This window comes from Mytilus trossulus, chromosome 10, assembly GCF_036588685.1.
Source record: "Mytilus trossulus isolate FHL-02 chromosome 10, PNRI_Mtr1.1.1.hap1, whole genome shotgun sequence".
Taxonomy (NCBI): Eukaryota; Metazoa; Mollusca; class Bivalvia; order Mytilida; family Mytilidae; genus Mytilus; species Mytilus trossulus.
In genome coordinates, this window is record NC_086382.1 from 1,914,080 (window position 1) to 2,058,258 (window position 144,179).

Here is a 144,179-nt window from a genome sequence, read left to right on the forward strand (position 1 = left end):
ATCTTTCTGATCTATGAGTTTGAATCTCCCTCTGGTATCTTTCCGATCTATGAATGTGAATCTCCCTCTTGTATCTTTTCGAATTCTGAGTTTGATTCTCCCTCTGGTATCTTTCCGATGTATGAGTTTGAATCTCCCTCTGGTATCTTTCCGATCTATGAGTTTGAATGTCCCTCTGGTATCTTTTCGAATTATGAGTTTGAGTCTCCTTCTGGTATCTTTCCGATCTATGAGTTTGAATCTCCCTCTGATATCTTTTCGAATTATGAGTTTGAGTCTCCCACTGATATCTTTCCGATCTATGAGTTTGATACTCCCTCTGGTATCTTTCCGATCTATGAGTTTGAATCTCCCTCTGGTATCTTTCCGATCTATGAGTTTCAATCTCCCTCTGGTATCTTTCCGATCTATGAGTTTGAATCTCCCTCTTGTATCTTTTCGAATTATGAGTTTGATTCTCCCTCTGGTATCTTTCCGATCTATGAGTTTGATTCTCCCTCTGGTATCTTTCCGATCTATGAGTTTGATACTCCCTCTGGTATCTTTTTGAATTATGAGTTTGATTCTCCCTCTGGTATCTTTCCGATCTATGAGTTTGAATCTCCCTCTTTTATCTTTTCGAATTATGAGTTTGATTCTCCCTCTGGTATCTTTCCGATCGATGAGTTTGAATCTCCCTCTGGTATCTTTCCGATCTATGAGTTTGAATCTCCCTCTGGTATCTTTTCGATCTATGAGTTTGAATCTCCTTCTGGTATCTTTCCGATCTATGAGTTTGAATATCCCTCTGGTATCTTTCTGATTTATGAGTTTGAATCTCCCTCTGGTATCTTTCCGATCTATGAGTTTAAATCTCCCTCTGGTATCTTTTCGAATTATGAGTTTGAGTCTCCCACTGGTATCTTTCCGATCTATGAGTTTGATACTCCCTCTGGTATCTTTACGATCTATGAGTTTGAATCTCCCTCTGGTATCTTTTCGATCTATAAGTTTGAATCTCCCTCTGGTATCTTTCCGATCTATGCGTTTGAATTTCCCTCTGGTATCTTTCCGATCTATGAGTTTGAATCTCCCTCTTGTATCTTTCCGATCTATGAGTTTGAATCTCCCTCTTGTATCTTTTCGAATTATGAGTTTGATTCTCCCTCTGGTATCTTTCCGATCTATGAGTTTGATTCTCCCTCTGGTATCTTTCCGATCTACGAGTTTGATACTCCCTCTGGTATCTTTCTGATCTTTGAGTTTGAATCTCCCTCTGGTATCTTTCCGATCTATGAGTTTGAATCACCCTCTGGTATCTTTCCGATCTATGAGTTTGAATCTCCCTCTGGTATTTTTCCGATCTATTAGTTTGACTCTCCTTCTGGTATCTTTCGCCTCTGTTGAACATTATCTGATGTAAAATGAGATGCAGAATTATGAATAGTATGACGAGTTGAAAATAAAAGATATTGAAATGACTGCGGATATTCAGAAAGTATGTTTTAATTAGAACAATATTGATATACAATTAAAGACCCAGTTGTTTCATATTTTTGTAAAATTTAAAAACTGAAATACGAACCTCCGAGGAAAATTCTAAACGGAAAGTCCCTTATAGATTCTTTACTGTCAACATTCGACATGTTCATCGTGTTATATTAAAAAAAAACAGTCTAAAATGTAATGAAATCTCTAGTGAATTAATTGTTTAACGATATTTTTTTATTTATGCAGGCAAAGAAAGACAAGCCGTTGCTGCTTTACCCTGAATGAAGAAAAGGAAGTGCAAGAAAGTCATCACATAGTGCTCTTTGTTATCAATCTTATGATAACCTTGAAGCTGTGTTTGACAATGTCATATAAATATTAGTAAAATAAATAAATGCAAGTCTCATAGTTTTTGTATTTGCTCGAAGCTTATTTGAATGACGACTTTTGATATATCTAAGATGGCATTTTGTCATGAAGCTGTTCAGATTGTAATGTATGTTTAAGAAAGATAAGTAAAAAGCAGTCGATTGTTTTTCCATGAATAGATTTTTATCTTACCTCCTATACATTTCTAAGAATGTGATTGATTAAAAGTGCCCTCGGGGAGACCGTGTATATTTCATATTAGGTTAGTAGGGAGGCGGGCCTTATCTCATACACGGTTAGTAGTGGTGTTACGCCCCTTTATATTCCATATAAGGAAGTAGGGAGGCGGGGCTTATTTCATACACGGTAAGTACTGGTGTTACGTCCCTTTATAAAAACAAAACAGTACTGAGAAAACATTCGTAAAGTTTTCAACAGACGAAGACATTGATGATTAAGACTAATTCATAAAACAGATTTAAACCTAACAAGTTGTTATTGTTGGTATTTATTTTTGTAGGACCAATGGAAGTAGTTTCTTAGTGTTAACAGTATTGAAGACTTGCTCATTTTGATAGGTCACTAATCTAAATTTCACACGTTAAGATAGTCGGTACGATAAATTCGTTACATAATGTGCTAGTGACCTAATAAGGTTTGTATGGGGTCTTTAAATTTCATATGAGGATTTGCTCGAATGGAATAGACCACTTTCGAGTTCATCCGTCACCGGAAAAAACTCGTCAATTATGCACGCCTTTATGACGTCATTTACCAGATAGAGGGGCTCGCCTGTATCCCTGCACTAGTTACGTTCATCAAGCGTCTTGGTGATCGTCTTTGTGCAGGATAAACTAGAAATAATGGTTGCTCTGTAGGTACTTACTGACAATTCCCTAATGACAGCAGTGTTGATTGTGAATTTTGAGAATTTAATTTGCCGAATAATTCGTACAATATAGAATTATAGTTTTCCAACCACTCGCTCAACATTGGAAGGAAGTGACGACGCCCCTAAACGCACAAATGACGGTGATAAAGGCGCGTATAATTGACGAGTTTTTTCCGGTGACGGATGAACTCGAAATGTGGTCTATTTACTGACCCGATATATACCGTATTAGGTCACTAGCACACGTTGTAACTAATAGTATTTGTTCATACTGCCATTGATGTGCATGCAAAACCCTCATTTTTTTTTACATTTTCAGATATTTTCATTTGTGTTTTTGTTTTTATTATACCCTCCAAAAAAAAATATGTTGGGTTTGAAAACACTACACAATTTGCAAAATTTAATATTGACAGAATTGTGCTAATTATTAGTATTTAATTCCGATTCCGATAGCGATGTTAGTCATTTGATACTTGACAGATGCCAAGAACAGCTTAGCCTTCGTGGGGGACCTCATATTTCCAGTGATATGTGTTATGCTTGTATTGCGCAGTCTTAAGTTTATTTTTATTTTGGTCGTTTCGTTTTTTGACATGGGATTGTCAGATTGTCATCGATTTGTGAGTGTTAAGATCCGGTCGTATCTTCCACCTCTCTTGTGTAATTATGTTCCAGACCATATGAGTATTTGGACCGTACGCGTACGGTCGGACCGTATGAGTATACGCGTATGGTCCAGTACGAGCTAACCATGTATGTTATTGGATCATATGGGGTAAATTTAAACAAACATTTATCACAATCTTTATTTTTAGTTTTATAAATTGTTATCATTACAATTAGATGGATAAAATGAACAATTGAACAATTGAAATTAGATATTTGTTTAATTGTATATCTGAATCCTATTTTGGTACTCTCGCCCAAGGTGACACTTGCTACCACAAGTAATATAATATTTTTTACATTTACATGTTTGCAGTTCATTCATGTTCCATTGCATTTGCATTTTTTGGTAAAGTTTCTAATATTCTAAAATTGTCGTCCCACATCATGTTTACTTCCGATATCGTAAATTTCTATGATCATAATTCAATTAATGTATATCTGATCGACATGCTTAATACAATATATTAACAGATTTAATTAGCGTGAATTTTTTTATTAGTTAAAAAATAAAGTTTTTATTCCAATTACAATTGAACTTTTCCATATTAATTTGAGAGTTAAGTTATGTTGATCTGTACAGTACATGAACTTTACATGCATTTGTAACTTATAAACTTAAGCAACTTCTTAATGATATTAATCAGACCGTATGAGTATTTCGAAAAAAGTACGCATACGGTCCAGACCGTACGCGTAGGGTCCAAAAACTCATACGGTCCGGAACAATTATACTAGTCTTGTGCTAATAGTTAGTCCAGTTCCAAAATAAACATGTAAAACGTTCAATCCTGCTGCAATGGTTTGCACCTGTTCTAAGTCAGGAATCTGGTGTTCAGTGATTGTCGTCTGTTTATGAAGTTCATAAGTTTTACTCGTTTATCGTTTTTTATATATATTAGACCGTTGGTTTTCCCGTTTGAATAACTTTACACTAGACATTTTTGGGGTTCTTTATAGCTTACTGTTCGGTGTGAGCCTATGCTCTGTGTTGAAGACCTACCTTGACTTATTATAGTTTCTTTTATGAATTGTGACTTGGATGGAGAGTTGTCTCGTTGGCACTCATACCGCATCGTCCTATCTCTATGTATGTATCTGTTTAAATACTAAAAATAAGTGTGCATACATCATTCAATTAAGACAGTTTAAATGAAACATTTGCATTTGTGCTACAATGTTCTCTAATACATAGTGTATATTATTGCCTAATTTTTTGCAACTATACGACTGGTGAGCATTGTCATTCAAGGGCATTAACTCCTGCAAAATATAATAAAATGGTTAAGGCATAATCCTTTCGACGGACTATCATAGTTTCTCAAGACCATACTCGCAAATGATGTCAAGGAAGAACTGAAAATTCAGTCCCTGAAATTTCTCTACGGATAGGGGATCGAACCATGACCTTTTTGTTAGTAGTTCGATACGCTAGTCACTATACCACGGCACTCACACTTTTATAAGCCTATAGTAATTGTAAAATTAATTCCGTAAATTTTTTTGTTTAAATTGTTTTGTTTAAATTGAGGACAATATTGCTCTTTCAAAATTTCAATTTGGGAGCCTCCATGGGGGAAATCCCCCGCAAAAAGTGACAGTTGGCAGGTATGCACTCAAATGAGACAATATTCCACCAAAGTTCAAATTGAGTGAATGTAAGCAGTTATAATAGGAAAACGACCTTCAACAATGTGTAGTCGGCTATACAAGTCCTCAACAAGAAAATATGAAACCGTTCAATTGAGAAAAGTAAAGGCTTAATTAAAACAAAACAATTTACGAGAAACGGCAGACTCAAATCAGTAGCAACCACAAAACTATAACCTCCTGACTTGAGACAGGCACATAAAGAATATGGCGGAACTGATTATGTATGAAAGCGCCAACAAGACGGACCCTAGCAGTATCACACAAATTCTTCAACCAAAAATAATTTAAAAACAGTGATTTCTGGTACTATTTTATCTGGTGTAGAGAAATAAACCTCAATAGCAACAGACAAGACTCTTCATCTTAATTATATTAAATATATGTACAAAGAGTGAATTTCTAACAATCACCATCATTTACTGTGAAAAATCAACAGGAAGTGATAATTTTTTTTGAATCACATGAATCTTACCGCAGTTGCTGTGATACATGTATCTGGTCCTTATAATTCTAAATCAACCATCGGCATGCCTTCCTGTTATAATCTCATGTCTGGTTCAGAATAAACATTATGATTTAACAAGCGTGACCATTGATATATTTACAGGGTTAAATCATCAAATTAACGATTAATTCAACCAACTACCGTATCCCGTCACCGGAAAAAACTCGTCAATTATACGCGCCTTTATCACCGTCATCTGTGAGTTTAGGGGCGTTGTCACTTCCCTGCAATGTTGAGCGAGTGGTTGGAAAATTATTATTCTATATTGTACGAATTATTCGGCAAATTGAATTCTGAAAATAGACAATCAACACTGCTGTCATTAGGGAATTGTCAGTAAGTACCTACAGAGCAACCATTATTTCTAGTTTATCATGCACAAAAACGATCACTAAGACGCTTGATGAACGTAAATAGTGCAGGGATACAGGCGAGCCCCTCTATCTGGTAAATGACGTCATAAAGGCGTGCATAATTGACGAGTTTTTGCCGGTGACGGATGAACTCGAAAGTGGTCTATTATTCTATTAGTAACAACCACTGTGACTGTCACATTATTATTTGTTCCAGCAATCCAGCAACAACAGCAAAACATTTTGATATCCTCTAAAAGGCAACATACATCACATCTTCCTTTATCAATAGAACCTCTCACTCTGCTAGTCTATAACAGTTGAACAGGAACAATATTGTGACAATGAAAGAGGTACTATTGACCTCAATAACAGAAATAATGGGGTCGATACAAATTGAAAGTTGTCTCATTGGCAATCAAATTACATTTAATTTGTTTAATTTAAATGGTAAACATAATTATAATTGTCAAATAATAAAGCATCCGTTTATTCATATCGACGCATCATCTACATACATGTATAACGATTTAGTTTGTTTCATTTAGCTAATTCATATAGATCATGTACCATTCCAAATTCCAAATTCTGCCCATGGTCTCTTTACACTAGAAACGAAGTATAGAATAAACATAATTGATCCATTGGTGGCCTTCGGCTGTTGTCTGCTCTATGGTCGGGTTGTTGTCTCTTTGACACATTCCCCATTTCCATTCTCCATTTTATAGGAAAAGGTCTGGAGCATATATGACAAGATGGAGTTAAACCTTTTAGTTAAAAATAAAGATGTGGTTTAAACATATATGATAATGAGACACCAACCCAATCTAGAGGTGAACATAGTAAGGCTTAAATAGACAAGGCTGTAGGTTAAACCTTTTTGAGTGTATAAAAATGATAGAATATATGAAGAATGTGGCCATGGAACACACATAATACCGCCTTTCGGATATAATGTTATAACGGAATATAATTCAACAACGGTACAAGTGATATACATGTAACCAAAGTTTATACTTGATCTGAGTTTTGTGGTAACAATCATTGAGTACAAGTGTCCTTACATTTGGTAAGGCAAACTAAAGTTAGAGAACGGAAACTAATTTCAAAGCGTATGGGCGTACAGATGGACATGGGTAACAATTAATGTCCCTCTACTACGGCGGGGGCATAAACATCACTTCACAAATATCTTAGAGACTTTTTTAATAGATGAAATTATTAGAAACAGCAACACATGTCTAGTATATCTATCGAATTTCCATGTAGTTGTTTTCATAAAATGGCACAAGTGTTGTGTCTGGTATTTTACAGACTTTTATCTCACAGTTTGCATAAATAGGCATTTGACCAGGCAATGTTTTGCCAAGTACCTGCCAAGTACCAGACAAAGGTGAAAACTTGCGTATGACGTCATTGAGTTTAGCGTTTGTGTTTACACCTCCGACAAGATATACAGCATTCCCACACGTGAACATACCAAATTCTTTACTAACCAGATTTTGTCTCTGTAGTTCCTGAATTAAATTGTGCTGTGTATTGAATTTTAAGAAATCACCATTACTAGAAGCAATGTAAATGTCTTTTCCAAGTACACACGTTCTGATTTGTTGGGTTTTCACTGGTAATGTAGCAATTATATTGATGCTTGGTAAATCTGGATTGAAAAGACAAACCGCAAGTTCATGTTCTTGAAAAAGATCGTGTTGATCGAATGCGGCAAAAATGTAAACTGCATTTCCAACGGAAACACATGACAAATTTGTCGTGTGAACGTTCAAAGGAAAGGACGCAACTATTCTCCATGTATTCTTGTTGACATTGTACTCCTCAATATCCGTGATCCTTTGACCCCGGTAAATCCCACCAATCACAAAACAATTCCCAGCATGTCCCACAAGAGTAAAACTGCATCGATGGCATGTCAAAGGTTTGCACGCTTTGTTTTTATTCATAATTGTATCATATTTGAAAAATGTTTTCCCACAAGTCCAGTATAAGAACGAGGTATCTTCCTTTGAATCGTGCAGGCAACAAGCTTTGAATTCGGCACTTATTTCCTTACCTTGTTCCAGATACCTGTGACATTTTACGTTCTGTTCTGAATCCAAAACAACAACTTGTACTGCCCGTTTCGATATATTCACTGTAAATACTGCATTATATCGATTGTAACTAAAATCGTTTGCAAGGATACAGTTATTTTCTGAAATGTAACTTTCGTTACCGACGACACATTTATGAGATTCTTCACTCACTGTTTTGCAAACAAGGCTTTCGATTATTTTAATGGCGGCATCTTGGAGTGATTGTAATGCATATCGTTCCGCTATTAAAAGCAAGCTACGGCAGTTTGCTGGACACAAAGCGATAATCAGCTTTTCTTCGATGGCATATTTCAACTGACTTGAATGCTTGGAATTCGTTAAAATCTGCACTATATTTTCAACCCCTGACTCATCACTCTCTCCTCTAGCTTCACCAAAGATGATTTCTTTGTTATATAAGTTATCTTTTCGATTTATATTATATGATTTTCCTGAGGAAATCTCGTTTTTGTTTAAGTTCCTTGTTCTATCCGTGCAGCTATTACTGTTATAAGTATTATTGTTTATTCCGACAGTAGATCCGATTTTGTTGTAAATTCTATCCATTTCAATTCCAATTTAATCTCAGTATCTCACCACGTTTATTCCAATGCTGTTCCAATTCCAAACATAACATAATAATTCCACGTTTGTATAAAAACTGAAAATAAATAGATTTGGTGTACAGTTCAACAATGTTTCAGGGAACAAAGCAAAGACGTCTTTCACAGTATAAAGACAACATGGAGTTGTTTACAAGCTGTTCAGATTTAAAAGATAGCGTTTGTTTTTTATTCAGTTATTGACCTACAAACCATGGAAATCCATTGGTGATATCATATCTTAATTTTGAAAATCGACCAGTTATAAATGTTACATGTTTATTTTACCTGTACTTCAGTTAAAACGTAAAATGAAATTACATTTTGCACCACAAATAGGACTATATATTTTGTACTTTAACACAAACATTGTATTTATTCGATTTTATCACTTGTGTAATTTTTCCTTATTTTTTTTTTCTTAAAGATAGATATTCTGTGTAAGAAAATAATATATTTGTAGGAAACTATTGCATGCGGCTTAATTAATTTTTCTCTAAATTTTTAGGTTATTTCTATCTTTGCAGAAATATGAAATTTTACAGTTTTTAAAAGTGAACAATAGAAAATAGCGTTTAACAAAATAACAAACCATTTGTTCTTTGAAACTACAGTTCTGAAGCATGCACGTTTTCTCTCGGAATACATTTTCCAGCCAGTACTATCTTTAATTTTGTAGACCCCAATCTTGACCCTCACCCTTGTTACTATTTAAATGCATTCACAAAAGCAGTAAAATAATCTGTAATGGGTTATAAAGACTCCGTTATAAACCCTATTCCTATATAACCAAATCAACACCAAGTGGAGCAACACTTTTTTCAGAGCTACATTTTAAAATTCTATTTCGACTTTTTGCTATGCAAACTTATTGATTTCGAGGGAGGTTTTATTCCTTAATCATGACAATTGCGATTTCTACGTTAATATCATCCTCTTTGTACGCCGAGGGGTACGATTCAAGAGGGGGCTGGAGCGTTACCCTTTGCTTGCAAAGATGAATATAATTTTATATATATAGTATATCATCATGAATCAAAAGTGGGTTATCAAGAACTTACAGGTAACTTTTATTTCTCCTATTGTAAATGATTTGTTTGGTTGTTGTTAAGTAAACTTGCATGGATATATTTATAAAACAACATCTCATTTGTGTTCGAGTCATGTGGATAATACATTGATAACCTTTCAAATCTAACAAATCTATATTTAGAAAACTATTTTTATATTTTTGCAACTAAAATTTCCGTTTTACCCGTATAACACTGAATACGTTCCACGGAATAATTAGTGTAGATCATAAACATTAATATATCAATATTTAATATAAAAGGACAATAGTGACTGGGTGCGTAGTGTACTGTGTTTCTGTAATATTTTGGGAATTTAAGGATATTTGCTACTCTGTTTCAAAATAATAAGCTGTTTTAAAGACTGTTCTTAAACGATAGTATATATAAATAAAGGAACTAAAAAAATCAGAAAAAAATAAAGGTTCATTGTTCTTGATGCTCAAAGCCAAATTGTTGGAATAAAAAAATACTTAAAGTAAAATTAAAAGCAACAGTAGAAGGGCTTTTCTCATTGTTGAAGGCCGTACGGTGACCTATAATTGCTAATGTTTGTGTCATTTTGGTCTTTTGTGGATATTTGTCTCATTGGCAATCATACCACATCTTCATTTTTATACTAGTAACGAAGGGTTCAAATGTATAATGTAAGTATTTGAAAAAGCATGTTACTAAAAATATACAGCAATAGACTGTTTTTATTGACATTTATATTAAGAAATGAATTCAATTTAGTCACTAAAAAGACCGGTGACAGCTTATTTTATTTTGAATAGTATTACTTAATTTTACGATAAAATGTCAAAAGGGGTTGTCATCTATTTTACAAATTTTAAGGTAAGGTAAAACATTTTCTAAATTTAGTATGTTCTTAACAGTTTGATGTATTGAATACCTTTGTCTAAAATTAAGACATCTGTTTAGTTTGATAAAGAACGCGTGGACAGGATGTTGCACCACTAGAGGAAACATGTTTGTTTATTGTCTCGAGTGAGATTACACAACAATCACCACTTAAAGCCTTAAATAACTGCAGATAATATTTTCGTCTGTCAACGAACGCAAACCACACTCCTTAATTTAAAGGTCGACAACTTGCATATTTGTAACACTCCCAAACGTGTCCTTCCCCCCAAACGTGTCCGATTCCCTTAAACGTGTCTTTTCTCCCTAAACGTGTCCGAAATGTACAATATTCCCCAAACGTGTCCGAATTCATAACCCCCAAACGTGTCCGATAAATGTTATTCGCCAAAACGTGTCCAATATTTAACGCCAGAACGTCTCGTGTCTTTCAGCGTTAATACATGTATCTCCAAAATAAAATCGCTGATAACGTTTACGGCAATTTTATGATGGGGACACGGGTGCCAAAGTTTTCATTTATTAGCTTTTATTAGTTAATTAAATAAAGGTTTTTAATGAATATCATAATTCAAAATTTAGTCTGTAATTGTTAATTAATTTTCGACTGAAATTACTTATTGTTCAGTTGCAAGTATTTCAAACTCATTGAGAGCGAACCTGCACATAATTATAGAGCTGAATTAATCGGTGACTTTGTAAATTATTTTGAACTTATAAACTTCGATGATACTTTTTAAATTTATCCGAATATTGCCTGGCGGGCGTTAAGCAGCGTTTTTTTTTTACTTTTGTTAATATACTAGTCAACAAAAGAAACGAAACGATACACGACTTTGAAATAAAATTTATCAAAAAGTATTAAATATAAAATAAAATGAGATACACTAATTTAAAAAGCTTTCATTTGCAATGAAAATCAAAACCTGTATACATTTTAACGATTTCTCGTGGGGCCGAACTTTGCTTAACAAATAAACAAAGACACTGTATGATTTTTAAAAACAAATAGATGGCAAACACTTTCTGTACCTTTAAATGAGAGGTTGGCATCATTAGTTGGAATTCTGTTTTTAAAATTGTCGTTTTATGTAAATTTTGTAAAAAAAAATAAAAATCGCAAAACAACGTCACGAAAGCAAAAAATATTTCCATAATAATTGAGTATAACTTCCTTCAATATTGGTCCAATGAACGGAAAACTTTATCTTTAATTTGGAAAAAAAAGTCTTGTATCGTTTCTTTTGTTAACTAGTATGTATAGTTCTCCATCTGAATTTGTGTATATTTCAAAAACTCATCAAATCATAAACTGGTTATCCTTTTTTTTTTATATAAATTTTAGGTTTTCAGCATCACTAAAGATACACGATCAAGAGACATAACGTCCAGTGCCAAATATTTCATTCATTGGTTTTATAGATTCTTTTTATAAATATGAATGTTATGTGATCAACGCCGGTTATTAGTGGTTACCGTAATTGCAAATTTAATTTGTACTGTATAAATTCATTTTCTAGACTGTTGATAGCGTATTGTCCAGTTCTAAGTACTCTGTGCATATTTAGAGCGAAATAGTTTTACATTTGCTGTATAAATTAACTTTAGACTGTTGATAGCGTATTTCCAGTTGCAAGTGTTTCATGCATATCTAGAGAACATTATGGTTTAATGATTTTACTGTTCTATACTGTTTAAATTATCTTTAAACTGATGATTGTGTGTTGTCCAGTTGCAAGTATTTCATGCATATTTAGAGAGAACATAGGTTACAAGTTTTTATTTTTTTACATTTGTACTGTATAAATTTATTTTAGACTGTTGATCGTCCAGTTGCCGGTGTTTCACATTATTTAAAGAGAATAAACAAATTTTGATGTGCAGAGAAAGGGGCACTTTCATCCGTTAACTGTACAGTTTAACTAAACATGTTTGCTTACAATTTACATACAACATAGCCGAAATGACGCCCCCACTTTTACCCAGTTTTTTCGGCCGGTTTAAAAAAGTACCTTATCTATATTTTTAATAAATGGTAAAAATAGTATACGTTAAAGGAATAGCAATAACCAAATAAAGCTTGATATGGACACATTTTTGGGATTGGACACGTTTGGGGGTAGGTTGGGAAATGGACACGTTTGGGCGTTTATACAAATCACACGCTTTGGCGATGTTTTTAACTAGACATGTTTTGCAGTTCAGTGACGTCAATGTGGACACGTTTGGGGGATTCGGACACGTTTCTGAGTGTTACATATATTGTGGGAGATGATAAAAATAGTAGTATTTACTATAACTATTATGGAAATTTATTTGAGGTCATGAACAAAATGAGACATGGGATAGGCTAAAAAGACCGCAAAAGATGTCCTACAATTGATATGTCAAACTTTTATTTTTATATATTATAATTGGGTATGTTTTTAACATATATTGAAGGTTACAATTTCCCTGAAGATTTGGCAAAGTTATTGATGACCAATAAAACTTAGATCTCAGAAAAAATCTGAAAGATAACTGTAAAAAAAAGTCCACTTAAGAATTGAATGCTTCTTTTTGTAAATTCATTGGTGGGTAAAAGCGTTGACCGAAGCACATTTTGTATGAAGCGCAGAAGCGCTTCATTCTAAAAATGTGCGCACGGTCAACGCTTTTACAACCCTATGAAGTTACATTTTTAGCTATGATTAAGAAAACACGAATTTTATATTTTTATCTACCTGTGCACTTTATTGTGGGACCATGTGTTATCGTGAATGAAAAGTTGTATTGGGTGATGCAATTGCTTATGGAATAACACGTAATGTGCAGTTAGCCAATCGGAATAAAGTATTATAATGAAACATACATCTAATGTAATTATTCATAAGTAAAATGCGGAAAAAAAATAATATTTTCAAAACTTTGCTCGTGATACTATATTTTGGTTATAAACAAGCTTAATTCTCTCCAAACAACATAAAATTCAATGGAAGTTTGACAAAGTTATTGGTGATTAAAATATACCACATACTGAGCCTAAATGTTGACACCGCTGACACTGGGGTCGACAACAGAAACTAGAATAGTTTTGTCTCCCTTCTGCGACGCTAATCTCTTAGAGGGAGGGGGCGAGATTGACTTTAAACACTTTTTACACCTTTCCCTTCTGTTTCTCGTGAAATCATCGTGTCTTGAACTCTCCATTACACTGTTTACTTTTTTAAATATTGTATATTGGCAGCAAATTGTCATTAATTTATTGGTTTTTATTGTTGTGTTGTTGCCTCGCTAACGTCTGTCGTAGTGTTTTTTCAAAAATGATAACTACATGTATTTGCAGATATAGTTGTAATTCAAACATTATTGCCCGCTAAGTGGGTACTTACCTTTTAAGTTGATTTCTGTTAGAAATAAGTAACAATCCCTGCCCTTCAAATTTAAAATATCACTATATTCGGAAAAAAGAGATCAACATGTTTCAGGATTACTATCATAATGTATGATGAAGCAGAATATTCAAACGAATTAGTCACATCACTTTAGGCATTTTGGTGGCAGCGAATGCAATTTTCATTTAAAATACAAATGCTATCTTTTACAAGCTGTTGAGTTCGGCTGTATACATCATAGATATAGGAAGATGTGGTGTGAGTGCCAATGAGACAACTCTCCATCCAAATAACAATTTAAAAATTAAACCATTATAGGTTAAAGTACGGCCTTCAACACGGAGCCTTGGCTCACACCGAACAACAAGCTATAAAGGGCCCCAAAATTACTATATATTTAATCAATACGGCTTATTTGTCTCTTTTTTACATTTGCGTTAACGAATGACTAAATAATGTTTTATTTTTTCAACTTTATTTTAAATGACAAAAAACATATAAATGGTTAAAGCTGCTGTACAGCAACAAAAAACTCGGAATAATTATTTCTGTATATAAAGAAAGATTTTTTATATAGATATAGGAAGATGTGGTGTGAGTGCCAATGAGACAACTCTCCATCCAAATAACAATTTAAAAAGTAAACCATTATAGGTTAAAGTACGGCCTTCAACACGGAGCCTTGGCTCACACCGAACAACAAGCTATAAAGGGCCCCAAAATTACTAGTGTTAAACCATTCAAACGGGAAAACCAAATGTCTTAAATCTATATAAACAAAACGAGAAACGAGAAACACGTATATATATTACATAAACAAACGACAACTACTGTACATCAGATTCCTGACTTAGGACAGGTGCAAACATTTTAAAGAATTTTTTGTAGTACTTAACTTGATTTTATATCTGAACTTACATGAAATTGACCACTACCGTAGTTCTGTCAGGATCTATTTTCAAGTACCAATCAATATTGGGTGAAGGTAGATTTCGTTTTGACAACAGATACATGCATCAATTTTCTATTATTATTAGTTGCTTCAAAATATTTATTTAAACAAATTTCGCAATACACATCTCTTTTCAAATATAATATAACATTTTAACGTTTATAGCTATAGTGTCGTGTGTCATTTCAATAGCCAGTGACGTCAATACCAATATGACGAGTGTACACAGCCTTGACCAACTTTTATTTGTTATTTATATCATTTAAAATACGCCAGATAAACATGACCTTCAGCCTAAATGTAAAGTTTCTGTAGTGTCAAGTATATTTTTAGATATAAACATACTATTTTTAGAATTAAGTCTTTAGTTTTAGTTATTTTGGTAACTGGATCTTCAATAACCATATTTTGAAATACACAATATCTGATTTCATTTTGCTTCAACGCCCGAATTCTGAAAATAGATCATACACACAGCGTTTCTTTACACTATAAAAGTTATATTTCCACTAAACAAATAAAAAAAGTTGACCATCATGACGGCACCAGGTTAACCAGAAAAGATGCATAGGTATTACAAATTGTTCCAATATACGAAAACCTGAAGTTGATACTCACGACTGCATCAAGTTAACCAGAGAAATTGCATAGGTGCCTAAACTCCCCCTTTCTATTTCGAGGTAAGGGAGCTACCATTTGATTTTTATGGGGGGGGGGGGGGGGGGGGGGCTAGGATGAAATTTAAAAAAAATAGGCAGGACAGGAGTTTGGAGTAAAAAAAAAAGGCAGGATGAGACACTTGCAAAAAAAAAAAGTCAGGGCGACAATTTAGGTAAAAAAAGTCAGGATAAAAAAAAAAAAAAAGGCACGACCGAACAGAGTGAAAAATAAAAAGGCAGGACAGAGATTACAGCTAAAAAAAAAAGGCAGGACAAAAATTTTCATCCTAGCCCCCCCATAAAAATCAAATGGTAGCTCCCTAACTATGATTGAACACATTGCAGAACGTTTAGGTTAAAATAATTCTGTCATTCAATACCAGATGCGGATCCAAATCTTAAAAGAAGGAGCCCAGGACCCCCAAAGTAGGCATCATGTAGATTAGATAATTAAAAAGGTCTATGTGGTAACCATTTATATGCAGGTTAATGAGGAGGACACGGGCATTCTGTCCCATAATGATAAATCAACCTGAGTCCTCCAACCCATTCCTTGAAAGCTGGATGGCTGATTTTGATTTAATATAATTCAAGAGTTATTAATATGCTTGGCCTGTTTTAAAAACACTTGTTTTAATTTCAACATGATACTCTCAAGACCTTATGTTGTCTTTCTGTTTGGTGAATATCTTTTGCTAGCAATTATCTCCAACTTCGTTCCTTATTTGGTTGGAGAGTCAATAATATGCTGGGTCGTTATAAACAAAACAGTCGTCGTGTTAATGCATGTAACTATGATGAGTTTATAATTTACGGTATTTTTCGTGTTTTCCTCGAATGTGAACTACCAATTTAGACTTGTACCTATATTACATGAACAACAAAAGAGTTGCCACATGTGGAGCGGTATACGTAGCTGCACACTATTCTGGAGCACATGAGATCAGCCATGGCCTTGAAGGCATAAAACTTTGCTCAGTGCTCGGAGCACAAAAATCATGCTAAAAACATGAAATCAAGCATTTTGATTGGTTGATTTCGAGTACAGTACAAAAAACTGACTCGGAAGTTTTATGACTGCTAGGCCTGGTTTTTTCAAGGAACGTGTTGCTCTGTCTTTAGTATAGTACATGACGCGTTTTATGTACTATTGCTTTTTGTTGTTGTTGTTTTGTTTTTTTTTCTTGTTTTTTTTTTGCCTTAGCAAATGTCAGTTTAGAGTAAACATAATTTTATTATGAATTATACAAACTACATTTTGTATGTACACATTCTCAATCCTTTTCAATGAGCTTTCTTATGTATATACATTGTAAGATGCATGGTATTCTACATGTAAATGATATTGGTAGAAGAACTGCTGTGGTGACACAGTTGTCGTATTGTCGAGTTAACCAGAGATACGACATGATGACTACAGTTCTAAAATTATGAAAGTTTTTTTTATTCTATTTTTAGATATACATTGACAAAAAAACACCATAAGGTAAACATTACACAATAACAAATCGTAATATAAAAAGTCGGTTATTTAAACATGGAAGCTAAAAATTTATATATTATAAATAGCTCAAGTTATTGCGAAATTTTATATATAAATCTGTGTTGCAAAATTTTAAAAATACATCTTTTCCGATCTCGTACACAAAACCCAATGTTGTGGATGATGTTTAAAAAATCATGTCCAGTGGCAAATAGTTATACATGTTCGGGACGATAGGGACAAGAAGAAGTTGACATAAAAAGACATGATTTCGCTTAAAAGGGGGGACTTTTATAACATAATATGTCTTCCATGAACAAGTGTTTGCAACTGCCATGCAGTACAAGCGAATGATTTTTATGTCCCATTTATGGGCATTATGTTTTCTGGTCTGTGAGTCCGTTCGTCCGTCTGTGCGTTTGTTCGTGCGTATGTCCATATTCAGGTTAAAGTTTTTGATTAAGTTGAAGTTCAATCAACTTAAACCTTAGTACGCATGTTCCCTATGATATGATCTTTTTTTAATTGTTGTGCTAAATTAAAGTTTTGATCCCAATTTCACTGTCCAATAAACATAGAAAATGATAGTGTGATGGGGCATCAGTGTACTATGGACAAATTCTTGTTTTATATGCTTCACAAACAAGAATATATGGTCATATTGTATTATTTTGGCAAGGAACTTTCTTTAATACAGTCTTGGAAAATCAACAGGATTAAGATACGCGGAAATAATCAACATAAAAAAGAGGGTGTTTTATTGCTGTTCTAGGGTAGTCCGTTTTAAAAATCCTTGGCGTAGAGCCAGCCTACATGAATATATGAATTCTGATGCAGACTGGCATGCGCAAAGCGAGTTTCAATAAGAGACGAAACGCATTGCAACACCAAACGGTGCTGGTGTTTTATAACTCTAGTGCATTAAGATGTCTTAAGATACCCGATATAAATACCAATAATCCATCATATTCTTTTTGATAGTACATATACTTTGTTTATTTTGATGTTAATGTGCATGTCACTGAGTTTAAGGTCACATCATGGATGCGGTTAAGTGTTCTACAAATCACATGCTATTTTAGTACAGTGTTTACATCATTACTCAGGTATATATTTTTGTTTATGAATGAATGAAATATATGTACCTATATTTGTGACCGCTGACATCATTTTGAATATTCTCGTATCTTACGTATATTTTAATCCCTAAATATTTCACATTATTTGAAAGGTAAAGTTTGTTAAAGTTAAATGATTCTTAAATCAGTATTTTGTTAAGCTCTAAAAACCGCGACATACATCACGATCTTTATCTTTAAAATTAAAAATAAGCCAGCGTTCCTTGTGTGGCTCTCCAATACTGTTCCAATCCACTCATTGCTACTGCTGTATCAATATTCAATCTAAAACCAAACAGCTAAAATGTATCTGTGAGGCTTTAACTTGCTGCATTTTTGTTTTAATACTCATTTGTGTTTTTATACTCAACGGCTAGTTTGCTTAGGCACTCACCACTTATTGCTTTTGAAAAGGGTAATGTTTTTTTTCTTTTTACAGGGACACACAGTTTTATTCAACTGTATCAAATTCAAGCAATACATTAGAAAATCTCTGATAATAAATATGCAAATAAAATTTAACTACAAAAAGTACATAAAACAAATAAGTAATGATTAGACTCGTTCACCAAGCTTATTTAAAATGTAAAATCTTTTCTGAAAATATACGCATTTTCTACAAATTTTAAAATGACAGTTGATATTTACACATTTCATTATAAAAATAAAATAAATTCTTTCAAAAGGGATGACATACGTCTCGTATTTTAAATGTTATGTGCTTTGCCTGAGTAGATAATCATATTAACTTCTTTTCAAATTATACCAAAAGCGTCTTGTATAAGTATATTAATAAAAAGCTTACATTGAAAGAAAATGACTGTAAATAATAACCAAAATATTATTAAAGTCCCCTAGTGGTAAATCCACATAAATTAAAAAAGTAAATACTAAGTCCTGCACTTAGAGTATTGACCTATTAAAAGCAGTAATAATGGTTTGATAAAAAGTCTATAGGTAGCAACAACATTATGTTTACATCTGATGTGTGAAAGAAAATAAATTTCTATGCATATTGTCTGTTATCAATTTTCACATTCACAAGGTACCAAAGAGAAGATAGAAGATATTTTATTTCCAGTTATGGGCCCCAATGGGCATCAACATTAAAACATTAATAATTTACATAATACACTAAAACAATGAGATAAAAAAAATCAAACTATTTAAGTTCTTAATAAATATGTAGATAAAGAATCTAATATAGTATTTTTTTTTTTTAAATATAATGCATTTTAATGCAAGCGTGGTTTATATATAGATAAACAAACAAGCAGCCCAAAATGAAAGTAAAAATAGACATCCATTATATGTACAATGTATAGTACACAATAAGTTGGATCAATTAAACAATCATATAATAACTAGCCAAAAATAAAGCAGAAGTTTTAAAGCATGTCTATGACTATCGTCTGCGTTTTGTAACCGGAGAGCACGATACTGATTTAAATAACACATTGTCATCTCCGGGAATCAAAACCGGGATCTTTGTGTATTTCGTTGATTGATTGATTGTTGGTTGCTTAACGTCCAGTGGCAAATAGTGGCTGCATGTCCAGGACGATTGTGTGTTTCAAGCCAGCGCCCTTACAGATCGTGAATGAGCTAATTTAAAAAGATTAATTCAGTAGTGTAATATATTAAGTGACTCGGTTATTGATCGCAAAAAGGAAAACATAGACAACAGAAACATCATCCCAGTGGCAAAACATTCATAACATATGTATCGGTACGACGCACTTAAATACCAGTTGTCAGTTTTAAAATTTATGGTGCAGAAAATACATATAATTGTTGACTTTATTGTAGTTTATAATGATGCAAAGATAGACAATGGGTATGATAATATTGTGAAAAACCAGTTGTAATGGAAGGTGTTCTTATTTGATTTAATTTGATTATCACCTAGTAGTCACACTTGCATTGTCTACCCTTGGCTGACTTTTACCATCCTTGAGCTCGGGATGTATGTAGTTACGAATAAATGAGGTTGCGGTTGTGCGTAGTACTAGTGACACACACAAGTCATGATCCTGTTTCAATTTATTATATTTATCCGTGTCACAGAAGATATGTTTTGATTTATAAATTAAATGGAAAAACACAAATGATTAAGATTCATGATTAAACATTCCAACTTGTACCTATATATTAATAATAATAATCTTTATTGTCATGTAAACAAATTAAACAAATGTACTTCTACAACGAAATATATATACTTAATGTGGATCTCAATGAATTTTTCAAGTCAATGATAATAAGTCAAACCCGAAGTCCCGTGTTCTAGCAATGAGAAACACCTCGCCTCTTTCTTGTATTCACTCTATTTGTAGTCGTAGGTGGCTCATTTCAAGGCATACAATGTGCCATGCTTGATGTAAATGTACCATGCTTGATGTAAATGTACCATGCTTGATGTAAAATGTATCATGCTTGATGTACAATGTGCCATGTATGAAGTAAAATGTATCATGCTTGATGTACAATGTATCATGCTTGATGTAAAATATACCATGCTTGATGTACAATGTATCGTGCTTGATGTAAAATATACCATGCTTGCTGTACAATATATCATGCTTGATATACATGTACATATAAATATCAGTCAAATCACGTTTAATTTTGCAATTAAATTAATGTTCTATTTGTTCTTGTCCAGATTATCCATGAACAATTTGACACTGGAATTTAAACAATCAACAATATTCTGTCAATCAGATTTGTTTGCACGAGAGTTTGTCTATTTTTTCCGACTAAAATTTATAGAGAGACAGACATATGTTTTTTCTAATGTTCAATCCATGCTCTTACTGGTCCGAAGAAATCTGGATTTGTCGGTATGTTACGACAAATACCATTAGTGGAACATGATCTGTTTATCCTTTCGAAGCACCTGAGACCAAGACCGTTCTTTGGCTGGGTTGGAGTTGTTCAGCCTTTAGTTTTCTTTATGTATTAATTTCTTTGATTGTCTTTTCTTTTTTTTTACGTTGCCATGGCATTGTCAATAAGTTTTCACTTATCAGTTTGGCGCAAAAAAATCTCCAAAAACTGGAAACAAACTTTTTTTCCAAAAATAACCATAGCCCCCCCCCCCCCCCCCCCCCCCAGAAAATCAAATGGTTGCTGTCTAAGCAATTATAGGCAACCGTACGACCTTCAACAATGAGAAAAAACCCAAACATTATTGAAAGCTTTTTAAGGCACCGATATGAAAAATATGAAAAAAATCAGTTGATAATACTAACGGCTTTATATATGACAAAACAATTTACGAAAAACAAACGTGAAAAAAAAATCACAAAAAAAACTTAACTCCTAGAAAATTCAAAGAATAAACGTAAGTCCCTTATATATAATCAAATGGCAAATTCAAAAGCTCAAACACATTAAACGAATGGATTATAACTGTCATATGCCTAACTTGGTACAGGCATTTTCAAATGTAGTAAATGGTGGATTAAACCTGGTTTTAAAGCTAGCTAATTCAAACCTTTCACTTGTGTGACAGACAAGAACAACGACAACACTGAACTACAGGCTCCTGTTAAGAATGTGGCGGGGTCAAACATGTTTGTTAGAGCTCAACACTCCCTTAACCTGGGACAGTGCTTTCATTGTTCGTTTCTAATAAATTTGATATGACACAATTACTAAAAAAAATAAGTGGTACGTTTGCCAATTAGACAATTGCCAGAGAGAGACAAAATGACACGAAAGTTTGCATTTCAAATATAATCGGCTTGGTGATTGTTCGTTAAACGTGGTGTCTAGTAATGTAATTTGAACCCCTTTCTTTTCTGTATCAGTGTGTTATATTATCTCCTCTATAAATGGCATGTCTTTACCGTGAATACAGATTTAATGACAAATACTGGTTATAATCGGTTGGTTCGGTCAATGTTCGTTAACCTTTTTTCCCCTTGTGTTTATTAAATGGATTTTTTTTTAATATAATAGTGAGATTGGAACATCGGTAAACTACAGTCGCCTCTAATTTAAGATGATCATAATAAGATTTTACAGCGAGGTTTAAGTCTGTATTGAGTACCTATTATAGCATAGTTATAGAGATAATTCTAATATGACGTCCTTATTACACTTTGTAAACAAAGCCGTTTTCTAATGAGCACAAAATATGTTTGACACATGCGCACGAACTTACTGTTTATATTAACGTTATTTCCATCGTTATCCATCGCTAACGCTCAGTGTAAAATATCGACAAATATAATGCCTACCCATGTTAAAATGAGCATAGAGCATGACATGAAGGAATTATTTCTTAAACAAGAAATTCAATTCTAATATACAAAATCTAGTTTCAATGACCTAAAGGTTCAATCAATATCATATCTAAAATACTCAAGTAAAATGTATGTTTGGAATTTAAAACTGAAAGTTTAAACGCATTATCTTGAAGAAAAAAGAACTGATTTACACAAATGATTTACAAACTTTTATTATTCGGTTAAAACTAGTACTGCTTATACTTGTACTAATTGTCAAGTAGAAAACGATCGTCCATACTCTTACTATTGTTGGAAACATGAGGAGTATCTCTTAAGTCAAGTATTTGATATCTATTTCTATCCATTTGTATTTCAATTCAAAAGACGCAAATGAAAGTGTAAAAACCCAAATTATTTTAATATTCACTTATTTCCAAGTGTTCAAGGTCCTGTCAAGGTCATGTTTAACTGATAGTGGTATGTATACAATAAAAGAGGGACGGCAGATACCAAAGGGATAGTCAAACTCATAAATCTAAAACAAACTGACAACGCCATGGCTAAAAAGGAAAAAGACAAACAGAAAAACAATAGTACACATGACACAACATAGAAAACTAAAGAATAAACAACACGAACCCCTCCAAAAACTAGGGGTGATCTCAGGTGCTCCGGAAGGGTAAGCAGATCCTGCTCCACATGTGGCACCCGTCGTGTTGCTTATGTGATTACAAATCCGGTAAATAGTCTAATTCGGTAGGTCACATCCATGAAAGGGAAGGGGATTGTAGTTACGACGTAAGGAACATATCCGATATCATTTGTGAAATGGTTATTCCATAACGGTCAACCAACTCGTCGAATAAACTTTAAGGGCTTTTCGTCTGCATTTAGTAAAACTTTGATTGTCAGTTTCTTGAACACCATTTATATATATAACGCCACAGTTAGTGTAAACTATTGGAAGTTTATCATTAGGTAAACGATAGCAGAAAACAGCAAGGTAAAAGGTGCATGATTACAGCGAGTTCCAAGTCATCGGTTATTTTTCTGTATAGGGTCAAATGGCATAGTTGTTTTTCGGTACAAACAATTATAGCTCAATTTTAATTTACAAACTTCTGTATCAATGACATCAATGTTCAATGAAAATTGTTATTTATGTTCTAAATTCACTGTGCAAAATATTCGTGAAGTATCGACCAAAAAATCATGGAATATCGAATGAACAACTTTGTATATCGTCAATCGTGGAAAATCGACTGAATATATATCGACAATCATGGTTTATTGAAATTACAATCGTGGGATAGCAACCAAGCAATATTGAACTATCAACCAATCAGTGACCGCAAATAATCGAGAAATATCTTTGGATAAGGTAGACATAATCGTGAGATAGGTATGGAACAATCGTGATATAGGGGTGAAACATACGTGGGATACGGGTGAAATAATTGTGATATATATATACATGGGTGTAATGTTGAACACGATATAACACAAGGAGAAACTCGTGTCCAAACGATCCTTGAATAGTAAGCGCTTTCAACCTTGTCCCTTATTTTGAAACTTTCAATTGTGAATTTAGACTAGTTGTAGCAAGGATTTATGATTGAATTTACTTCGTATATATATATGATGACGATGCACAACCATGCATGCATCTTACCTGCCGTCATTTAATTTCATGCATTTCATTATAGATAAGCTGTGTAAAGAATAAAGGAACCCAACAGTTAATGTGTAATGCCAACAAAAAAAGACAGTTAATAAATCTAAAATCTAAAAATCTAATAATGTATTATTAAACCACATAAAGCTTATGTCCTGTTGAATTTGGTATTACAAGCAATAAGGATAGAAAAGCTCCTTAAGTGGGTCGATCTATATTATTTATCATTGGAGCCAGATTTGTGAAAATTTTAAACTGCGGTATTAAACTATGTAAGTTCTGTCATTTTCCTTTTGTTATTATTTTGAATAATTTTGGCATTTTAATACGTTAACTGTGTCTTATGAAAAAAGACGATCGTTCTAACCCAGTAAACATATACAGTCATGTATATAAACTTTTCTTAATTTAAATACCTAAAAAAAATCATTTAATAATTAAAGTCAATAAAACTCAATATTTGCGATGTTATATTAAACATAATAATCCTTGTTGAAATGCCTTCCCCGTTGTTCTTGCGTCAAAAATGATATGTTGTAAAAATAAATAAAATAGAACCGTGATTATTAAATAACCCGATTACAGAGCCATACATAATAGTTTCATAAATGTTTGAAGAAATAATTTAATTAAATATCTGATCAACCCTGGAATGCTCACACGATGACTTGAACACATTTTAATAAAAAAAAAGTATCTTGTTATAAAATTTACTTATTTTTTAACTGAATATTATCTTTTTAAACGGAAAATTTTGTAAATGAACTACATCCGTATTATACTTAAACGTATACATCTTCTCATATAATGAGGTAAGCAAGTCATGTGCGGTTACACATAAGGTCTAATTGTGGTTAAAATGTCATATCTTTTTAAAATACTTGTGACTGTGATAAATGTTTGTTTGCTGTAGGTATTGCTGTAGGTAATGGAAAATTACCCTATGAGTAGGTCTAAATGTTGCCGAAAGAGATACATTCGAGTTCCTCTCCCTTTTTATTGAGTCACTGGGTCAAAATCGGAAAGTTGTTTTACCTACTGGATTTGAATTTATAAAGTCTAAATATTTATATATTTTCAAATACTAAGGCTTTTCTATTTATGAATAGATTACCTTATATATATTAGCCGTATTTGGCAAATCATTTCGGAATTGTTGGTCCTCAATGCTCTGGATACCGGCGTCACACATCAGCGTATAGCTCCGACGTAAATGTATGCCCGGCGTGTTAAAAAATCAGGTACGCTGCCAATAAGCTAGTAATGTTGGATGCATTCGACCTGTCAAACATATCTGTAACGTGTGCACAACGAGCTTTAAGCGTTTATCGGGCGTTCAAGAAACGTATGTTGGCGTATGCCTGACGTTTGTCTAACGTAGATGGAATGCACGCTACGAAGGAAAAACGTTTCTTGAACGTATTTGAGACGCGTCCCGGTCGTATCTGGGACGTTCTATTATGGGGTGTTTGTGGCAAACACACCCGCATACCTTTTAGTTAAAGTCGAACGATCTTGAAGCGTATACAATGTGCCCTTCCTCTGGCGTACAACTAACGTATAACGACTTTGTCAATTTTCTCTGTACGTTTGGTGCACGTAGGTCTATACGCCAATGTGTGACGCCGGCATTACTTTATTTGGCCTTTTTGACTTTTTTTGGATTCGAGCGTCAGTGATGAGTCTTTTGTAGACGAAAATTTTATTTTGGTATCTATGATGAGTTTATTTAAGTATATATATCCATTCATTACAAAAATTAGCGTTATATTTTTCTGCTGAGGAGAATTTTGATGCAACCGGCGTTTAAAATTATTATTTTGTATTTTTTTTTTTCGTTTAAGGACACGCCCTTCCCCCTATGTACCATATAATCAAAAACCTACTTCGAGAATTTTGAGGAATTAGGGACCTATAGTCTGAGCAAAAAACATAGGCACCACCACTGTTTTTTTCTTACAATAAATGGCTATAAAAAAATTAAGGAGATGTGGGACAATTGCAAATGAAACAAATGTCCTCCAAAGTTCAAATGAAGTGGGTGTAAGCCCAATATCGTATGGTCGGTTAAAAAATGCCTCGTCATGAATAGACATTAGACATTAGACATTATTTTATTTTCCAATCATGGGCCCTTTTCAGGCAAGATACAAAAACATCATAATACAATGATTATATAAACATAAAATAAACAATTCAATTGAGAAAAAGACCCTAACTACATGTATACATGTACATGTTATTCATATTAAAATGATTTACGAAAAGTAGATATGAGTTAACATGAATTAACGACAACCACTGAACTTAAGGCTCCTGACCTGTGAAAGACAAATACGAAATACAATTCTCACCTAAACTGACAAAATAAGAACAAGCTATTATTACAATTTTTTTTAAATATGATTGTTATACATGTAAGATATAGGTCAGAAATAAAGGTGTAATGTTAATGACGTCTAGAAAATCAAATGTTGTAATTAAAAAACGAAAGTTGTCTTTGTTTCTGTCGACTGATTTGTAGTTTTACTAGTTGAGGGTTCATGCATATATAAAATATCCAAAGTTAAGCTATCATACTACATTAAGTGATATTTTGAAATGGAAGTAAACATGGTTGAAATTAAAAATGCTCCGTTGTGTTTTATTTGCTTTACTTATACACAACTTAGCAGACTCTATAAAATATCTCTGTCAGATTAATTTCGACAAATAATACATATAATTTGCTTAGTCAGCTTTTATGTTATGCTGTTACATCACTGTGTTAGGTTAGGAGAGGGTTGGGGTCTACAAACATGTTAAACAACTTTTATGTTATGCTGTTACATCACTGTTTTAGGTTAGGAGAGGGTTGGGGTCTACAATCATGTTAAACAACTTTTATGTTATGCTGTTACATCACTGTTTTAGGTTAGGAGAGGGTTGGGGTCTACAATCATGTTAAACAACTTTTATGTTTTGCTGTTACATCACTGTTTTAGGTTAGGAGAGGGTTGGGGTCCACAAACATGTTAAACAACTTTTATGTTATGCTGTTACATCACTGTGTTAGGTTAGGAGAGGGTTGGGGTCCACAAACATGTTAAACAACTTTTATGTTATGCTGTTACATCACTGTTCTATGTTAGGAGAGGGTTGGGGTCCGCAAACATGTTAAACAACTTTTATGTTATGCTGTTACATCACTGTATTAGGTTAGGAGAGGGTTGGGGTCCGCAAACATGTTAAACAACTTTTATGTTATGCTGTTACATCACTGTTTTAGGTTAGGAGAGGGTTTGGGTCCACAAACATGTTAAACAACTTTTATGTTATGCTGTTACATCACTGTTCTATGTTAGGAGAGGGTTGGGGTCCGCAAACTTGTTAAACAACTTTTATGTTATACTGTTACATCACTGTATTAGGTTAGGAAAGGGTTGGGGTCCGCAAACATGTTAAACAACTGTTATGTTATGCTGTTACATCACTGTATTAGGTTAGGAGAGGGTTGGGGTCCGCAAACATGTTAAACAACTTTTATGTTATGCTGTTACATCACAGTTTTAGGTTAGGAGAGGGTTTGGGTCCACAAACATGTTAAACAACTTTTATGTTATGCTGTTACATCACTGTGTTAGGTTAGGAGAGGGTTGGGGTCCACAAACATGTTAAACAACTTTTATGTTATGCTGTTACATCACTGTATTAGGTTAGGAGAGGGTTGGGGTCCACAAACATGTTAAACAACTTTTACGTTATGCTGTTACATCACTGTTTTAGGTTAGGAGAGGGTTGGGGTCCACAAACATTAAACAACGCCTCTTTCTGCATGTGGATGTCCTTAGCAACCTGTAATTTAGCGGTTGTTGTTTGTTGCTGTATACCATATTTATTTTTCGTTTAGTGCTTTTTATCCAGTTAATCAGCGTTACTTTCTCATTTCATTTTTTTTGTGGATTTGTCAATTAGTTCCTTGTTATGGTTTGCTATGCAGTATGGCATTGCTCATTAATGAAGGCCGTAAGGTGACCCACAGTTGCTTACTTCTATGCGTTTGATCGCTTCTTATCTTTATATTCTTTTATTAAAAACTAAAAATATAAATGTTCCAATTTGACGATGAAGTCAACAAAATCGTCATTATATTTATAGAATTGAAACCCCTCAAAAATAACAATACGCTTTTGTCTAACTTTTATATTTGAAAATATTTTCTCTCAGAAACATGCATCAAATATTCTGTCCATTCAGAAATATTTAAAATAACAGAAAATGTCCTATGTGGTCTCGTAAACTGACCATTACTGTTCTGTGGCTTGATACCTACGCTTTATCGACCGGCAGATTTAAGTCTTTGTGGTCTCTGATTGCCACCCATACACGATATCTAATTTGTTTATTCATACTTTCGAACTTATCTTACTTGATGTACAATTGACATAGCTCAGACAAGCTTTTTAATTTTTATTATCTTTATTTGAATCTTTTTGATGAAAAATTTTGTAAATACAAATACATTTATATTGCATTAATAACGTATCCGTACTATGTATCTTCATTCGACACAAAAAGATATATAATAAGTAAGTCATGTGCGGTTACGTGTGAGGTAAATTATGGTTAAAATGTAGTATATTTTTAAGGACACTAAAGATTGTAAAATATTTCTAGTGTATACGCTTTAGAAAATTTGATCATCTTGTTGAATGGAAAATTTCTCAAAATGAATAAATGGAATTTTTTTAAAAAGAGGGAGGGTAATTCTTCTGCCATTTTTTCAATCGCTCGTTTTGAAAATCGGAAAGGTGTTGAAATCTGTAGTTTGAATTCTGAAAAGTCTATAAACCAAACTAGTTTAACAATTTATAACACGTCCAAAGGCATTCAATGCGAAAATTCGTACTACACCGTGATTGCTATACTGTATATATGATAATACACTATACACATGGAAAATGTATATTTTTGTAAAATTTTGCATCGGTTCGAAAACAGTGACAAAATAACATACAAACATTTGACGATTTAATGCGTAACAATTGGGTTGTGTTTTTTTTTTCTCGAGCAAAGGGGTACATACCACCTCTACGCTCCTACACCGGAAGTCACCACTAAATTAATTCATCTTATTTTTGTTGGCTTCAAAGTGTTGTAGCCAAAAGATTAATACATACTGAGTGAGAAAATTAAGAATCATATAATAATATTTCAAGTAAAAAACTTTAAATCATAAATGTCAAAAGCTTAAAGCTACATGTATATGATAACACATTTTTTGTCGAGTTAAAATTGGTATACAATTATTTTTTTTCCTTTATACTAAAATAGATGTGTATATCTTTATTATAAACAAATACATCATAGATACATGTACCAGGATTACATTTTGTATTTACGCCAGCCGCGCGTTTCGTCTATAAAATACTCAGCAGTGACGCTCGAATTCAAAAATGTAAAAAAGGCCAAATAAAGTGCGAAGTTAAAGAGCATTGAGGACCAAAATTCCAAAAAGTGTTGTCAAATGCAGTTAAGGTAATATATTCCTGAGGTAGTAAAGCCTTAGTATTTCGAAAATTCGAAAGTTTTGTAAATTATAAACAGTTAATTTATAAATACGACCATTTCAATGATAATTCATTTCAGCACAGAAGTTCTGACTACTGGGCTGCTGATACCCTCGGGGAATTAAAACTCAACCATCAGTGGCATCGACCCAGTGGTTGTAAATAACGTTTTATAAAAGTTTTTTTTTTTAATGCAAGATGTTCAAAATTAAAGTACAAAACATAAATCATGTTGCTACACTTTTGGCACTCAGTATATATCATTGTATTATAGTCAATACGTATAAGTAAACATGTCACCATCATGACTTATTGCTTTGTTTGTCAAACGACATATCATTTGAATTCTAAACTACTACATGTACATATAAAATGTATTTACAAGTTCTATTCTGTTTTTTAACATTAAAAAGATAGATCATTAGAAACGGGATTTTTTTTTTTTTTTTAAATTTAAAAACTTTGATATTATTACATTTTTTGGAATTGCCTTTGGGGACATACAATTTGCAATGATTAATATTACAACGGAGAAAATCCTCATATAATTATGTGAAATCATAAAATTTAGGAAATGATTGATTGTTGGTTGCTTAATGACCAGTGGCAGATATGTTCAGGACGAGAACAAGTGAACAATAAATACAATAGGTAGGTCTTGTAATAGGCCATCCGAGATGATGTTTGAGGAAATGTGGACTGCCACTGGAAAATTAAGGTATATTGGATAGGAACAGAAACCTTTCGCGAAGCATCGGATTTCACATACCCATTCCGACCGGACATCACTGCAAACTGTATACATCCCGCACAACCAGGGGTCGAAATTAAGCTTTTTAGTGTACTGGCCAGCCGGACCAGTGGACTTAAAATCTACTGGTCCGGCTCAAAATTTACTGGTCCTGCAAAAATGACATTCATTTGATAACCACTAAAATTATGACAGATGTTTAGTTTATTTTTCTCAGCTGCTTTCCTCTTCTTTATTCCAGTTGATGTTTGTGCTGTTCATGAGCAAGTACAAAATCTTACTTAAAATTTGAAGATCCCGTTACAAAAATACATTTTTCATCTAGGTCTGTCACTGCAAATTGTTCACATGCTTTACAATGCATTACGTTACATTACGATCGACTTTACAATTTAACCATTCGAGATTTTTTCCCAGGATATTTTATATTTACGTTTCCTTTTGTCAGTTTGAAAAATCTTCCTTTTGAATGTCGCTTAATTAATTAATTTGTTTTGCCCGGCATTTTAACTCCATTCAAAAATTTCCACATTTTGTGTAGTGCGCTCACCTGGGATATTAATTAAATACTTTTAAAATAGTACCCCCAGTACCCTAAAAATATTTCGCAGGTTTACTTTTTTGTAAACAAACCGAGATAGAGATGCAATCAGTGATTTAAACGAAAAAATTCTACTGGTCCGCCGGACCACCAGCTGATAAAATCTACTGTCCGACACAAATTCTACTGGTCTCAGACCACCGGACCAGCGCCAATTTCGACCCCTGCGCACAACCAAACGGACGTCCCACTTTAGCAAGCGTTTTACTGATGGTCGGGAGAAGACCAAGTGACCATATTTCTATTCTCTAGTTACCCTTTGGGGTATTTAGTAAATGAAAAATTCTTGAACAAAATCATTTTATGAAAACGGCATTATTGTGTGTATTTTTTTCAAATGAATACACTGTCCACAGCATAATCTTGCACGAAGGTTGTATGACCGCAATATCTGAGCAAGCTTCTTGCTGAATTGATATCTGCTACCCTTTTCTCCACCCCAACCCCTCCCCACCCTCTGTGTTTTCCCTAATTATGTGTTATCTGTTATTTATTGTTTAAGTAATTGAGTAGTTAATATCCTATTTAGAAGCTCAGATAAGCTGCATCTTATTGTGGATTTTCTTTTCATGGACACATAGTCTAGATGACAAGACAGGGGAGGGTATGCGCATATAAAACTGGTTTAACTGAACTACATGTTGTACTTTCACATACTAGAAGTCAGTCCATACTGATAAAGAATTGTTCCTTTTTTTGTCTTTACTCGGACGTCTGCAGTGTTCTTGATAAGTTGGATATAATTGTTTTTGAGTCTTATACGTTTTATACTTTTTACGGTGGGGTTGCTGGTCGAGTGTTTCAGATAGTTGAACAACGTGTCAAAACTACGGTTGCGAGTTCAAATTCCGCACGTTACATGTGTGTTCGACTTCAATCTGAACCCCCACGTTACAGGTGTGTTCGACTTCAATCTGAACCCCCAGGTTACAGGTGTGTTCGACTTCAATCTGAACCCCCCACGTTACAGGTGTGTTCGAATTCAATCTGAACCCCCCACGTTACAGGTTTGTTCGACTTCAATTTGAACCCCCACGTTACAGGCGTGTTCGACTTCAATCTGAACTAATTAGGTTTGTCAGTTGTTCTACTGAAGGTTGCTGGTTGTCCACGGACAATCCGGATTCCTTCCTAAACTTACACCCACACAAAAACACAAAAGTTCTGAAAACACCAATCCATCAATAAACATAAGGGAAAACAATTTAAGTGTTATTTCTCCTCCTCGTTTGTTTGACTTGACCTCAGTAATACCGAATAAGTTTGCAATAACAAAAAAACAACCACAAAATAACATCATAATGTTGTTGGTGACTATCCATTAAAAACCAGTTTATTCTGCGCATATCTGCATCTTGATGTACACAATGTAATAAAGTTAGTGAAATGAAACATCCGTTATGCATGTCTTGTTAATAACCTTCTATTTCGTTATAGTCATTTACGACATGATTTGAACTTGTAACCACAAGGTAATCAACTATAGTAGTTCTTACTCTTCCGTGTCTACCAAGGTAATCAACTATAGTAGTTCTTACTCTTCCGTGTCTACCAAAACTTTCCAGCCTGCATTTACCAGTTTCAGTCTGATCCAGTTAATACTTGACATGCATTCTTCAATGAGTTGTTATAATGTGACTCCCTTGTCAACCCCATAAGGGATTGTGCATCAAATGAAAAATAAAAGAGAAAATTAACAATTTTGTTTAATAAAACATTTTAGATCAAATGAATTAAATGTCAATGAATATCCTATAGTACTCGTGGTATTAAGAAATACAAAATTCAACTTTTTTACGTAAAACTTAAGATTACTTGATCGTGCTTTCGGGCTTAGCTTTCATCAGATACGAAAGCAAAGGTTAAAACTTGCCCTGTGTTGCTTTCTATTGTGTTCTCCTATTTATTTGTATTGTAGTCCTGTAATGTGGTGTTGTCATTTTAATGTTATATTAACATGGCCATAAAAGAGGGAGGTTTGGCATGCCACAAAACCAGGATCAACCTACCATTTTTTTCTTTAAAAAATGTCCTGTACCAAGTCAGGAATATGGTTTTTCTTATATTATAGTTCGTTTTTGTGTGTGTTACATTTTAACGTTGTGTTTCTTTTGTGTCGTTTGTTTCCTCTTATATTTGAGTATGAGTTCACATTATTATTAGACGTGTCACGGTACTTTTCTACCCCAAATTCATATATTTAGTTTTGATGTTATATTTGTTATTCTCATCGGATTTTGTATAATGCTTAGATCGTTTCTGTGTGTGTTACATTTTAATGTTGTGTCGTCATTCTCTTATATTTAATGCGTTTCCCTCGGTTTTGGTTTGTGACCCGGATTTGTTTTTTTCTATCGATTTATGAGTTTTGAACATCGGTATACTACTGTTGCCTTTCTTTATCTACGGATACGAAAAAAAAAGTTCTTAAAACAAGTTGGCAATGTATTGGATGATTTATTTACCTTAACTGCAAAAACCATCAAGGGACGGTGCTGCATGGCAAGGTGGGAGATAGACTCCGATGGTATACATAAATGTAAAATATTGTTATGATATTATGAGCAGATGCACAAACCTGGTTTGTCATCCTCAGAAGGGTTGACACATGTTGTTAGATGACTCGACTCCAAGAGGCACAAAGGGACGATGATGAATTACAAATAGAAAGAAGGTTCATTATTGCTATTATCATAGGTGAGACTAGGCAACAATCATGCCATCCTCGTGCCTGGTGCAGATACTCTAGATCTATATAATACCTTTATCATTCAGATCACATCAACATATAATATTATATCAACATTTTCTACATTAAGTAACCAGATTAGTTAGGACTCAGCGAGTTAATCATGGAGTACATGTTGTTTCTTGAAGTTAAAGATGATGTGCATGAAAATAAAGTGTTTTTCGTCATAAAGTGTGAAACCGTTACACTCATCTGACTCACTAAATTACAAAATGATTGTTTCAGATTATATCATGTCAGTACAGATATTTGAAACGAGTTTCTTGTAATTTTTAAATTATCCTAATTTATTCCTGGGATCTTTCTTGCGCTAGATCCTATAATACGTAGACAAACAGGTCTATTTTCTGCTAGTGAGTAATGTTTAAACTCAGAATCAGATATTACATCGAACAGCCTTCAACAATGAGCAAAGCCAATACTGGAAACAAGGTATTAAAGGCTCCAAGTGTTATATACAAAAAATGTAAAACAATTCAAACGAAAGAATCATCGTTCTGACTTACATGTATGCAGAAAACTTTAAACGAAAAATCAATCAGCAACAAACGACAAGTTCTGAAGTGAAGGCTCCGCAGGTGACTCCCCGTGGGCCGGCACATACAGAATGTTATTGAAATAAACATGTTTACGGTCAATAAACGACAAACATTAAAAATATACACAGAAAGCCAAAGACTGAGCAACGAGAACCCTAACCATATCTTAGGTGCTCCAGATGGGCTAGCAGAATTAAAAGTGTTTTTGGCTGTTTTGGTTTATTGCTGGCCACAAAATAAAATATACGAAATGAAATGCACCAAATTTAATTCGGTATGTTGATTTTATTGAGAAACCAGTCGTGGATAAAAAAAAATGGGGGGAGGCTTCCGGGGGTTGGAACCCCCCTGTTTTGACGATCAGTGCTTTAGGACTGGAACATATGGTTGGAAACCTTTTTTAAAAACGGCTGGATACGCCCCTGACAACTCTGCATGGGGAAGACTGCATTTTGTGATGTTTGATTGTGTTTTTTCAATACCAGGCTAACATTTGGAAGCTCTGTTGACTGGACATGTAAATGTGACCGTAAAAATGCTATCAATTTGCGTTATCAGAGATGTAAGATGTGGTATGAATGCCAATGAAACAACTCTCCATCCAAGTTACAATTTGTAAACACCCACTTTCATATTCATAAATTAAAATTTTGTTTATTCTACTTTGTCCTGACAATAACCATAACACAAGACCTGACGCCAATACAATGGTATATTTGGGTGAACTAAACTACGCTGTTGGAGTGTCAACAAATTTGTGGGAGATCCATATACAATTTTATTTTTAGACTGATGACTATCATTAGACCACGACAACGAGTTTATACCTGTTCCGAACATTTGATTTATTTTTAGCAACGGAAAATTACCTGTATAAAAAAGCAACTCCCACATTAAACAGGAACATATAAAACATACAATCGAAGCAACGGTGTTGTGATATTTTAAACAGCAAAGGTTAAGAATATATTTACAAACTTTGTTTTCAACAACGAATTGTTTTCACAAAGGTAAGCCAAGTCAAATATAATGTGTATTGATCGTTTCGTTTGCTTTTCAATGCTTTTTAAATACTCTTGTTTTGATTAAATTTTATTTTTTGTTACAAACACATAATATGTTTGAACTCGGATCGTATATACATGTACAAAAATTTATTATTCCCTGGTTTTTGTTATAATAAAGAATTTAATTTCATATTTTAAAGAGCTACTTCAAATTCAATGTATTGTAAACAAACGAAAAAGGCCACCTAACTGTGGATCCCTTTTTTATTTGAAATTGTATGCTAAACACATAATACATGTAGTGTGTTTCACATGTATAGTGTGTGTTTCCTGTTCAACCCATTAAAAGGTTTAATATGGTCTGAAGGATTGATGAATAAATATTTCTAGATTTTTGAAGGACCAGTTTTCGCACTAAGGATTAAAAATAAAAATCAAGCTAACTGCAATTTTTCTTAAATAATTAAATTTTATTATAACATATATATATATATAATAGACGACACGCTTACAATTTAAGTATTTTGTTTATACGACGAAGCCTTATGTTTCACGGCTGGTCATAACGGAAGAAAACACTAGTGTCTTATTTACATATTGAGTTATATCTATAACTGGTTGGGATATCAAACACTTAACATTGAAACTCGTATGTGACAATTTCCTGCAGATTTATAAGTACTTTGTTGTAAATGATATTTTAAAATCTTCCTTGTCCCTTAGTTGCAGAAAGAAGAAATATGTCAGAAATTATGCATGGTGAAATGAGCTGCGACAGGTGTGAAATGGTGCACTGCTTCCCGGAGCCTATCAGAAAGCAGGTTGTGGAAATTTTGAAAACTGGACAAGTCTGTAAGAAATTACTCCGCAATGAAGACATTTTGTTGTATTTAGAAGTGAGTTGCATGTCTCGTGCTCTGAAGACAGCATGTGAGGAAAAGCTGCTAGAAAGTATAGAAGTAATGAGTTCATTAGATGCTTTACAAATCGCTGAAAAGTACGAACTTTCACTTCTAAAGAGAGAAGCTATCGAGTTGATAACCGAACATTTTCAAAATCTTTGGGATAATGATGCTTTCTTATACCTCCAAGAACAGAGCCTCGAAAGCCTTTGTCAAGTTGAAAACTTAGTTCAACATGAGAATATTTTTCGAGCGTTAGAAAAATGGCTAGATTGGAATCCTGAAGGTCGTATGTCGATATACTGTAAACTTTTGAACGCTGTACAGAAACAGCGATCTCCTCGAAAAGATTCCGTCACTGAAAAGACATACCAACTATATCACGCGATGATTATGTCGTCTGCTAAACCAAAATCGTCCATTGTAGCTGCGGTCTTCAACTGCGATGGCGATCTGGTATGTCACAGAAATTTGTTTAAAAGTAATGACATAAAAGACAAGTTTTCTGTTGCTTGTGCACAAAAAGATGAAACCGAGGCACCTTATGTTTACATTTCATCTGGCAAACACGTGGTTAAGTACGACCCCGTTCTGTTGAAGTACGAAAACTGTCATGATCTTAATGATCAACGGTCAGATTGTTCATTGGTGGTTCTTGGAGATTTCATTTACGCTCTCGGTGGCCATCATAATGGAAACAATGTATTAGGAATAGAAGAACTGGACACAAAACACAATCGAAATAAACTCTCTATCAAAAAGTCCTGGAAAACCATTGCACAGCTTCCGGACAATGTAAAGCTTTCGTTCGCTCCGTGCGTGGCATATAATGATAAAATATATATTGTCGCCGAATTACAAAATGATGAAAATCAAGAGTCTACGTGTGTTTTAACTTTTGACCCAAATGACAAATCCGTGGAATTTGTGACTGATTTCCCAAAGAAATGCTCAGACTGCCGAGCCGTTCTAAATGAATCTAAATTATTCATTGGATCAAGCGAGGGATATTTTCTACAATTTGACATCGAGACCAATATGTTTGCCTTCTGTTCAGATCTACCAACAAAAGGAAATTACTTTGGAATGTATACTGCAAGGAACAAAATTTATGTCGTTGGCGCGTCAGCTTCCGATAATGACATTGAGAGATTTGAAAAGGCCGAATATGATATTCAAACAAACAGTTGGAAACGAGGGCAGGAACTTCCATGTAATCTTCCAATATACGGAAGCTGCGACATAAAAGTCCCTTCCTACACTCGTTTGATCCCGTTCAATGATTCAAGATGACTAGACCGGCATTATTTAAATGTTATGACACGTATTGTTGATTTATTGCGTTTTATATATTTGTTGATTTATTTTATTAAATCTCTAAAATGTAAATGTTGTATTCGATTGTTCCTATAATTTAAACATTGATTTTACCTGAAGGATTGCATCTAATTTATCTAAATATCAAATTAATAAAAATGCATATACCCTCAAGTCAACAAAGTAATGCGTCTGTTATTAGTTTAGTTCGTCGTTATGTGTAGTACGGTCTTCAACACAGAGCTTTGGCTCATACCAAACATCAAGCTATAAAAGTCTCCCAGAAATGAGTAGTGTAAAACCATTCAAACAGGCAAGGAATGTATAGGGTTAGGGAACACCTTATAGTTTTTCACATTTAATTAACAGGAAAATAACAGAAAAAGAACGAATCAATGATATTCCAAAATACCAGAAAAGAACATTTTCAATGATATTCCAAAATACCAGAAAAGAACATTTTCAATGATATTCCAAAATAACAGAAAAGAACATTTTTAATGATATTCCAAAATAACAAAACAAAACACGTATCAATGATATTCCAAAATAACAGAAAAAAAGAACGTATCAATGATATTCCATGCTATCACAGTTAGATGATATCTTCAGGGTTAAAGAGTCCACAAACAAAAGCATTGAAGGACGAAAATGGTTGTTTTTTTGTTTATTATTTTGTTTTTATTGTGATAAAACCTCTTGATTCCAGACGATCGGAACGAAATACCCTATACAATGAACTTATGAAATGAGTGTTGATTGTTTTGGTTTCAAATGGTTCACTTGGTGTAATGGTATACACAAACAAAATACAGAGTTGGCCATTGTAAAAGGTCATTTAAAACATATAAAAAGAAGCCTTGAAATATAACACGATAAAAAAGTTAACATGTTTATTTACCAATCTAATTTCCATTTTCACATGAGTGCATTTTTAAGCTGGTATGGAAATTACAAATTATTTTACTACAAAAAATGTATTTCTTTGTTAATTGTGTACTGTACAATTGTGATCACAAAATGTCTGCATTAATAATTCTGACAACTTTACGTATATTGCGAATGACTATTTCAAATAACGAAAACATAAGGTGACTTTTGTGTTTGCTTTTACATCTTTAATAAAAGTTGAATGTATATTTTTTAATTATCACGATGTGCAAAGCCTTGACACAGACAGCAACCTTTCACACAACAGCATCTATAAGTTAACATACAGTCCGTAACAATACAGACGTCTATACAATCTTATAAACTTTTAATCGTTTTAAAGCTGTAGAGGAGAAAGACAGAGAGACCTACCTAATAAAATATTTCCAATCATCACTAAGGCAGATGTGGAGACAGAAACAAATAACCAAAAAGACATACAACCACTGGTAAGGTTCATGGTTTGAGAAATACACATGCATGCACATGTGGCTGGGTTTGTCAAACTTTATATCTCAGCCCTCCCCTTCTCTAATTTCGACCAGTGTACCACGAGCACATGTTACTTTAAAGATAATCCAATAAAAGTCAAAATTTAATCAGAGCAATAAATTTAAAAAAAAAACCAAACACACAAAAAAATGCAACAGTTATCAAAACACTAACACATTAATTGTAGGGGGTAGGAGGTTTAGGAGGGTCTTAGCTTTTCTTTTAAACCACGATTTGTTGATGGAATAAGCATACTAGACATATATCTGTATGAAGCGGGTTGGAAAGGGATGTTGTCCGCTGTTGTATGTAGATGGGAAAACAGCTTAAAAATTAGTAAAAACATATAAAATTCGTATAAAAGATGACAAAATACTCAAGTGCCAGTATGGTTTTTTATTTGCTAATATAAAGATTAAAGTGATATAATATACATTTTATTGCGTAATGATGATCTATTTAAGTGGTGTATCTTCTTCCTTCTTCCTTGTTACAACTGCGTATTTTTTTTAGGCAAGATTTCCTTTTGACCCCCCCCCCCCCCTTTTTGTTTATCCCTTTTTCGGTACGTATGTCTAATTTGTTTTAAATCTGTTGTGGTCGATGTGTGGTTCTTTTTGTATTTTTTAATCAGATAGATAATAATTCAAAAATACAAAATATTAGTCATTCACATACAATTGTGTACACACATTTCGTTCTAAAGATTCGATCTCCCACCATCGACCCTCTTTATTTACAGCAACATCTATATAGCCGACTTATCAAGGGAAACAAGGATTAAATGAGATATTTTTTTTGTTATAAACAGGAAAACTCTTCAAAGATCACGACCAGTCCGTGAGAGTTAAAGGTCAATCATGAATTATGGTTCAATTTATCTTTTATACTTAAAATGTGTTGAAACGGACAACAAAAGACATCCTGTGACACGAGGGTCTGTACTGGGTTTACAAACGAGAGAAAGGTACAGAATAAAGGGAGAAAAATAAAGAAACTATAGAAAAATCCCCCAGCCAAAAAGAAATACAGTGAATAATTATAACGAGTAAGAATATAAAGAAAAGAGAAGAATGGGACAATCAGAAAAAGAATACATAAATAAAGGACCCCTATCCTTACCCTCTTATATTTCTACATTTTTGTACGATGTAAAATCATACCAGATACCGGGTAAGATATTTCCGATTGAAAGTATCAAGACTTTACCAATATTTAAAGTTTTTGTTTTAAACTGAAATAATATTATTATAGTTTCCAGCACTGTAAAATAAAACACTGTTGAATAGCTCTTCCTGAGCCACAAGGGTTATTGCATGGGAAATAGAAATATGTTCATTCTTGGTATTCTTCTGACCCTCAATAACACACCTGCTAAAGGGGGTTGTTCGTTTGGCTGTGTACCATGCACAAATCCTATAAGAATAGGTGCAAACCAACGCTCCGTGTTGAAGGCCGTACCTTGACCTATAATGGTTTACTTTTATAAATTGTTACTTGAATGGAGAGTTGTCTCATTGGCACTCATACCACATCTTCATACATCTATATATGATACGTGTAGGTAGGAAATGGGGAGGGGGTTAAGCACACACAAAAAAACACACACACACAATTTTCTTTTCTTTTAAAAAGCTATTTCGTGTCTCTCTTTCTTATTCATATTTTCATTGTTGGTCTTCTGTTTGGTCACACAACGGTAGAGGGATGGGGTGGGGGACTAAATCATACTTCCGCGATTTCTATGCCATTGTCATTATGGTGGATGTAGTTACATTTACATTTGCCGCGAACAAACAGTCATTCAAAATAGATAAACATTATGTGACATGATTTTTTGTTGGGTGGTAGACTGAAAAATATTACTAAAACCGAGACCGGGATACGTTGAATTTGCCATTGGGAAGATATAATTGAATTTATGCAAATATGACATGTATCACATGATGCAATTGTAACAGATGGAGATATAGCTAATGTACATGTATGAGGGTGTAAATGGGGATAACAGAAAAGAGCAGAAAGAGCAGAAAAATTAGAAAAATAGAGAAAAAATAGACTTACAAAACAAAAATAGAGAATGAGGTTGCTGACTTACATTATCTCCATCATCTTCGCTAGCCAAGGGTTACGAAGAGAGCGGGAGTGAATCGTAACCCTTGGCTAGCGAAGATGTATTTCCATATCCAACCCTTTATTCTCCTCAGTTTGGCATCCCCTCGATGAAATGGAACCACAACAGACAGACTCATGGACAACTACTGCTTTGTCACAGATTTCGTCTGGGTTTGTCCTTCCTACTTTTCTTTTCGATTATCAAAATAAAAAAGGGAGCAGATATCAATCTACGAAAATCTAGAAATTAAGTGTTGTCTTTGGTTGGTGTCTAACTTCGTTTTTTTTGTTTTATAAAAAAATCAGACCATTGGATTTTGTGTCTTTTATAATAGCTTAACCTACGGCATGGGATTTTGCTCATTGTTGAAGGCCGTATAATGACCTACATATAGATAGCTGTCTCACTGTCAATTATGTTTCATCTTAAATGGATAATAAAAAAGACAGGTTCAAGAAAACAATATCTACAAATATCATAAAGCAAGAAATCGATTTTTTTTGTCATAGGGATTGTCTCCCTTTGAAAGACACGAATGAGGATAGATATATTTGCATTTCGAATAAATGTAGGACAATGTACATGTACAGACGACAACACGAATGACAAAAAAACAAAACTAACATGCATCTACAGAAGTCAACAGATAGTCATACAATTTAACGGATGTCTATTTAATACGTTGCATATAAAATCGCTCAGTTGCTAGATAGACTACATGTGTACTACCATCAACTGAAACTATCGATGCTCTGTAATCAACACATATTTCACCAATTTACAAAAATGGTCAAACGGATTAATAAACCAATGAATTGTTCAAGTACATAATTATAGTACAATATTAGGTCAATGTCAGAAAAATATCAACTTTTTGTATGAGTCTGAGAAACCATGGAAGTGCGAGGTTTTACCGAGCTCTTCCCTAGTTTTGCGCCGAATACAAAAAAAGTTAACTAATTTCAAACTTATTTTCACCTGTTAATGAACACCCCCGGATTGTGGGTAAATAATCTCATCATAGATCCCAGTATAAAAAAATATGTTTACGCCAGACGCGCGTTTCGTCTACAACAGACTCATCAGACACTCGAATAAAAAAATGTTTAAAAGGCCAAATAAAGTACGAAGTTAAAGAGCATTAAGGACCGAAAATTCCTAAAAGTTTTGTCAAATACAGCTGAGGTAATCCATTCCTGAGTCAGAAAAGCGATAGTTTTTCCAAAATTCAAAGTTTTGTAAACAGTCCAATTTATAATTATGAACAAACCAATGATAACTTAAGTCAACACAGGAGTGCTGCATACTGGGCTGGTGATACCCTCGGGTAAAAGCGATCCATGATGAAATTGACATTGCACAAAATATAGCTGTGTTTCTATTTTTAGGAAATAAACACAACTAGTTGCAATATAAATATTTATATCCAATCTATCACATAGTTACATACTATTTACAAGGATTAAACCTGGATAAAGAATGAGAGGTACCTGAAGAAAATCATTTTCGAATTACAAAATGTAAATCGGTTGCTTACAAAAATGTAATGTATGATAAGTCTAGTGAACTACAATCTGTAGTCGGTTCTTAAAATTATCACAATTTCTATACACAAGTACATGTATGAGGCCTCGTTGTGAATCACAGAGTTCCGAAAAATGTGCAAATACAATGTACATAAAGCGTTGAGACTGATCATGACGATAGCTAAAATATTAATGTAAGAAATAATTGGCCAAAAAAAAAGGAATGGAAACAAATGACATTGGAACTAAGGAATCCAGAAATAAAGACTCCATTCGGCAGTCCTGGGTAGATTCCTCTACTCTTCCTCGAGGGTACGAAATCGGTCGACTTGAGACGAATGTAAAGACTCCAAAATACAGACCCCGGCATGTGTGTTTATTAAATAGCTGTTTAATTAAAGAATGTAACTTAAGATTTGAGACCCAAATAATACCAATGCAAATATATTAAGGTAAAAGTCCGAGTCAGTCTTTTCCGCCATATTTCATAAATTAAATATCCCGAAAAGGAGCCCCATGACCTAACACTCTTCCAGCTTAATTAAAGTATCAATTTTTAATTCTTGATTTATTTAAATTTTACCTGAGATCACCTAAATACAAAGTCATCCTTAAACTGTTATTTCTATAACTATTTCAGATATACCTGCATACATGTATGTATACAATGTAGGTATATATTTTTAAAGTCTTAATTACTTCGAGTACTCTACTTGTATATTTAATGTTGGAATGTGTAAGTACCCTGCCACGTTAATTACTCTGTGGTTTTGTTAGAGATGTATTTCTGGGTTGGTGTTCTCGAATGTATCCTAAGATTCGTCCTAAGTCATAGATAAGACCGATTTTAGGATGGACTTAGGATCGACTTAGGACACTCTTAAGTTGTGTCTCGAAGCTCTCTCAGACGAATCTTATGTTAGGACGTCCTAAACATTTCCAAAGTCGAAATTTTAAATCTTTAAAGTAATTGTTTGATAAAACATTTATTAATGACGAAATTATTTAACAAAATTGTTTACGAATTTTATAATAACATGTACAGAATTAAATGCATAATTACCGATGTAATTATATCAAAAAGGATTGTTATTTAAACTTGAAAACAATTTGTTTTGAAATGAGAATTAAATTTGTAGTGTAATCGTATCGTGAAACACGAAGTTCAAAGTTTAAAATCATGCACAATTCCTTTATAAACGAGTTAATGACCGATGGTGCGTTTCATTTCATGTTCAAAATAATGATCAAAAAGCGAAATCCAAACATTATTACACTAGGATGAAGATAGGATGCTCTTAAGAAACCTTGTTGGATGTCCTAAAGTTAGAACGAAAAATGAGATATATCAAAAGTTAAGAGAGCTTCGAGAACACGAGTTAGGACAAAGACTTGTCATAAGATAGACTTAGGACACGTCCTAATCCTAAAATAGCTTCGAGAACACCACCCCTGCTTTCTATCGATAAAATGGGTAAACTTAAAGACCTTTTCAACTGATTACCACGTAACCGAAAGATAGTATAATTAGAAAATGTATTTAAAGCCCGGAAAATATAGATTACGAAAAAAATATTGTGATGTAGGATTTCCGAGGCTTGAAATATATATAAATTATAAGACCAAATGATTATTATTTTTATTATTATCATTTTAACGTACATGTATATGGGAAGACATGTCAGGATAAGAAAGAGTAAACAGTGACGACGTATTAATACCTGTTGATGTCTTTGGGTTGCTGTCTCATCTCGTTTCCTGATTTCTTGCACTTAAATTGATTACGTTAGATGAATTAAATCTATATAAACACAAATCGAAATAGACGGAGATGTTGGAGGTACGTTAAAACGAGATTTAGCAACCCAACGACACATTTACATATTTCAGATAGCTTAAGGATGATTAGCTTTGATGAAATAACCTATAGTTGGGTTCACTTGTCCGAATGTAAAGTACGTAGGTACCGATGTGCATTGTACCTACATGTGTTTTAGGTTTTTTTTCTTTTTTTCTACAAATATAGAGATGTACATTACGTTTTTAAAAAATCAAACGAAAGCCATTCTATATCAAGTAAACCCTTGTAACAATTGAAGTGCAGTGTCGCATTTCTTGTTCGTTAAAAAAATCTTGCAACTCTCTATGAGAGGTAAAAAAGCCCACTATTTCGGGTTGAACAATAAAAAATAATTCTTCCACTATAATGTCCCTGTGACATTCTAATTGATTTAAAGGCAATGTAAATTGTATATCGATTTGATTGTTGATTGACAATAGCGTGACGTCCAGTGGCAACTATTTCTTGCGTTATATCACGAGAACAAAGTAATAACGTCCAGAGAGAGTAGCACTTCAATTATACGTGGTGTCAGAGTGCATATTCAATTTTTATACATACATGTAAATTAAGCCATTATTTTTCTTCTTTGAATTGTTATACATTTGTCATTTTATAGCTGACTACACGTATGAGATATGAACTTTGTTCGTCGTTGAAGGCCGTACGGTGACCTATAGTGATAAATATCTGTGTCATTTGGTCTCTTGTAGAGTGTTGTCTCATTGACAATTATACCACATCTTCTTTTTAATATCTCTTTTCGAACGTTGTTAAATATGTATGCATCACCCTCAGCCGACCACGGAAATCCTATTCTTACAAAGGTTTTATTACCTAATGAACGGAGTCCGGGGATCACATTTCCCTATACATGTACCTCAGTTAACTATTAAGGGGCCGAAATGATAATTTGTGAATATCAAATGAGATTTACCCGATATGTTGATGACATAAATTGGAGAAAAATTAGGAAATTTACAGTTTTAACTAAAATAAAGCGATATGACCTTTGTGTATGATATTTACCTACAGATTAATGTCTAATTCATTCATAACTTTATCATAATCTTTTTCCGACAGTACATTTAGCCTCGGAAATCCCGCATCACGAGTTTGTTTACAGGGATATTTTTTCGTAATCTATATTTTCCGCACTTTAAAAACATTTCGAATTATGCTACCCGGAAGTGATCTCGATGAATGTTTATTCATTATGAATATCTATTATTATGAAAAATATTCGAGTTTAACATAAATTGCATTGCACACACTAATAAATTTTCGATAACAAAATTTGCATAATTAAAAGTTCGTTAATTGAAGCAATTAATTTCTAGGCGAAAACTGATTTGAGGGAAGTGAACATCGTTTAATTTGAATCGCAGAGCGAAGAGGGACTACATTTTTGTTTGGGGAGGGGGTAGGGGGCAGAGGTGTCCTACATTTCTGCATGCTTTTTTTTGTAAGGCCATTATTCTCTTTTCTGCATAATTTTGTCCATTCTTCTCTATTAGCATTCTTTAATAAATTATTAAACTTTTGTCGCATTTTTCTCTTTTCAGCAAACCCATATCACACCCTCAGAAAAGCAGATTGTTCACTAACTAGTACCGTGCATGCGCATTGTGTCAACACTGAAAATAGAAATTGTGTACTTAAATATCTATGGGATTTTTAGAAGAAAGAGCATTTTAATTTCTCGGATGTATAAATAGTTTTAATAAATCAAAACGTCTTTGGACGTCAGATGAATAATCCCGATTTAAAGTAAAATATCTATTAATATGTGTTTCTATTTTTAGGAAATAAACAAAACTAGTTGCAATATAAATATTTATATCCAATCTATCACATAGTTACATACTATTTACAAGGATTAAACCTGGATAAAGAATGAGAGGTACCTGAAGAAAATCATTTTCGAATTACAAAATGTAAATCGGTTGCTTACACAAAATGTAATGTATGATAAGTCTAGTGAACTACAATCTGTAGTCGGTTCCTAAAATTATCACAATTTCTATAAACAAGTACATGTATGAAGCCTCGTTGTGAATCACAGAGTTCCGAAAAATGTGCAAATACAATGTACATAAAGCGTTGAGACTGATCATGACGATAGCTAAAATATTAATATAAGAAATAATTGGCCAAAAAAAAGGAATGGAAACAAATGACATTGGAACTAAGGAATCCAGAAATAAAGACTCCATTCGGCAATCCTCGGTAGATTCCTCTACTCTCCTCGAGGGTACGGAATCGACCTAGTTGAGACGAATGTAAAGACTCCAAAATACAGACCCCGGCATGTGTGTTTATTAAATAGCTGTTTAATAAAAGAATGTAATATGTTGTTGAGTATGTGTCAACTAAAACATGTTTAATTTCATTGACTCCTGTTAAAGGATGTACTTAGGTGAGGTTTTGTAATAAGTGTCAAATGTTCGGACTCCTTGGTGTTTTTCCAACGACACAAGGTAAAATAGTTCGCCCCTTAACACATATTAATCTTTTAACATAAGACTAACTAGCTCATTAAAAACCATTTGACAAAATTTAAGCAGATTGCTGATTTTCTTTTTTTAGATTTGAGACCCAAATAATACCAATGCAAATATATTAAGGTAAAAGTCCGAGTCAGTCTTTTCCCGCCATATTTCATAAATCAAATATCTCGAAAAGGAGCCCCATGACCTAACACTCTTCCAGCTTAAAGTATCAATTTTTAATTCTTGATTTATTTAAATTTTACCTGAGATCACCTAAATACAAAGTCATCCTTAAACTGTTATTTCTATAACTATTTCATATATACCTGCATATGTATACAATGTAGGGTATATATTTTTAAAGTCTTAGTTACTTCGAGTACTCTACTTGTATATTTAATGTTGGAATGTGTAAGTACCCTGCCACGTTAATTACTCTGTGGTTTTGTTAGAGATGTATTTCTGCTTTCTATCGATAAAATGGGTAAACTTAAAGACCTTTTCAACTGATTACCACGTAACCGAAAGATAGTATAATTAGAAAATGTATTTAAAGCCCGGAAAATATAGATTACGAAAAAAATATTGTGATGTGGGATTTCCGAGGCTTGAAATATATATAAATTATAAGACCAAATGATTATTATTTTTATTATTATCATTTTTACGTACATCATGTATATGGGAAGACATGTCAGGATAAGAAAGAGTAAACAGTGACGACCTATTAATACCTGTTGATGTCTTTGGGTTGCTGTCTCATCTCGTTTCCTGATTTCTTGCACTTAAATTGATTACGTTAGATAAATTGTATCTATATAAACACCAAACGAAATAGACGGAGATGTTGGAGGTACGTTAAAACGAGATTTAGCAACCCAACGACACATTTACATATTTCAGATAGCTTTAGGATGATTAGCTTTTCAGAAATAACCTAAAGTTGGGTTCGCTCGCTCGAATATTAAGTGCGTATGTACCGATGTGCATTGTACCTACATGTGTTTTAGGTTTTTTTTCTTTTTTTCTACAAATATAGAGATGTACATTACGTTTTTAAAAAATCAAACGAAAGCCATTCTATATCAAGTAAACCCTTTTAACAATTGAAGTGCAGTGTCGCATTTCCTATTCGTTAAACAAATCTTGCAACTTTCTATGAGAGGTGAAAAAAACCCCACTATTTCGGGTTGTACAATAATAAATAATTCTTCCTCTATAATGTCCCTGTGACAATCTAATTGATGTAAAGGCAATGCAGTATAATTTGTATATCGATTTGATTGTTAATTGACTATACTGTAACGTCCAGTGGCAACTATTTCTTGCACTATATCACGAGAACAAAGTAATAACGTTCAGAGAGCGTAGCACTTCAATTATACGTGGTGTCAGAGTGCATATTCAATTTCGGTGACCTATAGTGGTTAATGTCTGTGTCCTTTGGTCTCTTGTGGAGTGTTCTCTCATTGGCAATTATACCACATCTTCTTTTTTTTTTATCTCTATTCGAATGTGGTTAAGTATTTATGCATCACGCTTAGCCGACCACGGAAACCCTATTCTTACAAAGGTTTTATTACCTAATGAACGGAGTCCGGGGATCATATTTCCCTATACATGTACCTCAGTTAACTATAAAAGGCCCCGAAATGATAATTTGTGAATATCAATGAGATTTACCCGATATGTTAATGACATGAATTGGAGAAAAATTAGGAAATTTACAGTTTTAACTAAAATAAAGCGATATGACCTTTGTGTATGATATTTACCTACAGATTAATGTCTAATTTATTCATAACTTTATCATAATCTTTTTCCGACAATACATTTAGCCTCGGAAATCCCGCATCACGAGTTTGTTTACAGGGATATTTTTTCGTAATCTATATTTTCCGCACTTTAAAAACATTTCGAATTATGCTACCCGGAAGTGATCTCGATGAATGTTCATTCATTATGAATATCTATTATTATGAAAAATATTCGAGTTTAACATAAATTGCATTGCAAACAATAATAAATTTTCGATAACAAAATTTGCATAATTAAAAGTTCGTTAATTGAAGCAATTAATTTCTAGGCGAAAACTGATTTGAGGGAAGTGAACATCGTTTAATTTGAATCGCAGAGCGAAGAGGGACTACATTTTTCTTTGGGGAGGGGGTAGGGGGCAGAGGTGTCCTACATTTCTGCATGCTTTTTTTGTAAGGCCATTATTCTCTTTTCTGCATATTTTTGTCCATTCTTCTCTATTAGCATTCTCTAATAAATTATTAAACTTTTGGCGCATTATTCTCTTTTCAGCATACCCATATCACACCCTCAGCAAAGCAGTTTGTTCACTAACCAGTACCGTGCATGCGCATTGTGTCAACACTGAAAATAGAAATTGTGTATTTAAATATCTATGGGATTTTTAGGTGAAAGAGCATTTTAATTTCTCGGATGTATAAATAGTTTTAATAAATCAAAACGTCTTTGGCAGATGAATAATACCGATTTAAAGTAAAATATCTATTAATATGATAATAGACACTTGTTGTCGAACCTGAGAAATTGATTTGAGAAAGCGAAATCTATCGATCCTTTAGATAACATGGTCGGGGTCGGCGTCGTCTGTATTTTGGTTGTCTTCAGGTTAAAGTTTTTATTAGAAGTCAATAATTTTGTAAAGCCTTTATACGATTTTGGTAAACTATAACAGACGATTGCTTATGACTAAAATTCCTTTTTTTTCTGGCGAAAAATGAAAATTAAAAAAAAATACTATTTTGACTTAAACAAATTGGTGTTCCTTCATATAGGTGATACACACATATATACAGTAGTAGCAAAAATATACATGAATAATCGGTGCTTGCAAATAAGGAGATGTCGCGTCTTCGTGATGTGAGATGGAGGGGTAAAAGTGGTGATGTATGATTAAAGGGGGTATAGGACCTCAGGGAAAAGGGGAAAAGTAGGAAGTTGGACACAATGACATTAATAAAGAAGGAAGTCGTCGTTTAAATTATCCTAAATAAAAATGAGTTATACATTTATATATTTTGGGGTTTAAAAGACGTTCATTTTCACTGAACTAATATGCATTCTATTTAGGGGACAGCTAAGGCCTACCTTTGATTTAGTCAGGTCTATAAATAATTGAAACCAAACAAAGTACTTCAGATAATGTATTGATAAAAAATTGATAGCAAAATAAATAATCTTTAACTATGGCTAATTTAGAAGACCAATAAAGAAAATTAAATAGGATTCAGATAATAAAAAACAACTAAGGATAGGACAGTTTCCGTAATTTTCAAGGGGCACTGCGCATGTATTATTCTACCAAGGTTAAGTTTGATTAGATATCATGGCTATATTACTACCGACTGAAGCTGGATTCTAATTCAAATAATGTAATGGTTCTATGCCTCCCTGCAACTGAAAGTTGATGGGGAAAGGGGTTGTAATATACCCGTGTCTGTCCTCGTCCATCGTTCCGTCCCATAATGGGTATATAGTTATTCCATGTCTGTCCATCCGTCCGTCCAATTATGGGTATATAGTCATACTATTGTTATGCGTTTACTTTTCTACATTGGTTAGAGGTATAGGGGAGGGTTGAGATCTCACAAACATGTTTAACCCCGCCGAATTTTTGCGCCTGTCCCAAGTCAGGAGTCTCTGGCCTTTGTTAGTCTTGTATTATTTTAATTTTAGTTTCTTGTGTACAATTTGGAAATTAGTATGGCGTTCATTATCACTGAACTAGTATATATTTGTTTAGGGGCCAGCTGAAGGACGCCTCCGGGTGCGGGAATTTCTCGCTACATTGAAGACCTGTTGGTGACCTTCTGCTGTTTTTTTTTTTATTTGGTCGGGTTGTTGTCTCTTTGACACATTCCCCATTTCCATTCTCAATTTTATTACATTGTAATGACAGCAATACACACGCTGTTCTTTTGCTTTTCGTGTGTTATTTTTTCTTCCATTTCCGCAGATTGCGTGTGTCATTTGCGTCAATTGTTTGCATAAATTATGCCGAAAATTTCAAGCGAATACTATTTTTGATTATTCACCGCGCATATGGCAAAAATATAAGATTAAAACTTTTTAAAATCGGCGCAAATTTCATACGCACATTGGGAAATGCATTACAAAATATTCCTTTAAACAAATCCTTTCTTGATTCTTGGTGTACAGAAGAGTGCATAGAGATTTTGCTTTGTTTGAATCTTTTCGTCCTATAAAAACTATCATTAAATACTAAGTATTCATTTTATACCCTAATCAAGAATTAGAAAAACACCCAGAAATAACCTGTTACAAAATATGGAAAGTTGGTTTAAAATCATATAATTTTTATATGTTTTCAACTTTTTCCCCTGGTATTCAATCTGATTTTGTAATTTATTATGTATCATACAAAAAGATATGCTAAAATATTTTGGTTTAATTGTATGCACAGCGGCTTTATTAATTCTAAATTAGAAATGATGTAACCGATTAAAATAGGCTTCTGGAATTTTTCTTTTTCTTCACATATTTACCATTAAAATTGATTAAGTCATGCAGATAAAAAATTTCCAATTGCCCCATCGTTGCGTCATTTCTTTTTCAAATTGTTGTGAAATTAAAGTTAACACGTGGAAGATGCGATGTTTTAACCATCAACGTTGTTTAAGATAATTAGTGACCAGTGACTCCTCGCTCGTTTCGATATATCATAATTGATTTAGTGTAAATGACGTCGTAAGTAAGTAAGTAAGTTAGTAATTTTTTTATTATATATATAGTGACATGTGTAATCAAATTTCAGTAAAGAACAATATATTATATACACAATAAAATTGGGTCTATAAGTGTTATTTTTTTATAACATTTATTTTGTTTTTGGCGCAAATGAAATATGGTTTGTGGCGCAAATGAAAGATTTTTTTGGCGCAAATGAAATGCCAATTGGCGCAAATGAAAAGGACCGCTTTAAGTCACTTTCAAAAATTAAACGTAATTCTTTTATCACGGATTTCAAACAAAATAATGAAAATTGAAATTAAGCTAAATTCAAAATCATTAATTAATAATGAAAAATAGTGAGAAAAAAAAATCAAACTTATATAAAAGAAAAGAAAAATAAGTTGTCAGAAGATCGATTAAGTAAATTTCCAGTTGAATGCATAATAAAATATTATTTATAATAAAGAAACTGAAAATATTCAAATTGATCATGAAGTTACCTTAAGTTATTATAATCATCAATAAATTAAAGTTTTAGATAAATATAAGTGTTTGTGCATTGTGACCATAGTACAGTAGCTATTAAACAAAACTTAAATTCGCATTGTACTTCTGGAAATCAAAATTTAGAAAGTTACTTTTAACAAAATGACTTTTCCAAGCAGAGTTCATTATGTATTATTGTTGAATATTTTTTTTGTCGATTCGTTTATATTTAAATGATGTTTTTTTTCCATCATTTGTGGCATACGATAGAAAGATTTCATATCGAATGTACTAAATTTGGGGTCCGTAATTCGTGAACTTCTATTTGGGTACCACGTAAAAGGAAGTTAATATATGAATCTGTTATTTTTCTCTATTGTTGAAGCTATCATATTTTAAAAACATGTCATTTTTCATATCGCATGAATTATCAGCCCTCGGTCAATATCCGCCCTCGAGCCATGCGGCTCCTGGGCTGATATTGGACATAGGGCTGATATTATATGCGATATGAAAAATGCCATGTAATAATCTTATAGAATCATACAAAAAGGTATTCTTTAAAACTAGTTTTGTTTAATTGTATACGGCCTTGCTAAATTAGAATTGATGTAACCGATGAAAATCGGTTTCTGGAATTTTCTTTTTCTTCCCATATTTACCAGTGAAATTGATGAAGTCAAGCAGTTCAATTCAATTCAATTCAATTCAATTCAATTCAATTCATTCAATTCAAAGCTTTATTTATAGTCGGCATGTCATATAACAAATAAACATAAGCTCTCTGAGCTTTTATAACCGACAAACGCATACATTTACATAACAATCATACACAATACAAATATTAAAACATAAAAGACATAGAACATACATTTCATGCACATTTAGGCTGCACTATTAAATAATATATTATACACATGCATTAGCACTAAAAGCAAACATAAAAACTAAAGCAGATAAAAAATTTCCAATTGGTTGCGTCATTTCTTTTTCAAATTGTTGTGAAATTAAAGTTTACACGTGGAAGATATGATAATTTCAGGATTAATTACTGATCACTACCCCATGTTCATATCTCAATATATAATTAGTTAATTTGACTTGAAGTATATTATATGTTGTTTAACATGTTTAATTGACGTCTTTTAAGTTTTGTTTGTGGCCATAGTAGCTTTTAAACAAACATCAAATTCGCATTGTGCTTCTGGAAACCAAGAGTTTTTAATAATCCTCAATGATCTTTTAATACAGGTAAACCAGGTAGGGGAATCCCTATTTACCTGTGTTTACATCTATTTTTAAATATGACAAGAAAAATCATATACCAATATCTATTTTTAAATTTAAAATATTTCCACAATTGAATTTTAAAAAAACCGATATAAAAGCGTCTCTACACAGGTGTTGAATCATACCAAAACAAAGAATCAAACTGAACAAAGTATTGAAAGCGTCACAGATTTATTACAGATTTCATTTTACTTGTAGGACAAACAACATTTTATCTAAAGGTAAGTCATCCATATATTTCAATAATTTATATCATTTGTAGATATGTTTTTATTTTTATCTAAATGATTTTTTTAAAAGAGAAAAAAAAAAACTGGACGTGTTCAAATATTTTTTTTAACAAGTTCGATCTGTTATTCAGATTTGTTGTTCTCTTTGTCTTATCTTTTATGTATATACACAATTATAAAATTTATAATATAAATATGAAAATCAGTAGTGAAGTGCTTAACACATCCGATAGCTTTTGATACCTTTGAATAATATCTCACGCTCAGCTAATCTGTATGATCGGAAATAAACACTTAACACGGCCTTTGTCGTTTCTCCTTCAAACATATTGTACTTACACATTTTCTTTGTTTTATAGGATAACTTTAATGTGAACACTGAAGATGCATGAGGCCACGATCTATGTAGACAAATGCGAAATGGTAGTCAACAGTTACCCAGAACATGTCCGTAAGCACGTTGTGGAGATTCTAAAGACCGGAGTCGTACCAGAAGGTATTCTTGCCACTGACAATATCGTGTATTACTTGGAAGTTGGTTTTATGTCTCCGCCATTGAAAACTGCATGTGAAGACGTCTTACTGAAGCATATCAATGCCATTAATTGTGTAGACGCGCTAGAAATTGCAAGCCGATTTGGATTACTTAGTCTGGTGAAAACTGCAACAGAAATGGTATATGAAAACTTTGACAATCTCTGGAATACTGAATCATTCACACGTCTCAGTGAAGATGATCTAGATACCCTTTGTAATATTGATAATATAACTAGACATAAGGACATTTTTCGTGCGTTACAGAAATGGCATGGCTGCAATCACGAACCCCGAATGTCAACGTACTGCAGACTTCTTGAAGTTGTTCAAAGAAGAAGGACTGAAAATCCCAAACAAGAAATCAAAAGAAAGTGCGCCACATATCACGCGATGCTTATGTCGTCTGCTTCAAAATCAAAAACTGGCGTAGTTACTGCTGTGTTCAACTGCGATGGAGAAGTCGTCTGTCATCGCAGTCTTTTCAAAAGTAATAACATAAAAGGAGATTATTCTGTTACATGTGTTCAGAAGGACGAAACAGACGCGCCATATGTTTATATCGCGTCTGGTAAACATGTCTTCAGGTACGACCCAATTGTCAACAAGCATGAAAGCTGTGAAAATCTAGTTCATAATCGATCTCAAGGTACATTAGTTTCAATGGGAGACTGTGTTTATGCAATAGGCGGACATCACAATTACAAAAATGTGCACGAAATTGAAGAACTCGATACAAAATCGCACAAAGGAAAACTATTCAAGAAAAATGGATGGAAAGTTATAGTAAAAATACCAGACCATATAACACTCCGTTCTGCTCCGTGTTTAGCTTACAAAGATGAAATTTACATAATAGGAGAGTCGATGTCATCACCGGAAAATAAACCGTGCTTAGCCGTTCTTGTTTTCAGTCCAAATGACAGATCCATCCGGGTTATTGCCGAGTTTCCAAAGAAATGCTCAGATTGCAAGGCAATCCTACATGACAAAAACATTTATATTGCTTCTAGTGAAGGATATTTTCTTAAGTTGGATATAGTTTCAAACATTTTCTCTTCGTGTTCCGACTTGATCGCGAAGGAAACGAACATTACAATGTATTCTGATGGAAATATGGTTTATACCGTTGGCAGCTCCTCGTCCGGTCAATTTGAAAGAAATTGCTATGACACTGAAACTAATAGCTGGAAACGAATTCTAAATTACAATTTCAATTTACCAGTACAAGGCCTTTGTGACATTAAAGTGCCCTCTTATACAAATGTAGTCCCATTTTATGATACAGAATTTAAAGAAATTAAGCGCTAATGTCAATGTTGATCTTCAATATATATTTCTATAATTGTTATGCATTTATACATTGTTATTTATATTATGAATTAAAAAATATGAAAAATTAATTCTGTTATGCGTTTCTTAAAAACATAGTCTAAGTAAAAAGTTTTTAAACCAAACAATCAGAAATACGCCGTTAGGGATTTAAAATTTGACCTTTATATTGTAACCTGAGTTACCTCATACACTTATGAAATTCAATATGCTTGTGTTGTTTGAAATTAAATTGATATTAATATCTTATGTATACAATATCATACACAATTTATTATTAAAAATCAGACAGTAACAAGAATTAAATGATTTTTAAGGGAACACTTTAAATTTTTTCTTGATCATTTCGAAACTGAAGGGACCTTGTGCTGTTTTATGCTCTATGGACGGGTTGTTGTCTCGTTAACACATTTCCTATTTCCATTTTCCATTTATTAATATGTAGCTATATATGATAAACTTTCAAATATCCATATCACAATGGAAGAAAACATATATATATACGTACACAGGGAAAATTGCAACGCATGTTCCTTTTTGAAAACGTATGGTAAACATGTGTTTCACCATGTGTTTTGAGTAACAGGTGGTAAACATGTGTTTGAAACCATGCGTTTCCCATACGTTTACATGTGTTGCAATTTTGCCTGTGTACGATGATCATTAATAAAGAGAGATTTGAGGGAGGTGTATGTCAATGAGACAAAAACCTAACAACACAAAAAAAACCAAATAATGTTAAAGGTACACATAAGGTATTCAATAAAAAGCATGTGTCTTTACATTTCAATGTATGATAGTTTCTTTAAATCGAAAACAAATCTACCAAATAACATAAAAAACAACAACATTTAAGTTTGGACAAAAGAATCTTCTAACCGAGGTTCCTGGTTTGGAACAGGCACAAAAACACAGAGCGGCGTTAAACGTGGCATTTTTGTATTATTTCAACTATTCTTATGCTAGTATCAATCTCAATGAGCTGCCTAACAAAAACACTTCACGACTATTAAGGGTGGTTTGACGATATTGACTACCTGCTATTAGGGTCTCACACAATCGGCGACACATAAACGAACAAAAAATAAAGTGATGTCATTGTGTGTTGTACAGAAATAATACTAAACTTTAAAATAATGGTAGAATACCGTACTTACAAAAATCCACGAATACATACTTGTTAAAATTACGAATACAGATTGTTGACTGAAGATCGGAGATTCTGGGCATTCTCTGTTAATAGATAAAGGGAGATGTAGCGTGAGTGCCAATGAGACAACTCTCCATCCAAATAACAATTTAAGAATAAGTAAACCATTATAGGTCAATGTACGGCCTTCAACATGGAGCCTTGGCTCACACCGAACAACAAGCTATAAAGGGCCCCAAAATAGTTCACTCACAACTCGTCCACATTCGGTGAGATTCAGAACTTTAAATGTTTAGACTAGTGCATGTGACAGGGAGGCGAACGATACCAAATAAATATTCAAACTCATAAGTTTATAATGAACCGACAACAAAAAATAGAAACAAAAGACCAACAGACAAAAACAATACACACATCACAACATCCAAAGCTAAAGACTGAACAAAACGGACCACAGCAAAACCAGGGGTTATCTCAGGTGCTCAGGAACGTTAGTATATCATCAAATTGAGAATGGACCTGGGAATGTTTCAAAGAGACAACAACCCAACCATAGAGCAGACCACAACAGAAGGACACCGATGGGTCATCAATCAAGCGATAGACTCTTGAAACCTGATTCGTCCTTCAGCTGGCCCCTAAACAAAATATGTGTAAAAGTTCAGTTATAATGGGCTTCATACTAAACTCCGAATTATACACAAGAAACTACAATTCAAAATCATACAAGACTAACAAAGTACAGAGGATCCTGACTTGAGACAGGCGCAAAAATGCGTCCGGGTTAAACATGTTTTTTGAGAACTCAACCCTCCCCATATATCTCTATAGCAGTGAAGAAAAACAAACGTACAACAATGGGCACAGTAACACTCAGTTTAAGAGAATACTACAAGTTTAATGTCATAATATGAAACAAAAAAAGCAACAAAAAATGACAATAATACACAAATAACAACAGACTACTAGAAGTTACTGACATGCCAGCTCCAAACCTCAATTAAACTGATAGAAAGAGCGTGTCTTCATGTTGCACCCAGTGTGTTTCTCATGAGAGTACACCACTAGTGATAAGTCTAATTTGATATGTTTCATTTGGGGAAAGAGAACGGGATTGTACTTACGATAATTGGAACATTTACCTTGTCATCTGTTAAACAGAATGATGGCGTCCGTAAACTTTTAAAGGTATGATATCAACTTAACCACTTGGAACTTTTATTGTAATATCTTTCTAGTAAGCAGCTACCAATATTAAGAAAATCAGGATAAGAAATACAAGCCCTGTAATATCGTATCAATTGTGAGATATGTACATGTACTTCATTTAAGGTGATATGGGAGTCTAACATGAAAATAATAGAATTTGTTCATACTTTGCCAAAACTTTATATCTATTGATATATGTTGAAAAATATAATGAAAATGATAGGTCACCGTGCATTTTCTCCAGCTACAGGACGTGACAAAATGACAAATTGTGTATTGATTATACATGAAAAAAAACACCATTTTGTGATTAGAAAATAAACAAAATGACAGAATTGTTAAATACTTAAGGAAAAGATAGCTTTCAGACAATGCTTTGAGAATATCAGAAGAAAAGATAGGGTCACCGTACGTCAGGGCATCTCAGCTGTTTTGAAAATTTGTATACATTTTAGGCGCTTTCTCGTATATATAAATTAAGCAAAATATCACATACGCTTTCCTTCGGTGTTTCTTAAATGCCAGTTTCTATAAGTTTCAAAAACATGCGCTTGCTTTTGAGATACTAGAAATATATATATGTATAAATATTCAGAAGACATAAAAAAAAAATTGCATATTAGAAATACATATTAATTGAATATAAATGCTAGGATATACAATGTAAATTAATTATCAACCTCGAATTACGAGGATGAAAATAAAATAATTTGATAAACAAAACGTACAGAGATAAACATACGCAACTGTGTTTATCTAATGGATATTGAAATAGATTGCAGAGGTAAAGTTTGATAATATGTAAGGTCAATATAACATTTACTACGTAAATAATCAAAATCAAGTTGAGATGATAAAGAAAAGAGGAAGAAATAGTTTAAAATAAACACATACTTATCTTTATCTCCTTTTGACTACATCATTTGTTACACATGATCACTGAAAACTATCAGCATAATTGCAGGAGCAGATCATGTCATTTTTAAAAGGGGATACGTACAAGTATGATAAAGAGGTGGTTCAATCATATGCCTGCATTAAAAAACACCTCTTTAAAAAAAGAGGGTGATGGGCTTTCCCAACGCTAGCAGGGAACAAATTTTCGAATTTTACTCTCAGAGCAGTACTTAGTGTCTTTTCGTTGTTGGGATATTCAAGTATCCTGCCACGTCAACTGGTTTTTGTTAGATGTATTTCTATTTGTATCCATCTGATGATTTAAGTACTTTTCAACTGCTTTTTATAGTTCGCTTATAATATGTTGTACTGCTACACAACTGTTCCAAGTTAGGGAATGGTTGGGATCCCGCTAACATGTTTAACTCCGCCATATTCTGTATGTATGTGCCTGTCCCAAGTCTGCAGTAGCCTGTAATTCAGTGGTTGTCGTTTATTGAAGTGTTTTTCGTTAATTCTTTGTACATAAATTAGGCCGTTATTTTTGCTCGTTTAAATTGTTTTACATTTGTCATTTCGGGGCTTTTTAGGGCTAACTATGCGGTATGGGCTTTGCCCATTGTTGAAGGCCGTACGGTGACCTATAGTTGTTAATTTCTGTGTCATTTGGTCTTGTTTGAAGAGTTTTCTCATCAAAAAATCATATCAAATCTTCTTTTATATTCAGACTAACAAACACAGACACATATAAACAAGTGCGCAGATCAACAAACACATACATATATAATCAGGTGTATTGACTAACAAACACAGACACATAGAGACAGGTGTACGGACCATTGAGTCGGACGTAAAAGTTGTACGTACATACAAAAAAAGACACACAGAAGCAAAACAAGACCAACAGACACAGAAGTATACAGACAGGGGAAAAGACCACAGAATACAGACGTATAGAGAAAGGGGTAAAACACAGCGATCACAGACGTATAGAGAAAGGGGTAAAGACCAGCGATCACAGACGTATAGAGACAGTGGGAAAGGCCAGCGATCACAGGCGTATAGAGAAAGAGGTAAAAATCAGCGATCATAAACGTATAAAGAAAGGGGTAAAGACTAGCGGTCACAGACGTATAGAGACAGTGGGAAAGACCAGCGAGGACAGAAGTATACAGACAGGGGTATAGACCAACGAGCACAGACGTATAGATAAAGGGGTAAAACCCAGCGATCACAGACGTATAGAGAAAGGGGTAAAGACTTGCGGTCACAGACGTATAGAGACAGTGGGAAAGACCAGCGAGGACAGAAGTATACAGACAGGGGTATAGACCAACGAGCACAGACGTATAGATAAAGGGGTAAAACCCAGCGATCACAGACGTATAGAGAAAGGGGTAAATACCAGCGATCACAGGCGTATAGAGAGGGGTAAAAACCAGGGATCATAAACGTATAAAGAAAGGGGTAAAGAACAGCGATCACTGACGTGTAGAGACAGTGGAAAAGACCAACTAACACAGACATATAGTGACAGGGGAAATGACCGACCTACACAGACGTATGAAGACATCTAAACATACCAACTTACACAGACGTATAGAGACATCTGAACACACCAACTAAGACAAACGTATATATACAGAGGAAAAGACCCATGAACACAGAAGTATAGAGACATTTAAACATACAAACTTACACAAGCGTTTAGAGACAGGGGGAAGACCAATGCACACAGACGTATGGAGTCATCTGAAAATACCAACTAACACAAACGTATATAGACAGGTGAAAAGACCAGCGATCACAGACGTATGGAGACAGGGGAGAAGACCAACCGACACAGACGTATAGAGACGGGGGGAAAGACCAACATACACAGACGTATAAAGACAGGAGAACATACCAACTTACACAGATGTATAGAGACCAGGGAAAAACCAATGAACACAGACGTATAGAGACATTTGAACATAACAACAAATGTGTACGTAGAAAGAGGGACAAGCAAACATGCATGGATATATAGAAACAGACGAAAGAACCAACACGCACAAGCAAATAGCGACAGGTTCAATTTACAGTCCAAAAAACGCAAATGTGCATAGACACATGTAATGTATATAAATAAACAAATTAAATATAGAGACGAGTGAACGGTTAACTTACCTTGCTTAACTATAAAGCTATCTTATCGGGCTTTATTTACTATTGAGTACCAAACAGTGACCTAACATTGCCGATATTTAGTCTCCACTGGATAATGCTTGATTCATTACTGATTTTTTTTATGCAATGAGCAAACGATGACTGTTTGTGTAGCCTGAATTGCTTATTCACTTAAGTTAGCTATTATTTTGAATAAGATTCATATTGCTAAAAAAAAAATCTTCTGTAAAGTGTATGAAACATGTTTTATGTTATTTTATAAAGGCCATGTTGTTCTTGTCTAATTAATATTCAGTTTATTTCTAATCTGCCATTAAATTTAGTAATATTGTTATAAAATGTGCTATAGATATTTGCATCCATTGAAAAAACTCATTAAGGATGTTGGTTGATGTGATTGTTTCATAAAAACTATACAGATTAGTTAATGTTGCAGTGCTGTAGATATTTGTATGACGTAGATAAAGTTCAAATATTGCCGAACATATCATAAATATGTATCTCTCGTTACTTTGTTCAGACATTACAGATCTTTAATATACTCCATATGTTAAACTTGGCATATCTGGTTTTTTTTTATGCACTTTAATTTGATATTTATTTACTTGATGTCATCACTTACCTCCAGTGCGAATCAGAGAAAGTATGTTTTTCTTTCTTTCCAAATAACAAATTTGATAATATTTTCAAGAAATACCACATACAGACAATGCACCTGAGCTCATATGACATATTGACCTCACAATTGAATAACAAAGAATACTAATAAATAGAGTTGACATTGGAAGCAGTGTAGCAGATGGGAGGCTTTCCACCAATTGCTACTTTAACGACATCAACTTTAAAGCTTTCAACATTGCATGTACAAGTACATTCAAATACATCTGTCAGTAAATTTTCATGAAGAATGTAAAATATGTTTTTTTTAATCATTATACCAGTTTCCATGGAAACCCTGCCATTTATATATTTACTAGGTGTAAGAAATTCCAAAAAAACCTGCAACATCAGGACATACCAGCTAACATTTCTGTGGATTTTTTATAAATTTTATAATTAAATAAAAGTCTCTTATTTGAGAGAAAACAAATATGTGTTACAAACTTAAACCGAGATAAACACATCTACTATAACATGTATAAGAGGAAAACAGCGAAGCAAAAAAAAAACCACTAACGTGTAACAAAAAAAACCCCAATAATTCAACACACACAATAACGAACTATAACATATCATCCTTCATTTTCCTGACTTGGTACAGGCTATTATAAGAAAAAAATGGTGGGTTGACCTGGTTTTGTTGCTACCAAACCTTATGCTCTTATGGCAATTTTGAATATTCCATAAAGGTGGTACCTAACACAACAGGGAGAAAACTCTGTAAAGTCAGCTAAACGTTTTAATTACATTGTGTTGATAAAGAAATATTAAGCTTCTCAATGATCAAAATTGGTGTTTGTTTGTCGAACTGCTCTATAACCAGTGTAATTTTTCTGACAAAACGGTTGGTTCAAAATTTTCAAAATTCTTATATTTTTGTTAAAGGGTCAAAGTTTTAACTTTGACAAAATTTTAGTAAAATTAAACGAGCCAAATTAATTTTAGTGAAAGTGTTGGGTACCACCTTAAAATGACAACATTACATAACAGGAATACAGCAGAAGTAAATGCAAAAATTTCCAGGACATAGAAATACAGGCTAATGCAGACGTTAATATAAGACTTACATAGTAAAGCAAAATATATATCAAACAGATGTACAGACGAGCACACACATACAGGTGTAAGAAAATCAGTCATTAAGGGCATACGATACAGTTACAGGGGAGATAATCACGTTGCTAACGTAATTTGTTATTTTCGCGACGTCAAACTGTGATATATCGGGAAAAGATGCATTTTTCGACTGATTTTTATCATTCAAACTGATTTAATTTGAAAATGAGTTCATGGACCCCTATTTTTCAAAACGGCATTTTGTTTCATTTTGCAGGGAAAATATGTGACCCGAATTTTATAAAACTGTAAATAGAGGATTTTTTTTAATTTTGATAAACATGCAGTAAAAAATGACGTTTTTTCCTCAATTCATGAACATTTGATAAATTTCTGAATAAAAAATTGCAAATTTTTTATAATATTTATAAAATACAGAAATTACCGATTATTTAACAAAAAACAATTTGTGTTTATCTTTTATAACAAAAAAGTTATGTCTTTCTTTCGAAAAAGAAATTACGGCCACAAATCTGAATTTTGAGCAAACATACAAAATTTCGACCTCATTTTACTCAAAAAGTAGCACATGGAGGTATATTTTTTATTACATATTTGATTTCATCAGGTAAAAATTAGCCTATATGCAAATTTTCACGAACTTGTAAATACAGGTTCAAAACTGTATCGTATGCCCTTAAGAGAGAGGTGTACGGACCAAGAAACACAAATGTGGAGATCTATGTTTTTAAACTATTAAAAAAAAAAGATGTACGAACGCTCGGTATTAAGATATTGACAAAAAAGTCGCCTACTCATGTTTAAATAGAATTATAGTATGGCACGAAAGAATTATGTCTTAAAATTAAAAATAAAATCACCAATATTTTGTGATCTATGAAGAGTTAAAAACAATTATCAGATTCGCCACAATACATCAATGATATGGTATATAGGCCACGTACAATTGTATGACAGAAACACAATGATGCCTCTCTTCTAGTTGTTTACACTTTTTACACAAATTTTGTTTTTTCATTAAGATCTGATTGATTTTTTATTTAGTTTTGTCAACTTTAAGTCTACCTTTTCTGGGCTTCATCTACTATTGAATACCGAACGGTAACCTTACCTTGCTTAACTTTAAGGCTACCTTTTCGGGCTTTATTTACTTTTAAATACCGAACAGTGACCTTACCGATATTTAGTCTCCAATGGATAATGCTCGACTCATTACTGAATTTTGAATTGGAATGAGCAAACGATGACTGTTTCTGGACCCTGAATTGATCATCGATATAGGGCACTTTAGTTAGCTATTGTTTTAAATAAGATACATGTTGCTGAATTTTTGTCTTTTTTTGTATAGTGGTATGAAACATGAATATGTTATTGTTGTTTGCCTTATTCGATATATTCTTGTCTAATTAATAATGAGTTTATTTCTAATCGGCCAATATATTTTAGTAATAATTTAAAACGTGCTATAGATATTTGTCTCCTTTAAAAAAAACTCATTAAGGACGCCAGGTTTATGTGATTGTTTCATAAAAACTATAAAGATTAGTTAATGTTGCAGTGCTGTAGATATTTGTATGATGTAGATAAAGTTCATATACTGCCAAACCGATCATAAATACGTATCTCTCGTTAATTTGTTCAGACATTTCAGATCTTTAATATACTCCATATGTTAAACTTGGCATATCTGTTTTGTTTCTTGTCAACATGAATTTGAACTTAATTTGCTTGATTTCATCTCTTACCTCCAGAGTGAATAATTGAAAGTATGTTTTTTTCTCCTTTCAAATTACAAATTTAATAACCTTTTCAAGAATAACACAAACAGACAATGCACCTGCGCTCATTTAACACAATGACCACACAATTGAATAACAAAGAATAATAGTAAATAAATTTGACATTGCGAGCAGTGTAGCAGATGGCAGGCTTGCCACCAATTGCTACATTACTATAAATACACCAACTTTAAAGTTTTCAACATTGCATGCACATGTACATTCAGATTCCTCTGTCTGCAAATGTTCATGAAGAATGGAACATTTGTTTTGTTATCATTATAACAGTTTCTATGGAAGCCCTGTCATTTACCAGGTGTAAGAAACTCCAACAGAAATGCAACATCAGGACATACCCGTTAAAATTTTGTAGATTTTTTTTTAACTTTTAGAATTAAGTAAAAATAGCTTCTTTCCTGTTTCGAGGGTTGCAATGCTCATTCTAAAATGCCAAAAGACAACAGTAGTATACCGTTGTTCAAAAGTCATAAATCATTGAGAGAAAAAAATCTGTTTTACAAACTTAAACCGAAGAAAACACATCTACTATAAGAGGAAAACAAAGAAACAAAAGAAACACTAACGTGTAACAGAAACAAACAACAATTCAACACACACAGGAACGAACTATTATATAACATCTTCCATTTTCCTGTCTTGGTACAGGACATTTGGATTGACCTGGTTTTGTGGCTAGTTAAACCTTGTGCTTTTATGGCAATGTTGAATATACTATTAAAAGGACAACATTTCATGACAGGAATACAGTACAAAAAAAAATGCAAAACTATTCAGAACATAGAAATATACAAATAAACAATACAATAATTTACAGTTACATTGACTCATTTTATAAAATTACTTATATACTATCCATTTCACTTGTTTAATTTCATGTTAGTTTTATTTGGTTTTAATGAATCTTTTATGCGTTTTTCCACAAGATTAATATTAAACTTTCCCTATGTTCACAACAATGGTGGCCATTTTAGAATTTCTCTTTACTGCACATTTAAGCATACCAGGTATCACTTCAAAAAGGTTGTACTACCAAGTTATTAAAATATTTACGTTGTTTTACTTTTTTGAATTTTCTATAAAAACGGTGACCATCTTGAAACATTCCAAAGTCAGGTTCAAAACTGCAATGCAATCCTCGTTAATGCGTTGTTCTATCATTGGCCCATTTAATTCCTAGCACGGTCAAAAAGTGTGAGAAGAAAAAAAAAGAATCGTAGAATAACACTGTGTAACCTAAACTCCGTTGCAGTAAAAAGACAATATCAATCAAGACCAAGGAATAAACACAGACTCAAATAATCAAAAGACATTAACATAAACAGTTATAAATAAGAAATAAGAGTGAAATCAGGTGCTCCGGAAGGGTAAGCATTTCCTGCACCGTATATATAAAAAAAAGTTGTACTGTTATTGTTTTGACAGCCATGGTTAACATTGACATATACGTAATGTAAGGCAATATCAATATATCGCGGTTCAATAGGCATAAATCCATTTAACTGATTTAAATCCTGGTCACACATTAACACTGAGGGAAACACACCAACTAAAGGAGGGATAAATGGAAGAACAACAACAGATACACTTTGAGTGATCGCGAACTTCTACAAAACAAACGCGAACATACATAGAATTGTATGGTATGCCGTAAATACTACAGGGACGTTCTTAAGAATGAAATTTATTTATATATTCATCTGCATTCAACATGTTCAAGTCCACGCGTCCAAAAGAGAGTAACATTTTAAACAAAAATATCATAACCACATCACAGCTTAAGGCTTCTTCTTAACATTTAAAGGTCCCAACTATGTATTGGTTACCTAAACTACACATAAAAACCCAGTAAAATATCGTTTGATTTCGGCCTCTTGTAAGTGTTTTACAGCTTCACAATTCCTTAACTACTATCAAAGAGCTGATCATAAACTTTTGTAATTAAATATATGAAAATAGTTGTATTAACTATTTTTGAAGTGTAAACAATTCTTGGATGTTTTAGATAAATTACGTGCTTTTCAGGATCCTTTTTATTCTTTTGACAGTTTTGACTTTTCTACTCTTTACACTAAACTTCCAAACAATCTTATCAAACAAATGTGTCCTATTTAATTAAATGGTCATTCGGTAAATCTGAATGGAAATTTATTTGCTGCAACTCATTTAAAGCCTTCTTCTCTAATGAGAAAGTCATAAATGCTAGATATACTTAGTGGAGGTTTGATGAGATGATTGAAGCTGTTCGTTGTCTCCTTGATGGTATTTATGTACGTTTCGGCAACAAAGTTTATCAACAGGTTGTAGGCATTCATATGGACACTAATTGCACCCCTTTAATAGCAGACTTGTGTTTGTATTGTTATGAAACACATTGTATGAACAAACTCAGTAAAGACCCGTCTAAATTGCATTTAATTGATAAATTCAGCAACCCTTGACCGTTATCTTGATGATATTTTTTAGTTAAATAATCAAGAATTTTCTCAATAAACTACGGATATTAACCCGAAGGTACTTACTTCAAATCAATTAAACTTAAACGGTAATAAATGTTCTTTCCTAGATTGAGATACTTCAGCTTTAAACGGGAAACGTCACACTAAAATTTTCGACAAAAGGGACAATTTTTCCTTCCCTATTGTTAATTTTCCCTTTTTGGATGGTGATGTCCCTTTCGATGTTAATGTTTCACAATGCGTTCGCTATTCCCGTGTCTGTTGTGGCGTTTTTTTTTTTATTTAAACGAATGTATGTATGTAAAAGGTGATTTCTGGACGGTCAAATAATAACAAGTCCATTTCATCTTAGTCTAGGGTTCTTTATTCAATAATGATGTAATCATATAATTATTAAAAACCCTACAAAATATAACAAGATACTTATTAAACACATTAAATCTAAAGTTACTTTTTAAACTGTGTTACAGTTCTTATAACATTACTGCAGATTAACATTAAATCAGAACATTGAATGTTTATAGTTCTTATACAATATCAATACACAAGGTGACATGACATGCCTGATGATAATTAACACTTGCAAATGTTCACTCATCGTTCATATACAAGCATCAGCTTTGACAATTAAACATACTACTATAATGTCAAGATCATATAACACTATTTCAATTAACTAAATAGATATATGTAGATCCATATTCTACAAATAACCATAGCATATATATCAACGGTAAATAACTCTATATTTTATGAAATGTTCTTCACTGTCTTACATGAACACTGTATATTATGCTATTTCAAGTAAACATAAACACACCAGTCTGTGGAACTGAGTTTAATAACTAACATCGACAGTCTACACAATACTAACAGTAACGATCTGCATACTTCTACAGTAATGGTAACAGAGGTTCACATCAAATATGGTTCTGTAAACAATGTATGACAATAATAAGTAATCTGACTTTAATATCGTTAAGGCATTATACAATTCATAGCAAATTATACTAATCTTTATCTTTCATCTCGAATTCACAATTATAGATAAGTAATCTTATTTCAATACTAAAAACATTAAGTACAAGTACAATTGTACTGTTAACCAAATCACATTGGATATACCAATGTCATTTCATGACTGCATGACAAAAGGTCAAGGTCATTCATAAAAACAGATTAAATCTCTCTTTCTAATATTTATACTAAAATCTCTCAAAAAAATCAGATTCAAACAACACTCAAAGCACACTCTTTCATAGGGCTGGGAATCTTACCAAAATGCATGTAATAAACATTCATTTTAAAGTTAAGGATCCAGTTCATCCAAGACACCTCAAAGAGTACAAAATGTAACTTACCATATAAAGTCATGATATCCTGCTCCAGAATGAATTCCTTCACTATACTAATCCATAGAACTTATGGAACTAATAATCAAACACAATATAAAGTCTATTAGCACAAAGTGCATCAAATCATACGAATATATCAAGATCACAACAAAGACATCAATCCTCCATTACTGTTTTTAAAACTACCACCAAAAAACTGGGAGCAAGGATTAATAAACCAATCAGAATACAAGAAAACCTATACCCTCTAGTGAACAGTAAGTACTGGTAGTAAAATCAATAATAGGTAAATGCTACAAGGTAAACAGTTAGATTTTATGGATCAATGAATAATCAATAGGCAATCAATAGGCAATCAATAGAATAAAGGTAAACTAAGTAAACTACTCTGCAAATGAAAGAATATAATTAATGGTGTCAAGGACTTACCTATAAAACATATCAAATATATAAATGATTAATATGATAAAAATCCACTCTACCACATATATGTATACCTGGTAAATTATTAAGCCAGGTATTTCGTTACTTAAATTCTTTACGTAGTTCATCCATAGATATACATATTTGGTTTTGAAGTTTGGTTGTACCTGTAAAAAACTTATTTCAAACAGGGTGCACATCCTCATTTTTACAGAAATGTTGTTTACCGTGCCCAGAAATTTAGATACGATCCGAGTAAATTTATTTGTAGTATATGTATTTTATCCATCTGATGAGTTCAGCCTTTTTCAACGGATTTTTATAGTTCGTTCTGACATTTTTACTGTCTAAGGTGAGGCGGATGGTTGGGATCATGTTTAACCCCGTCACAACTTCTGTATGTATGTGCCTGTTCCAAATCAGGAGCCTTTTATTCAGTGATGTCGTTTATGTATATGTTAAATAATTGTTTTTCGTTCATTTTTTGTACTTAAATTAGGCTGTTAGTTTTCTCGTTCGAATTGTTTCACATTGGTATGAGCCTTGCTCATGGTTGAAGGCCTACGGTAACCTATATATTATATATTATCTGTTGTGGTTACTGTGGAAATGCGGGACTTCAACCCGGACCGACCTACCAATCAGATTTCTATGTCCTTTTGTTTTCATTCAAAAAATTGTTTAAATTGTGCAACTAACAAACAACATGAAATTTTCTTATTGTGCAACTAACAAACAACATGAAAGTTTTCTTATTGTCCCACCAAAAAAAAGTAATCTTTTGATCATGAGGATCACTGAGGAGAAATTAATTATCTGGTGTAGTAAAATTTATACAAGACTGTTTTGATATGTAACATATATTTTTTCAACACTCTAATTGATACATTATTGCACATACTGCTGTTTAACAATTAAACTTGATCATGTTGATGTATATCAATCCATGAAGTTTACCGGTTATATTACCACTGCATACCCGGTAAGAACATTCAGTAAAATTAACAAATAGAATACATTGGTTTAAATATATATCTGAATACATTAAACAATTAGTCTTTGCTACTCCAAGAAAAGTATTTTCGGTTATATTTTTTTTTATTCATATCTCTCCTGTGGGAAGACCAATTGTATTTGTTCTTATCAATTTGTTTTTCCACATTTTCTGTGGAACGACCTTTTTTACTGAATATTATGAAAAATAATTTCCGACGAAATTTGAAATTTTTGTTTTACAATATGTCGCTTAAATATTTCTTATATTGCATCGTATAGTTTATGCACTTTTAAATTTCATCCTGCTAAGCCGAACAATTTTCTTTGTAAGAGTTATCTTCCTATTCACTGTTAATCAAATGTGTGCATGTCCTTCGTAACCATAAACAAATATCGACACAATTCTTTTTACACATTGTTCGTTACATCTTCATACATTTTTGGATTTCGATGATATTCTATTGGAGTTATCTACCTTTTGAAATAAATTTGTCGGTATTTTTTTTTTAACTCATAAACCTTTAACCGTATAACCGTGGAACTTTTTAATTAATAAGGTCCCGGTGCCCTAACTTAGAAAATGAGGTTAAGGTCAAAGGTCAAGCTCAAGTTCTAAATTTGTACTTTTCCTTTTTTTTGCATTTTCTCAAACACTGTTAAAGATAGATACAAAAGAACAAGTGCAACTTTTTGCTTTATTGTAATGAAGATATGTTACCTTTGGTCGGAAACAATCCAATGGCATCTTATAGGAGTCACTGTCCCTGAAATATTTATTGATAAGGTATATTACTTCAACTTGGTTCATTATAAAGCAATAAGACCTTTAACAAAAGGTAAGTTCACATATGACCATGAAAATTTACAATCGGAGGTGACCTTGAGAGAACCCAAAATAGCTATTTGTGCATTTTTTTCATGAAAGAGTACACAAAAATCATATTTTTTTTTAAAATTTAAATGCATTAACCTATCACTCAAGGCTAAACATGACTTTCGATCTACCGGAAGTGGACAATTATCTCCTAGTTTAAAGGCTATAGTATATAGAAAATATGTATTTTTGGAATCTTTGTGAAAGAAGCCTTTATTTGAGACCGGAAGAAATATTTAATTCATCGGAAGTAGCAGATCATCTTCCTTATTTCACTTAAAAGTATTTCCAAACCACGTATGTATCGCATCAGTTTAAAGTAACTAGCTTCTTTTGAAATTTTCTTTGATGTTGAAAGACCTTCAATTATTCTCTGAACAATTGGTTTTTAAATATTTTTTTTTTCTTCCGCTTAAATTTGTTCTTACGATTAATATTGGTTTCGCAATATGTCGCTTAGATATTTTTCATATTGTAGCGTATAGTTCAAGCGCTTTTAAATTTCACCCTGCTACAAAAAAATGTAGGACGAACAATTTTCTTTGAAAAAATTATCTCCCGAACACTGTTTTCTTTGTGACTATATCTCCTCCGTATCCACAAAAAAAAGGCGACAAATTTATTTTCTGAAATTGCTCCTTATATCCTTCGTTTAATTTGTCCTATTTTGACCGAAGCGATATGAACACTCCATATGAGAGTAATTTCCACTTATGCATTTAATATCAGTGATATGCATTTCTATCTTGTAAACCATAAGTGATAGAGACCTGGGATCTTTTTTATTTAAGGTCCTTGATCCGGAAATAAGAAAATTAGGTCAAGGTCCGAGCACAAGGTAATATTTCACATTTTAATTTTGGCTTATTTTTTTTCTTTCAAAAAGCGTATAAGGTATCGACAACATATTTTAATTAAAATGCAAGTTGCAACACGTCGTAACACATATAGTTTGATTGAAAGTGTATGCTAACAATGAATTGGATCTTTATCCCCTTTATATTGAAAATTAGGCATATAGTGATATAACTCATAAACCATATATAATTAGGACCTATGGTCTTTTGATTTGAAGCCCTTGATTTATGACCTGGAAATATAACTCTAGGTCATATATAACATTGGCGTTCTAGATTTTGACCTTTGCTTTTACCTCATATGTATACATATATGTGTGCCCATTGCTTTGGTGAAATCGTATTGCTTTTATTTCTTAATTTTGAATTATTTATTTCTTCTGATATATTTCCCCTTTTATCTATTATATCAATTATATAAAGTATGTAACTATCAATCCAGTTATCAAAGAACATATCTTAACAATTGGACGGTTCTGCAGAGTATACAACTATGTACATTACATTTTAAAGAAGAAGGGTGATATATGTTTGCCTTAATCCATGTCTTCTTTATTTTCTTTGAGATTATTTTAATTTGAAATACTACCACTCCTCTACTTTTACAGATAGAGCCATTTTCATAGTACATAACTTTAGGTACATAAGATAATTAAAATTTTCTGCGGTAAGCTTTCCGTTCCCATGTAGCCATATAACAGCATCATCTGCATATGTACTTACACTCGACGCTGATGTTAAAAACGTGATTTAGATATGTGTATGTACTAAAGAAATTCATTTAAAATGACATGCTAATGAGAACAATGATTTATGCGAAATCTTATTTTTCATAACACCGCCAATTGCGTACATATAGTTTTTCACAAAATGATGATACATACTTATCGCTCGCTACAAACTTTACAGGGCGTTCTGTTTAGGGATGTGCTATCAACTCTTTGTGTGTTTGTTGTTTTGAGGACAAGTTTGTTTGTTTCTTTTTGGTATTACCCCAGAGATATATCTTTCTGTTTTATTATCAGTCCATAACTAATATATTATATAATTACTAATGCAAAATTATGCAATGAACAGTTTTTTTGTATCTGACAATAACGATTAGTGATAATTATAAATGTGCTTTAATTATTTGTATTCAATGAAAAACGAATATATTCTTGTCCACAGTATGTTATTGATTGCCTACAGGTATATCTAATATCTCATGTCAAGGATACAATTTAAGTAATAATGACCTTTACTACACTTTTCTATTAATGCTGTGATAGTTCTTACATGTTTACTGTATAAATACTGGTACAAATGAAACTACTTCGTATTAGTATATGTCTAATCCTAAGGTTGGTTTGTTGCAATACAATATTACCAAAACATTTTGTAAAATGTGATATGAACAGTAGTTTTGTCTACAACCGACCCTCATTGTCAATTTCTAAATGTAAGTCAAGATATGAAGCCGACTTAACTGTATCTGTAGTATCCTTTATCTTCAATTCGATGGGATAGATGCGATCCACATAGTCACCAAATTTTGAATTGTTTAGTGAAAGAACGTCATCTATATAGCGGAAAGTAGAGTTAAAGGATATTGCTAACTTCTTATCTTTCTTCCTAAGAAGTTCCTGCATGAAGTCAGCCTCATAATAATAAAGAAACAAGTCAGCAAGTAGAGGGGAACAGGTTGTTCCCATTGGGATGCCGACAGTCTGTTGAAAAACACGTCCTCCGAACGTAACAAATATGTTGTCAATCAAGAAATCAAGCATCTTGATAATATCGGTTTCAGAGAATTTTTTGTTTGAATCAGAATGGTTCTTTACAAAGTATGATTTATCCCTCCCTAAGACAAGATACTTGTATCTACGTTGGCCATTCTTTTTTATGAAGCAAAGTAATACCAACTCTTTTAATTTGTCTTTTAGTTTGGAATGTGGAATACTTGTGTAAAGAGTAGAAAAGTCAAATGTTTTAATACTGTTACAAAATGAAAGAGAGTTAGATTGTATGTACTCTAAAAGATCTTTGGAATTTTTAAGTATCCACATCTGATTCACGCCACCTCTAGAATAGGCAGTTTCACAATAACTTTGAAGCCCGTCTTTGATTGCTGATAAAATGGATGTTAATAATTTAGAAAGGGGTTTCGTGGAGCACTTGGAAGACCCAGCAATATACCGTTGTTTGTAAGGACACTTATGTAGTTTAGGTATCCAATACAGTGATGGAAGATCCAGTTCTTCATCTTTGGTTGAAATACCAAAGGAACAAAGAACAGACCTATGATTATCCAGGATTTCCTCTTTGGTAAGTGTCGTGAGGGTATATGTTGGGTTTCCAAGTAAATTGTCTATACCTAACTCGTTTATCAAGCAATTAATGTAATGACTTTTACAGATAAAATCGATGTTATTTGGGGCTTTGTCTGCGGGGACAACAACATATTCATCATGGAGGTCAGATAGGTGTTTAGCAACATTTGGATCTTTGAAGATTGACGTAGCATGGGCATTGATGGACCCATTCAGTTTCTTAATTCTGATTTGTATTAATGACCTCTCTGCCTTAATCCATTCGGATAGAGTGTCTACGTCTTCCTTCTCGCGCTTAGACCATTGCCTGGCATAATCCTCGACTGAATCCATCAAAATTTTAAAGTTGTGTTTCCAATTGATGGATTTAGGCTCACGATATTTCGGACCTTTCGATAACACGTTTCGTAGAGAAGTGTTATTAACAATGTTAAGGTCACCGGTAATAACGTGGCCAGCAGGATTATATGTGAATTGGGAACTAGCACAAGTGCAATCAGGAGGTTTAGACTTGAAGTCGTCAATATCGAGATCCTGCAAAACGCGTTTGTAATTGAAAATTTTAGTTGCAATAGGTTTGGTATAGGTATAAGAAATTATTGGTACAGACTGGTCTTTGAAATAAGGAGGTATTTTCGATTGAACTAATTTATGATGAAGGATATTGCCTAGGTTGACGCCATCGAGACCTTTGTTGGCAAAGGAAAGATTTAGAAAAGATCTTTTCTCTTTTTCATCTTTTCCAATGCGAACTGGCTTGAAAAGTCTGTGACTAGCAATATCCAAAATTATAGCTTGTAGTTTGTATTGGTTTGAATGAGGGTTTGTTACAGTGGATTCCAAACATAAATTGAACAGAGAATGAAGTTTTGAAAGGGGTAATGAATAAAGTTTCGTGCGAATGTGATGAATACCTAACGGTTTTTGTATGCATGGCAGCAAGTCATTAATAGAGACATCATGCAGAGAGGGTGATGTATAATGACGATGGCCATGACTACGTCTACGTCGAGGAGTCGAGTTGAAAATATTCATCACATTCACCGAGTTACACGAAGGACTGGATAGAATACCTATACCATCAATTTTGTCATTGCAGCCATACGGTGTTGCAGTTCCCAATTGTCTAATCCAGTAGTCTTCTTTTTGTCTACGGAGAGTCGTTGAAAGATTAGGATTGTTCGAGCTATGGTATATTTTTTCAATAATTCGAACTGTCATAGAAACGATGGAATGATCGGGCTGATTGAAATGCTGGTATAGAAAAAAGTAAAAACACAAAAATACCGAACTCCGAGGAAAATTCAAAAAGGAAAATCAAAAATCAAAAGGCAAAATCAAAAGTCCAAACACATCAAACGAATGGGTAACAACTGTCATATTCCTGACTTGGTACAGGCATTTTCTAATGTAGAAAATGGTGGATTGAACCTGGTTTTATAGCTAGCTAAACCCTTTATAGAATGTCGTTAGCATTGAGGTTAATGTCTGATCTATGACCGCACATACGTTTGTTTAGCCTTCCTTTCGTTTCACCGACGTATACCAAGCCGCAAAGGTTGCACTCTAATCCGTAGACGACATTTATCGATTTACAATTCAGATCATCGTAACCTCTGATAAAATATGACTTCTTGGTCAAGTTGCTAGTGAATTCAGCATCTGTAATTAAAATAGCACAAGTTATGCAGCCTTTGGTCTCACATTTTGAAATGCGACAGTGTTGTACTGTGTCATCAAAAACCAAAATGTCTTTAAGGAGAACTGAACAAGGCTGTATATGTGTAATATTGCTGTTGTCACTAGGACGATGATCTGAATGAGTCGTGTGTAGGTTATTTGTCATGTCTGGTGATGAGGGGACACCTGCCGTATCAGACGACACCGTGTCCATGGTGACGTCTGTTTCGGACCTTTTTATACTGGGCGACGTCCGAGCCAGTTTCCTGTTAGTTCTTCGTTAGTTCATGCAATTGTAGTTTTGCTACTGGGCGGATGATGTCCTCGGGGACAAAATGTCCACCAGCAGAGACATCGACCCAGTGGTAATAAAAGAGGGACGAAAGACACCAAAGGGACAGTCAAACTCGTAAATCTAAAACAAACTGACAACGCCATGGCTAAAAATGAAAAAGACAAACAGAAAAACAATAGTACACATGACACAACATAGAAAACTAAAGAATAAACAACACGAACCCCACCAAAAACTAGGGGTGATCTCAGGTGCTCCGGAAGGGTAAGCAGATCCTGCTCCACACGCGGCACCCGTCGTGTTGCTTATGTGATTACAAATCCGGTAAATAGTCTAATTCGGTAGGTCAAATTCATGATAGGGAAGGGGATTGTAGTTACGACGTAAGGAACATATCCGATATCATTTGTGAAACGGTTATTCCATAACGGTCAACCAACTCGTGATGGCGTCCGTAAAATTTACGAAGGGATGATTTCAACTTCACCATTTGGAACTCTTGGTTTAATAGCTTCCTTGTGAGCAGTAACCCTCTATCAAGAAAATCATGATAGGAAATGCAAGCACGGGAATATCGTATCAATTGGGAGATATATACCCCGTTAATTGTTGTTCAGTTATTTTGTTGGTGTGACTTTTTGTTTTTCTGTCTTGTCATTCATTTGTTTTCATAATGATGAAGATAACAATACAATATTGACTGCTGCATCCGTATTTTTCATTTATTTTTATTATGTCGGTTTGTTTTGTTAACTCATTGTTGTCAATTTAATGTTTGTTGTTATTTGACTGTTATACAAGCGAAAGGTTTTACTAGCTTTAAAACCAGATTTTAACCACTATTTTCTACATTAGAAAATGCCTGTACTAAGTTCGGAGTATGACAGTTGTGTTCCATTTGTAGGAGGTGTTTCAGCTTTTGATAGACTTAAATTTCCTCTTCGAATTTTCCTTGGAGTTCGTTTTTTTGATATTGTACTTCTCAAGTATTATTGAACAATAAAAGTTATACTATATAAAGCCCTCTTCATTCAGTTTCTATGATTATTCCACGTTCTCACCCCGCTCATATACGATCTCACTACGATTTTAATGATCTTACTACGATTATCCAAATTGCATTACGCTCTGTGTGTACTCACTACGACCATATCACAATTTATCCGAATATAACAGTTCTTGTCTATTCGTTTTTGATGCGTTTTGTTATTTGATTTTGCCATGTGATTATGGACTTTCCGTATTGATTTTCCTCGGAGTTCAGTATTTTTGTGATTTTAATTTCGACTGAGATTGTAGCATGCGGTTACTACGATCATACCACTTTTATATCGAGATCTTGCTGCGCTCTCAGCAATAATGTAAATATCGTTTTATAAATAAACACTGTTCCTTCTAATTTTCATTATAAGTAGATATATCGGAAACAACACAGTCATGACACCAAAATATACTAGATCTCGATGTCGTAGTGACAGGAGTATAAATAGAGGGAAAGGGAGGAGCTCCAAAAGAGATTTCGTAACTCGTTCATTAACTGATCTCCATAACCAATCTGTAGTCTCTTTTCGGTTGAAACCATGTAGGGAAACAACAGGATCTAAGCCGTCTGAAATGTCTTCTTAAGGTAGCACAATCCAATCTTTGAAATGTTGTTACTTTCTTAATATAAAAAAAAAGATGTGTTATGATTGCTAATGAGACAACTCTCCACAAACGACCAAAATGACACAGAAATTTACAACTATAGGTCATCGTACGGCCTTCAACAATGAGCAAAGCCCATACCGCATAGTCAGCTATAAACAGCCCTATTAACACAAATTAATGTAAAACAAATCGAGAAAACTAACGGCCTTATTTATGTAAAAAAATGAACGAAAAACAAATATGAAACACATAAACAAACGAAAACCACTGAATATACAGGCTACTGACTTGGGACAGGCATAATATACATAATGTCGCGGGGTTAAAACTGCATATAAATTTAAAAAAAAAAGGTATATATAGATAATAAAAATATATTAAACTTTTAAATGGATGCATTATATATTTTTGTTATGCAATCATTATGTAATCAATTAAAAGGAAAGCATGGCCAGGTCGTTTTTTTTAAAAAACGATATGACTTATTTAATGACTTGCATGGACGGAAAATGTACAGCACAACTAACACTTAATTTTCGGAAGCCAAGGACAATAAATAACGAAAATGTTGAAGAGCTGTATGACAAAACAAATAACACACACGTAGTTGCAAAATCCATATATGGCCACAGTTATTTGAGGTAGAGAAAACCTAGTATTTTTAAAAACATTATACATGTGAAACGACCAATTTTAGAATGGTATTCTTAAAATCATATCTGTAGAGAGGTATTAGCTAATGTCGCCACGTAAGTGACGATTAATAATGTTTAGAATTAAAATTTTTATCATTCATTCATCTTTATGAAAATTCGATCAAGTTTTTAAATAGCATAACGAAAAATAAATTACTCAACCCATGTTAACGTAATATACTAATTTAGATTTTTGTTCGAATTTTGATAAGATGTTGTTTAATGTTCTAACATTTGTTTTTATTTTAACTATAACATTTATGTAGTTCACAGAACATTACTAAAGGTAAAAAAACACAGATGCCTTCAAATATAAAATATAAAGATATAAGATGATAAACTACACAGTATTGCATATATGATACTCAAGTAAAAGATAAAGTAAATAATGTCGACATTTAATGAAGGAGGAAACACATGTTTATTTAGAAAACAGAAATAAAACATAAGTTAATATGCACGGCTGTGCTATCCTCCTTGGTAAAACACTAAAATAAGTGCCAAAAAGTGATAAAGGTGTAACACTATTTATAAATATACAGATAAGAACTTGAGTTGCATACATGTGGTGTTTATATAAGAAACAACCCCATATTGCGCAGAAAGTTTTCAGAAGAACAGTCTCATATCAAAACTGTGAAGAATAAATGGACTATAATTAAAAACCATAAAAAACACAAAAAACGGATTCACTATGAGTGCTTTGGGAAAAATACTGTTTATTATACAAATGTTTTTACTGGCAACTATTTATGTTGATGGTAAACCCTGTGAAAACTCAAATTCAGAATGTCAGCAGGTAAGGATGCCTTTGGTTTCGAATAAACTAAATGCCCCACTGGTCGCCGAACTTGATGTCACGGCAATGAACAAACAATTAAAAACTTACATACGTGACGATATTGAATCAACATTTTCTGAGGATATTAAAGGCCTGGTGAAAAAGGAGCAGGATGATATAAAGGTCTCGATGTTACAGGATTATTCGTCTAAACTAAATAAGACCAAGAAAGAATATGACAAACACATTTCGAAAATAGTTCAGAGTCTTGAAGAAAAACAAAGTGAACTGCAGCTTGAAATATCTGATGTTAACAAAAATTTAAATGAAAGTGAATCAAGCTTAAATATAGAAATAACGAAATTGTTGAGTGGGTTTGAACAAAGACAAGAACGTTTAAAATTAGCAATGATATCGGAATACACATCTAAGATTCGACAATCTGAAGACGCTAACAAACAAAAAATTATCGATCTTGCAAGTGAACAAAAATCTCAATTGGCTGATTTGTCACGAGAATTGAAGGAGGAATTCGTAAAAAGTACTACTAACTTGCAAACTCAAAGTAAGGAATTAGAAGAATGGAAAACAAATTTGATGGCAACATTGAATGGTAAGATTATTCTTTAAATCTATGTAATTCATCTATGTCTAAACTTTGAATAAAAGTTAAACTATAAGATATACCTACAGTAGCTGAATGTGCAGTGTCCGTAATTTTAGCCATAAATGAAACTAAATCATCTGTTGTATGAAATCGTATCAGTGGGCAGTTGGGTTGAGTACACCTATCGATCTTTTAAATAAACTTCTTGTAAAAAGTTGCAAATTCAACATTGAAGTTATATCTTGAATTTTTTTTTATTGGTATTGATATCAATTATTTTATTAAATATTTCTGACTATACATGTAGATCATTTGAATATACATATGCGCATGTTTGGCTCTACACTCTATCGATACATGCAGGTGATTTTTTTCGGAGGGTTATAGCGACTTTACACTAAATTCATTGAACGATGGATGTGTACTGAATGCTATCTAAATCTTAGATATATGATATAGTTGCAATTAGGTTTTGACTATCTCTCAGAAATTGTTAGTGCTCTCTAATCTAAACATAGTGTTTTTTTGTGGGGGAGCATTTAATAAAATTGAGAAAGGACAACAATTCGACCATAGAACAGACAATAACCGAAGGCCACAAATGGGTCCACGTCTAACCTAAACATTGTGTGTGTATCTATTTGATGATTTACGCCCTTTTTAGCAGATGCTGATATTTTGTTTGTACTAGTACCTCGCAAAGGGGGGGGGGGGGGGGGTTGGCGGAAACAAAAAAGTATAAAAAAACCGCCATGTTCTGCTTGAAACTGGTTTTCGTTTGTTGATGTGTAACAAATTTCAATACATCTGCATGCATGCTGTGATCTTAAAGTATCACTGTCTGTTGAATCACGAGCCTGCTACAAAAAATGAAACAACAGAACAGATAGTTAAACTAATTTTTTCAAAAAAAGTAGTAAGCATTATTTATTCATTTTTTTACAGAGAATTATGCACCCCTGAGATACAAAGACTGTGGTTATATGAAAACAAAGCCAAGTGGGGTATATACCATATATCCTGATGATTTTAACGGAATAAAGGCTTACTGTGATATGTCTACTGATGGAGGAGGTTGGACGGTATGTTTAATTGTTTCTTAAACAGATAATGCAACATTATTTCTAACTATTTTCTATTTTCAACTTAAAAATTAATGTTGCTTCCATAATATTTTGAATTCAAATTTATAGTAAGTCTTATAGAGATGATAAGCGATTCTTGCGTACATAGTTATAAGTGAAGTATATTTGATGATTTTTTTAAAATCTCCTTGAAACCAAAAGCGTGTCAGATTAATCATTATATGTGATAAATTGTGTGTAATTAAAAATTGTAGACACACTTAAAAGTGTTATGTTTAGGCAAAGTAAAATGAATCAGGAATTACACCTCGACGACTGAAACACAACCAGCTGACAAACCAGTTCATACGAAACACGTGCACCAATCATACTCTGTGCAGTAATGTTTTTACGTCAGACATTCCCATTGCTTCTTACCACTGTAGTTAAATGAAAAAAACAAAATGACTTTTTCTTAAATATGACAGTGATTATAAAGGGAATTCACTTATGATAATGTATAGAAATCGTACTAACGTACTACGTAATCATTGTGTAAGTAGTTTTATTGATCATTACGTGTTTCGACCATAGTGTACACACAATGTATGCATTAATGAACGTTTCATGTTTTCGGTGAGTATTTAGTTGAAACGTTATCATCTACTCTTCGTGGCATATTTCATCTTTGAAAAATCTGCTGTTTTAAGTGAAACACGAAAGATATTAAGATTCCTTTCATACGATTGTAGGTTATTCAAAGAAGAATAGACGGAACAACGAGTTTTGACAGGGACTGGGTTGAATATAAGGAAGGCTTTGGCGATCCACAGAAGGAATACTGGCTTGGTAGGTGCCATTTTAGTTAATCGTATTATAGCAATATTGGTACTTGACGTATTCGCTTCTCATCTTTCTTTTCTTGAACCTATTCCTTAAATCATTTCAAGTTGTATATGTTATTTTTTTAAATTGAGCCAATATCTCTAAAAAAAATGTTTTGGTTACGATCTGATTTGCTTCAAAAACAAATTATGTCGGGAAGCAGAAGATGAAAATCTGAAAATCAAAGTGTTCCAATGAAACGAAATGTTGAATCATTTAATGTTTTGTTACATAAGACTTTATTCCGCTTTCGATCATTTAAAACAATATAATGCAGTCAAGGCTTAACACATAAAGAGAGGCGAAAGAATAATCACAATTTACCCATACAAATGATAAAAAAAATTTAATCAGCATATTGCTTTGCATATAAATTAATTTGTTGGTTATCAATAGTAAGGTAAGCAAATGTGTGTCAGGAGCCTGTAATTCAGTGGTTGTCGTTTGTTTATGTGTTACATATTTGTTTTTCGTTCAATTTTTTACATAAATAAGGCCGTTAGTTTTCTCGTTTGAATTGTTTTACATTGTCTTATCGGGGCCTTTTATAGCTGACTATGCGGTATGGGCTTTGCTCATTGTTGAAGGCCGTAATGTGACCTATAGTTGTTAATGTTTGTGTCATTTTGGTCTTTTGTGGATAGTTGTCTCATTGGCAATCATACCATATCTTCTTTTTATGTGTTATTCATTATTGAAAATATGCATTTTACATTGTTTCATGGGTAAATTTGAATTAAAATAACACCAATGTCATATTACATTACAGGTAACAAATATCTAAACCTTCTTACAACTAATGGTAAATACGAACTAAGAGTTGATCTAACGGATACTAACAACAAGATGACATATGCTTTGTATAAGACATTTACAGTTAGTGACGAGAATTCACAATATAAACTTACCATTGCGAGATATAGTGGAACTGCTGGTAAGTTTTATTAAATGCAGTAGTGTGTATTTATTGAAGATTTAAACAGGAAGTAGAGAATGTGTTAAAAGCTTTTTTGTGTTTTCATGAGTTAACCTCTTAAAAAGTTTTATACAAACGAAAATTGAGACATGATAGTTATCAAAGGTACCAGGATTATAATCATGAGACAAGAATTAAACAACATTTATAGACAACGATTTAAATGGCTTATAAACTAATGCAACTCTTGGTAAATGCATTACCAGAAGTTTACAGTTTTGCATTGAGTCGATTGCGATATTGAAAAAAAACATTAAAAAAATCTTGCTGATTGCATATCACCGTCCGGTCTAAAAAGATTTATTCAATTAGGCAGACGACACATTTTTTAACTTTAAGAAGTTTGGTAGCGAGGCGAGAGATACCAGAGGGACAGGAATGGACTCTTATAATTCATGTGTGTTGGTTGATCGATAAACAAACACACACAACAGATAACGTATTGAACAATTAGCAATATACAATGTAGTTAATGCTTTGAAATGGTATGAATACATTCATAATATATATAAAACGATGCTTTAATGAATTAAAAATGCACAAATCAATTAAATTAGAACATTTTGTATCATGCTGTAAATTCTGATTCTCAAGAGAGTCAACTTATAAATGTAGCATTAAAATAAAATATGGGCAAATGTTACCAGAGGAACAGTCAAACTCATAAAACGAAAACAAACTGACCACGCCATGGTTAAAAATTAACAAGAAACAGAAAAACACCATAAATAAAATTTTGTTCAACAATGAAATTCTACTTGATTTAATATGGATAACATTGTATCTACAAATATATTTTCAGAAACATCGTTCAGTTGTTATTTATCTTAAAAATAATGTTTTAACCCTTAAAGCCGTTACATAACAAGCGACACAGATACATGTGTTTCGTGTTGTCTCGTATATTGTGGGCAGATAAGGTCTTTTTTTATCATACGAATTTAACAATTATTGTTTTATTTTGACTGTAGATACAAACAGCAACAATGAAAAAACAGTCTATACCCCCAACCCACCCAATAGGTCAATTAAAGTAAAGACTGTTTAGGTTTGAACGATAATACAGCATAACAAACATGTTTATTATTTGTCAGTGTATAGAGTCATTACCCTGGTTAACCTTTAGTTGACTTCTCAATATTTAGTAAGACGATGTTTTATATGAAGTAATAGTTTAACCGTTAATGCCGTTGCATAACAAACAAGGCATATATATTTGTTTCATGTTTTATCGTATATTGCGGACAGATACCGTCTTCTTTTTCCTTTTCCATAACAAATGTTGTATCTTTTTGGCTGTAGATAAAAACAACAAAAAGTTAAAAAAAAGTCCATAAAACCAAACTAAATATTAAAATAAAGTGAAGACTGTTCAGGCCTGAGACGGCACAACATGAGATAAGATTACTTACATGTATATAATTTGTTAGTGTATTGCGTCATTCAACAAGTTTGCCTTTGATTGCATCTCAATATGTAGTAAAAAGATATTTTATACGTTATTGTTTTTTTTTAAGGTGATTGGATGGCATACAACAACGGTATGAAATTCACCACTAAGGATCGTGATCATGATACTAACAGAGGTAACTGTGCTAAAACGTATGGTAGTTGGTGGCATGGTTCCTGTAGTTATGCAGAACTGAATCGTGACATGACAAAGAATAAACTGAATTGGCTTAAATATAATTACATCAAGTCAAGTATGATGATCAGACAAATTATGTAAAGAAAATGTTTGCCATACAGATCAATATTAATCAATATTGGAATAGGATCACGTTCTGATACTAGTAATACAATACATCGTGATTTGCATATATATTATAATTGTTTTAAATCAACTATAATGTTCAGAAACTGCTTGAAAAATAAATGCATAAAATTATAATAAAGTGTAAGAAACCTGTATTATTTATTGTATCCCATAGATCAGATTGACAATTGTTAAAACAATCAACCCTAGGTGAACTCTTTTATTAACGTTAGCTCAATGAATTGTTGACCATAATAATAAAATGTATGTGAGAAATATATAAATCTAGTTACAATAAATTAACATTTATGTCGGTGTTTTTGAAATGACACACATCTTCTAGTCTTTAATGCACACGTTTTTCAATCAAATAAAACATTAATTAAAAGAAAGTAATTACAACGAGTCCAATAAAAAATCAATACATGATTTCATAACAAAAGACTAATCATCACAGAGTAGGTCTTACAGATTATCCTTCAACTACATTTGATACATCAATACTTGCGAAACGCCAAGTGGCAACTATTTGACAGTTTCCGGGATTAAACACATTCAATATAAGCGTATTGAAAATTATAATGTGAATTGGAGAAACCAAGAAATTAGTCACAGCTATGTCTTTACGTGTGACTAATAAATACGAGGAATTCACAAACATAACCAAATAGACGCAGCTTTCCCCAAAGGTCAAGTTCGTCAAGTTTAAACAGTCAAATAATATACAACTATTCAGTACGGTGCTATGTTAATCTTTATAGTTTATTGCGACTGACTAGCGTTTCGTTGACATATACATGTTATTCATCATAGGCGTTAGAATCAATATACATGAAAAAACGACATTATATCAATTTGTAACTAAGATATTTCAAAATTAAAAAGAGCGTCCATATCCTGCCTCATTCAGCTAATGCAGTCATCTTTAGAGTAGAACATAGATTATCATTGTTGCGTTTCAGTTGTTCGTAGGACGATGTGACAAATAACAGTACATACAATTTAGAAAACTAAAGACCGAGCTACACGAACCCAACCAATTACCGGAGATACAGATGGGTGCGGTTCTTACCTTGACAAAAGTTAACTTAGAGTTAACTTGTTGACTGCTGTCTAAGTTAACTTGAGAATTTTTAAGCAGTCAAGCAAGTAAACTTCGTCGTTGGTTGACCAGACCTACGGTCTGCCTTTTTAGGACTGCTGCAGACCTATCGACAAGTCTGCTCCAGACCAGACCTGTCGACAAGTCTGCTCCAGACCAGTCCTGAGGACAGGTATGTCCCAGACCAGACCTGTGGACAAGTCAGCTTTTGACAAGTCCTGATGACAGGTCTGCCTCAGACCAGACCTGTGGACAAGTCTGCTTCTGACCAGACCTGTGGACAAGTCTGTTATTGACCAGACCTGAGGACAGGTCTGCTTATGACAGTTTATCGTTATAAGAGTTTTCATATCAGACTTGAACTTTAATTAAAATACGTAAACAACTTTCGCATTGTTTTTCCACAGATATCATTTATTATTTACTCGGTAGACTTTACTAGATATTATACAAATTCTCTTTTTTTATTTGATATACATGTATTCTTAAATGAATAGAAAAATGCCTATACAATCACATAGAGTGTTGTTTTTTTTTTGAAGGCGGATAGAAAGGTTGTCCAACGCTTCGGAGCAATATTCACGGGATATCAACAACATTGTGGACGTTGCTTCGTTCCCCAATTTCTACCTGTCACTTCCTTAATTTTACTTTATGCGTAAATTTGTACATGCATGGATATTTCATTGTTTTTCAACTTGTTTGCATTGAATTTACTATTCTATTTTCCGCAGAATATTCTAACAGAAATTGTACAGTGTCCGTAAGCATACGGTGTGGTAAAACTATCAACAATCTCGTCAAATTCGTCAGATTAATCAAGAGATTTATCATTTGTCTTTGCTTTGAGATATGGGACGTCCCAGAATTATACTCAATACACACTTTAATGAAATAGTTGCCACTTGAGGTTTAACCATAATCAAAATCAATCAACCGACATAATAGATAAACAGTATACTATTCAAAGAAGAGAACCGTTTTTATTAAATCATTGTAACTAGCTATAGGGTAGTATTTACAAATGAATACACCTTAATATAGCTATTTGTCCGCCATTGCTGGATATCACACAGGTTCCCGTAAAATTTGGATGTCATCAAACAAAATATCTGACGCCACAATTGAAAAGTGATTGTTGTATGCTTTGAAATAGGAAGGCGTCCCAGAAAAAAATAAAAATAGCCTTGCCAGACGTCATAATTATTTGGACAATAATCAGACGTGTCAGTTTTGGTACTTTGATGATGCGGCATAACAGTTTTGTTTTACACACCATCATGAACTACTATATATGTAGTGACTGTTATTTTGAATAAAGAGATGAAATGCTGACACTCTCATGTTATGCAGAATTTTTGTTGCATTTATATAGTTTACCAATATTATTGATTACATGTACATTTATGGTCCTAATAAAAACTCCTGATATCAAAAACATTGCTGATCAACTATGCAGGTAAATAAAATTTACAATTTAAAGTTCACATATGGTCAGTTTTGGTCGATGCAGTCAAATACTTTTGTAGTAAAGTCAGCATGGAGGTATCAAAACTACTGAAATTTTGTAACATATTTCAATATTTTGAGTAAAAGGAGGACATGCTGGTATCTTAAATTTATGCGAACAAAACTTTGTTGTTATTATATTGCAATATTGCTGTCGATTATAATTATACATTGAATCCCAACATTAAAAATATGGTCACTTTTGGTCAATGCGGTCAAATAATTTTGTTGTACAAGTAAGCTTGAGGTATGAAAACTACTGACAATTTGTTACGTATCAGTATTTTGAGTAAAAAGAGGACATGCTGGCACCCTAAACTTATGTGAATAAAAATTTGTTCTTATTATATTGGAATATTGCTGTTCATTGTATTCTACATTGAATCCTGAAATAAAAAATATGGCTGATTTACTATGCGGGTATATAGATTTACAAATTAAAGTGCATATTTGGTCAATACGGTCAAAAAATTTTGTTGTACAAGTCAGTATGAGGTATCAAAACTACTGAAATTTTGTTACGTTTCAGTATTTTGAGTGAAAAGAGAACATGTTGGCACCCTAAATTTATGCGAACAAGAATTTGTTCTTATGATATTGCAATATTGCTATCCACTGTATCATACATTGAATCTTGACATAAAAAATATGGCTGATTTACTATACGGGTATATAGATTTACAAATTAATGTGCACAATATGGTCAGTTTTGGTCAATGCGGTCAAAAAATTTGGTTGTACAAGTAAGCTTGAGGTATGAAAACTACTGAAAATGTGTTTCGTATCAGTATTTTGAGTAAAAAGAGGACATGCTGGCACCCTAAACTTATGTGAATAAAAATTTGTTCTTATTATATTGGATTATTGCTATTCATAATATTCTACATTGAATCCTGAAATAAAAAATATGGCTGATTTACTATGCGGGTATATAGATTTACAAATTAAAGTGCATATTTGGTCAATACGGTCAAAAAATGTTGTTGTACAAGTCAGTATGAGGTATCAAAACTACTGAAATTTTGTTACGTTTCAGTATTTTGAGTGAAAAGAGAACATGCTGGCACCCTAAATTTATGCGAACAAGAATTTGTTCTTATGATATTGCAATATTGCTATCCACTGTATCATACATTGAATCTTGACATAAAAAATATGGCTGATTTACTATACGGGTATATAGATTTACAAATTAATGTGCACAATATGGTCAGTTTTGGTCAATGCGGTCAAAAAATTTTGTTGTACAAGTAAGCTTCAGGTATGAAAACTACTGAACATTTGTTTCGTATCAGTATTTTGAGTAAAAAGAGGACATGCTGGCACCCTAAATTTATGCGAACAAAACTTTGTTGTTTTTATATTGCAATATTGCTGTCGATTATAATTATACATTGAATCCCAACATTAAAAATATGGCTGATTAACTATGCTGGTACATGTATATAGATTTACAATTTAAAGTTCACATATGGTCACTTTTGGTCAATGCGGTCAAATAAGTTTGTTGTACAAGTAAGCTTGAGATATGAAAACTACTGAAAATTTGTTACGTATCAGTATTTTGAGTAAAAAGAGGACATGCTGGCACCCTAAACTTATGTGAATTAAAATTTGTTCTTATTACATTGTATATTGGAATATTGCTGTTCATTGTATTATACATTAATTCCTGACATAAAAAATATGGCTGATTTACTATGCGGGTATATAGATTTACAAATTAAAGTGCACATATGGTCAGTTTTGGTCAATGCGGTCAAATAATTTTGTTGTACAAGTAAGCCTGAGGTATGAATACTACTGAAAATTTGATACTTATCAGTATTTTGAGTAAAAGAGGACATGCTGGCTACCTAACTTTATGTGAACAAAAATTTGTTCTTATTATATTGGAATATTGCTGTTCATTGTATTATACATTGAATCCTGACATAGAAAATATGGCTGATTTACTATGCGGGTATATAGATTTACAAATTAAAGTGCACATATGGTCAGTTTTGGTCAATGCGATCAAATAATTTTGTTGTACAAGTAAGCTTGAGGTATCAAAACTACTGAAATTTTGTTACGTATCAGTATTTTGAGAAAAAAGAGAACATGCTGGCACCCTAAATTTATGCAAACAAGAATTTTTTCTTATGATATTGCAATATTGCTATCCACTGTATCATACATTGAATCCTGACATATATTAGGTTCTCTGGTAGAATACGCAGTGCCTGCTCTACAGTCGTGTCGATCGCGTTATTCAAAACCCGGTTATACGTCTAATATAAAGGTCACATTTCCAGAGAAGATGACGAGGTGGTGATTATTATAATTTTATCATAGCTCTCGTCTTATGCGAAAAAAATATTAAAAAGAAGTCAACCAATTCGTGCTGGTGTCCGTAAAATTTCTTTTGAAATCGTAATTGTTTCAAATATGAAATGCAGAAAATATACAAAACATTATCTCTCCTGGAAGAAACACAATATACAAACTTCATTATATGCTGGAAGTATATCAAAAGAAAAATATTTAGGTAGATTCTTTTTACTTTTTTTTTAAATTGCAGACAAACACCATGTACAATCATTGCCATTTTTAAGAATACGGATACATGAGTTTATGTTGTGTATTAAGGGGGCTCGCGGGTCTAAATGAATATTTTTATTGAATATAGGATTTCGCTATATTTTTCTATAAATGAACTATTCTTATTCTTAATAGAAAAATGAAATAAAAAAATGGGGTCATCGTTCATTTACAAACACAATCTGCCTTTGAAAGACGCATACTGTTTTGATAATGTCCTTTTTTCTGTTGAACTATTAGAAGAAATAGCGGTAATAAGAACTCAATTACATAAATCGCTTAAATTTTACTATTATTTAGTTTATGAGCTTATTTGAAAACAACAATAATAAACATAGGTCACCGATGAGTTAAATTAAATAAAGATATTTCAACTTTTATGCCATAAATGGCATGTTTGCATCAAAGGGAGATACTTTAGAGCTTTTTCACGGATATCGTCATTTTCAAAATCACCTTGGGTGAACACGTATTGATATTTTGGAATGTTTTTTTGTACCATATGATAAAGTAACAACTACGCGAGGTGCTTAATAAAATTTGTAATGGTTTTTTTTTTCTTCTAAAAATCTTATACCCGCAAGCCTCCTTAAGTGCTAGTCTGCCTAAGAATCAGGCAGTGGGGAAAACATGACAAAAAAAACCCCACCTAATTTGACATTGATTTCAGTTCATAAAATGTAGTTATGCACAAAAATAACATTCATTACCATTTTCTGTTCTGGGAATAGAAGATACAATTTGGTTGAAATGCACTAGAAATTAACGAATAAGGGGGAATAACTCTATAATTTGCTATCATTCTTACCAATGTTCTAACCAAGTTATTTGATATTACCAGACACACACAGACAAAAGACCAATTATTTTTAACTCGGGATAATGGTTAGTATTAAATAGCATGATTAGCTCGGTGGGTTTTTTCTTATCATGTTTTGATTTTTACCTAAATTGCCTGATTCTGATTCTAAAAAGACTGGCACTTAAGTATGATATATGCCTTATCAACATTTGCAAGTACACAGCTATTTCGCAAACAGGATAAGTTAACAGAGAAACACTCCTATATAATATGATGGAAATGAATATAAAACATGTTTTTTATAGTTAAGTGGAGTGAAGATACCCTTTTTTAGCTGTCGTAAAATCTCGATTGTCCTCGAATATAAGTCGAAATTAGTCTTTATGTTATACAGATTTTATCAATGACATGGCATTAAAGTTGGATCTCTGTCGGGATCGGCAAAATCGGGACTCTGTCGGGACAACTTCAGTCGTTTTGTACCATGCACAAGATAGAAATCGAATAAGAATCAGATTGTGAACAGGATAATCTGGACAAACTCGATTAGAAAGGGGTGAATTCGGACGCGCCATGGACAATATACGATTGTTCTGAGTCGTGATTCAATATTTTTTTGTACAAATTTTGATTAATGTTTGAATTTCAACCCACAATTCACAGAATCTTTAACAAACTTTTGACAATTCCTTTTTGATCGGGCAGTAAAAATCGGGAATGTGTGACCCTAGTTAAAGTACGCATTGAGGTCATGGTCATATCGCAAAGGTCGCTGAACCATCGTAGCGACAGCGACGTTACTACAACCGTACTACGACTATTACGTTCTACCCACGACCCAACAATGATTCCACTACGACTATACTATAATTAAAATACGCTGTTCAAGTCCATAGTACGATTCTATCACACGCATGTAATCCGTGTCACACTTTTCTTATGTCATGACTACGTTCATACTATTACTATTAAATTATGAAATTTGACACAAGGTTTATGACCACAACAGGAAGGTTGGGATTGATTTTGGGAGTTTTGGTTCCAACAGTTTAGGAATTAGGGGCCAAAAAGGGCCCAAATAAGCATTATTCTTGGTTTTTGCACAATAACTTTAGTTTAAGTAAATAGAAATCAATGAAATTTGAACAGTTTAGGAATTAGGGGCCAAAAAGGGGCCCAAATAAGCATTTTTCTTGGTTTTCGCACCATAACATAGGTATAAGTGAATAGAAATCTATAAAATTTAAACACAAGGTTTATAACCATAAAAGGAAGGTTGGTAATGATTTTGGGAGTTTTGGTCCAAACAGTTTAGGAATAAGGGGCCCAAAGGGTCCAAAATTAAACTTTGTTTGATTTCATCAAAAATTGAATTAATTGGGGTTCTTTGATATGCTGAATCTAATTGTGTATGTAAATTCTTAATTTTTGGTCCCATATTTAAATTGGTCTACATGAACCCTTTCCTCCATAATGACGCTTTTTGACCCCAACCCATTACTCCATAATGACGCCTGTGTAGTACTTCAGTTGAAATGTGTTGACAGCAAAATGTCTGTGTTAAACTTTTAAAAAATTGTATCCATTATGAAAAGGATATTCATGAGAATATCTGACTTGAATTTCATTGATGAATTATTCATTTTTGTAATGCATTAATAATTTAAACTTATTGAAAAAAATCCCATGCGAATCAAGAATGTAAAAAAAAAGTCTCCATGGAGGAAAGGGTTAAGGTCCAAAGGGTCCAAAATTTAACTCGGGTAGTAGGTTACATTACAGGGAGACAACTCTGTAAAAGTCAGTTGAACAATTTAATAATATCTATTGTAGAGGAAAAATTAAGCTTCTCAATGATCAAAATTAGTGTTTGTCAAATAGCAAAATAGACAATTTTTTTTTCTGATAATGTGTGTGGAATATAGCTTCAGTTACAAACTTTTAGAAAAAGTAATTTTTGATGTTGATTGGTGTAATTTTACACAATATTATTTTCAGAGAGACTCAGGAGCACCTGGTGTACCCGGGGCAATAGGAGAAGTTGGAATTAAAGGAATGAAAGGAAATTCTGGACCAAGAGAACCAGCTGGACGTCCAGTAAGAACTATCTAAAAAAAAACAAATATAAAAAACAGTTGGATAGCGCAAATTTGTAAGAATATAAATTGTGTAAAAAACTGTTAAACTTTGACAATTTTATTTGGGAAATTATGTCTTAAGCAAAAAAAAAAGTTTGCTATGAAAAAAAATAATGTAGATCTGAATGCATACTCATTATTGCATAACCTTATATGTTTATAAAGACTTTCTAGTGATTAATGTAAGCAAAGAATCACAAAGTTTTACTATAAAGGATTTTTTTATTTGAACATCCTTTTGATGGAAAGTCAATATTAAAATGATTACTTTGTTTACTTTAGGGCCAACCAGGAGTACAAGGAACTTCAGGACCTAGAGGAAATCCAGACCCTGTGGTATGTATTCAGCAGTGTTTGTCACATGTAGATTTAATGTATATGGTATGCTTTTTTTGGTAGCAAATATTGTAGGATTGATTGATAAGTGTTTCGAGTTATGCTCACATTAGTATGCTTATACACCACTTATAAATAAGTAAAAAGACAACCCAATTAACATTACTCTAGTATAATATATACTGAGGATTATGTATATTTTAATAAATGTTGTATGTTGTTGTGAGAACAGATATATTGAAAACAAATTCATATATGGTTGAAATTAATGCCAAAGGAATTAGAAAATTATGTACCGTTAATGATTAATGAATGGTAAAAAGTATGTTTTTCATTGATTTAGATCATACAAATGTGCATGTTTTAGGGAGAAGCTGGTTCCACAGGATCACCTGGCCATGGGTTATCAGGAGAACAGGGACTTCTTGTAAGTAAACATCACAATATAGATTTTATTATATTTCAAGTATTATGGGGGTATATGGGGAGTCACAATTTGTATGAAGAGGGAAAGGTATTCTGCTATAATAAAAAATTGTGATATCTGACTTAATATTGAAACGATTTGACCTAAAAGAGAGGAAGGAGACTACTGAAAAGAGATTACATCAACCAGCCAGAATTGATAGCTGTAAGAAAAAACAACAGCTAACCATGCAATCTATTTGACAATGATTTAATGACCTCGTCCTTTTTCTAAAAAAGTTCATCGGAAGGTACCAAGACCTTGTTGATAAATATTCCGTATCAACTTCTCAAATAATACACGATGGTCTTGATGTATAGATTCTGCGTACTGATGTTGTGTATCATCTTAACAACATGTTTTATTGTTCTTTTATTTGTTTTTGTTCAATATTAAGATTACTTTTACTGTTGAATGGTTTTATGTGATATCCGTTTGACGTGGCTCGGTACTTATACATCTCGTCAATGTGTTTGTATTGGCTTTCATTTTTTGGTGATTTGTTTTGTATATGTGACTCTTTGTATTTCTTTTGTGCTTATAACGTGACTCTGTACTTTAAAAGATCCCGTCAGTATGATATTTGTCTATAATATGTCATTATGATATATTTCTATTATGAATTACTTGTATACGTTGAACCACAAACGTCAAAATCAATCAATGGCGTAGTGGAATTGACAATTTTTGGATTCTCATAAATTCTATGTATAACTTTTGAACTAGTTTGAATCTCGGTCTATTTCTGTAATTTATTCTTACATACTTTTGATTTTTTAACTCTGTATGCGTACATTGCCTATGAAATTTTTTTTTTAAATTGTTTGTATGCACATTGAACAACAAATTTATGTGACGTATATAATTTTTCTAACGTCAGACACTCAAATCAATCCATGTGTTCTTAGACAGTAGATGTTATTGTGTCCTGTTAAATTGTTCCCTTTAAAAAGTTTTGGATTCTCATATATTCTATGTATAATTTTTGGACTAGTTTGAATCTCGGTCTATTTCTGTAATTTATTCTTACATACTTTTGATTTTTTAACCCTGTATGCGTACATTGCCTATGTTAATTTTAAAATTGTTTGTATGCAAATTGAACGACAAATTTATGTGACGTATATAATTTTTCTGACGTCGGACACTCAAGTAGATCCATGTGTTCGTGAATAGGTTTTTGTGTCCTGTTAAATTGTTCCTTTTAAAAGTTTTGGATTCTCATAAATTCTATGTATAACTTTTGGACTAGTTCGATTTCTGTAATTTATTCTTACATACTTTTGATTTTTTAACCCTATCTGCGCTCATTGCCTATGTAAAATTTAAAATTGTTTATAATCCAGGTACTTTTGATAACTATTGTATGCACATTGAACGACAAATTTATGTGACGTATATAATTTTTCTGACGTCAGACACTCAAATCAATCCATGTGTTCGTAGATAGTAGATGTTGTTGTGTCCTGTTAAATTGTTATACGATGATGACTGATGTTCCCATATTTTGACTATTTTATTGATTGTGACTGTTTATTTAACGCATCATGTAAATGTAACGTAATTTGATGAGACTGTTATTAAAGTGAGAGGGTTAGCGCTATAGAACCAGCTTTAATCAACCATTTTCTACATTTGAAAATGCCTGTACCAAGTCAGGAATATGACAGTTCTTGTCCATTCGTTTTTGATGCGTTTTGTTTTTTGATTTTGCCATGTGATTATGGACTTTCCAAATTGATTTTCATCTGAGTTCAGTATTTTTGTGATTTTACTTTTTAATGGACAAACAATTACTTAAGTTAGAGTCAAATAGATATAATTAAGAGATATCTTTATCAGAATGTTTGAGATTTTACCATCATTTCAGAAGACTGGTAACCAGAGAAAGATTTTCATTACATGTTTTAAGAAATTACAATTATGGTCCTTGAAAGATTTGAAATTAGAAAAACCTATAAACTGTGCTTTGACAGTTTGTTTACTTATACAATAAAAAACATTCAAGAGTTTGATTTTCAAAAAGAGTTAAAGTGCATGTAAAGCTGACAAGAAATTGAGCTAGATAAGGTTTATTAAGCCTTTAGGTTAATGGTATCTGGGTCAGAAATGATGACGTCTGTCATCCGCTGTTGCTAACTTTTACAAAAATGGTAAAATTGTTCATCAGGTCAAGATCTATCTGCCCTGAAATTTTCAGATGAATTGGACAACCCCTTGTTTGATTGCTGTCCCTGAATTGGTAATTTTAAGGAAATTTTGCTGTTTTTGATTATTATCTTGAATATTATTATAGATAGAGATAAACTGTAAACAGCAATAATGTAAATTAAGACCTTAAATAAGTCAACATGACCAAAATGCTCAATTGACCCCTAAGGAGTTATTGCCCTTCATAGTCAATTTTTAACAATTTTAATAAATTTGTAGATTTTCACTAACATTTCCAACTGAAACTACTATGGGCCAAGTTCATTATAGATAGAAATAATTGTAATCAGCAAGAACGTTTAGTAAAGTAAGATCTTCAAACACATCACCATCACCAAAACACAATTTTGTCATGAATCCATCTGTGTCTTTTGTTTCATATTCACATAAACCAAGGTGAGCCACACATGCTCTCTAGTTTTATTTGGAAAACATTAATCAGGTTCAGGGCTTATATTTATAATAATTAATGTAATTTAAATTTTCAGAAATACACATTTGTTGCTCCAAAGATGTAAAGAGGATTTGAAGTTATACAATGACATGAATGAATTGATTAAAAATACATGTAGATGAGACCCTGTATCTACAGTACATGTAACTGGTATGTACAGTATTTGTTATGTAGTTTTTATAATCAAAATGGTATTAAAAAACTTTAGAGTATCAGGTTTTTGTCATGGTTGAAGGCCTTACGATTGTCTATAATTGCTAACATCCACTTCTTATTTAAACTCCGGGAGATAAATGCCTTATTTGATTTTTTTATTCAACAACAATATATCACATGTTGTTAACAGATTTCTTCACTGGTACAGTTATTTCAGTAAAGATCCCTGTTTGTTAGTACCTTAAGACCAGGGTATCTTCAGGTATTATTTGTATAATTGTGTTAGTTTATATATTATTTGTCATTTATACATTGTTTATCATTAAATACATTAATTCTCTATGATTTTACAATTATAACTCTGAATATGAACTTTATATATATATATATTGTAACTGTCTGATAGATGTTGGGGATACAAACAGAATCGCGTGTTCCGAATTTGATTTGTGGTTTAATGTATTTCTCTGTTGTCCGGTATAACGGTATAAATGGTATAAATGCCTTATTTGCAATCACATTCTATCTCTTCGTTTTTATACATATACCCGACTTCTAGACTCGTGTTTTCATGAACAAGCATGAAATATTTGTCACTTGGTGTCAAAATTAACAACATACAATCAATCAATATAAATTTTTGTTAGATAAGAGCCATTTTATGTTTTTTTATTTGTTGGGTTGGTAGTCAGAAGGATTTCATATATGAATATGAATGCCTGGTAAGAGCTGAAAAATGGGCATGATTAGCGACAGATTGAAATGAATAATAATGCCCTCTCTTTGCTTTCCCATTTTCATTTATGAATTGAATCTGACCATCACGGAATAGCCCAATAGTATTGAAAGTAACATTAAACACCAATCAATCAAAATCCCTTCCCTAGAATATCAAATAATTGTCTCTTAACAGTTATTGTCCATAAAGTTCTTATATTTATGTAGCTTATCGGCCTACGGTCATACTATAGAAACGTTTATTAACGTTTAAACAGCTCACATTCTAATATACCTGCATTCTTATTTGATAGTTTCATTTCGACTTAACGTCGCAATGTTTGTTATGTGCCTTCGCGTCTAAATAATCTTTTAAAAAAGAACACCATAAAAAAACGCGACCCATTTATCAGTAAATATGTTTTTAGAAACGCTTAGCCCCTACCCGTTTTTTAAAAAAAAATGGAATTATAAAAAATATAAACAAAAAGTAGATAAGGGGCGGGACAAACATAAAAATAGCAAAATAAAGAAATGATGAAATATACAGAATAAGTTGATTGATTTTTGGTTGCCTGATGTCCAGTGGCAAATATGTCACGCATGTTTAAGACAAATATAATAGAGACCAAAGGATAAAGAATAGAGTGAATTAATAAAAACTAAAAGACATATAACTATAGAAACGATTATCTTTGATCCGAAACAAAACCCCTCACACTTACAGAGTGACACCATAACCATTACTGCCAATACTCGCATATATACATCTCTATACAAAATTAAAATTTGAACCTAAATAGGTTTTAGAATATGCCCTGCATACTTATCATCTTATCATCAGTTTAAACAATGACATATAGTTATTATTGAACTACTGTAAGGTTTGAAAAAATCTATTAGAGGGATTGGGAAATGAGAATAGTAAAAGAAGCTCAGCAACGAATTCTTAATGAAAAATGATTTACGGCATAATACATGAGAGCACATATTATAGATTTTGTTAAGTATGAAGTTCATTGCTCATACAGCGAAGTTCTGTGTTAAAGGACTATTGTAAACATACAAAGGCTAGTAACTGGTTCCAATTTATCCTGAATTGTCTTGTTTAAAGACTTATAGTTAACAGCTTATGTCTCTACTTGTCACGGGGTCTTTGGTTCTGCTGTGTTATAAGGGGATTTGTTCTTCATGTAGCAAAAAAGAGGTGGCTTAGTTCAAATAATTATAACGTCTCTGATGGCTTTGCCTTCCTGCAACGTCTCTGAGGATCAAGACAAGTGAAAAAATAATTAAATGAAGCACAAAAGAACGTCATGATTACATGTTTCTGTCCATGAACTAGTTGTTTTTCAAATTATTTTTTATAACTTACTTCTTGTCACTCGCATGTTTTGCTCAACCTGGCCATTATTTGCATTAATAGCCAGTGCAAGAACGCGCACGAACGCCAGATAAAACTAGAGCGGCGATATTCTGACGAGTTTTTTTAATCACTCAAGTTTAGAAAGAAAGAGGAGAAAATCCAACAAATACTGACTAGTCCCAAACGTTGTTGCAAATTTTACTGTATGACGCGAAAGAATGGCCCATGATGCAGTTTTTGCATATAATTAGAAATAAACAATGATACCAATTGAATAAAAAATATTGCATTTGAATGAAAATTATACAATTTGAATGAAAAATTACACCTTTTGAATGAAACATTTACCATTCAAATAAAAAAAAATATTGCATTTAAATGAAGAAATATGCTAATTAAATCAGAAATATTGCATTTAAATGAAACATATCAAATTTTTGCAACCAATACCATGCCATATCTAATGTTAGTTTTGGATTTTGTCTGACTAAAAGTTTGTAACGTGCACTGTTAACCAGATTGAATGACACAGTATACTTTATCTATAAAAAATACATTTCGCTGTCTTATAAATTGTAAAAATTAGCTCATTTATGTTATGCGTTATTTACGATATACATTATTCATTAATTGATTGGCTAATGTAAATCAAAAGATCACCGATATAATTACAGGTAACAAATATCTAAAAATTCTTACAACAAATGGTACATATGAATTAAGAATAGAAAGGGACATTAAGAACCGGAAGACGTATGCTTTGTATAAGACATTTACAGTTAGTGACGAGGATTCACAATATAAACTTACCATTGGGAAACACAGTGGAACTGCTAGTAAGTATATATAGACAGGGACACTAACAACAAGATAACACATATTTTGTAAAAGACATTTACAGTTAGTGACGAGGATTCACAATATAAACTTACAATTGGGAAACACAGTGGAACTGCTAGTAAGTATATATAGACAGGGACACTAACAACAAGATAACACATATTTTGTAAAAGACATTTACAGTGAGTGACGAGAATTCACAATCTAAACTTACCATTGGGGGACATAGTGAAACTGCTAGTAAGTATAGACAGGGACACTAACAACAAGATGACGTATGATTTGTATACGACATTTACAGTTACATTTACAGTTAGTGACGAGAATTCACAATATAAACTTACCATTGGAGGACAGAGTGGAACTGCTAGTTAGTATGACTAAATGCAGTAACGTATTTAATGAATATTTAAACAGGCATATTTGTACTTCCAAATAAATGAACCGCAAAACATCTGTACCAACGAATATGTTCAGTTATGACAATATCAGACACAAAATACATCATTGAGAGCCAAAAATCAAATGACTTGTAAGCTTATGCATTTCTTGTTGATACTTGGAAATCTGTAAAACTTGTATTACCTAGGCAGTTTCATACACCAGTCTCGTTTTGCTGATATACAACAACAAAATAAATTAAAAACCAATTGTTCAGAGAACAATTGAAGGTCTTTCCACTAGTAAAGATCTATTTTGATATTGAAATATGAAAAATCAGTTTAAAATGTTAATTCCTATGGCTTTATGATGTATTAATGTGAATTTAAAGCAAAGGTGAAAATTTAGAACGTCCTATTAACCTATGACCTTGACCTCAATTTCAAGGTCACAAACCAAGGACCTTAAATCAAAAGACCCTAGGTCTTTAATATGTTTGGTTAATGAGTAATATCACTTTACGCATAATTCTAAATGTAAGATGGGCAAAAACTCCCATTTATTGTCTGCGCACCCTTTCAACCAAAATATACAAGTAAGGACATGTCGCAACTAACAATTTATGAAAAATTATTTGTCGATATGTCATACGGTTTTTGGAAATAAGTGAAAATAAGCCAAAATCAAAATTTAGAATATGACCTTGACCTTTGACCTTGACCTCATTTTCATTTTTTTGGACCAAGGACCTCAAATCTGAAGACCCTAGGTCTCTATCACTTATGGTTTACCATTTAGAAATGCATATCACTTAATTCAATGGAAAAGGGGGAATAACTCTCATATGGAGTCTCCGTAAAGCTTCGGTCCAAATGAATATCCTAATCCTTAAGATATAACGAGCAATTTGGTAAAATAAATTTGTCGTAATCCTTGACGGTTGCGAAGGAGTAGTGGCCACAAGAAAAACAGTGTTTGGGGAGATAACTCTTACAATGTTAAGTATTTTGTTACGCAGTTGTAAATTTTAAAGCGTATAAACTATACGATACCATATTCCAAATATCTAAGCGACATCTTTTGAAACATCAATACTACGCAAGAAAAAAAATTAGGCGGAAGAAAAAAAAAAAAAATAATAATAATAAATATAAATCAATTGCTTTTGAAAAGCAATTGTGCATGGTCTTTCCCCCTTTGAAATTGATTTTAGGGGGGGGGGTGTTGTTTATTTGTTTGTTCGTTTGTTTGTTTCGGTATGGGGTGTTACCGGAGAAGTTTCATGTTTAGGTTGGAAAGTTTTTATTTTATTTTAGGTACAGCGCGCGCGCCAGATTGACGAGACATCACGTGACACGTGTTTATAATAACGAAAACTTAGTCTTTTTATTTCTTTTTAGGTCGGGACGTTGAACAGACAACATGTATAGAGATGGAATGTACACAATGTAATTTCTTTTGTCATTGTAGGAAATTGACATCTTGATGACAGTTCACGGGCAGTGCATGTTTTGGATTTAATTGATCCGGTGTAACTTTAAAACACATTTATTGATTATTTTCTGTGTTGTACATTTTTCAGCACCTGTTTGTAACACAGATTAGTATTTCAATCTCGGAGCGGACATTTTATTGTAGGTTTTTACTCAGATTTACCGACCTAGCAAGCGATTTTTACGGCATTGCAATTTCTTTTCTCCAGGAAAAGCTTTAAAAGATATCTGCATCAAGTTTTTTTATAAACTTTTAGTACATGTATGCCCTGCTGACTGCAAATTTTGAGGTCGATTGTACTCGTAGTTTCAGAGTACATGTGGATTTTTTTTTTCAGAAGTGACGCAAGAACAATATTAAATTTCAATTTTTCATGAAACATGATTGCTTGATCATGATTGCTTGATCATGATTGCTTGATTGCTTGATTGCTTGATTGCTTGATTGATTGATTGATTGATTGATTGATTGATTGCTTGATTAGTTGGTTGGTTGGTTGGTTGGTTGATTGATTAAACACGTTGGATAGGGTCAATTGAAACAGCGAAAAAGAAACAAAGAAGATCTTGAACCCTATAATAAACACATGAGACGGAAACATGATTGATTGATCATGATCATTATTGGTTGATTGATCATGATCATGATTGGTTGATTGATCATGATCATGATTGATTGATTGATTGGTTGGTTGGCAAACACATAAAACTCTTCAAGTAGTGCCCCAAATCACATATGTACATGACCTTGACCTTTGACATTGTGACCTTTGTCAAAGTCATTGCTTCACAATGTCATTGCAAAAGACCTTATGGGTCAAGGACATTTGGTTAAAAGTTTTGCCTAAAAATGGCTTTATATAAACCATTAATGGGGATTATGTCCCTTACACAATGGTAAAATCAATACAGTCATAATGTAACAAAGTTGCCCCTTGGAGTACCAAGCATTTTTCACTATCTAAATTTTCTGTATCTATAACAATTCTAAAGTTATAGGGAAATCAAAGACAAATACGACCTTGACCTTTGACCTTGACCTAAATTTCATTTTTTTGGACCAAGGATCTCAAATCAAAAGACCCTTGGTCCCTATCACTTATGGTTTTCCAGTTTAGAATATTTTCAAAATTTCAAATACAAAAGGGGGAATAACTCTCATATGGAATCTCTTTACGGCTTCGGTCCAAATGAATATCCTAATCCTGAAGAAGTAACGAGCAATTTGGTAAAATAAATTTGTCGTACTATTTTACGGTTGCGAAGGAGTAGTGGCCACAAGAAAAACAGTGTTTGGGGAGATAACTCTTACAACGTAAAGTATTTTGTTACGCAGTTGTAAAATTTTAAAGCGTATAAACTATACGACATCATATTCCAAATTTCTAAGCGACATTTTTTTAAACATCAATATTACGCAAGAAAAAAATTTAGGCGGAAGAAAAAAAAAAAAAAAATAATAATAATAATAATCAGAACAAAAACAATAGGTCTTTCATCCGAAAGGTGAAAGACCTAATAATCAGAACAAATTCAATAGGTCTTTCCACGGAAAGGTGGAAAGACCTAAATATAGATATGTGGTTGTTCGTCCGTCAAAATTAAATAAATTCATTAAAAAAGAAAGAAAAGCTAAAAGCGTATATGGTAACCAATTTTTTTCATATTCGACAAATATGTATTGTACCTGATAATCCATGTGTGTACAATGTTTATTTATCGATAAACAATAAAAACACATCATTTAGTTTAGACGTGTTGAATGAAATGTTCGAACCAAGTTCTGGATATGACATTTGTTAACCATTTGTTTGATGTGCTTAAGCTTAGTGTTTTGCAATTTAATTTTCCGTTTTGAATTTTCCGCCGAGGTCAGCAATTCTTGTTTATTGAATTTTGCCAATAAGTAATGTCGGTTTGTTACGGCTGTAGAAGAAGATAAAAATAATTTAAAAACCTCTTTAAAACTAAAACATTAGTAAAATAAAAGAGACAAAACAACATGACAGAGGATTATATTATTTATCTAGGTAACATGTTATTCCCCTAGTTTTCCACTAATTGGCATCTACGTATTATGAGTATCAAAACATTAAAGCAACATGTTATATCATTTTATACGTCCGAGGCGCTTTTCTGTGTTCATCATGAATGATCAAACAAAATATTTAAAAGCTGAGGATGTGTAAGTAACGAAGCAGTTGATGAGCTTTATGACAAAATAAAAACTCTAAAAAAGCCAAAGGTCGACTTGTAAAATTATATGTCTAAAAATACATAAAAATGTAATATATAAGGTATATTGTTTTTTTTGTTTTTGGTGATATGATGAATTATAACAACGGAATGAGATTCACTACTAAGGATCGTGATCATGATACTAAAGATGACGGTAACTGTGCTAAAAAGTTCGGTGGCTGGTGTAATATATTTCTGAATCGCAAATTGATAAAGCATGAACGGTTTTGGCAGGGATTAGATTATATCAAGTCAACTATGATGATCAGACGATTAGTGTGAAGAAAATAAAATATCGATCTATTTAAATTTTTCAATCAAAGTTATCATGTGTACTGTGTCATGTGTACTATTGTTTTTCTGTTTGTCTTTTTAATTTTTAGCCATGGCGGTGTAAGTTTGTTTTCGTTTTCGATTTATGAGTTTGACTGTCCCTTTGGTATCTTTCGTCCCTCTTTTATCGATATGACGAAAACAAGAGATATGCGTATATTTTTTAGATTACATCAAATCAACCATAGTTTTTAGAACAATATGGGGAAAAAAAGTCAGAAAGACAAATATACAATTAAGTGTCAAGTTCAATTGCATATATCTGATTTATAAAATAAATATTGTGTTTCACTTTTTTCGTATATTTAATTAATAGTTATATTTCACTGATATAAACATGGTTGTGTACATATACCTGCAAATAACATCGTAGTATGTATACTGGAATTTGTAAAATGGATAGTTTTTACAACAAAAATTAAACCTGAAATACAGAAAGTAAAAAAAGTCAATTGAGTGTATTTCAAAACAATGGAAAATTTACTAAACCCTTGACCAGATTGACCCACAAAAAGAGAAACTTTTGATTAACACCTAGTGGGAAATATTTGATATTTTTTACGCTCTCAAAAAGAAACGAACTGCAAAGATAAAAATAGAAAATTGGTAATACAAAGCAATATGTCACCATTATATATCTTAACACGAGATATAAAATATGATTTTACATTAGAACGGATCACACTTTATTAATATACAAGTAACATACACCTTCAAAGAGACGCAGCAGTCCTTATAGGTTAATATTCGATGCTTTATTACAGATATAGGAAGATGTGGTGTGAGTGCCAATGAGACAACTCTCTATCCAAATAACAATTTAAAAAGTAAACCATTATAGGTTAAAGTACGGCCTTCAACACGGAGCCTTGGCTCATACCGAACAACAAGCTATAAAGGGCCCCAACATTACTAGTGTAAAACCATTCAAACGGGAAAACCAACGGTCTAATCTATATAAACAAAACGAGAAACGCGTATATATTACATAAACAAACGACAACTACTGTACATCAGATTCCTGACTTAGGACAGGTGCAAACATTTGCAGCGGGATATATAATGCTTCAGAAGACTTATTGTAATAAGGCACATACTATTAATCTATGAGAATAGCTGCGTCTCTTTTGGTATTCCTGAAGCTTACTTAACATATTAAACATATCAAATATATAGGTGCAATGCGTAAAGTTGAGTGCGCATGACAAGGGTCGACATATGACTGATCACTATAGCTCATCAGGGGTACTAGATTGAATACACCTAAAAATCACATGATATTTATATATGTAGGCAATAAAGATAACTAACATTTAAAATGGCCTGTCTTATCTATGTTATGCTATCTATGCTAAAGAAGAAATGACTGTCTTATATTTCCCCCTTTGTTTGGTATCGTCTTTAGATAGTTTGACACTGTAGGTTTCGATGTATCAATGATAAATTATCAAAACCAGTGGGTTTTTTTTCAAAAATACATGTATACACTCATGGTCGATGTATTTGATTGTATTGTTGTTTAACCTGCTTTTCTTAAATTTGTGATGAATATTTTACCGTTTAGAAGTGTAATTACTTTTTCTATTCAGAGAAATCTAGTTTATTTATTTTTGAAGGAGGGGAGATTAATTTCAGAGGAAAAGTCAAACTTATAAATCAAAAATATACTGACAACGCCTTAGTTAAAAATGAAAAAAAAACAGACAAATAATAGTCAAACAACTAGGATAACTAAAAACTGAATAACATGAATCCCATAAAATTGTTTGACTTTTATTTGTCTGTTTTTCTTTTTTTAAATGGGGTTATGCAGGTCATGCTCCACACAGGGCACCTGTCGTGTTGCTCATGTTATTACAAACCCGTTAAATGATAGAATTCGGTAGGTCACATTCATGAACAAGGAATAGGATTGTAGTTACATATCCGATATCATTTGTTAAACGGCTATTCCATAACGGTCAATCAATTCGTAATGGCGTCTGAAAAACTTACGAAGGGATGATTTCAACTACCGAATTTGGAACCCTGTATCAAGGAAATTATGATAGGAAATACAAGTACGGAAATATCGTATCAATTAGGTGATATTTATATATACTAGTACCTGCATACATAATTTTGATTTCGGACCAACAATGTGTAACTCATACTGCTTCATGAAGCACAACCACTTATAGTGAAGCCTATATGTATTATCGACCACATCATCTCCCGTAACTGACCAATGCATGCTAATATGTAGCCACAGAGGCAGTCAGAAGATGAACTGATAAAGTCTTAAATTGTTCATGACAATGCATGAAATTCTTTTTTTTGTCATTCGTTAGATGAACTTAGGTTTTATTTGTGATTTTCAAAATCATCAAGAGTTTCTTTTTTAAAAGAAACCTGTGTGCAGAATAGGACCCAGTTGTATCTCTTTTTATACGTAAATATTGCTTTCTATATTTACTGACAGTTAGTTGAAGCAAATCACAACAAATGAAAAATTTACGCGGATCGTTTCCAAATTAAGAGGTCGATAAAGAACATCTTCGTAAAATCGAGGGTGTGCTACATGTATCTCGTTTGAAATACGTTTTCTGCAGGTAAAACAAAACTACAAAACTAAATATAGGAAAAAAATATATAAATCTCCTGTGATTGAATATTCAAAGGAAAAAACTAAAATGACAGAAGTTGCCCATTTTTTACATATTGAAAAGCTCGAAGTCTCTATTTTATAAAATTGGAATAAAAGATGGGAATCACTGGCAATAAAACACAATCTTTTAATGACTGGTTTACCTTGGAAACAGACCATCATTAAGTATTCAACACAAAATATGGAGAAGTTTGATATCAACATATTTGTAAAAGTGTGCATTGGATATTAATAAATTTGGAAAGATATTAAGTTACAAATTGAAGAAGCAAAAGTTGGTTTAAGGGTTTCCCCATGGTGAACCATAGACTTACCCATTACTCAATTTCATATTTCATAAAACATGTACGTATATTTAAGCATGATGCATTTACGCAGTGGTTTTATTCTATCTTTGAAAATACAAAATCAATTAGTTTCATATACATATTAAGCCTTGGTCAAACCTTACCGGATAGCACGAACGGACGTCTAATGGATAAACATAAAATGATAAACATAAAACATTATATCCGTTCGGAGACCGTTGATGTACTGATCGAACAAAACGGACGTGTAACGGATGAATAACGGACACACACCGGATATGCAACGTACGAGAAACGGACACGTACCGGACAGAACGGATGTCGCACGTACATCTAACGGACGAGTACCGGATAAAACGGTTGAAAAAGATATACGGAAAAATCAAAGGCGACAATAATAATACATGTTAATCGCATTCAAAATGTTTCTGTGTAACTGGCTTTGGTTTGGTCTTCAAAATTCCGCGAAAGGGCAGTGTCTGGTCTGATTAAGAACTACCTGATTGTGAAGACGTGCCTATACTCTAAGCTCGATTATGAATAATATCCCATTAAGACTTCCACAAAACATATTTTATTAAGATTTAGGATTTCTGCATGATAAAGCATGATACAAATTAGTTCTGCAAATGCATCTTGTCACATTAGAAACACATCAGTTGTATGCAGACTTCACTTATTTTAAATGGTCGCACCTGGGCTTTAAATATCTGCAGAACCGAAGCTCTTAAGGGCTACAGTTCAGCAGCTAGGTTTAAAAGATTGAAAAATAGTTATAGGGAGGTCGTAAATAAAAAAGGATATTTTCTTAAACTTTGCATTGTTGATTACTACATTATGTTTATAACAAAAATATAAAGAAAAAGTTAGGTGTACCCATTACCGGTAATCTGATATGTACTGGGAGTAATGCAACTTCATATTAAATAGCATTGATATATCACATGAATTTTATGTCAATAGATATAGAAAGATGTGGTGTGAGTGCCAATGAGACAACTCTCCATCCAAGTAACAATTTAAAAAGTAAACCATTATAGGTTAAAGTACGGCCTTCAACACGGAGCCTTGGCTCACACCGAACAACAAGCTATGAAGGGCCCCAAAATTACTAGTGTAAAACCATTCAAACGGGAAAACCACGGTCTAATCTATATAAACAAAATCAATTTAAGCAGAAAACTCAGTTCCAAAGGTTGAACCTAAATCTAGGATGTAAGTTCTTAAAAAAGTCGTCCAACTAATATGTGCTGATATTAATGCAACTTTGTATCAAATACTTATGATCTATCACAAGTAGCTCTTATCAAACTAACAAAACAGACAACTGAACAATTGCTTCGTCGTAGACGAATGTGTGCAAAAACAACCACAAAAGTATTGTCAAAACGAATCCATATGACGACTGAAATAAGGGCGAACTCACCGGCATAAAATACTTCAGGTTTGCAACAATGAGGTACATGTACACCACTTATTACTGGGGTAAAGCTGATGACCGTAACTGCATTCACAGTCATCCCAAGATGTCGGACGAAAAATTAGGTCAGTATTGTTATTGTATGTTAAGGTGTTTCTACATCATTTTCTTTACAAAGCATACATTGGTACGATAAAAATTTATAAAAGATTCACACGGAAGTCACAAATCTCTACCGAGGAACGTGTATAAAACGGGAATTTGGATTTGAAAAATTCGCTAAGATGACCGTAAATCATCTTTAAAATATTTTCAAGATGACCGTAACATATAATAAGGATGACCGTGATTGTTAAAATGATGACCGTAATTTCGGAAGGATGACCGTAATTTATAAAGGATGACCGTACCTTTCATAGTATAACCGTCATTTCTTAGAAAATCCGTATTTGTATTACCTTTTTTGTATCAAATAATTAATCGTGTTGGTGAAAGACGTATTTATAAGACAACATTAGTTTAAACAATATTTATTCAGATAATTCATCATGATACGATATTATACAAAGGAAATAATATTCAGGATTCAGAAACAAGCAATTTTCTTTTACAAATCTGTCTCCTTTACAAAAATAATTCACTTATTGAACAATACAAAACTATAAATACTGGAACGCTCTGTACTAAATATATGAATAAGAAGGTGACAGAAAAAAAAAGAAGAACAATTTAATGAGAAAAAAAACGAAGAAAAATAAACATGAATTATTGTAATGTATACAGTGTGACATGCTTTGGTTCCTATTGAGTGATGAAACATTAACATCAAGGGTTAAAACGTTTACTTTTAATAATATATGTCTGCACCAAACTAAATAAAAGACTATTTTGCTTATCTGAGAGTACCGTTGATCCAAAAAGCAAAGTTTTTGTGTTAACTTGGACAGGAAGAACTGAAACAGAATCGAATAGTTCTTTTCTTAAATTAGTATATATAGGACAAGATAATCGGAAGTGAGAATTTGTTTCTACATCACCACAACGACAATTTGGAGAGTCTACTAAGTTACGAAGGAAAAGGTGAGAATTCATTGAACTTGAATCCATTCTTAAGCCAGCATGAAGAATTTGAGCAAAACGATGTCCTATATAATAATACGCTGGGATCTTACTATTTTGGGTACTTATTTGTTTTTTGAATAATGATAAAGATTCACATTTTCTTATGTTTAAGTTAAGAGTGTCCCATAGTTTTGTTGTTGCAGGGATGAAATATTCAGAATATAAACGGGTCCGTGTGTTGACTTGTGAAATATTATTTCTCTGTCTTGTATTATGATCATGCCTACTGCCTACTGAATCAGGCAATAAGTCTCTTAAATAATCTGGAGTTTTATTATTCAAAATTTTGTGATAATGAGTTAGTCTGTGATTGCGTCGTCTTTCAGATAATTTTTCCCATCGAGTTTCAACATATAAATTGTTTATACTGGTAAGTTTAGTACCCCCGCGTCAAGCTGAATACTTTCAAGTTTAGCAATCAAATTCTGATTTTGAGAGTCCCAAACGACATCGGCATATTCAAGAATTGGGCGATTTTTTTCAAGTCAAAATCTATCAAGAACATTTTTCATTTTATTCATTATATTTATTCTTTTGTAAGATTTAGAAACTATATATTCAATATGGTCGTTCCAGGATCCGTTGTTAGAAAAAAAGACACCTAGATGTTTGTGTTTACTTACTGTTTATAGCTTTTGGGTGTTCATATTTAATGGAGGATGAAGGTGTCTATTTATTTATTTTTTTTGAAATTATCATACTTTCAGTTTTTTTGGGCATTAAAATTAACAAGCCATTTTTTTGACCAATTATAAATCTTATCTAGATCGTCATTTAAAATTTTAGCTGTTTCTGTTGGATTGTCAACCATAATATATAATGAAGTGTCATCTGCGAATAGCTTAATTTGTGCTTGAATGTCTTCTACAATATCGTTTATAAATATAAAAAAGAGAGGGCCTATAATGGACCCTTGTGGGACGCCTGCATTTACAGGTAACCATTCGGAACTTGAACCGTTAATAACTACCCGCTGGACTCTATTTGTAAGATAATTTTCAAACCACCTTAGTAATAAACCCGGTATGCCCGCTTGTTGAAGTTTAAATAGCAGTCCCTTATGCCAGACTCGATCAAACGCTTTTATACTTATATCACAGAATACTACCCTTATTTCTTTACCGCTATCTAAAGCTTCCCAAAATCATTCGAAATGTTAATTAATTGATTAACTGCTGAATCCCCCCCGGGTAAAGCCCGACTGATTGTTCGTTAAAATATTATTGCGCATAAAGTGATTGTAAACATGTTTATATACACATCGTTCCATACACTTTGATATTACACTCAACAAGGAAATAAGTCTATAGTTTTTAACGTCATTCGGTTTACTATTTTTATAAACTGGGGTAACATTTGCTCTTTTCCATTGATCTGGAAAAGTAGACGTACTTTAATAACGATAAGTTAAATAGTTTACATAGTGGATACTTTAAAACAGAAGATGCTTCTTTGAACAATTTGGGACTTATGAGGTCTGGGCCAGAAGCTTTTGTGGGATTAACAATTTTCAATATATCTTCAACTTCAGTAACAGTAAGTTCTATATTACTAATGTCATCACTAATATTAGGAAGTTCTTCGGGTAACACAGCACTTGAATCATCAATATTTGACTGGAAAGAAAAAAATCGATTACATTCATTTGCCTTTTCGATTTCATCAAATATTAAGTTGTTAATATTAACCATTAATGGGGGTACACTTGCGTCGTTTGTTTTTAATCCGGAAATTTTATTAACCGTTTTCCGCCAGTTAGTAGTGGACGGGTTACTGTTCGTGATTTTTTTAATTAAATAGTTGTTATAATCATCCTTCGATTTTCTTATTAAACTAGTTACTTCATTTCCTATTTTCTTAAATTTTGATCACTCTGATGGGTTATTATATTTTTTAGCCTTTCTCTGGATTCAATTTTTTTTTCCTTATCTTTTTTTAACATCATTTGTTAGCCATGGAGATTCATTTTTGCGAACAGTTATTATTTTATTTGGAATACAATTTTCAGCAGCTTCTATGATAGTTTTTGTTATTTCGGTTGTAAATTGTTCAACGTTATTTAAGTTAATTACGGAATCCCAATTTTTTTCAGATAAAATGTTACGATATCTGTCATAGTCTCCTCGATCATATAGCCAAATTTTCCGCTTAAAAGTTTTTTGACGACATTTTGGAAAGTTCAAAAGACTAATTAAAGGACAGTGAAAACGTATTTGGTCTAAGAAAGGTGGCCCGACTCCACAGTAATTTATTATGTGAGCACCATTTGTTATAAAAAGGTCTAACAATGATGACGACAATTCAGTAAAATGAGTTGGTTAATTCATCATTTGAGTAAGACTAAATTGGCTTAACAAAGGTGTAATTTTGGGAGACAACATTAGCCTAAAGGTAGACAAAAATAAGACGTGCTTCAAATACATGGTTCGTCATATGTAGCAACCAACTACAAGCCAAATAGTTAAAAAGAACTAACCGAGCCCCTATTGCGACAAACTCAACAAAAAACAATGCATACAAATATAAATGTTTCTTTCAATTGACGGTCATCCTTTTGAATTTAGTCATTCTTTATAAATTACGGTCATCCTTAACAATTTACAGTCATCTTTTAACCAATTACGGTCAGCCTTGTTATGAATCGCTAATCCTGTTACGGTCATCTCATATACGATTTACGGTCATCCTCGCGAATTTTTCAAATCCAAATTCCCGTTTTATACACGTTCCTCGGTAGAGATTTGTGACTTCTGTGTGAATCTTTTATATATTTACATCGTATCAAAGTATGCTTTGTAAAGAAAATGATGTAGAAACACCTTAACAGACAATAAAAATACTGACCTAATTTTTCATCCGACATCTTGGGATGACCGTGAATGCAGTTACGGTCATCAGCTTTACCCCAGTGACTTATGCATGGCCCCATTGCTTTCTAAGTTAAATTCCTCAATGGCAAGCTTGAAAGCTACTACATTTGTGTTTCAATACGGGAATAACGGTCTGCATCTTTTGTTTTTATTCTTCATACATGACTTACTTAAGGACATACATATTGATATGAGGAATGATGCCATTACTGTGTATAATATTCTTATATATCTCATTCTTTTGTTTGGAAAATCAATTGTAACAAGATCTTTAAGATAAATTATTGAAATATTGTAAAAAGGGAAACATTGATGATTGTTTTATCTACGACAATAAAGACCTACAAATAGTAAATTCTTATATATATCTTGGTATGTTGTTTCATTTTAATGGAAAATTCGTACAGACCCAGATACGTGTGTCTCAAATGGGTTAACGAGCTTTATCGTCATTATCAAAGCCAGTCTAAGATTTGTACTTGTCAAATAAGACACAACTTGATCTATTTGACAGTATGGTGGCGTTTGTTCCTAATTATGCTCCGGAAATGTGGGGTTTCAATCGAGATTATTCACAATCATTTTTCTTGTCGATACATCTTAAAAGTTGGCAAACTGCGCCCAGTTGTTTCTTTTATAGAGCATTGGGCAATTTTCCTAATATGCATGTTACGAGAGAATTTATAATTTCTAAATCTGGTTAAATATTTGAACATACAAAACACCAATTGTTTATGATGATTATAAATTGTTACTTGAAGATGCCAATAATGGCAAAACAAACTGGGCTTCTAATGTACAGGACTTATTATTTAATAGTAGTCTAAATTAAATATGGTATCAACGATCAGAAATACATATTATTAAATATATTGATGCCATTAATAATAGAATTAAAGATCAGTATATACAAAGCGGGTTAACATCTGTAAAAAGAAGCGAGAAACTTAATATTTATAAGAATAAAAGTTAGAATTTAGGCTTGAACATCATTCAGATTAATGTTATAATTCCAACTTTTTAAATAAATTGCATAGTGGTGCACTGAAGCTGAACACTGAAAGAAGAAGATATACTGATTTTGCTAGAGAATAACGTTTATGCAAATGTTGTTATATGCAGTGCGTTGAAAACGAATACCACTTTTTATTAGTATGCTCTGCCTTTAGATCAATTAGGCCTAATTATTTGCAAACATTCTATTTTTCTTGACTAAACATTACTAATTTACATAAAATCTGCAAGGTCAATCAGATCACATATTTTTAATTAATGTTTTTTGGTTTTTTTCATAGTTTTTTTTATGTAATGGTCTCTGCTGTTTATTATTTGTCATGTTGTAAATACATTGTCGTTGCTATAGCGTATATAATGCGTTTTGCAATAAAGCATTCATTCATTCAATTGTGATATGTGCGAACGTAGGTTCGAAAGAAATAGTATTGGATTTAAGATCTTATTTAATTATTTGCTTTGTCGTATGCAAATCAATTACTGTGTACATGATAATCTAATTTCAATCTCTAAACTCTCACGGTTGCTCCCCTTCTAACTCTTTCATATTAAACACCATTTGTAAGTTATGTTCTAAACTGACAGTAATATGCCAACAGCTTATGTATTTGAGAGAAAATAATATAATTACTCTGTTACAGATCTGACAATATGCAAATATAAACTGCTTATGTTTTTATTAATTAGAAATAAAAATTGCAAGTCTTTGTTTGTTATCAGGAAACGACCTTGAAATCGTCGAATAAATCTGAAATATTAGGAATTGAGAAACAATTATCATATCATGTAGGGGATGCAATTCCATAGAACATGTATTTGTAATGGGCAAATTATTAAACAACGATTTTTAAAGCCTTATTGATATATACAAATTCCAAAGCAATAGTAGCTTACCTAAGTACAAATTCCTTAAATTCACGAAGAAGAAACAAATCAAAATAAAATGTAAACACAGTAGGAATCGCATTTTGTTTTCAAACAGTTCGATTTAAATGTAAATCAGAGTCTCATGTTTCTTTTCTGCAGTTCCGTTTTGTAAAAAATAAATTAAAGCACTTATCGAATCCATTCTATTTCCAATACTATCTAGACCGTTTGTTTTTCGTTGTTGCCCGTGTTTTTTGGATAGTCTGATTTTCCTGTTAAGTCGCGTTTATGTGTAGGTATATTAGTGTGGTCAATTTTGCTGTCAAGTATTTTTGTTAATTCTCACTGGCATTTTTTTTTCTATCAAACTTATTTCGTTTTTTCAATTATCCACTACTTCTGCATCTTTCTTCACTTGAAACGTCATATTCTGCGTTTCCGTGACAATATAAGTCATTCACACACGTGACTGTTCCGGGACAATTGAACAACCCCTCAAAGCATTTGTAATCTAAACATAAAACAAAAAGAGTGGACTTTCCCTATAGCAATATTTTAAAATACTTGCAATCCAAAAATAAAACCACACACATCTTTTTAAAAATGTCCTTATATCTTCCCTATATAAATGTGAAATGATTGCCAATGAGACAACTATCCAACAGAGTTTAAATGGCGAAGATAAAAGCATTTATAGATCATCGTACGGCCTCCAATACTTTATATTGTATAGTCACCTATATATGAATAGCCCCGACACAATAAAGTCAAACAATTCAAGAGAACACTAACTATTTAATTTATACAATACAATTACATTTTACGAAAAATATGTATGACATACATGAACCAACGACAATTGAACGACGACCAATGAATTACGGGCACATATTTATATTCGTAGTAAATCAGTCAGTGTGTCTATAATTGTTAACTCAAAAAGTATATTCAAGATTTTTGGGAGAAGTTGGTTGAAGTGTACATTTTTCATATATAAAGGCAACTTATAGCCATTATTAAAACTTTCATTAAACTTGTATTATCATTACAAAGGCGTAGCTCTTTAAATTTGGTCGTTTTCGATCACAAAAATAAATGAAATTTATCACAACATAGCTGCAGTATCTTGTTAAACATGAAGCCTACAATTGTAAATTTACCCTCACAATAGTTCGTTTGGTGTACTAGATGGCTACAAAAACAAAACAACAATGACCGTTCTGTGCAACTAGTGAACAATAATATAATATATCAATTATTGTATCCTCTTTTAATTTCTATTCCACTTACCTATGCAGAAGTTTTCTATTTCGTCCGATCCATCGGTGCAGTCTGTTGAACCATTACACATTAAACTTTCAGGAATACAGATTCCATTTTTACATTTGGCAAATCCTTTTCCACATTTGTATTCTGACAATCAAAAAAATCAAAGTGCGTGAACATGTTGAATGCCAGCTATTTTGTTTATATTGTTCTCATTTTTCCACTTAATCATTCAATTTTTTTTTCTCTAGCAAACTGGGTGCTTAATAAAAAAAAACATGTCATCAACGATATTTAGATCGTTTGTCATTTAAACAATAACCACTACAATTGATTATGTTTCGTAGTTTTTTTTAGTGTTTTAAACATATTAGTATAATTTTCGAAGTTTTCCGATTTTATTGTTAAAAGAAGATGTTAAAACTTGTTGTTATTATATACTGATGTGTACCATTTCAAGCAAGTAAGTTTGACACGATTTATTATGATTCTTCCTATTAAAGATAAAATGTAACTTTATCCAAATAAATGTAATAATGTATTCAACTTATGCATTTTGTTGTAGCGTATTTACCTGACGATATTGGTATATGGGTATTTAGTCGGATCTTAAGAGGAAGTCGTGATAATTTTAAAAAAATCGACAGATACAAATAATAAACAATGTCAAATATTCATACTTTAATTAGATCTGTATTTTGGTACGTTAATGCAAGCATACGCTCTTTATCGCGTCTTATACTACTAGAGGCAATTAATCTTTAACGACTATATTGTATTATTGTGTAAACACGTTAATTATAAGCTATGAAAGTCAAGTGATTCGAGCATTTTTCTGAGAACTAGTAAGTTTTAAAACATATTCAAACAAATATTCTTTACTGTGGGTTTGCATTCGTTAGCTCTCACTGTCCTATATATTAACAATTTTTTGTTATAATATTGATAATTTAGAATCTTCATTGAAGGTGGAGCATTATTGTGGGTTAATTAATTCTATTGATTTGTCATTTGTGTGCAAGAGTGACATTCCAATACAAAAAAGTCAATTGAAGCTATATGTGTATTATCTCCCTTGAACAGGTTCATAATTTTATTTTTGGCTATAGTTATTTGATTAAATTTTATATTATTACAAAATTTATAAATTCAATAGATTTCATCGTAATGCTATTGGTTTATAAAAGACATTCATTTATAAATTTAATTTTATTAATTTGTTTTGAAACGTTTCATGATTATTTACCAATTTAAAACAACTTTTCATATTTTTTAAAATATCATTCAGTTACATTCAAAAACGAAACACAACGATCAATCACTTAACAAGAGACAACTGTAGTCATTCATCTGTCAAGGATACACAATTGTAAGTTGAAATATGCGACAGTGATTTCTTGGAAACTGAATGGTTTTTTTTGCACCTATTTCATGTAAAAAAGCATAAAAACATATATTTTAGAACCCATGTAGACTTACGGTTTTTGAGTTACCCCAACATATCACTTATGTCAAATGCAAAAAAGGAAATAACCCTTAGTACATGTAACCGAATCGCTTCAGTCTAAATTTATCAAATCATCTTGAGAAGAAACAAAAATATTTTGAAGAGTTTAAGCGACTTTTTATCACTTCTTTTGAGTAAAAACAAGAATAACAAGAAAAATAGTAAATTCGACATGTAAAAGTGTTTGGTTAAAAAGGTTGAGTTTCAAAGACGCAATAATTGTTTCATATCATATCGAACTCTTGTCGCCATGTTGCAAAACAAAAGAGCCATGTCATAAACGAAATTGGCGAAGAAAAGGTGATTAGAAGACATCAAAAACCTTTCAAAGAAAAGGTGGAAAACCATATAACATGACATATTTGGAAATCAAAAAAAAAGAAATTTCATTAGATGTTTCGTCAACAGATATTAATTAATCATTTTATATGGATAACTTAAAGTTTCCTACCATAATGTTGATTTCATGATTTTTTATATGTGAAGGATTAAGATGATATCTTTTAAAAATCTAAAGAAGTTTTTCTAATTACGTTTTTTAACATTATTGGTAAAAATAATACGGAGTATAGACTAAAGCACCAAGCGCAAATGAAAAAAAAAATAACCAAAAAACAGAAGCAAATCACATTGACATATCAACATTGAGTAAACAGTCTCTTCTCACTGTAAGTAATAAAGTATTGATAACGTATTTCCAAAAGGGGTAAATTATGTACTTCAGCATGTATGCTTACTTTGACAATAGTCCTCTGATTCGTCAGATCCATCATCACACTGAGCAGCATCTCCGACACACATTGAATGTCTATGGATGCACTGTAATCCATCTTGGCATTTAACTTTTGTTTGAGGACATTGATATTCTGAAGGCAAAAGAGAGAAATGATAAAAAAATCTCTCTCTGTCTCTCTCTGTCTCTGTCTCTCTCTCTCTCTCTCTCTCTCTCTGGTAGTTTCACTGTTTGACATGTCCAGATTCAATATTACACGCGATTGAATGATAAATAAAAGGCAATATTAGAATAACGCTGTTCAATAGTCATAAATCGATTTAACGAAAAATTCGGATTATAAACTCAAACCCGAGGGAAACACATCAACTAAAGACAAAAACATTTTTGAAAAATTTTGTAAATATAAATCATAAATAATAACATCAAAAGTAACCTTTGGATTGCTACATGTCAAAGACACTGGAGTTTGTAAATTGTTCTATGAGTCTAGTAAGTCACTTTTTTAAGAATACATGATCAAAATTGAACTTAAACATGTTAAAGGGGGGAAAGTGCTAGAATATTAAATATATATAAAATGTGTATATGCAATACAAAATAGAAACATCCATATCATAAGGGGTTGTATGAGTCAGTCCTTGTTGTTAAATCTAAGTTGCATTATTAATAGGATGTCCATTACATACATGTATATAACCCAAGGCAAATATCAAAACAAAACTATATAATATAAATTACTGTTCGTACATATAATAGCTTATAAGTCTTGTCACTTAAAGATAAATATATAGTATGTGTTAAAATTGAAAACAATCTGACCCCAACTATGATTTTTTCACAAATCTTTAAAACAAAATTCAATAAAAATAATTAAAAAAGTCTGAAAAATCGAATTTACGAACGACTTCTCTGACGTTATCTGAGCTGTCTTCTTCGAGAAATAATGATAAAAAGTTATTGAACATGTACTCATCTGATGATACATTATTTGTTTAATTATTAAAGTTGCTAAACAGCTAAGCTTAATATGTGTGATAGGTCTGCTAAACACGCCGTTATATAACTGCGATACCTTTACAAAATGATTCCTTCTCGTCTGTGCCATCATTACATGAGTTATGTCCATCACAGAGTCCATTGTCTGGGTAACATTGAATCATGTCATTGCATTTTACGTTTTTATGATTACCAGAACGCCATGCGTCAAATTCAGTTACTCCTGGACATGGCATCGCTGCAAAACATAACCGTTTTATGGTATTCAAAATTTAAATATTAGCAATGATGGTAAATATTGTTATTTGTCTTGATAAAGCAGTCATATGGTATGTCTTGTTATACCAAAAAATATCTTACACACATAACTTAAATGGATTGAATATAAAATTTGGTTAAGAGTAGGTAATCAACTTTTTTGTAATTTGTGTTGCGCTGATTTAATGTTCTCTTGAAACTTTAGAACAAATAAGGGACACAAAATGAACACAAAAATATGCATTACACGTCACTGGTCTATGAACTGGTACAGATTATGAATATGAACTACGTATTGATGTAGAGGTCACATGACCTACTAAATCTCTTTGAGTTTTAATTTGACTCTACAGGTACCGTTGAACATACAGGCAAATTGTATTTTATCTCAATATGAATATGAAACTTTTACCTGGGAAACAGTAATATAACAACTGTTTATCTATAACAAAATTTCACTTAGATGGAGAAAAATTGTACCTTTGCAAATATCTGTGTTTTCATCTTCTGCATTGTCACAATCCCTTGAACCATCACAAAATTTGTGTAAATAGACACAGGCACTACCGTCTTTACACGGCACACAGTCCCCTTAAATCAGAAATAAAAACAAAAACACATATGACTGACTTTTTTGCTCATCAAACATAAACTTTGGGTATAAAAATGAAGAGATCTAGATGTGGTATGATTTCTAAAAAAGAAAAACAAAATATCCACAAAGGACCAAATATTATCAATGTAAACTGTCACATTCAGATTATTTAGGGTCAGGGAATTTCAAATGCACTGATTGTTAGAGAATTCAGTAATTTCTTATTGTTAGATTAACTAAAATATAAGAAAGGGCTATCAGAACACATCATATCATCTTCGTTTTTATAATCTTTCGTGTTCTATGAAATTTTTCGTTTTTCGATTCATTTATCTACTGTGTTCTCTTGCCAATCTTAATATTTTTTTGTCCATATCTTACTTTTATTCTTGATACGTAAGAATAAGAATCGACGAAATTTTGTGATTATTTATTATCATAATACATCAATACTTAATGGAGGTTTTTTTTTAAACGAGAGGGTGTTTCTTACTATTGCTATTTTGACTATGGCAACGTCACGTGTGCCCTAGGTTTCTGGTGATAATTTTCAATCTCAATCGAGAAGCATAATATGCCAAATAATCACAAAAAAAATCAAAGGAAAATACGCAAAATAGCGATTACACAACTTTTAATTTTGTATGTGTATATCTTATTTTATTTCTGATACGTATCAGTTAGAAACATCGAAAGGTTGTGATTATCAATTTTTAATCATATTTATTATTTAAAAATACACACCCATAAACATATGTATACAAGCTGTATATATTATACATTTTTTTTTTTATCAAATCAACTTAAAAGCAGACGTTAACATACATGGATTATACGGAGTGACAGGAATGACTGTAAGTAATCCTCTCTGTAATATCGCGGACAATACAACAGTGATAAAGGTCAAATACATAATTGTCTGAAATAATAAAGATAATTAAAGTACAATTTATCAGATAATAACACATTGACAAATAGTAAATGTAATATGGAATTATATAGAAATAATAATCTTCAAAGGCAGATTTAATGATAATACTTATTATTAAACTTAACCACACTTAAATATAAATATATATTTATTTAAGGGTTGAAATTATGTATATATGAATTATATAAATATATAAATAACCCTTTAATCTATAATTATATTATGTGTATTTAACAACAAGATTTTCTCCATCATTTAAAAAGTATGCTGTTCTCACTTAACAAACTGCGCAGAGGCAAAATAACTGTCAAGTAGTGTACATTTTCCAGACCATACAAGTATTTGGACCGTACGCGTACGGTCAGAACCGTATACCTATACTCGTACGGTTCGACACTACGGGTACGGTCGGACCATATGAGTATACGCGTACGGTCCAGTAAGAGCTTACCATACACGTTGTTCGATCATATGGATTAAATTAAAACAAACATTTATCAAAAAAAAAATTTAGTTTTACAAATTGTTATAAATAAAATTAGATGGATAAAATGAACAATATTGGGTTATTGCATGAATATTAGAGAATATTGTCCCGAGTAGAATTTTATATTGACGAGCTTGAGAGTGCAATATATGTTGTACGGGGGATACTATTCCCAAATATTCATGCAATAAACCTTTTTGTATTGTATAGCAATATAATATTTAATAGTAAAAATTGGTTTAAACAAGGATTTTGTCGTAAATGACGTCATGAATTTTGAAGATTTATTGCATTAAATTTAGTGCAATTTTGGAACTTATTGCTCGCTAACGTTTGGTTACTTTCTACGGGAAATATTATATTGCTATGCAATAATAATAATAATAATAATAATAATAATGATAATAAAAATAATAATAATAATAATAATAATAATAATAATAATAATAATAATAATAATAATAATAATAATAATAATAATAATAATAATAATAATAATACTAACAATAATAATAATAATAATAATAATGATAATAATAATAACAACAAAAAAGATCACGATTTTAACCCTAGAATGAATAATGTTATTACACAAATCAAACAATAAATCAGCAAACCGCTTTTGTTCATTAACACAAAACATTCGACATGCTATTCGAGATCTTTTCTTTTTGTATTTTCATCTATTTCATTATTTAGGATTTCACTTCATATATCATCATACGTTTATTCAAATTCAAATGTGGCATAACGTTTCTGCCTTTTCGCCATCGTATGTGACGTCACAATTTTTTTAATTACGTTGACGCCTGGACTGATTCGGATGTGTGTCTATTTTGTTATAAACTTGGGTTTAGTTTTCTGTAATTAGTTAATATTTCAGTTTCATTATGTATATCTCTTTCATATTCATTTGTTAAAATTTACTGTTTGCAATAGCATTAAGTATTCTATATAATAAGGATGTTCTTATCCCATGCATAAAAACAATGCCGTATTTGTCAAAACCTTTTCAACTTTTGATCTTCAGTGCTGTACAACTTTGTACTTTTTTCCCGTTCGATCTTTTATATCTAGGCGTTATGTATTCAGGTTTAGTTTTCTGTAATTAGTCAATACTTTAGTTTCTTTGTGTATATCTCTTTCATATTCATTTGATAAAATTTACTGTTTGCAATTGCATGAATTGTTCTATATAATAAGAATGTTCTTATCCCGGGCATAAAAACAATGCCGTATTTTGCGAAACCTTTTCAACTTTTGATCTTCAGTGCTGTACAACTTTGTACTTTTTTCACTTTTGATCTTTTATGTCTGGCCGTCACTGGTGAGTCTTGTGAGAGCAAGGCGCGTTTTTGGCGTATTGAATTTTAAACCTGATGCTTTTTGTTATCTATTAATCATGTTTTTTCTGTGTCTAATATGTTCTCCTATTTATTTGTATTGTAGTCCTGTAATATTATGTTGTCATTTCAATGTTACATTTGACTTTGCCATTAAAGTGCGAGGTTTGGCATGCCTTAAAACCAGGTTCAACCCACCACTTTTATTCCCCTTTAAAAGTGTCCTGTACCAAGTCAGGAAGATGGTCATTGTTATAATATTGTTCGTTTCTCTTTGTGTTGCATTTTAACGTTGAGTCGTTTGTGTTTTCTCTTATTTTTGAGATATTGAGATAAGACGTGGTACGGTACTTGTCTATCCCAAATTCATGTATTTGGTTTTCATGTTACATTTGTTATTCTCGTGGTGTTTTGTCTGATGATTGGTCTGTTTCTGTGTGTGTTGCGTTTCGGTGTTGTGTCGTTGTTCTCCTCTTATATTTAATGCGTTTCGCTCGGTTTCGGTTTGTTACCCCGATTTTGTTTTTTGTCCATGGATTTATGAGTTTTGAACAGCGGTATACTACTGTTGCCTTTATTTATATTACATTAAATAAGAATAATTTTATAGATAATACTATGCTTGACCAGTCGTCAAAAGGGGAAAAACTGCAGTGTTCTCAGTCGTAGGTTTATAGTCAAGGTATGATTGTTTTATTTTACTTAAAATTTCGTTATCTGTGCGTTTATTCATCATAAATTCAGCGTCAGTACGAATGGCAATTTTATTATCATGCTTATTATTATCAAAATGTAAGAAACGTATTGCTAGAACTAAATTGTACATACCAGTGTTGTCCAGTTGACACGCAGTTCTCAACAAATGTTACAGTTATATATCAGCCAAAGGCAAGTCTCAATTGCGGTAAATGTGTTATTTTAAACATTTATTGGACAAAGGCTATTCTAATTATATACAATTAGCCATATTGGTCGTTATAAAAGATTTCAAATGTCAAATGTTATAAACTTATATACCATTTAAAGAGCTTATGCTCAATAATCAAACGATCATGCCATCGCATTGACTTCCGGTATCAAATGTAATATAAGGGCTGTTCGATTTACAGGAAGAGATTAAAAATGTTGAAAAAACTGGCTTTTTTTATTTTTACTTCTTCATAATCATTTAAAACATTGACGTGTTTAGTATTTTATGTATCTTCAATTTGTTCAGGTTATATCGAGTATGGTATTGGTTAAATTTAAGTCAATGTATCCACTCTCAATGTTTTTGGTTACGAGACCTAATAACTTTCAAATCAGGTAAGACGAGAATCATCAGATAAAAAATCGAAATACAATGCCTAACACCATTCACAGAAAGTTCCATATGACATGTATGATTTCGCTCTTAGTCTTATTATAGTCCGGCGACTACAATAGATAAAGGGAGATGTGGTATGAGTGCCAATGAGACAACTCTCCATCCAAATAACAATTTAAAAAAAGTTAAACCATGATAAGTCAATGTACGGCCTTCAACACAGAGCCTTGGCTCACTCCGAACAACAATCTATAAAGGGCCCAAAAATCACTAGTGTAAAACCATTCAAAGCATATGTATATACAAGCATATTTCAGACGAATTGTGCCCATCCTGCTACAAGCATGAAATTTGGCATAGACATTCCTCAACTATTACTCTTTTATTTCAGATAGGGAGGCATTTGAAAAAATATCTCACTTCCGGTAAAATCCAAAATGGCAGACGCAATACTAAAATCAGACCTATATCAATTTCTGGATTAAAACACATTCAATAAATCGTAATGTGAATTGGAGAAACGAAACAACAAATCACAGCTGTATCTCTTTACACGTAAATTTGTTTATAAATAAGTCATATATTTACATCACCAAAAAGACGCAACTTTCCCCATAGACAAAGTTTATCTAGTTTAGAGAATCAAAGAATATACAACTATTCAGAAAACTATACATGGAACATTACACTTTTCGAATATTCCTGTACATGCTGTACTAAGTTTATTATTTATTGCGACTTTATATACAGATGACTAGTGTTTCTTACAGTAGAACAGAGTTTATATTTGTTATGTTGCAGTTGTTCGAAGAATAATTTGATGGCGAAATCTCTCAGTAAAATCGGTTATTGATTTGTAGATTTACGGCAGGCCGGTGGACTGACAAGTGAGCGGCTGCCACACAGCGTCTGTTCATATCCATGCAAAACGTTCAATTTGGGCGATTTTAGCTCTTCTTGTCAGTGAGTAATAGTCCTTTTCCATAAATTCATTTTTTGATGAATTAATCAATTTCTGTACGAAGGGAAACAAATCTTTTTTTAAAAGATTTTCAAAAGATTTTTTAAAGATATACTATTCCTGATAAATATTTTTTTTTATAAATTTCCCTTTTCTTCGTAGATATTTTTGATAATTGTGTGGTAGGTTTGTTTGTTATTCTGTATAAAATAATTATCTGAATCCTATATTTGATGCGTTTGTAAATTTCAAGTTTCACTTGATCCTGTTTCAGATTTGCTAATTCAATAGATAATAATCTATCTTTATTTTATAACATTACTATGTGTAGATAAAGCTGTAGAATTTTATAGAAAATTTGCAGAGCTATATATTAGTGTTACAAATGATAGAAAATATTTGGAACTATTAACTACATGTATAAAGTTTGATTACACTAAGTGTTTTAAAATACTTTTACATCTTTTATCAAGATAACACACCATCTGGCATGTGTCAGGTAATTGTCAATCACCTATTTATATTTGTTATGACAGATTTATTCGAAATTTATAAATCATATTAGGTTATTATTTGAAAATAAAAATAACATCATATATAATTACATCATAACCTAATTTTAGAGAATTATAGTTATATCATATCTACTAGTTATATTATATTTACAGTAATGAAGTTAGTTCCCCTAAAATAGCAATAGTTTAACTGAGAAGGATTTAATAAAAAAAATAATACTTGGGGTTCCTTGATATGCTGATTCTAGCAATGTACATATATGTCAAATATTGGACCTTTATAGGGAAATGTCAAATTTCAAATTTTTAGTTCTTTGACTGCATTTATTTTGTGATTCAAACCTATATGCTGTATCGAATAATAATTCAGCTTAAATGTTATGTCCATTCATCATATACTTGCTCAACTGTTCATGGTTCTATCTCTGCAAAATAAAACCGGTTTGCTGTCTCTTTGACAGTCGCTTGTAATATATCGTTTAACTTTTATCGGTCCTTACATCGACTTTGTTAATACTAAATCAAACCATACAAATACATATTCTTTGCCTTACAGAGATGAATACATACGGTCCTCTATCATTTCAATGTATATTTTGAAATTGCAGTTTGTCCAGTTTTTCTTAAATTGCTGAAGACGTATTTACACTGCATGTATTGAACGTGTAGTGATTCATTTTAGTCTGCGAAACCTTATTTATGTATCATTGTAAATGGCCATGGAAAATCTCTCGATTACTTCGTGTGTTTTTATGTTAGAACTGTTTATAATTATTCCCTTTGGAATGAAAATAAAAGACGTGATATGATTGTCAATGAGACAGTTGTATACCAGAGACTTCGTGTTTTGGTTTTGCTGGGTGCCAAATTGATGAATCAAGTTTGTTAAGATTTTATATAATTTTCATTATTTGCTAGTAGTATATCTCACGAACAGCATGAGGGTAAATAGATTTGTTTTTATTTTTCAAATGTTGCAAACACATAATAAGTAAATAGTAAAATCACAAAAATACGGAAAATCAATGCGGAAAGTCTATAGTCACATGGCAAAATCAAATAACAAAACACATCAAAAACGAATGGACAAGAACTGTCATATTCCTGACACTGACTTTTTAGCAAACAGAATAAGTTAACAAAGAAAAATCCTCATATAAATTATAAATTAAACATAATGCAAAAACAGAATTTAGTCGATCGTTCTTCAAAAGAGCATTATCTGTCATTGTCATCGATTGGACACAACATTCAAAATTTAAAAAAAAGAGAGCAATGCATGTCGAGAAATTTCCCGACAGTATTCAAATAGTAGCGAATACATCATCAATGTCTTTCAGCTCAGTTTGAAACTGTTTATGACATGCCTATTACCGTTTTAGCTTAGATTAATGATGATAGCTCAATTATTTATATCTATTAGATTTTCCGATAGTTTTATGATTGGACGTTATTGACTACTGTCATTCTTGATCTGAAAGGGCTTTAATATGCTGGGACCACTTTTCAAAATTTATTTTTGCTGTTGAAAAAAATCAATTATGACCTTTATATTGAACTAAACTTCTTCATTGGTTTTCACCCTTTTCAACTTTTCTGGTTAGATAGTCAGATATGAGTCTTTTGTAGAGGAAATTTGCTTAAGCTTACACAATTTTCATTGTAACATGTATATAATAAGTTTATTAGCAAAATCTGACATGTACATAATTTGCCTGAAAGACAATAACGATCAAAACAAAGGAGTAAACAAAGACTCACAAAACCACAGGACATTAACATCAACAGTTATAAATAATAAATAAGAAACAACACAAATTCCACTAAAACCCGGGAGTGAAATCAGTTGCTTCGGAAGGGTACGCATTTATTGCACCGTTTACGACACCCGTCGTGTTATTTCTTTGTTCAGTTCGGTAACGATGAAAGGTTATTATTAAGAAGAATATCAGATATAATTTCTGACACACATTTGTCAAAATGGCCAATCAGCTCATGATGGCGACCGTTAAATTTCTTGAGTGATGACCTTAATTTGATTGATATATAGCCCTGTCTTTGCAACTTTTGAGAAAGCAGTATTCCTCGTTTATCAAAATCAACGTACATTGAGCTAACTCAAAAGTAACGTATCAATCGACACACATATACTCCATATGGTGGTGCCACTCCGATGTTGCTATACAGAAATGGAAAGTTGACTATACATGTAGGAATATTAAAATCATCGCGTTTGTCATAGTATTTAACCTACCATCAGTAGTCATTTCGAGAAAAAGGTCTAAATATGAAGCAGATTCATCTGTGTCGGTAGTATCTTTAATTCAAGTTATCTTGGATCTATTAAATGTAAGTGGTCACTGAATCAAAAAGATACAGTACATCATCAATATACCGAAAGGTGAAATTAAAAGACTGGGCTAATTTCTTTTCTCTTTTCTTTTATAAAGTGTTCTTTACACAATTAAGGTTGTGATCACCATCGATCATTTTGAAGTATCGCGCAAGTACAATCTAAATACCAATAGGTGGATGGTTCGTCCTATATCTCGAACGAGCAAATTGCTCTCCAGTAATAAATATATCATCTGTTAGACATTAGATACTACCGGCAAATGTTGATTCCTGAGTAGTTCATACCTTCTGTGTTTTAGTACTATTCCGCAATTGGAATTCTAGATCCCCGACATAGACGAGTAGATACATCTGCTGAGATTGAATTTTGCATTAAGTAATTTAACCTTGATATTGACATAACTTAGTACGTGTACACATTGCACATTTCTAAAAATAAATACGGGTTGTCATGTTCACTAAAAATGAATCATATACCAAGTTATATATCAATTGTATAGATGGAAATTTGATTCTATTTATAATCAGTTCTGAACTGTAGTGAGTGAGCTGATTTTTTGAAAGAATTTTCTGCGCTTAACGACCAAAAAGAAAAGAGTGTCCGTTACCATGGCACCAACTAACATTTTCCCCACTCAAATTTATATTTTGAGTACTATTCAGGTCCTGCTTCTACCAGGTTGTTATAATATAATATTAGGCATAATTTGTGTTTTAGAATGTCATTACGTCTTTTTCATTTAAAACATACCAGCAAGCACTATAGACAATGGGATCCAGGTGTACCTTTTTATACGTAATTAATGCTTTCCAATATTTGATAAAAAGGTGCCACTTGCTCAAAAATTTACAGTTAGTAAGAAACAAAAGTTCAAACTCCCTAGGCAAAATCGACCTTTTGCAGATTTTTCTTTTTTTTTATTCTGTCAATTTTTAATACATCGCTTTTCATGTATTCAAACAGCTTAATAGCCTTCCTCTAGTGTATACCCAGCAAAACTCGGGGTGGTATTAGGTGCTTCGAAATGGTAAGCAAATCCTGATTCATATGTGGTATCCGTTGTATTTCTCAAGCTCGTACAAACCTTTTGATAATTCTTATTTTGTGAGTCACATTCAAGGGAAAGAGGACGGGGGTGTAGTTGTGACAATTCGAACATTTCCTTGTCATCTGTGAAACGGATATTCCATAACGGCAAACCAACTGCTGATGGTGTCTATTCAATTAACGAAATCACGATACAACTTCATAAGTTTGGACTCCTAAATATAGCTATTTTTGAGCAGCAAACCTTTCTCAGTGTTATCACAATAGGAAACTGTCAAGTTTCGGATTTGTTTACTTCATTTTGGAATAAAACTAAGATGTGAGTTTGAAGAACTTTGAATGTAATGTTATTCTTTAAGAAACGTTGATTTGAATTGGAGCACTTTCTTAATTGTAAAAAACAAGCCCCGGAATGTAAAACACTTCAAAGGAGAAAATAAACGGCCTGATTTATGTTTATTTACAAAAAAGAACTTGCTATGTACTTGTCTTTTGTAACGTTTTGGAATTTAATGAACGTACATGTAATGTATCGATTACTGCTATATATTTTTTAGTGAGGGATTTTCATACCACACATTACCTAAAACCTTTACTTAATTTGTCTATATAAAGATTTAGTTGGGCTACGTATTTTTTTTTACCTGTGGAATAACACTAGAATTAAGAATGGATATGGGAAGTTTCAATGAGACAACAACCCAACCATAGAGCAGACAACAATCGAATAATTATGTTAAACGGGATAGCGTATACTCGACTTTGGAAACGATTCAAGTAAGTTGGTAGATCATTTTATTTTTTATTTTCTAAAAGGTTACCTATGCAACGCTGTAATTAAAAAAAAAATATCTTTGGATATTGTTGTATTTGTTATTGGTATTACTTTTTCTATCATTAAATTAAAATCAAACTGAATATATGTATATTCAAATACATATTTATGGACATGCAATCTGTCGATACCTGTATTTCACATTGCATGATTTCCATTGATTGATGACATGTATGACGTCTTTAAGCTAAATACATTTGATGTTGGATGTGTACTGTTTGATATGATAGTCTTAGATACATGATATGTTCATTAGTTTTTAATAGCTGTCAACTAACTATCTGTAAATGCAAGTACTCGCATACTGTAAACCAATTTATTTTTGCGGATACTTTATTTCGCGTTTAGCCCTGACTTACTCATTTCGCGGCGATTTATTTTCGCGATTATCAATTTTGTTTGATGTAATTGAATATGAAGGGATCCAAGTTTTACATATTCGCGACGATTTATATTCGCGATGTTTTTCTACTCGCAAAAACTAGTTGGTTAACAAAATATGTAAATAATGTCTTTATGTTGTGTAGATGTGGAGTTACCCGCCTACGTCCACACTTGGTTTTGTTTGATGCATTTCTATTGGTATCCATCTGATGAGTTAAGCCCTGTTCAACTTACTTGTATAGTTTGGTGTTATTGTGTACTGTTGTTACACTGTCCCAGGTATGGGATCATTGGTGCATTCAAACGAGTTTAATCGCGACAAATTCTGTATGTACCTATTCCAACTTGGGAGCCTGTAAATCGGTGGTTGTCGTTTGTTGTTGTGTTACATATTAGTTTTTCGTTCCTTATTTTGTATATACAACAATATTAACAGAGGGGCCAAAGATACCAGAGTGACAGTCAAACTCATAAATCGAAAGTAAACTGACAACGCCATGGCTAAAAATGAAAAAAAGACAAACAAACAAACAAACAAAAATACACATGACACAACATAGAAAACTAAAGAAGAAGCAACACGAACCCCATTTAAGAAAGGCGTTAGTTTCCTCAATTCGGGGTCTTTCATAGCTGACTTAGCGGTACGGGCTTTGTCCATCGCTTACAGCCGTACGGTAACATACAGTAGTCAATGTATGTGTCATTTTGTCTCTTGTGGAGAGTTATCATTATGTAATCATACCACATCTTCTAACTTGTGTATTACAAGTGTTTGCAGACTAAAATTATAATGAAGGCATCCAATGCGTACTGACATTACGCTTCATAGGTTGATAAAGTGTATAATTCTGTTATCACAAATGTATATACTCTTTGAATGTACAGCATACAGTCTAATGTTATAGAGAAATGAAATGTTTAACATATACATATATCAGTTACAACTGAACATGAATGATTATTTCGATTAATGAATAATTAAATTTAATGGTGAATCTCAAAATCTTAATCTATGCGCATGGGTTTTATATGATAAATTGACAATTTATTATCATTTGCAAACAGTCTAGGCGATTCTATGTATTTATTTTTATATTAATCACACGCAATCAAATCAATATTTTGCCTCTGAAAATGGGTGCTAATAGGCTTATTTCTCAATAGATATATAGGTTAAATAGACATAAAACTTTTTTTGATTGAATATACAAAATAAAACCAGAATTTAATTATTTCTTTATACTCAAAAACTTGATGTCTGTTCTTTTAACCAATTTGGATTTAAAAATGTGTGGAAACATTGGCAATACCAAATTATAAAGGACAGGTAAATTACTTGTGAAGACTGCTTTACCATTGCAACAGACCTAAAGTAACAATTAAACACACATCTACGAATGAAGAAGTTTGATATTAGCATATCTTTTTTAAATTTGCATGAGAAATTTCTAAAAAATGCATGGGTTATCAGGTCCTATTTGAATTAACAACAATTGATTTTAAGGGTAAATCATGATATAAATTATATCTGCAAATGCGATTGTCATTATGAACATATCAGTTATATGCAGAATGCGCTTTTTCCAAATGACGCATCTGGGTTTAAACAGCTGCAGAACCGTAGCCCTCAGGTTATAAGAGCTATTTTTAAAAAGATTGACAAATAGTAATATGAAAAGCAAAAAATTGGGTACTTTCTTTAACTTTGCACTGCTGATTTCAACAAAGTTTCCCAAAAAGATCTACAGATAAAAAAGGTTGTACCCGGTACCGATGATCTGTATAATAGGGTAAATTGATTGCTCATAGGTACATGTAGATCCTATCAAACTATCCAACTACCGTACGCATAAACCGTGACTAAAATCGTGAATAAAAACTATTACGTCGCAAAACATAAAAATATCAGTGGCAAAACAAATCCATGTGACGACTGAAATTGGGGTGAAATCACGTGTATCAAATGTCTAAAAGTTCCAAAAAGGGGGTACATGTACACAACTAATTCATGCTCCCATTGCTTACTACGTTAAATTTCTCTGTGTCAAGCAGGCACAGTCTGTAATTTTTAAAGTTAAAAGAAATGACAATCAATAGTGTGGTTTAATACTTTGGTGACAAATGAGTTTGACAGTTTTCCAAATATTAATTTTTTTTTTTTTTAGTTTAATCAAGTCACTATTCCATTTAAAAATGCATGACCCATATTTGTTCAGAGTGTACCTTTACCGCTTCGTGCTATTTGAAGAAAAAAACATGACGAAATCAATGTGAAAAGAGCATAAAAGGGTATAACAGAGGGACGAAAGATACCAGGGGGGATTGAAAATAAACTGACAACGCCATGTTTATAATAAAAAGAGAAACAGACAAATAATAGTACAGAAGACACATCATAGAAATCTTAAGACTAACACGAATCCCACCAAAAACTGGGGGAGGGTAGGGAGGTGATTTCAGGTGCTCCGGAAGGGTAAGCAGATCCTGTTTCACATGTGTCAACCGTCGTATTGCTTATGTTATTACACATTCGGTAAATAGTCTAACTCGGTAGGTCACATTCGTGAAAAGGGAAGGGTATTGAAGCTACAACATAAGGAATATATCCGATATCATTTGGTGGTTAATCCATAATGGTCAACCAACTCGTGATGACGTTCGTAAAATTTACGAAGGGATGATTTCAACTCTACCATTTGGAATTCTTGGTTTAATAGCTTCTATGGGAGCAGCAAACCTCTATTAAGGAAATCATGATAGGCAATACAAGCCAGAGAATATCGTAACAATTGGAAGATATATACTCCGTATGCAGGCGCTGCTGGAATGTTGCTACATAGAAATGAAAAGTTCACAATTGGAAAGCTGAAATCATCATTTTTGCAAAGTTTTGTTTTCAACCGACCCTCATTGTCAATTTCTAAATGTAAGTCAAGATATAAGGCAGACTTAATTGTATCTGCTGTATCCTTTATCTCCAATTCGAGGGAATAGATTCGTTCAACATAGTCAAATATAAAAGATGGCAAGTAACAAACTGTCCATACTTCAACAAAATTCAAGGAACAATAATTTTGTTCCCGGACCTGATGTGCTTGAACTTTTGATTTCGCCATTTGAGTAAGGACCTCCATCTTGAATTTTTATAGGAGTTCGGTATTTTTGTTATTTTTTGTTTGGCTTGACAATTAACGACAAGAGAACCAGAACACTTAGTTGTTATTATCTGATAAACCAGTTAAGTCCAAATGAGCGATTAATCCGTGTCTTTGTACGATCAGTACCATTAGTGACAAAACATGATAATTATACTGATATTAACCTCTAATTGCATATATTTTATTTTAAGTGAACAATAAAAAAGATAAACTGTTTTATATATATCGCCAATTAACGATATCAGAATAATTTATTCTTAGTATATTGGTCTACAAATCTAGATAAATTGCACTTTTGTTTCAAATTTTCAGAGACACACAACCATATCTGGAAAGTATAGGATATATTGAGGAAAGGGTAAACGTGTTCACAATGAATTCAATTGGAAAAATAATATTATTCATTTTACAAATATTTTCACTGATGTCGATTCTTGTTTACGGTAAACCGTGTTCCGACTCCAGTGCAAAATGTCAGGAGATTAGGTTGCCACTGGTTTCTAATAAACTTAATGCGCCACTTATAGCAGAACTGGATATTACCTCTATGAATAAAGAGTTAAAAACGTACATCAAGGATGACATCGAGTCAACTTTTTCTGAGAATATTCATAAGATGGTGAAAAATGAGCAAGATGATTTAAAAGTTTCTATGTTACAGGATTACTCGTCAAAAATTAATACGACACAGACAGAATATGACAAACAAATTTCACATATAGTTAAAAACCTTGAAGCAAAACAAGAGGAGTTACAGCTTGAAATATCTGAATATAACACAAATTTAAGTGAAAGTGAATCAATCTTTAATTCAAAAATAACAGAATTGCTAAGAGGGTTTAAAGAAGGACAAGAGCGCTTGAAACTAGCGATGTTATCCGATTATTTATCCAAGTTGCAGAAATTGCAAGATGCTAACCGGGAAACGATAAACGATTTTACGACTGACCTAAAGTCCCAATTTGCCAATTTATCACAAGAATTCAAAAGGGACTTCATGAAAAGTGCTGTAAACTTGCAAACTCACATGAAGAAACAGGAAGAATGGAAAACAAATCTTATGGAAAAATTAAATGGTAAGATATTTCTTGAAATATGTTTTCCTATTTTGAGTTTTTTTTTCTGAAATGAAAAGTAATATATAACGCAGACCTAGCTATATATTTACCATCCATGATTTCAGGATCTAAAAGCCAATTCAATAGAAATTGGATGTTTATTTTGTAGGATGCGTATATTTTTTCATGTGACAAGACAATAACTTGTATTCAAATTCTAAGAAAGTAACAAATATTTTCATCTGATAAAAGGGATTATAAATACTCATTCAACAATATAGTTATCTGTATTGTCATTTTATATAAAAGTAACAAGCATGTATTTTCGACATGAAAGTACGGTGTATTATCAATCGACAAGAGAGTATCTTGTATTTGGAATTGACATGAAAGTAACTTATATTCAAATTTGACATCGAAGTTATTATATTATAACTTTAATTTTAATTGAAGTGTATTATATTTTGAAATGATCCCATTTGAAAAGAAATAAAGTCTAATTGTGATTTGACATGCAATTTACTTGTATGTTCATTTGACATGCAATTCACGTGTTTTCTCACATGTAGATTCGACATAAAATTCACTTGCATATCAATATTAGCTCGTATTCCCATTTGACATGCACTTCATTTGTATTTTCACTTAACAATGTTTGACATGAAATTCACTTGTATCCCTATTTGAAATACAATCGACTTATATTCGCATTTCACAAGGGTTACGTTCAACATCGAAGCAGGTAGCATAGCCGCTTGTCTTTGATGTCTATCTATATTGAACGATATTCTACGTAGCTAAGCTATCCAAATGACGTTGTTAATAATAACCTATCCGACGCCATATTAGATAACATGATTTTTGTATGCTATGTAGATTTAGTTAGGTGCTAGGCTAGCTATACGTTAAATAGGCATAATCTACATGGCACTATGCAGCAGCTGTGATATTGAACGCACCCAAGAAATAAACTTATTTTGTCATTTCACATGCTGTTTTCTACTGTCTTAATTTGCAAACTGGCGAACAGATATTTAGAAATGTAAATTGAAAACCACTGTCAATATTCCGTTTAATAAACACTTCTTGGCGCTTCATTCATGTATTTTCATACATCATAATTCGTATAACATGTACAATGGAATGTATCACCGAACTAATACATTTCTCGAATTTCGATTAGCTAATGACTCGTCGTTAAAAAACAACCAAAAGCCCCAGGTATTGACTTAGGCCGGGAATGAAATCGCCATCTTCGTTCATATAGGTAGAGTATGGTGATATGATCACCATATGCTTTGACTCTGGGTTTACAGGTGTACTTCATGGTGTAAAAAATAAAAGTGAATTAAACAACAAACATCTGAAATGTGTGTTAATTTTTTTTGAAAAAAATTCAGAAAATGTTCAGTATTTAGAGAAAAACTGCCATTTTTTGCTGTTTATGTGTCCAATTACATGAATTAGAAAAAAATATAATTTATTTACCTATAAAAAAAGTTACACATAATCTTTACAAAAAATTCATTCAAATTTTATTTTGAGAAACAGGGGTTCATGTTTTAGACCGGAGTTATAATGATCCGAAAACTTATTATTTTTCCGATATTTCAGTTTTACAATCAATAAATATACATTTAACTGTAGAATCGTTATCACTTCCCTAGTATTTGTATTGTTTCCCCCTCAAGAACAAACAAGGAAATTGAAAATAAATCAGTTCATGCAAATCACCTAACTCTATAATAATAGTATACTGGTTAAACAAACTGTTTGAATTGTAAAAATGTGTTTGTGTTCAAAATTAATACATAATGCAAAACAATAAACAGTAACAAAATTGTATTTCCAGATACTTATGCACCCCTTATTAAAGACAAAGACTGCAGCCATATCAGATGGAATCCAACAAAACCAAGTGGAGTATATACTATATATCCAGATGAATTCAATGGGATCCAGGCTTACTGTGATATGTCTACTGACGGAGGAGGATGGACCGTATATTTTATTGTTATTACATTAAAATTTAATGTTTTTCATTTAAATATATGAGGTCTTTTTGTCACTAAATCGGTCCCCCTGCCGGTTGAAGTTTCGTCTGCGAGGATATCACCAGTCGGTGATCATGTGCTGACATACCACATCATTTATAGAGTCACTTTGAGGTTTATAAACGCTCAAAACTAGTATAAACAAAGCTGATTTTTATACCTCTAGGTCGAAACGGCAATAACTAGATATTTAGCGACGCGTATGAAGTATGTAATACTTGTCAAGCTAGTTGGTGATTTAGCAATCTACATATGATCAATAAAGATACTGAATCTTCTTAATTGATTGCATAACCAAGGAATATAAGAAAGAGTTAAATGTAACAAACATTGACATTAGTTTAGATCTCAAACTGCTGATATGATATTCTAACTGTTTTGATTCGACACCGACTGATGAATATTGTGTCGGAGAAACGCGAGTACACAATTAATAGACTGGCATCTTTTTTTTTCAAATCATAAATACATCTGTTGTGATTGGTGTATTTACATAGTACAAATTTCGCATGACTCTCACAATTTAGTGCAAACCTATCGAAATGAGGAACATGAAAGTTCTTATCCATTTAATTGTTTCATGTGTTTGAGCTTTTGATTATGCATCTAGTTTACGGACGTTCGTACCAATTCTTCGTAAAAAATATTTTGTACAATCTGTAACTTTACTAATATGTGATGCGTTTAATGATAGCAATTCTCAAATCTATACGTGTACCAATAAGCTCTTGCTCAAATATGACAACTTTGCCAATATATACAAAACACAACGAGTGTGTGAAGAGTGCCATTTAGAAAACTGCGTAATAATAACTATCGACCATTTAAAATTATTTATCACCCTTTTTTCTTTTGCCTCTACATATCTGAAAAAGATGAGTATGCTTTTTTTTAACCTCATGTGGTTCGGGACCATTGTGTGAATTATAAAAGAAATATTTTCAATTTTTCTATGTTTAACAGGTCAGGACCACTACCTTATATGGAAATGCATAAATTAGCATACTTATGTTCTCGCACATGTTATTGTTTATTTACATGTGACGCAATTTATTTTTACCTAGGTTTTTGACCAATCCACTAAATGAGTCACAATGCATGATGGACTACTACGTGTTTACAATCAACCAAGAACACGTGTTATTTACTGAAATACAACACAATTTTTCGTGCAACGCGGGATTCACAATTTCGCTTAGTTTTTCATTTTGGCTATCCTCTTTTATAGTTCGTGATATAAAGTATTACTTCCATGCTCAGATTAACTAAGAGTTGTCTCTATGTGAAGAAAAAAGGGTTTTAACTACCCAATATATAGCCATTAACACGTTTGATGAGGGCACAGAGGTTTCATGTATTTGTCCACCAGACAGCAACGAAACAACAGCAAAGAAACACAATTACCTATGAGACAAACTTACTAGTGTAAAATAAGCCGTCGATAACAGCCGGTGCTGATATTCACGAGTACAGCAATGTTCGTATAGATAATTAAAGGCAAATGTGGGATCCTTGAATTTTGTGTTCGTAAAAAAGGCGAAGAAGTATTTACATACATGGCAGTGTTAACAAAATCTATAAGTATTTTGTTTTGTCACATTTCAGTATATGGGACTTCCAAACTGTTCCCTTTGTTTTGAAGATAGTGAATTCAGCAACTGTAGTTTCAGTTTGTTCGTTTTTTAACGGGCTCGGACATTTGCCAAACTGAATAAAATCATTACAGCTGATTTCTTATACCTGTAAAGTAAAACTTTGGTTGGCTTGCTTACTTTGTTTGTATAGTTGTTTATACAAGCTTTGAAAATATGATTGACATCTTTAAACAGTATATATATATATATATATAGGCATAGTTTAACTTGTATATTTTATATTTTGTACAATATACAAACAAAGCAAGCAAGCTAACCAAAGTTTTGCTCTACATGCATTAGATAATAAGCTGTAATGATTTAATCCATATGTATGTGCGACAAGGTGGAAAATTTTATATGTTTTGTGAAAATTGCAGCGTTGGATCTATAATAAAAAAAGATGTGGTATGATTTCCAATGAGACATCTGTCCACAAGGGACCAAAATGACACAGAAATTAACATTTATAGACCACCGTATGGCCTTCAACAATGAGCAAAGCCAATACCACATAGTCAGCTAAAAATGGCCTCGATATGACAATGTAAAACAATTCAAACGAAAAAACAAACGGCCTTAAATATATAAAAAAAAATGAACGAAAAACAAATATGTAATACATAAACAAACGACAACCACTGAAATACAGGCTCCTATACAATACATTTTTTTTTGATGGGATAGATTTCTTGTTCTTTTATAAATTTAATTTGGCCGTTTTTTTTGTTGTTTTTTTTATTGTTTGGATTGTTTTGCACAAGTAATATTTTGGGTCATTAATAGCTTACTTTTCAGCATTGAACCTGGTTACTTTCCTAAATTATGTCTTTGTTAAAAAGATGTCTCATTTGGCACTCATACCTCATCTTCTTATTTCTATATGCAAAGCACGTTTTAGAAAGAAGAAAAAAAGGTAATATGGCACCCACTATGATCCAGAAACTTTTAATATTGGAGATATTTTACATATGTCAACAGGACAGCAGCCGAATGATAAAAAACCTCTGATGTATATTTTGTGATAAAATTAGCAACAAACGGATATTATCAATGGATGAAACAAACAAAAAAATGTATTGAGCTATATACCGTACCCGCTCAGTGGCAGATCCAGGGGGCGGGGATTCCGGGGATGGATCCCCATTTTTTTTGGACGATCGGTGCATTTCGATGGGGACATGTAGTTGGAACCCCCTCTCCTTTTGTCCAGGGTAAGGATCCCCCTTTTTAAAATGGCAGGATCCGTCCCTGCCGCTTTCATAACACTTATTTTTAGCATACTGAATATTTTGATGTTCTTATTATTAGTTCAGGTCCCGATAAAGAAAAATACACATTCAGTACAGAAAGAAGTGTTTCAATGAAAGTTTTCGTGTTTTTCTAGGCAGAAACGATTTTGGAATGACATTATACAGGTTTATAAGAGCTCAAATGATTTTCTTACTGGACAGTGGTCACTTCATTGGATACTTCACTGCGTCATGTCGTGAAATTAATGCAGGTTTAATTCATAACAATGCACAAAACCGGTTCAACTACTTTTGCAAGGCGAAAAAGAAAGTCGAAGGGTGAAGCCAATAAACAATATTTTTTAAATCTGAGCATACAAATTGAAGATTACGTTATATATTTTACATTAAATATATTTGCAGAATAAAAACTTTGGTAATAAGAGTCCCAGACAATATATTAGTTGACTGTTTTCCCACTTATTCCACGTGTTTTAAGTAGTAGTTTAGTCGTAGTAGCCCACATTGCATTGTAGTTCATTGAGTCGATAGGTCAGTTTTTCATGGCCATATTGGCCTTGTGTTTTGGAAATTACTATGCAAATATATTCTGACGTCAGAAAATCTAGAGTTCTCGACCTGTTTAATAAGACATTAGAAATCACTCTGAATCATACGCGATTTATTAATGAACATTGAATTTATAAAATTAATATGCTCTCAGTTAACAAGAATTCACAATATATCAATATGTTGTTAAATCTGCCGTGGAAGGAAAATACGTCAGCTATTTAAAATTCTGCTCATTATTGTAGGTAATTCAAAGAAGAATAGATGGAACAACAAATTTTGACAGAATTTGGGTCGAATATAGGGAAGGCTTTGGTGATCCGAAGAAGGAATATTGGCTAGGTTGGTAACATTTAGTTTCTTGATTAAGCTGAATCGGGAACGCACAAAGCCGTATAGTAATAGCAAAAGGGATGTATAAGAACGAAAACAGTCAAATATCTATTCCTGAGGTATAATTTATTTTAAATGCTAAGGCTTTTCTACCTAAAGGAATAGATTACCTTAGCTGTATTCGGCAAATCTTTTAAAAATTTTGGTCCTCAATGCTCTTCAACTTCGTACTTTATTTGTCCTTTTTAACTTTTTGGGATTCAAGTTTCACTGATGAGTCTTTTGTAGACGAAACGCGCGTCTGGCGTTAATACAAAATTTTAAACCTGGTATATATGATGAGTTTATTGATGCACGGATAGAGATTTGATTGACAGCATCATAGATATAAGAAGATGTGGTATGAATGCCAATTAGAAATCTCTTAATCCAGTATAGTGTTGAATAGCGATGAACATTGTAACATAACACGTGTTTTTTATTGAAAGAAGATAAAAGTATTTTAATTAAATCAATAATAAATATATCGAATATCAGTGATAATTTACTTTTTAATTTTAAAATTGATTAAAACTGTTCATGGAAAATAACTGCAAGTTGTTAATTACCGTGTCATAGTTTGGTTTACTAGTGATTGAAAATCAATACGATTAAGTACGGGGATATTGCCCGTAGGTAATATTGTTTAAGACAGGAACATTTATTTTCACACCTTTTACTTTTAGGACAGTTTATTATATCGTGATTAGGGAAATGCGCTTTCAATCATAAAGTTTTGATTGCCCAATAGAATTCAGACAAGCATTTATAAATTGTAAAACAAACAAATAATTAGTTGTCTTTAACCTAAAATGACCATTTTGACAATTCAAAACTTTTTCATTTGATTCCTTCTTTTTTGTTTGTTTAATTATTGATCAAACCAAGGAGGTTATATGATCTCCTAAATCAAAAAGATATTCACGAATTACGTATCTGATTTTTTTTTTTTTTTTTTTTTTGTAATCAGCGATCCACGAATTTACGTATACCACGAAACTTCTTTTTTTCTCTATCCACGAAAATTGATACCCACGAAAATAAATGAATCCACAGTATATGAAGATTGAATATTTCCACTAAAACCCTACCAAAAACGTACTTTTTTTTTCTTTGCTGAGAGGCCTCAGATATATTTAATTAAACAAACAATCCATCGAAGTCCAGGTTACAAATGTTTTTGTACATTTTTTTCAAAAATAGTTTTCTTTATCTTTTAAATAAATAACATTTGTATGTTCTTTTTAAGAAGAGATACAAAAGTTACCAAAGGAATATTTAAACTCATAAGTCGAAAATAAACTGACAACGTTTTGGCTACAAAAAAATAAAACTTACCAACAAACCAATAGTAAACAAACAACATACAAAACTAAAAACTGAGCAACATAAACTCCACCAAAAACTGAACGTGATATTAGGTGCACCGAAAGGATGAGAAAATCCTGATCCACAAGCTACTAGTCAATAAGTATATGTGTAATAATCGAAACTTACTAATTATACATTTATTAACTCAGGTGCACTCGATTCCAATCATCAAAGACAAGGATAGTGAGTTTTGCTACCGACGGTCATATTTTCGATGGGCTTCCTCCGCTAATAAAAACTTATCGTCACGAATATCACAATCGTTAAAAACCAATCAAGCTACTATCAAATCAATCAATCAATTACTCGTTTATTAACTCATAATTCAAAATTACAAGAATAAAACGTTCCTTACAGGTAACAAATATCTGAACATTCTTACGACTAATGGTAAATATGAACTGAGAATAGATCTAACGGACACTAACAACAAGATGACGTATGCTGTATACAAGACATTTAGTGTTGGTGACGAGAATTCCCAGTACAAGCTCACCAGTGAGGGATATAGTGGAACTGCAGGTAAGTTTGTTTGTCACGTCGTAACATACATGACTTGATAAACTCGTTTTAAATTTAAATTTTCACATTTTACATTGTTTTAGAACTACTAGAAGAGTAGTTTTCATTTTCTTTTAAAGAATGAGAAGTTAGACATAAACACAATTATTAAGGATGCTCGCTTCTCTCCATTTTGCATTTGTGTCAGAAATTAGAAATTCATTTATGTGTAGTGCCAATAGATATTGTGCCTGCTTTCCAATAAAAAAAAAATCATAATATCATTTGAAATAGTTTATCAAGCCTTTTTTAATTATTCTATAAAATGTTTGTCATTTTGTTTATAGTATTCTACAGAAAAAATGCTAGTGTTAAACGTATTAAAGTTCTAGAGCGAATAATGTGCTACCAAATTTCCAATGTCTTATGAAAACAAGGACATGCAACTGTAATTTTTTTCTGCACTATCAATTCTATTATTTATATACTATCAATTTATAACATTCTTTTAAAAAGCGTGTTAGTTTGAAACAGAGTAGCAAACATTCGTAACTATGAAATTATTCGGGTAAACCGATTCGTCTTTAAGTCGAATGTTTAAATAACGGGTAGATACAATATGTACATATAATCTCTCCGTAAAAACATGAATTCATTATATACACATGATATAAGGACGTTGTCAAAATAGTTAATTTCAAAAAATAGTATGTCGATAAAAGGTGTTGTCGTCTGAGCTGTTCTTTATACGACTCCTAAACAGTATTTCTATAAAATCTCTGCTTTTGAAAATAAAAATTTGTTATATTGTTAGACAAACTAACCTTGTTGACCCCACCAAGTAGTTGGACAAATGCTATCGATAAGACGTTTTCACGCAGAAATCAACAAAATAACACTTTATATATTTTATGCTTTCACGGTGCTTTCTAGTTTTGCGTTCACCATGTTTGCTGAAACTTTGGTATATTATTTTATTGTGGGTTCAAAATTTTTTGGTTGTCATTCTGCGAAGCTTATGAGAACATTATCAATTTATATGTAGTATTTGTCTGTATGTCGGTTTTATTTTTTTTGCCATTGCTTTATGAGTCTGTGATCGAATATTGGACTCTGTCGTTGGTCTCATACGTCTTTATTCTAAAAAAAAAATCACGAAAAATACTGTCATTAGTAATACATTTTTAGAAATATCATTTAATAATTCCGCCTTAAAAGCCTGTCGTTTTACAAGTAGTACAGGTTTGACAATTTCTAGTTTCCTACTTTAGAGAAGAGACATAAGGTTATTAATCCATGTTTTTGCATGATCAGTTCTACCTCAATAAAGCATATTCCATTTATGTTGAAAAATTATAAAATTAATGCTTTAGCAATTTTTACGATGATGATACTGTGAAATATTGTGTAACGATAACTCAACACTTAGTATTTCAATAAAATATGAATTCATTGTGAGATAAGGAGTTTTAAAGTACTATGTGGTTTTTGTTTAGGTGATGCAATGAAGAGGAACAACGGTATGAAATTCAGTACAAAGGATCGTGATAATGATACACACAGAAGTAGCTGTGCATCCGTTTATGGCGCATGGTGGTATTGGTCGTGTAGTTTTTCAGAACTTAACGCCAACATGAAAAAAAGTAAACTAAGATGGAAAACTCCTAATAGAATCAAGGCAACCATGATGATAAGGAAGCTAATGTAAAGAAAACTTACATAGAACGAAACAATCAGTTTGATACATGTATATCATTCTTTAAAGAGAGTAGTATTGTTCATCGATAATTCTCAATAAACATATTGTGTATTGTCCTATATCTTTCTTGTTTCAAATTGTGCATTGAATTGCAAAATGGTAAGAAAATACCGTAAGAAGAATGTAGATAAAGAAACATAGATTAACGATAACCATGTTGTTTACCAGGAACTTGGCAAATGGCTATCGTGTTTACTATATAGATGCAACATGTATAAAACTAAACCTTGTAATTGATTTAATAAATGTAATATGTATTTGTTTGTTATTTTTCTTAATCAAATAGACAATAACCTACACGTTAAGGAGTATTCATAATTATAACTATTAAAATAGTGTATGTTAATATGGTTCAAAGTTGGAACAACCTGTACTCCTCTCCACATCGATGTTATCCATTTTTCATATGCAAACTAGAAATTACACACAGAGACCTCCAAAAGATAAAATGAAATAAAGGCTGCCACAGAGAGGCTGTGAAATTTGGTTCAGGTCTTATTTTACACATTCCAAATTACTATAGTAATAGCGATAAGGTGTATTTAAAAGCACTTCAATACTAGCTTATTTAAGAATTCTAAGTGAAGCAAATGTCTCTTATATCACTTTTTCAATGATAAAAATCTGAGTAGATATGAACGTATATCTATATTTCCCAATGAAAACTTAAGTGAAAGAAATAAAAACACAGACATTTGTGACTTATTAAAACACTTCCCTCATGTTTAAATGTTTCATTTATGTACATAAAATTTAGATACAAAGTTCTATTGATATAATAGTCTGGCAAATTAGTATTTATATTTCACAAGTTAATTTGGATTTTACACCAACAAGAGAATTTAGATATATCTTTCCGCAAATATAAGGTCACAGATACAAGTTAGAAAAAAAGCTTCCGGTCTATAAAACTCGACACCTACAGTGGAGATCAGTTCTAACCTCTCATTAAATCTGTCAGAATCTGTCAGGAGAACTGTTCTAGAACAGTACGTAGAACTGTCAGCCTGACACCTTTTAGTCAGTTCTAGGTAAGAACTGTTCTAGCTAGAACTGACTTGGTCAGTTCTAGCTAGAACTGATTTGGACAGTTCTACCTAGAACTGATCCTGACAGTTCTACCCTAGAACTGATCCTGACAGTTCTGCCTAGAACTGACCAAATATTTGGTCAGTTCTACTTCTAGAACAGTTCTGCGGTTAGAATTGATTACAAATTATATGGCTAGAATTAATTTATAAATTCTACGGCTAGAATTGATTTATAAATTCTACGGCTAGAATCGATTTATAAATTCTACGGCTAGAATTGATTTATAAATGAGGGGGGGCAAGGGGTTTAAGTGTTCTTCTTCTTCTTCTTCTTCCATATAAGAGTTGGGTTCCTTTAATGAAACGTTTAAACTCTGCGGGACTACGCATGGTGACATCACATATCTAGTCCCCTAAGGCTATATACAGTATTTACAATAAAATCAGGTTGTTACGGTTAAAATTATGTACAA

The 144,179-nt window shown here is 32.4% G+C and overlaps 5 protein-coding genes and 1 long non-coding RNA gene across 6 annotated transcripts; 5 read left to right on the forward strand and 1 right to left on the reverse strand.

The window, feature by feature from the left end:
• The first annotated feature begins 23,342 nt into the window (after positions 1 to 23,342).
• Positions 23,343 to 37,520, forward strand: LOC134686712 (kelch-like protein 12). Its single transcript, XM_063546415.1, has 2 exons — positions 23,343 to 23,361; positions 35,953 to 37,520. The coding sequence occupies exon 2, from the start codon at positions 35,970 to 35,972 to the stop codon at positions 37,422 to 37,424; it is 1,455 nt and encodes a 484-aa protein (XP_063402485.1). The 5' UTR covers positions 23,343 to 23,361; positions 35,953 to 35,969; the 3' UTR covers positions 37,425 to 37,520.
• Positions 37,521 to 53,450: 15,930 nt separating this feature from the next.
• LOC134686713 (uncharacterized) lies at positions 53,451 to 55,515 on the forward strand. Its single transcript, XM_063546416.1, has 2 exons — positions 53,451 to 53,569; positions 53,938 to 55,515. The coding sequence occupies exon 2, from the start codon at positions 53,963 to 53,965 to the stop codon at positions 55,421 to 55,423; it is 1,461 nt and encodes a 486-aa protein (XP_063402486.1). The 5' UTR covers positions 53,451 to 53,569; positions 53,938 to 53,962; the 3' UTR covers positions 55,424 to 55,515.
• A 23,068-nt stretch (positions 55,516 to 78,583) lies between these two features.
• Positions 78,584 to 84,040, forward strand: LOC134686508 (fibrinogen-like protein 1). The gene is made up of 5 exons (XM_063546177.1): positions 78,584 to 79,392; positions 80,332 to 80,468; positions 81,203 to 81,299; positions 82,105 to 82,269; positions 83,829 to 84,040. The coding sequence occupies exons 1-5, from the start codon at positions 78,693 to 78,695 to the stop codon at positions 84,038 to 84,040; spliced, it is 1,311 nt and encodes a 436-aa protein (XP_063402247.1). The 5' UTR covers positions 78,584 to 78,692.
• Positions 84,041 to 92,483: 8,443 nt separating this feature from the next.
• Positions 92,484 to 95,819, forward strand: LOC134685987 (uncharacterized). Its single transcript, XR_010101496.1, has 3 exons — positions 92,484 to 92,537; positions 92,905 to 92,964; positions 95,703 to 95,819. It is a non-coding gene; the product is annotated as an uncharacterized LOC134685987 (long non-coding RNA).
• A 21,049-nt stretch (positions 95,820 to 116,868) lies between these two features.
• LOC134686155 (low-density lipoprotein receptor-like) lies at positions 116,869 to 119,712 on the reverse strand. Its single transcript, XM_063545828.1, has 4 exons — positions 119,624 to 119,712; positions 118,684 to 118,794; positions 118,022 to 118,183; positions 116,869 to 117,079 (listed from the first exon to the last, which is right to left on the reverse strand). The coding sequence occupies exons 1-4, from the start codon at positions 119,709 to 119,711 to the stop codon at positions 116,934 to 116,936; spliced, it is 507 nt and encodes a 168-aa protein (XP_063401898.1). The 5' UTR covers position 119,712; the 3' UTR covers positions 116,869 to 116,933.
• Positions 119,713 to 132,548: 12,836 nt separating this feature from the next.
• Positions 132,549 to 142,624, forward strand: LOC134686509 (fibrinogen-like protein 1). Its single transcript, XM_063546178.1, has 5 exons — positions 132,549 to 133,200; positions 135,035 to 135,183; positions 138,918 to 139,014; positions 140,773 to 140,937; positions 142,413 to 142,624. Exons 1-5 carry the CDS (start codon positions 132,549 to 132,551, stop codon positions 142,622 to 142,624), a joined length of 1,275 nt encoding a protein of 424 aa, XP_063402248.1.
• The last annotated feature ends 1,555 nt before the right edge of the window (positions 142,625 to 144,179 follow it).

Bases quoted from the DNA above. Each gene is read 5' to 3' on its own strand.
- LOC134686712 (XM_063546415.1), top strand. From the start codon at position 35,970: ATGTCAGAAATTATGCATGGTGAAATGAGCTGCGACAGGTGTGAAATG.
- LOC134686713 (XM_063546416.1), top strand. From the start codon at position 53,963: ATGCATGAGGCCACGATCTATGTAGACAAATGCGAAATGGTAGTCAAC.
- LOC134686508 (XM_063546177.1), top strand. From the start codon at position 78,693: ATGAGTGCTTTGGGAAAAATACTGTTTATTATACAAATGTTTTTACTG. The intron at 80,469-81,202 runs GTATGTTTAATT...ATACGATTGTAG, and splicing joins CTGATGGAGGAGGTTGGACG to GTTATTCAAAGAAGAATAGA. The intron at 82,270-83,828 runs GTAAGTTTTATT...TTTTTTTTTAAG, and splicing joins GAGATATAGTGGAACTGCTG to GTGATTGGATGGCATACAAC.
- LOC134686155 (XM_063545828.1), bottom strand. From the start codon at position 119,711: ATGTATTTGACCTTTATCACTGTTGTATTGTCCGCGATATTACAGAGA. The intron at 118,795-119,623 runs GTATGTTAACGT...TTCTGATTTAAG, and splicing joins TGTCACTCCGTATAATCCAT to GGGACTGTGTGCCGTGTAAA. The intron at 118,184-118,683 runs GTACAATTTTTC...TATGTTTTGCAG, and splicing joins AAACACAGATATTTGCAAAG to CGATGCCATGTCCAGGAGTA.
- LOC134686509 (XM_063546178.1), top strand. From the start codon at position 132,549: ATGTCGATTCTTGTTTACGGTAAACCGTGTTCCGACTCCAGTGCAAAA. The intron at 133,201-135,034 runs GTAAGATATTTC...TTGTATTTCCAG, and splicing joins TCTTATGGAAAAATTAAATG to ATACTTATGCACCCCTTATT. The intron at 135,184-138,917 runs GTATATTTTATT...TCATTATTGTAG, and splicing joins CTGACGGAGGAGGATGGACC to GTAATTCAAAGAAGAATAGA.